We start from the raw sequence: 143174 nt of genomic DNA on the forward strand, positions 1-143174 counted from the left end.
AGGAGTCGGGGACATAACCATTTAATTTCCATTTCTACATTGTATTTAGTAGTTTATGTGCACATGACAAATAAAGCCTATATGTATGTATATATTAATATAAATGTATATAAATGCAAAAATAACTGCTTAGTACAGTGGATAAAGAAGCGGACTTTGACACAATAGATGACTGGTTCTAATCCTGGTTGGGACTTTTTTTTTCTTTTTAAATACCTCAATTTGATAAATAATTATCTAATTCTTATTCCAATCCAATTAAAAAAAAATCTAATATTGTTATATTGGGAGCAATCAGTATCCAGGTTCCAGAAAAAAGATTATGAGGCAGAGCTCATTTTAACTGTTTTGTATAGGACTGCAACTAGAGAATTTTAAGTTATTTCAGCAAATTACTTACTCTAATCAATTGTTTAGAATTTAGGTCATTTTATTTCAATTTAAACGAATATAGACATTTTTTACTTAGTTATATTCCAACTACTCAAGCAATTATATCAGTGTTTTTAGTATTAGTAATTGTTATTGTAGTTCTAATTATACAGTTGCACTGGAATTGTTTGTTCACTGTTTCATTTTAATAATACCTTATAATTTAATTTGTAGAAAAAATAAACTTAATCTTTTCTTAAAAGATATATTTTCAGTTTTGTTCTAGTTTAAATGTACTGCATGTCTCTAGTTTATAGTTTGTTCCTCTGCAGCCTCACTGTCATTGTCTCACATGACTGAAATTAGCCAATCAAACAATTCAGCTGCCATAGCCAATCAAACAATTCAGCTGCCTTAGCCAATCAGAAAATTCCACCTGCCATCCACCTGTAGGGGGAGCCCAAGAGCGCTGGCCGACACACACTTTTCTGAGTTTTCTATGTCTATGAGGACCGCCCCCGACACACACTTTCACACACTTTTCTGAGTTTTCTATGTCTATGAGGACAATTTCTGAAATTCACACAGAGCATTCAATTAAACCAAATAAGCTCATCCTAAAATTTTCAAGCAATTTGCTTGTGTGGACCGGCCAAAAGGTCCTCACAAAAAGAAATGTCCTCACAAGTAAGGTTGTATGTCAGGGGTTGGTCCACACAAGAATAGCAAGGCAAACACACACACACACACACACACACACACACACACACACACACACACACACACACACACACACACACACACACACACACACACACACACACACACACACACACACACACACACACACACACACACACACACACACACACACACACACACACACACACACACACACACACACACACACACACACACACACACACACACACACACACACACACACACACACACACACGTTTTACCAACCACTTGAAAGATTCTTGGCTATTTTTGATCCATTTGATAAATATTGTATTTTTTCTGACAGTGTGGCATTCTTCATCTTAAAATTGTCGGAACTAAACATATTTCTGACTTATGTGAGAAGTACACAAATGTCATAAACAATAATTATGATTTATAAATCAGTTTAAAATTAAACTTGGCCTGAATGTTTGGATTATCCTTGAATAATTATAAAATAGAACGTTGTGTTGATTTCATCAATGTGTACAGCATATACCAGCAGGAATAATGCACAACAAATATAAATTAACCAATGTGTTCATTTTTTTTTAGGAATTCAGTAAGGCTTGTCTTACATGAATTTATTTATATTTTCTAGTTTAGCATCTCATTATGTGAGGAAAGTGTGACTGAGGGAAAATGTAAATATGTTCAAATGTTATCTCTATGACATTCAAGCAGGTGACAAATGTGCTTTAAAACTTGATGATGTATAAGTTGTGTAAAATAATAAGTTCTACTTTTCCCCTGATAGTAGTATATGTTAAATATACTTGTTGTGATTACTTATTTGACTTAACCCATTTTTTTAAGAAATCACAATCCAAAATGACACCGTTAATTTTCCAGTTGAAGCTGCTCTTCTAAGCAACATTAGGTTCTCTGATTTCTGATGACCCCTACTGGTCAAAGAGAGAAATGCAAACATTAATTGGTAAAAAAAATCGTATCTACAGAGCAAACTGTTGAAAAATACAATCCTTTATTCAACATAATACAATACATATCTGTTTGTGGATTTATCTACTGACCATAGTAATGGTGATGATACATTTTTGGCCTATAGAAATATAAAAAAAGAATAATTAGAAAATGTTTTGTAAAAAAGTATATAAAAAGTGTCTCATTTTTTAATAAAATAATCCAATGGAGATTGAAGGCAACAGCTTGAATGCAGTTTGAATATGTACAACTAAATAGCTCAATGTGCCCATGTGCAGATAATAAATGCTTATTTTATACAAGTTAAATATGCTACCACAACAGGTAATGTGCTTTGGTATTTTATTACTTACATTTATTTCTTTCATTTAACTTAAACAAGGCCTCCATGTCTTTTGGGCTTTGGTCATTATATGGAAAAAACAATTTGTTCAATTTGAATGTATTTCAGAGAAAGTCCATAATGACATGCTCCTCCTCTTCTCGATAGAATGATAAGTAATTGTGCAATGCCAGACTTCCCTCTCTGTCATGCCCATAGGGGGGATTTAGACAATTATGAATAAGACTCTAGGAATTAGTGGGTTTTTATTATTCTGCTTTTAAAAAGTATTTATTTAGCTGAATATGATAAAAGTAATATAACATGTCCCAATAGTTTTCTTGTTGGGGCCTTTTGGTTTAAGGCACCAGGGAAATGGCAGATGGAAATTAGGCCACAGAGAATAGCCTCGGGAGCCAGTCTAGACGTTGCTGCTGACAGTCATATGGTTTCAATGTAATGCAGTGACTGTGTGAGTTATTATCTTGAAATGATGCTAATGATATGCACCTTGTGCTGTCGGATTGTAGAGCATTTTCCCTTCAGGCGTTCTCAATTATTTGTCCCCTTTAACTCCCGACTTTCTGGACTAGATGTCCTGCTTGAGTTTCTCAATGCTGAAGTCACTGTCAGTGTCCAGTTTGGAGAGAGTCTTCCTCACCCGCAGGGCAGTGAGGCGGGCTGATGGGCTCTGGTACCAACACTCCTTCATGATCTTCACAATGGCCGTCAGGATCTGGAAAAACAGGAACATATGAATTACTTCTTGGCCATCACAGTAGAATAAAACATGTGAGGCACCGTAATTATGTGTCCTACAGGGTATGTGCTTTACTTTGCACCAATTTGTGAGTTATGAAAATGTGTGAACATCTGCTTAAAATAGGGGATTTACTCTTTCCCATTGCGAGCAGACAAGTATTCTTTCTTTTTTCCAGTGTGTAGCGATTGATGTCACAAACACGTGGGGAAGCATAGTAAACAGTTGAAAGCAGCTACGGTGGATGCTTTTAAAAAATGCTCTTACTTATTCAGCCTGTCTTTCAAACTTTTAATCCTGAGTTGGTGCATGTTGGAGCACTGGAAAGCATATTAAATATGTTTTTGATGACTTTTAGATGAAGTCTATTTTATGTCATGTAAAATAACTGATTCTGTCTATGGAGTCTGGTGGCTTCAAGGAGATCTGATCCATTACTGATTTGTTTGAGTTTGTAATAAATTCATATATTAGTTCCGGAAATAATGCTGATTATAACCCTTCCAACTATAGACTAAAACCAGATGTGATAACTTGTGCAGAGATTTTTTACAGCCACATAAAAAACAAGTGTACCCGACACGTGTGTGCATGGAAATGTGTGCACGTTTCATCTGATGGCTTACAGGATGGGAATGGAGCCTGTTGTGCAGACTGGGCCTCTGCTGATCCACACACACCACTTTCTTCATCTCCTCAAAGCTGGGATCTACAGGCACCAGGTCAAAGAAGGGAGGGCGGTACTCCTCCACAATCCCTAAAACAATCCAAAAGAGAGACAAAAACAACACTCAGTGTGCTGTTCCTTTTCCAAATGAGCTGAAGAACAAATGCCAAATAGTCACAACAACTGTCTTTGTTGTGGGATTCAGTAAGTGACGTGTAATGTTTAAAAACAAACTAACTTTTAAACCTCCATTCAACCTCCCCCGATAGATTTTCACAATATAAATATATTTTCATGCACACTTGGGAATTGTGATAATCTGTAGTGGGAGTTTTCTTAAAGCATGTTTGACTAAACTAGAGAGCAGGGAAAGATATCAAATCCCTGGCGACTTCACTGGGTTGGATATCTGCAATGCCTGCTGTGTGTTTATGTGTGTGTGTGTGTCTGTGTCTGTGTCTGTGTGTGTGTGTGTGTGTGTGTGTGTGTGTGTGTGTGTGTGTGTGTGTGTGTGTGTGTGTGTGTGTGTGTGTGTGTGTGTGTGTGTGTGTGTGTGTGTGTGTGTGTGTGTGTGTGTGTGTGTGTGTGTGTGTGTGTGTGTGTGTGTGTGTGTGTGTGTGTGTGTGTGTGTGTGTAAGAATCAAGACAAGTACACACATGAAGTTCTGTGTGTGCAGTCGTCTTAACATGGATGCATGCTTGCATCTACTAATTGTGTGCGTGAGCATCTGGACTATGTACAATTGAGTGCTGACACCAGATAAGACTGTTTATAATTACTGCAGTGCTAATCATGACAGAGGATAGTAGAGACAGACACAGAGTAGGAAAACATTGGAGTGCTGAGAGACATGAGACTTACTGCTTCTTATGCATGCAGAGCCAGACAGATATGACAGAAAAAAACACATGATGTGCCTGAGCAGCCTCAACTTTTAAAGGTACATGCATACATACAAATACTGTTTGTCTCGTTCTTCCTAAGGATGAAACAAAATCTATTTATATCTCTTTAGATGACTGTAAAGGCGCCCCATTCTGACAGCCTGACTCCTCTTACCATTGACAATGGTCCTGCGGCTAATTTCCCAGAAGACCAGGCCCAGGGCCCAGATATCAGTTTGCTTGTAGGACTCGAAGACGTCCATACGAATAGTCTCATCCAGGACTTCAGGGGCCATGTAGCGCTTGGTTCCAACACGAGGGTTGTTTCCCACATCGAGGTAGTCCTGGGACTGAGAGTGTATCACAGACAAACCTGAGGAGAGTAGGCACAGAGAACACACTTTTTATTATTTTTTAAAATCATCATATAAGATAAGATGGAACTTTCTATTACTATTTATCCCCTTGTGGAAATTAAGGCGTTTATAGCAGCAAAAGGGTCAGAGTCAAAAACAGGATTCACACAAGGTACAAATAAAGATAAAATTGAATTAAAATGTATATAATAATAAAATAAATATTTAAAAATAAAGTGATAAAGTAACTGTGGAAAAAATATATCACAGTAAAACGTTGAGCATTTAAATGAACATGTTAAATATGTTTACATAAGTGTGCAGATGTGAGTTCAGGTTAAAGTCTTGTAAAAACAGTGCAGGTTTTATGTATGCACAGTCCTGGATACTATTAACGGGTCACTTGATTGTGCAGCCTGATGGCTACAGGGACAAAGATATATACATATATATATATATACACACACAACAGCTGTTCAGTCTCAACATATTATTTATAACCAACAGCAGAAGTTGGACATGGATACAACAAGAAATATAGAGGATTTATTGTGATTTTGCTGTCCTTTTTCTGCACGAAACTCACCTAGGTCAGCGATGCAGCACTGCCCATTTCTCTTTACCAGGATGTTTCGGCTTTTCAGGTCTCTGTGGGCGATAGCTGGTTTTTCCTGTGCGCTGACAATTTCAGTGTGCAGGTGGACCAGACCGCAGGCCACAGACAGGCACATCCTCAGACAGCTCTCAGGCTCCAAGCTGCTGTACTGGAGGAAGTCATAGAGGGAACCCAGCTCGTGAAAGTGGGTGACGAGCCACAGCTGGGTGCTGGAATTCTTGGATGTCATGTCAGAGGCTATGAAACCTAGGGACAGAACAGGACATGGTTAATTTAACGTCAGTCTCTCGGATGATGCTTTTTTCAAATTACCCTACCCCTTTTTCTTTAACAGAAAATAGTATGACCAAACCGATTTGTTGCAATATGCTACCTTACCCAGGATGTTGTCGTGTCGCAGCTGTACAGTGTTGTAGATCTCTGTCTCTCTGTACCAGGACTGCTCGTCCCTAGAGGAAAATATCTTGACAGCCACACTCTCCCCCATCCAAGTTCCCCTCCACACCTCGCCATACCTGCCTTTACCTGCAAACACAGTGACACAATGTCACAACTGAAAAGCTATAAACCAGACTAGGCAAGGAAGAGTAGCCGGGATGAAAAAAGGAGACTGACCGACACACTGGACCAGTGAGATCTGTCGGGCCATGGTCCTTTGGACCAGATAGGGCAGTCCGGTCCCACTCCCTGATGTACAAAACTCATCAAAGATATCCTGAGACAGAAACAGAGAAATAATCCAAGTGTGAGAACTCAAAACCTTTAAACATCCTGTGATTGTGTCTGATGTCAAATGTCTCTTACGCCGTATGTTGGGTCCTCTCCATTTGGGACCTTGAGCATGGTGACATCATGTTCTTCCAAATTTTTCAGTCTACTGTGCGCACGTCGGAAGCGCAGGAACAGCACCAGGCCACACACGCTGGCAGTCGTGATTAACAGGAGCAAAGACAACGCGATCCACAGCTCCAGACGAGTTGTATCTTTCACCTCTCCATCTGCATACACAAACCCATTCAGGCACAAACAGACATTTTTGATTTTGTGGAGCTAGTTGAGTGGATTTCAACAAATTGAGGACTTTTGAATTTTTTAGATAAATGCGTCGACATATCATGACATTCAATTTTGCTCTGTCCAAATTAAAGCGACACTCTATCAATGTTGCTCTTACTGACCACAAGGGGGAACCAGCTGCTATCTAGAGTGATGCTTTGAGTCCCATCAGTACAAAGCAAAGCAGGATGTGCACTGAACTGTAGGGGGCCCAGTTCCACAGTGGTCACATCCATGGATATGATGTTAAAAATAATGTTAAAATAATGTAAAGAAAAGGGTTAGGGTGCTGACCTATGGTTGGAGGTGGCGTGGAATTGGCGTTGCAATAATTCTCTCTGCAGCAGGAGATATAGTAGTGTTCGAAAGAGGTGAAACACTGCTCTCTGTAATACTCTTTGGGGAAACAGCCCCACTCCTCATTCTTGTGTACCCGGGTAAAGAAGCAGTAGTCGCCACTGCACGTTCCATTCACGCATGTGCCTTTATCATTCTCGCATGTACACCAACGCTTCCCATCGTCATCTGTGAAGAACACACGGACAGTGTTAACAGAAAGGCCTTTGAGTCATTGGATACTGGTTCATAGAGAAATAACACAGATGAATGATCTGGGAAATGTAAAAGAAAAGGAAAGTGAATTCTAGGCCATACAAGGTTAACACAAATCATTCATTAAAGATTAGTGGGTAAAGTGATACATTATAGTTCTGAAGACACCTAGCCTTCCTCAAGGGAAAACCCCTTTGGTAATAGAAAGAAATATGGAAATGGCATTTCCTGGCAACCACAAAACATGGATGTGAAAGGCTGTATGTTTAACCAGGGGAGGTGTTTTGGGATACAATAGAAGAATAACATGTCTGAATGACTAAATGAAGATGTGCTATTCGCAGTGATACTTTCATACCCTCTATAAAGTATTTGCATAGACCTCTGCGGGAAGGACATTTAACCCACAAAGCAGGCTGTACATCACAAACTCTAAACGGATCAATTGTTAAAAATCTTTAAAGATCCCCTATTATACTGTTTTTCATCAATATATAATAGGTCTCAGATATATACAAAACATGTCTCTGAATTGTTTGGCTCGAAATACCAAACAGATCATGCATTGTAGCATCCCATAATCCCCTCTGTTCCAGCCCGGTTTCAAAAGTGCTGATTCTCTGTCTGTTACTTTAGATGAAAATAAGGAGCCACTCCCCACGCCCCTCTGAGAGATATTTGGTTAAAAAGAACACAATGGTGCTCTAGGAGGAGATTCAGGTGATAAGGTGGGCGGGTGTTACCTTGGTTGGTGATTGGCTAATGGTTACACAAGCCAAAAAATTGTTATGACATCATAAAGTGGCCAAAGTCTGATCAGCTCATTTTCAGACAGGTTTTTATGGATCAGGACAAAAAGAGAGAATTTTTTTTTCCTGAAACGTTCAGAATCTCTTTTCACAGAGGGGACACATGTTTATGTATAAAAGACCTTTAAAGCTGCATTGTATAATTTCAAAGTCAGACATTCTCAAAGCTGCCCGACCACCTCACAAATGTAAGCAAAAATATTCCTGAGCGTTTTAGCTATGGTTTGGTCTAGCATTACCTGAGTAGTTACTGAAATGTCTTCACCAGCCACTTATTTATTTTGACTTTGCATTATGAAGGGGAAGGTATTGTGCACTCGGCCTGTCTGAGCCTGTTTGCTGAAAACAGCCAGCTATTGTTTGATGCAGGAGGATTGGTGAGAACCACACAGTCTGTTTTGATTCTCTTGCTCACACAAAGATCAAAAAGCTTCATACACACTGACTTAGTCCGTGCTCGTGATGCTTATTTATTTTAGTCACATGATTTATTTTCAGAATCAAATCGTCCCTTTTATGGAGCGTTTATTCAATACAACAAAGTTAATGCCCTGTATGACAGTAAACATGTTTTACATCCGATCGTAAACTCACCTGCATGGATAGCAGAGATCCACAGAAACGCCCCGAGCAGCACCAATGTAAGAAGAGCAGAGCTTCCCATCTCTGTGAATAAGGAACAAAAGAATAAATAACATTTATTTAGATCTAAATATGAAATTATAAAACAATGTAGTCACTTTATTAGGAGCTGTCATAATAAGAAAAATCAAAGACTTAATCTGGGGCATTTTGGGAACACAAGGAGGAACCAATAACGGCAATTTGATTAAAATGTACAGACTGTAACATAATAGTGTCTGTGAGGAGTCGAGCTGTGGTTAAAGCACGGACTCTTTGGAGGAGGAAGCTATGAGGTCAGAAACAACAGCCGAGTGCCCAGCCTGTCTGCCTGCGTTGTAATTGCATTGGGTGGGGAAAGGGGGCTTATGGGAAGGAGGCTGCAGCACTGCAAAGTGTTTGTGTATTTGTGCTGAGACTGCGTGTGGCGCTGGCTACCCGGCTCCAGGCCTGTCGACTCCTCCGCTGCCCTGCTTGCAGAGTAAATATTGATGGCTACGCTTCCTGCCATTGAGTGGCCCCTCCCGGCTGGCCGGCGAGACTCAGGTCTGCCCATTGTTTAGGGCTGCACAGCAGAGGGTCACGCAAACAGGAGGGCCGTCATACACAGCTCGGTCATTCTCACTGCTGAAGCACACTAGTCTGTTACACGACACCAAGGTGTGCTTAATAAATGACAAGAAAGTCACAAAAGTAGTTGAAAATAATGTATAAACATCTACTGTAGCAAATTATATTGGGTTTTTTCTGTTGCCACTGTGCTAATGAAGTACATAAAATGGGTGAACCGTGTTTCCTAATAGCCTCGAGTTTATGCTCTGTGTACAGTTCAGGCAACATTATACATTTCAAGCGCTTTGTCACCGAGGATGTATAAAAAACTGAAGAATTTTGATTTATTTACCATGCCTTTAGCTTTCTGTCTTAAGGAAGCACATAACACAAGAAACCATATAAACCAGGTATTTAAGCCGCCAATTGGGCTGTGTATTCAGATACACTTGACAGTTGCTACTGAGAGTAAGGTCCAAAATTGATACAAGATGGTTCTTAAAGTCTTCCGCCAACAACTCACAATTTTGAGTCTTTTCAGAACAAGGACAACATGTGGCTACAAAACTGTACAGGTCAGAGTTTGCCTTAAATCGAAGCTAAATATCTCAATATAAATACATCTAGACGCATTTTGAACGTCTTTAAAGACCAGTTGGGCAAACCGTAATCAAGAGAAACCAATTGGTTTACAATACAGGAAGCTGTCCCGTTACCTTTGGCATTGTGTAAAGTCGTGTCAAATGTCACTGAACAGAAACTAGAGTAGGAGGTGTTTAGCAAGAATATCTGTATCTTTACTGAACTGATACTTTTGTCAGCTTTTTAGATATAGTTCAGCTGCTGTCATGAGAACATGAGAACTGAGTTTTTAATGTGTATCTCAGTGTCAAATCAAAGGTGACATCTCTGCTTAGTAAGATATCCATTTCACATGAGAAAGCTGAACACATGTCTGAAAAACTATCTTTAGACTATCTTATGCGGGAAAGCTGTGAGGCTCTAGCTCAACAGATGAGAACCAACTGCACTTTGCTCTGACTTGCTAAAACCACAAGCCATATTTTAGCATACAGAAAAAAGCTCTTCCTTTGTTAAGCAGACTTCATGTCAGGGGTGGTTATTCTGTGGGTCCATTGGAGGAATAGCCTAAGCAAAACTCCACCAGCTGCATTAACTTATTCCCAGCGGAGGAACAGGAAATATTTCACAATCATTTTTATCATCCTGACATAGAAGAGTAATCTTGCCCTCCATCGTAGTCTGTCTGCATTAAGATTTCAGTGCACTTCCTCTCTGGGCAATCTCTTGTTTTTCTGTTGAACACTACTCCCTCGTGACCCAAATCCATTGTCATCTCTTCCTCTCATCTACAGAGGTTTAACTCAGGGAGGCAGATCTCTCATTCCATCTGGATGACTGTGCGGTTATAGCTAAGGGTTGAGGGGGAAAGCCATAGCACAGCAGCCTCCAACAAGCCCTCCACTGGGCCTCAACACACCAAAAAGCCCCATTACTCTGTCTCTGGGAAGAAACTTTAAGCGGTGTTACTGTAAAAGCTTCTATCATGTGGTGTAAATGGCAAGTAAACACTGCATCAATTATTTTCTTTAATAACATAGCCACACATTTCAAACGTTTTCTTTCCTGTCTGTTTTATAGGTGTAAAAAAACCTCTTGTGTGTGACTGTCTGCTTGTTAGAGCGACATACTGATTGTATCTTCATTTCACAGACAAAGCTAGGCTTGGCAGGCTTTATGGCTCAGTTACTGTTTGCATGCTCTCACATGCATTCCTACGATGAATGCATGTCTGGGGAAGAAAGGGATGAAGACAGGAGTATGAGTGACACACACCTGAAGTCATACACCTACAACAGCAGCACCCTGGAAAGATCTAATGTGACTTCCATAATGACCTATACACATAAAGAGCAAATGTCTCCTCTATGTGGGTGTGCATGTGTAGGATGGGTGATGGAGATGGAGGAGTAAAAGATATGCAGGGAGGAGAAATCAAGACCACTTCTTCAGTACATATGCAAATTCTGCAGATTTCCAAAAGTATGAGCTTTTCAACTCAACATGTTTTGAAATAAGGATTGGCCAGTGATGAAGGAATAATTCAGACCCTTTACTTAAGCTGAAGTATGTGAAAGTCTTATTTAAGTAAAAAATACATATCATGACAAAATGTACTTATGGTATACAAAGCACACATTATGCAACAAAATGTCACGTTAATATTTAAACATCAGTTTAATTATGTAACTGATTGAGGAAGGACATATTTAATCTTCTTTAAATCCTGTTGGGTTGTTTAAACTATACAATACTGTACTATATAATTCATATTTACAAAATGGTATTGTGTTTTATTTTGAATCTTAAAGTGTAAAAGTAGCTTCTTATTATAACCCGACCGAAACTAAATAATTTTAATGGATGACAAAAGGATGATTCAACATCAATATTTGATAGTTCAAAAAAAAAAATATGCTTAAAACTATCACACGTAATCGGGATGCTGCTGCTACCTCATACATACAGTATGTAAACTGTGCATGATATATCTTCAATAAACTAATATCGTCCAAATATCGGCTTAATCAAGTAAAATGTAGTGTTGTAAAAAAGAGTGGAGTAAGTGTTAGAATAATTGTTAAGTCAAAGACACCTTACCATTGTAGGCCTACTTTATAGGCTAGTGAATATAGCGTTCAGTATCTAATTTATTAGGGCTTGTCATTCACAGGAGATGCATTTAAGGACATAATTGACTGTTGTTAATTTGACTTTTGGCCAGGTAGGCCAGTTTCAGACACCTGTTGGTTCACATCTGTAAACACGTGGAGTGATTTATGGCGCTGTCAAAGGTGATAAGCATTCACGTGTTAGCTATTATATATTTGTTATGGTTTTAATGACCACAGCAAAGCATAAGACACCCACAGGAGAAAAAAACCGATGCTTTTTACACCATCAGCCTACCTGTTGTCTTCACGCCTATTATCTTAACAGACATAAACGACGCACGTCTCCCATATCCAAGTTTGCTTCAAGTGTCCCTCCGTGGCCAACGTATTTAAAGTCAAAAGAAGGTAAGTTTAAAACACAGCTGGCTCCATTTCCAGAGAGTGGAGTAAACCGTGTTAGTTTTCGTCTCAGTTGCAGATGTTCACATCCTTTCCTGCTCCTCCGGTGACGACGAGCCGCCGTCTCTGGTAAAAGTGTGCCCGCAGTGTTCCCTCTTGAATCCACAACTAAAATCTGCCCTCTCGTTTAACAACTAAGCATCTTCCGCTTGCCGGAAAAGTGAAACATTAAAAAAAAGAGCTGGCAGTTCCACCGAAAGCTATCTCATCTCGGTTCAAATCTGAGTTGATAAACCGACAACATCGTCGTTGGTTTGTGACCAGACCAGACTACTTCCGCTCTGAGAACATCAAAGTGAATTCCTTCAGTAAGTCGTCTACGAATAAGTATGAAGGTTTTTTGTGGTTGTCAATAAGTGTGATCTAAATGCTAGATAACAGATGTCTAAATAGAGCACAGCTTTGTCCCACCCCTTATTGTCCCGCTGCACAGGGTCGGCTCTGCCTGGAATGTGTTCTCATAGCGGTTTTCCTGTTTCTTGCTAAACCTCTCATTTTCCCTTTTCCACTGTGGACTGCTGTCTGCGCTGCACTGACAGGAATGTGCTTCAAATATATGGGATTAGTTTTGTTTCATAAAGATAAAGCAACACTTTCTCAGAATCAAGCAAAACTAAGAGTTTAAGAGAAAAAAAAACTGAGTCAAGCAAAATAAATTTAATTTCAAAAATAAAACTATAAGTTGCAAACAAATCATTTGTGTAATCATGTAGACTATAAGTGTTTTTTTCTTTGTTCTAACATATCTTTTTGTTTGCAGTTCTCTTTGCTTCTTTCTCAATGATCAGACTTTTGCTCTCTCGTTTACGCTCCCTCATTTTTTCTTTTCGATTCTGACACAAACGTCCCAGGTGGGCGGGACTTTCAGGGGTGCGTCCCCATTGGCTACTCAATTTTTGAGTGACAGCCCACTACACCACAGATCATACAGTGCAACTCATGCAGCCACGTTTGTGTTGGTACCTCCTGGGTAGTTTTCATGAACATATCGGACTTATTTTATGGATTGCTGTGCATTATACTTGTGTTGTGTAGTTTATACTTTATTCCAACTTTAAATATTTTAATACCTGAACACACTGCTGCTGTAAAATAATTTCCCAATTTGGGATCGGTAAAGTGTCTGTCTGTCTATTTATTTATTTTATAGATAAAAAAACCCACATCTATGTATTTTTAAGCTAAAGGTGATACACAATATAAACTGTTATTTTTTCAAAGACATGTTACATTTCAAAAGCACATATGGCTATGTTTAGGACAAACAATTAAAGACTGCTTTAATTGAACCAATTCTACAATATAAAAGTGGCAGATTCACTTTATTAAACAGACCAGACCTAGGTTGCATACCAACACAATTAGGAACATGCTCACATCTTACTATGTTGGTCTGAAGAGGCATTTACTCATACAAAATGGATACAAACTGTGTTGTCTCATTCTATATCCTGTGAGAAAAGGATATACATTTAGCATTACAAATTTGACATACTATTCCTGAGGAAGATATGAATAATTAACATATTTGAATGGAATCTCTAACATTTTCATGTAGAATAAACACAAAAGAGTGATTGATTATACAAATTACATTTATTGAAATTTTAACCAGAAGATGAAGTCTCAAAGAATGTTTTAAATAAAAGGACATAACACAAAAAGGTGGAGGGATAATAATAAAATATATTAAATGTATATGTAAAGATATTTGGTCAAATGAAATGACGCTGAGCCAGTGATAAGAGCAACGCTGTTACGATTATTGTGTTATGTCATGTTTTGTATGTCTTGTTTTGGGTGTTTTGCTGTTCTCCCTGTCATGTTTTCCCTTGGTATATTGTCTGGTCCTTTTCCCTGTGCTTTTCCTCCTGTCGTTAGTTTCCCTGGTGTGTCTAGTTGTCTGATTGTGTTCACCTGTGGCCCTTGTGTTTCTCCTCCTCTGCCCGGCTGTTTCTCATCTTGTGATTACCCCTCCCTGTATAAGGGTTGCGTTCCAATAGTCCATTTAGCTTAGGAACCTTCCTAACCAAGTGAAATGACCCGGAAGTACGTCAGTGGCAGCCATTTTAAGTGCCGTTCCAATTCTCTAAATGAAAGGAAAGGAGGTGTCCGATGTCCGTTCCCATTGGGGGTCCCGCCGACCACTCTTCTGCTTGGGGTCCAGCCAACCCTATGTCCTGTGCCGTTGGAGGCCCCGCCGACTACTCTTCTGCCGGGGGTCCTGCCAACCCTATGTCCTGTGCCGCTGGAGGTTCCGCTGGGGGTCCTGCCAGCTTCATGTCCTGTCCCGTTGGGGGTCCCGCCGACTACTCTTCTGCCGGGGGTCCTGCCAACCCTATGTACTGTGCCGTTGGAGGTTCCGCTGGGGGTCCTGCCAGCTCCATGTCCAGTCCCGTTGGAGGTCCTGCCGACTACTCTCCTGCCGGGGGTCCTGCCAATCCTATGTCTTGTTCCTCTGGGGGTCCCGTCAACAACTCTTCTGCCGGGGGTCCTTCCAACCACTTGTCCTGTTCCGTTGGAAGCCCCACTATCACCTATCTCGCCGGGGGTCCTGCCAACTCCTGGTCCTTATCCGTGGGGGATCCTGCCGAAGCCTGTCCCACCGGCTCCGGTTCCTGTTCGGCCGACACCGGGTCCTGCCCGGCCTCCGGAGCTGTCTGGTCTTCGCCCTCGAGCCCGGCCCCCTGAGAGCCGCAGTCTTCGCCCTCGAGCCCGGCCCCCTGAGAGCCGCGGTCTTCGCCCTCAAGCCCGGCCCCCTGAGTACCGCGGTCTTCGCCCTCTGGCTCGGCCCCCTGAGTTCGCCCGCTGTGGCCTTCGCCCCACCATGGACTTCGCCCCACCATGGACTCTGCCTTGCCCCCGGGCCGTCCGCCCGAGATCCCCACCTTGGACTCTGCCTTGCCCCCGGGCCGTCCATCCGAGTCCCCCACCTTGGACTCTGCCTTGCCCCCGGGCCGTCCGCCCGAGTCCCCCTTCTCGGCTTCTGCCTTGCCCCTGGTCCGTCCGCCCGAGATCCCTTCCGGGTCCTCCGCTGTGCTCCTGGGCTGTCAGCCCAAAATCCCGTCCTCCTGACCCCCTCCACCCACCCTGGTGGCCTAGTGATGCGTCCCTCCTCCGGACCCCCTCCACCCACACTGCTTGAGGTTTTGGACTTTTGTGGTTTTTTTTTTTTTAGGGACATCTGGAATCCGTCCCTTGAGGGGGGGGGTTCTGTTACGATTATTGTGTTATGTCACGTTTTGTATGTCTTGTTTTGGGTGTTTTGCTGTTCTCCCTGTCATGTTTTCCCTTGGTATATTGTCTGGTCCTTTTCCCTGTGTTTTTCCTCCTGTCGTTAGTTTCCCTGGTGTGTCTAGTTGTCTGATTGTGTTCACCTGTGGCCCTTGTGTTTCTCCTCCCCTGCCCAGCCGTTTCTCGTCTTGTGATTACCCCTCCCTGTATTTAGTCTTGTCTCTTCCTGTGTTCAGTGTTGGTTCGTCTTTTGTTTGTGAATGAGTTCACCGGTGAGTGTTCTGTTTTGTCCAAGTTATTATTTTATCCTTGAAATAAAGGCAATATCAGTGTAATCTGCATTTGGGTCCTGCTTGCTTTACCCACCGTAACAAACGCCCGGCGTGGATGAAGATGGTGCAGGTCCTTCTTCATGCAGAGGAAGAGGAAGTGGGAAAACGGGATAAGACCTCTGGACACCACGCTGTCTCAATGATCATAAAAAGCATTACCTTGGTTTTCTCAACATTTTAAAAGAAGCTTAAGCTCAGCGAGCTGAGTCTGTATAATGTTAAAAAAATGCATGAGTGCTCAGTGCCCAGGGGCCCCTGGAGGTACTAATCCGGCCTTGCTCCCGCTGCCTCCTGGCGCTGCAGAGATTTCATGAAGTGAAGGAGGTTTTCCTTCTATAAAACAGCTGTGGGCAGCAGATACTGTGAGTGTCACGGACATGAATTCATAGATCAAGGCAGACTGGTGCACACACTCTCCTGTTTTGCCAATCCGGTGCTTAAACAAAAATACAACCCTGGCCGAAATGTCCTTAAAATGAAGTCCGAGTTTGACATTTTAATTCATGTCCTGCCAACACTGGCAGGACAGAAGGCGACACGCCCGTTCTAAGCCGTGTCCCTCACTCCTCACATCCCAAGCTGCATCCCCAACAAGTTTATTATGTTGTTACATCGTTTCAGATGTTGTGTTTCAGTTGTGCTCTTGATAAGCCATTAAAACAGTAAAAACACGTTCAGTTTCCTTTTTGCTTTTTGTGTCTCCTGTTCACCAAAATATACCCTTCTGTTATGGAAAAAGAAAGTAATCTAAAAGTAATCTGATTACGTTTTAAGACACGTAACTGTGTTCGGATTACTTTCAGAGCCATGTATTCAGTAATCAGTAACTGATTACATTTACAAAGTAACCCTCCCAACCCTGTAATCACCACTTTCATTGTCGCAGTGATGGTGCTATGTTGCTTTCTGAAGCCTGACTGATGTTTAGACAGGATATCATTCTTACATAAAAACTCCTTTACTTGTTCACTCACTGGCGTTCGAGCACCTTCGCCAGAACTGATAATTTAGAGATTGGCCTATAGTTATTTAAAATAGTTGGTAGAGTCAGGCACACGAGTCCGTTTGACTGTGTGCGCCGGTGTCTGAACGCTCACTCACTGCTAGCTATGTAGCTAACTGTCCATGCTGTTAGGCTATACTTAGCTTGCATTGTTATGGATCTAAAGGTAGCAAAAGCTAACTTTCATAGCACAGCTTTTCTTTACTTCTCACTTAAAGGTGGGGTAGGTAAGTTTGAGAAACTGGCTCGAGATACACTTTTTGTTATATTCCATGGAATGCTCTTAACATCCCTTATATCTTAAGTGCTTTGACAAAAAATCCATTAAAAAAATGTCATCTGTGGAAGCCGTAGTACTGTAAAAAGCACGACCAATCATTTTATAACTGGATGGCCTACCTGCCTGTCAGCCTTCCATCTGTGCACAAACTTATCTCGTGCCCTCATTGGTCATGTGCGCGTTAGTGTGTGTTGGAGGAGGGGCTCTGTAAGGAAGTGGCAGATTTTTCACAGCTGTGTATTTTCAGATTCTAGCGCACTCGAGCTGGTTTTGGAGAAACCAGCTCGAGTTTTGGAGAAACCAGCATGTAAACGGTCTGCAGAGTCAAAAAGCCTCAAAGTACAACCTGTAGGGAGTAAAACTCTAACACAGAAGAGACCTCCCCAAAACACCTCGTTGGAGATTTATCATGTTCTTCCTGGACATTGTGACGTCAGAACACCCAGTGGCCACGTCCAGAGCTATGACCAGGCTGATTGGTCCAAATTAACCAATCCACGGACTTCCTCACACACACACACACAGTGCAGGCAGCTCTGCTGATTTCTCCTCCCTGGCTGCAGGCTGATAACAGTTGGGATCGTGGCGAAATTCTCTCTGCAGACCCATTCTCTTGTCACTGAGGGCCCTCTTTGCTCAAGGGCCCCTGGGCACTTGCCCAGGTTGCCTATATGGTTAGTCCGGCCTTGAGTTACAGAGATGCTTTATGAGAAACCGATGTGAGTTTGGAAAATTGCACAATATAGTAGACCTCAACAATGGAATTATGATCAGTGGAAATGGCCATGACATGTCTCCTTCAAACTCTTAGTTTTGCTTGATTCTTAGAAAGTGTTCCTTTTATCTTTATAAAACAAAACTAATCCCATACAAAGACCCCACCATATAATAACATTGCTGTAGTTAACAACAAGAACTACCATACTATTCCCCCTACTGTACCTTCCATTTTCACTACAATCCTATTTTCACCCTATACACCCTATACACATTCACGATACACCCTATATCTTACCCTGAACAATGAACTTAAATGTCAACACTTTTTCCTCAAGGCTTAAGCCTTAAGATTCTTTATATGAAGGAAGGTTCTTCTCCTTTTCTAATCTATGACTATGCAACTAGCAAAACAGATACAAAATGTGAATACAATATTCTCAGTCTTGTACAGTTTTTGCACTGTTTAGTAGAATCTACTCTTGTGTCATTCTGCACCGTTTTTATCCTAAGCATCAATGAATCAATGAGCGTAACCCATTTTTGGGTGAAGTAGGACATTATGATACAATGTTCTTCTTTATCCTGACAATCTGTGTTTCCAATGGATTTGGGTAGTGTTGTAAATCTTACATTTCCCTTCACATTGATGGTAATACAATTGTGCACAAAAGCCTTTCTGTTACTGCAGTCAAAGTGTCTCTTTATGGAAAATACGTTTGTCTCTTGGATGCCAGACAGACTCGGCTGTTTGAAAACACTTCATTCAGTAGAGCCTGAGAGAGATAACTTAATGTCTGTAATATAAATTCCTGCCTTGTTCTCAGGCTCCGTAATCTCTCAGTTTTTGGTTTATGTCTAGCGAAACAGCTGGAGGCTCTCACATCAGCTGTCATGTAAGAAAAAAACAGCAAATTGTTGTCTCTTTTTAATCTGCACTTATAACTCTCTTCTACTTATCTGTGATTCAAAGAGACACATGGTCAAATTCCCTTGAGGTTTTCTTTAGAGGGCACTATTTATTGTATAATCTACTTGGGTATAAGAACTGTGAATTTGCTTTAACAGACACGTTTTCACACTGGTTTTTTATGAGCAAGTTCTTAATAAAGCCACGACTTAATTCGCAACTAGTAAACTTTCTAATGGTCAATCTTTTTTTCACGGACAGCCTGTCACAAAGCCAATAGAATAAAAATGTAATCCTGACCAAAGTAGTTTTCATGACAAATATAAAGTGTTCCTTCATTACAGTCTAGAGATATTTATCTTCAGAAATGACCTCAGGTCACCAAGTTCCCCCCTGTGAAGAGGAAGTGAGCCGCAACGCTGAAAATATAGTGTGAGAATGTTTGTAGACCTGTGCTCTAGCTTAATGTTGTTGTATGAAACTTTAGATATTTAAATCAATCAAAGATTTCTTCATTTAAAATTCCATGAAATGTTTTTGAGCATATTTAAGTAGCCATTTTGGATAAATGTTACCACCAATTAAAGCTAATTGTGATGTAATGACACTGCTCATTCGATTAAAAGATTACAGACTAGGGTTTAAAAGCCACCTCATGCCACACCATGAGAGCACATTATAGGCTTCCCTAAGAAGCTCAAAGTTACTTTATTGTAAGAGAGTAACCAAGGTTATGTGCCAGAGGCTCATCTGTCACGTGAATGCCTATTTAGGAAATATTCCATTTATAGCGTGTAAATACAATATGTTCACGTGATACAATGGAGAAGGGTTTTAAGGAGCTGCGTAAGAGCAGATAGTTTAAAATCCACTTCTGTTCAGTAACTGTTTATTAACAGATCACTATATGTCCTATAACCACACTGACATATATTAATGTGGTTCTTTCAGATCCCTAATGTAAAGTGCAGTGAAGACAATCACATTCACTTGAAAAGGTCAGTACATTTATTCAAAGCTTGCATTCACGCACACACACAGGCGCACACACACACACACACACACACACACACACACACACACACACACACACACACACACATACACACAAACATTTAGTCTGTCATGCACTTTTTCAAGATGTAGAAGTCCTGAGTTTTCTGTGTGTCTCAAAATTATTCTATCATTTTTTGTAAGAACAATATATATATACATTAGTTTATATCTTATATTCTGTAAGAGTTACATTATTTGTTGGAATGTAGGTATTGCAGTAATAGCTTTATGAGTTAGGATTGTATCAATCATCAAGAATATAGAATATTTTATAATCCCCCAATTCAAGCTGGACCCCAAAGAGATTTCTTACCAAACACATTATTTAGAAAAGATTTCCTGAGGAACATTGTGTAAAAATAGTTTCTATTTGAAATGTTACTTTGCACAAGGGAGGTCTGCTATTCATATAATGCAAGCAACATTTATGATGTCCTTTTGAAAGCCCATCAAATATTACATAAAGCACGGCAGTATTGTACACCAACGAACAGTCATGTGCCGCAGCCAGTTGGGTGTTAAAATCCTGTTAGACATAATAAAGGCAGGTGCTACATTACATGTTGCAAACAGAGGAGATTAGATAGCCTTTAAAATTATACTGGTTGACAGAATTCAAAATAATGATCTCAATCAGACACATAGCTGCAATGTACTTCCTGTTTCTGAAACTTTGTCAACAGCCCTACTGTTTGAGCATGTAGCACAAGCACATAGGTTGAAGATGTTTACCCTCTTTTAATACAAATGTATCTGGCCATTGATCATATAAAAATTATATGCTATTGCTTGGTTTTTCTTTGGGTTCCATCAAATACCATAATAGCATGCTGCATGGAGACCACAATACATTGATAAGTAATAATGTCATTGCAGGTGTTTGGTCAGTATTTCTTTGCATCCCCTACAATCTGTCAATTTATGAGGTAGGGCTGAGCCATTCTAATGCATGTCACCGTGTATTTCCAAACCAAATAACATTTGGTTGAAAAGATTTCAGTATTCCAAAGATTCTGAAAAACACATCACATATAGCAAATTCAAGTCATTCCAGTTTTCTCATCCCAAACAATGGTTCAAAATTCATCATTGTGTTTTCATTGTCGATTCCTCACTTCCGAACCTGTATTCTATTAAAATAGGCCACACTGTAATCAAATGCTCGTCCCTGATGCATGTCTTTATCACAGCGAAAGATTTAAAGAAAAAGAGAATAATCATTTTTTGCTGGAATGTTTGGAACCCTTTGTTTTTTTTTCCTCGTCTTTTTTCTCTTTTTCCTGCTGCAGCTTAATTTCTCTTTTCTTCTCCTCCTTTGCCTCCTTGTACTTCCAGATAGGAGGCTCCAGGTATCCTTTCTGCCTTTTCTTCTTCTTCTTCTCTTTCTTTGGAGTTGGCTCCCCAGATCTTGTGACTTCAATCTTGGGAATACAGCCCGAGGGGAAGATGCTGTTTTGCCCCATGCTTCGGGGAATAAAGCTTCCAATGCCATGCTGCTGGCAGCAGGATGTCAGAGGGGTTGACACACCAGTTTGAGAATCTGAGGTGGTGACGGAGCCATTACTGTGGGACACTGTGCTCTCCTCCAACTCCTTGATGTTGTGCTTTTCAAGCAGTTCAGAGACGGCAAACCGTCGCTTGCCAATCTCTGGGGGGCTTGAAGGACAGAGTGGACGGCAAGCAGTGGCTACCAGGGGGCTGTGGAGGCCTGTAGTCATCCGCACCATGTGGTCCATGACCCCATTGTCTTGGGCGTCTTGAGGGAAGCTGAAAGAGAAACTGTCTTTTAAGCAATGCCTTAGCTTCTGACCAGCTGTTTTGGTGACGGTGGCCTTCGCTACAAGTAGCTTCAGCTCAGGCCACTCAGGAATGTAACTTTCACAGAACTGCACAGCGACCGGATGAACAAACAGGCGGCGTATTCTGTTAACAGTCTCAAACCTCCCTGTCTTAATGGCCCAGTCATTTAGACCTCTCCCCTGCACCAGGTCTATGGCATTCATATCCGCACCTGCACATGAAAAAGTGGAGAAGATATACTGTCAAAACAAGAACACAAGTTTTATAATCACTGGAGGCTGAGGGACCTGGGTAAATCAATTGCTCCTTCAGCAAAATTACCCCACCATGTGGTCACATTTAGGGCACAATTTATTGACTTGATGAACAGTGTTAACACAATAAATCAGGCTATTACACAGAATTACAAAATAATGATAAATATATAAAGATCAGGCCAGAGTTCTTAGGATTTTCTACAACTCATTTTTGGAGGAAGACTATGTCAATAGTTTTCATACTTGAATCCATGTTGTTTCTTCTCAACCATTAGATATGTACCATGCATGAAGGTCTGTACCAATTTCCAAATATGGGCAGACTGCCTCTAAATGAATCTATTGTGCATGTGTGCATACACATCAGAAGTTCCTCTTTTCAAAATTGTGAAATGCTGCAAAGTTTATTGGATGTCTCATGTACCATTAACTTACCATGCATTAGCAGGGCGGACACACTCTCTGCCTGGCCCTGCAGGCCTGCCTTGATGAGGGCTGTGAAGCCGCGGGGATCCCTGACTTCAGTATCCACACCAGAGAAGAAGTTAAGGATGAAGTTTAGAATGGTGACAAAGCCTGCATTGGGGGGGAAAAAACATTATATTCATATGCCCTTACTAGATGTTGATGTTATATGCTGTTACTGTCTTAGACTGACCTGCCTGTGCAGCAATCATGAGGGCAGTGTTGCCATCATTGTCCTGGTGATTGATGTCAATCATTGGACATGTGTGCAGCATGGTGACTATGTCAATAAACCCCTTGACCACAGCCAGCATTAGTCCATTCTGAGGGGGATCAAGGTAGAAATAAATGTACTTTTATGAAAGTATTAGTTGTCTGTTCTAGGAAATATCCCAAATTCCAAAGTCACTTTAGTTGTGTGATTAAAAAGAAACACTGAAATCCATCTCACCCTGCCGTTGATGTCCAGTTCCATAGCCTCGTCTTTAGTGACTCCTCTCTCCAGGATCTTGAGCAGGGATGTGGGATCGTTCCTAGCACAGGCCTCGTACACCGTTTTAGCCGGCTCTGTATACTTCCCTTCCATTTGATATTGGGGAAGCACCGAGTCATCAGAAAGCACACTCCCTGAGTCTGAATCATCCAGGAGGATCTCTGAGTCCCCGGAGGGGCCATCGCCCAGGTGGGGGTCATACTTTGAACTGGCCATTGGACCACCTTCTGCCTGGGATCACACCTGGGTGTCAGGTCTGTTGGGCAACACCCACATCTTGAATAGGAACATATAAATGTTGTTATGATGGACACAAATTGAACACATTTTCTAGTTTCCCCCATTGTCCCCAATTGATGAGACAACTGTGCACGACCTCTGAACTCAGTAGACCAAAGGGGGCTGCAGTGAAGGGCATCCCTTAACACCATTACACTTTGTATGCCTGTGTAATGCATTGTTTGTAATGCTGTGTAATAGACAAAGAGCCAGGCAAACCCTATTCTATTTTACAGTCAAACAGCTACTTGTTTTTCTAGATATCTGAAATGGCAGTTTTTGTTGCAAATTACTAGTTTATTCTTATTCTTTATGTCGGGTAGAAATGGACATCTTATGTGCCAATCAGATATTGTCAAAAATCGATTCTTGGGTAAAACGTGTGTGCAAAAGAAATATCCTTACAACTGAATTTTGTTTTGTGCCACCTTGAACAGGTTTGTGGGCATTTTCTTCTCCTCAAAATAAGCCTCTTACACTAGATCAAGTATGACTGGAGGACTGATAAAACAACACTGGCAGCCTTTTGATGTTGACGTGTTAAACAGATCTGATGACTTGTAAGGGCCGTGTGTAAGGCACAGTGCCTAAAGAGAATGACCTCACCTCAGCACTCCTGTTGGAGCGGCTGATCTGTAAGTCGGTGATTTACAAGAAGGATAAGCTGACTTTAACAGCATGCTTTTTGCCTATATTTGCTCACCAGCTCAGCCCATTATAAAAGAGAAGAATAAAGGGTGTAGTTATGACTGAGTGTAATATTTACAATATTGCATACTTGTATGTAAAAATATGAGAGATGATATATCAACAAGTCAATTCCGGTACAGAAAAATGTCAAGAAAAACTGTAGGCATTTGCAGAAGCTCAGTCTGTGAAAGTCGTGTGAATGTGGGCATAGTAGGAGGAGGGTAGTGGGTTGAGAAAGGCCATATGGTGCCAGAAGCAATGGGGGGCCAGACTAGTGACAGCATCTGTCATGGTGTCTTAACCATGCCACACTGCTCTGCATTACAAGTGCACTGGGGTATCCAGTGTGTTTTCTGGTATAAATAAAAAAAACTATACAAGTACAAATGTTCTGTTTGTATGAAACCAGTGATGACACTGATACACGTATTCAATCTTAATGTTTTGAAGGAGATGAGAGTGGAAAGAGTGTGATTTGGTCCTGCATACAACACTACACCATATCCACATGAGGCAACCAGATTTCACAAAAGCAGCTTTGCACCTGCTGATAATTGATTAGAGTAATAGCATCTTTTGACAAAGCTCTTGTTAACAAATTGAATAGCTCAACTCCTTTAATCCCACAAACACATTTCCTATTTCAGCATTGTGTCATGAAGAAGGTAGATTACTATCACACAAATGTTTCTCTCTCTTTCTCCTTCTGCACAAACACAGATGCTCTATTTTTTACTCTGCCATTGTGGCCTACACTTCCTTCTAGATTAACACCTTGCAAAGGGTCATTTGCTGAATCTTAACGGTAAGGTGTGGAGTGAAGATGAAACAAAAGTAGCAACAGTTTGTGCCAACGTTTTTTAGAACAAATAGTGATAGCAAATGCTCACCCTAAAATAATCCAGTTATCTCCTTCTCTTCTGCAGTCAAACCACAACCATCTTCATATTTTGGACTTTACTTCCTCCTCTTGGCTCTTGGTAGAAACTGTTAACGTTTAAGTTTCCCAAACTGACTCCAGCTGAATACCTTCCCCCTCCTCTCATCTTCCCTACTGGCCAGTTAGGTTGCCTCCTCAATCGGCAATCTGTCCAGGTCCCAACATAGACTCTGCTTTCCTAAGTCAGGCAACTTGCTCTCTCCCTCTCATCCTGATTAGAGAAGATTTAAGGATTAAGAGAAAGAAACAGACAGCAGCCAACCTTGCTCCCCTTACAGTCTGTTAAGTTAGTCTGCTCTTTATTTCTTCTCCCGCTCACTTGTTTCCACAGCTCTCCCCGAGTCAGTCCATCCACAGCTCTCTGCTGCCCATCTGTTGTGTCAGGAAAATATCTCTAACCGTCCAAATCAGTGTGGTGACTGAATCATAGAGGCTCTGGCTCCTAAATATGTCTTTCTGCTGAGGACCCCCTGCCTGATTAATTTCAATGTGTCTGCGTGATGAGAGGCAGCATCTTGGGTCTGTTTTCCCATGGAAATCCATTTGCTGGGACAACAAAGTAACCCGGCCGCTACTCTAAGCCAGTGCGCTTTGCTCGTATTATTCCCATGACAGGGATGACACATGCAGACATGCAAAATAACACATGGGCATTCTGTGATGCATGCACACAATTGCTCAGATATAAGATGCTATGCACACACGAACACACATGGTACAACGACACAGATGCTCAAATAGTTAGAATCAACGGATTATACAATAGGCATCAAAGATGTTTTTTCTCTATCACAATTATGCTTTTATTAACACGCCCAGATCAAAAGAGAGCTCACATATTATTTTGTATTAGTATTCACATTTTCATCAAACGTTCATTCAATTGACCTGGTGATTCGGGTAACGAGCCAACAGCAAAATCACAAATTGGAACAACTCAAGTCATTTTATATTCCATTTATAAGAAACAAGGCCAAGACACTTGAATAATTGTTTTCATACTAGTTTCACGATGGTTCTACACCCCAAGCCCTGCTTGAATTGTGATGCTTTGACAGCCAAATCCTACATGTGGACAGGACTACCGCGTAACAGTTTTATTCATATCATCACAGACTCAATCACATGGTTTTAAAGGTGCATGTTAATAGATTAACCCTGATAATGAATTCGAGAAGAGCCAATCTGTGTCTTCGAACATGTGAATGAAACCTGCCTTATGCAACACTTCCTCTGTTAGAGGGATGACTACTGCCCCCTTCTGATCAAACTGGGCCATGCAGCGATTATCCATGAATCTTGTTTATGTAATTCAAAATGATATTCAGACTGTTCATGTCTAAAATAGCTTCAAAATGAACCCTAACCCTCATTATCTACACCCCCTTCAAATGTATCAACAAACGTGTAACGAGGCACATCTTGTTTGCTCTGCACTTACATGTCTTTATTTTACAGTTTAATCCTAAAATACCATCAGCGAGTTCTATTAGATACTTCATGCCATAATATTAACCAGCAAAACTTTTTCAAAATAGAGCTCTGTCTTGACTTAGAAAAGCCACTGTGACAAATTGGACGCTCACTCAAAAGCATTTTGATCCGGAGAATTATAGTTGCTGATCTGCTCTGAAGAGTTAGCCTACAAATACATGTTGTTGATACCAGCCATGTGAAGTGGTCACAAACCTGAACACAATCTCTCTAAAACCATCAAATGACCAATTCCTTATCAGAAGCTTCCTCAGATCAGCATCAGATCAGATATAACATCACACTAACTTGACCCATTAATCTAAAGGTGCTATGTTTAGACACAGGAGCCTGAGGTGGGTTTTGACCACTCACTGATATGAAACACAGGAAGTAGAAGAAAGTTCATGATTGGGCGAAGATTTATAGCTTGTGAAAGGTCAAAACAAGTGGATAGGAAGATTTTCAGAGGAAAGGGAAGTCTGTTTGGCAAAACAGGGTGTGTGTGTGTGTGTGTGTGTGTGTGTGTGTGTGTGTGTGTGTGTGTGTGTGTGTGTGTGTGTGTGTGTGTGTGTGTGTGTGTGTGTGTGTGTGTGTGTGTGTGTGTGTGTGTGTGTGTGTGTGTGTGTTAGATATACAAGACTGATCTCACAGCTGTACCACACGAGGGCAGCAGCATACTTCAACATCAGCATTGTTTGTTTATCACATAGTAAAGTCCCAAAGATGTTTACAATATATTAACTAATCTGATGTATTTGAGTGAAGTACATTTTGTTCTGACTCCTACCTCTTGACAGTGCTCACACTTTCCTTTTAGGGTCACAGCTATTTGCCTCCTGTTCTGCAAATTCCTAACAGAGTTATTCACTCATCATCGCTGCAAAAGACAGCTCAACTTCTCCCCAGGCAGCAGAGTACCCAGCAGGGGTCACTGATAGAGCAAAATCCTTTTTGGAAAGAAGCTTGGGAAGTAACAAACTAAGTTTAGCCAGCTTAGTGACTGATGTTAAAGACAGCCATGTGCTCAGCTAATATTAGACAGTTGGCAGTCTCTACAGGAAAGTCTCTTAGGTCAGACTTTATGATCATCTGCTATATTATTTCAGTCTACGCCGAATTAACACACAGAACTCATGCTACTTGTTTAAAAGTGTTTATCCTGGAGGGATCAGGTGTATGGAAGGAAACACGGAGACGGAGGAAACATTACTGACGGTGTAATGCAAACATATTGCAATAGGAAGTGGACGTTTTTTTGTTTGTTGCTTTGATACAATGGTGGGTGACTGATACATGGGTAACAAATACTGCACATAAGACAATGATTTGCTCAAACCTTTGAGTAATTCTCTCAAACCACAAAATGAGACTTGCAATGGGCTGGGTTAGTGTTGGATTAGGGCAAGACAACATGAGGTAGAAAAGTATTCAAATGGGCACCACTACTCCTTAAATTCTGGTTGTGCATATTTTCAAAATATTTAAAGGAGGTTGACAAAAAAGTTGACTGATAACAATGTAATATTGCATATTCTGAAATAACTTTACATGATTCAGCTGGCTCAACAGAGAAATACGAAACCTATTACTTTTGAAAGATTCCTTGTAGTTTGTTCCATATGGAATTGTAAGAGTAGTTTTAAAAGAAAGCAATGCAGTACAGGTCAACATTTTATACTGTTTTTACTTTTGTCATTTCATGCCTTTTAAGAGCAAGTGGAGGGAGGACAGGGAATGATGTGAGGCGGATTAGAACCCAGCATAACCTGCTTCTCTTCTAGCTGCCCTGGTTCAGAGAAAGTGATTCTGATGTGTCCAGTCAGCCTTGACCTTGTGCTAAAGGCTAGTTTGAGCGATGTGGAAACTTTGTATGATCACAAAGTGGTTGTTGAAAGCAATCATTGCTTCTTCCAATTCCAAGCTTAGTGTTTCCTCATACTCACATCTTCACCTCTGCCAGTACAGTATGTCTGAGAGTTTTTTACTGCTGACTAAATGTTCTCAATAAAGATGAAAGCCAGATCTTCTATAACACCCAAAGCAATCAGGAAAAAACCCACGTTTGGTATAGTGTGAAGCATTTGAAATATCTTTCTTAATATTTGATAAACCGCTACCAAATCTTAGAAAAAAATCCAAACAATGAATATGAAATACTTAAAGATATAAACCAATTAGGAATATGTGTCACAATATAACATACCCATCCTTTTATTTCTATGCTGATGAAACTGTCAAACTATACTTTGCTTCTACTTTTGCAAAGGCTTTTTGAGTATCATCAGTATGTACTGTATGTGATATTCGAGTACAAGAACAGCTCTGTCAATGGCAAGTTGTTTACAATTATTGTTCCCAAAGCTAGAGCTATATTGAAAACCAATGGAACAATCTACAGGCTGATCTTATCTATCTTCAAATGATTTATCAGATAATTTTTTAGTATTAGTTAAATCTTTCATGGTAATTGTTGAAACTCTGTGTTGCTTGACCAAGTCTTCCTTGTTTAGGAAATCTTTTAAATCAATGGTACACATCTGGTTACGTTTAGGCTAAGTAATAAATAATTAAACCTTTATATTAACACACATTTATTTTGTGTGTGTGTGTGTGTGTGTGTGTGTGTGTGTGTGTGTGTGTGTGTGTTTCCAAGATACAGACTTGGCTCATGGTCTGTAATCTGTCAGTAAGCAATGTTGCAAGTCAAGCATTCAACTTATAATGACAAATAATCATTCAATTAACCAGAAACTAATACTACTGGTTTGACTCAGTAATCAGTATTTCAGCAGTTTAATAAGGTGTGTGTATTTGTGTGTGTGTGTCTGTGTGCAATCGGGGACAGTCTCTTAAATAGTTGAGCTTCATGGGCTGTGTATTCATACCTTATTTGGGGCTTTCCCGCTGCTTAGGTTCACACAATCCATGTGTCACTGCCTGAGACGTGGGTAAGATAAAGAGAGTGTATGGTGCCAGGGCTGTTCATCGAAAGTCCAGCAGAAAGAGATATTGAAAGGAATGATATATTTTGAGATTAAAAGATCCAGGTGGTGAAGACAAGGACCACAAAATGAAAGAAGAGCAAGAATGATGGAAGGAGGAGAGGTTTTGGAAAGGGGGGTGGTGACCCTTTATAGCCAATGAAGAACAAGGGAGGGTGATGTGGTAAGTCTTGAAGTCACGGCTCACCGTTTCAGCATTCAGTGAGAGAGACAGGAGGAGACTTCAACTTCCAACTACAACTTCAAACAGAAAGAGACACCAGGAAGGCCCAGTACATATTTTGACTGTCAAGAGGAACCTTATATTGAGAGCGACAAGTGGAAATTATTTTACTGGACTAAGCCAGAGTAAGGGACACCTCCAGCCGGCTCACCTGTGTCTGAATTAGAGGAAGTAAGAGAGCGGGCCAATGAGGGAAGAGCTCTGAGGCTCCTGTCAAGACCGAAACATACCCATTTCTTCCTGGATCAATTATTCATATCATGAGATTTCCTGTGTGTCAGGCCGGAACAAGGCGGGCTGCAGAGGCTCAGCTCTAAACTGGCACAGTGCTCCGTCAGACAGGAGCTGAAGGAGCAGAAAACAGGGTGACAAAAGAGACACAAGACCCAGAGAGACCAAGGGTCACAACAGCAGAGGAGATACATTTGAGGCACGTTTTTGTTTGCCGTTTGTGGAAAATGAAAGCTCTACAGAAGAACCAGGGACGCACTGACCAGATGTTGGGAGCCATGGCTGACATGCTTACTTCCGTGGCCATGCCCAATCAGCAGTGGGTGAGTTGTAGATCTGTTTGTGTATTTACTGACTGTTATTATAATATAATTACTGAATTTGATGAAAGAAAGCACATTCATTTTGGAGGTGTTTTTAAGGGCTTCTGGAGCATGGGCTCGCTCATCTGTGGCACTGTTGTTTTTCTTTTTTATTACTGCCGATTTTTATTCCATATTTCATTCCTTTTTATTCCATTGCAATGTAAATACTGTTATATATTTTTACTTTATATTTTATTATTTTTGATATTTGTTCTAGTTCTCTACCGGTGTTTTTTAATTCTTGTTTTACTTTTATGTATGCACCATGACACCAAGTGTTACCTACTTGGTAATAAAGCTGTTTCTGATTCTGACAAATTGCTGCATAGCTAGTTTATTTTGTGTCATCTATATCTTGGTCATAAACCTTAAAATGATTTAGTTAGAGAAGCAGAGAGACGAAAAAGCGAGGGATGGAAGGATTGCTGGTCTCTGTTCAATGCATAAGAGGAATCTTGAATGTTTCAGAACAGGAAACAGATTTGTAGTGATTAGACCACCTCACCGTAAACAAAATAATGTAGGTTTAGCGGCCCACTGCAAACCACCGAATGCATTTCCTTTCTTTCCTCCTATTGTTTATCTGCCTAAAAACAGGAAAAGGTCAGCATTACGGGTGATCTGGTTACCTGAAGCATTAATGTGTTATCTGATTGGTCGGACGAATCTATGACAGCCAAATACAATTTTATTCTTAAAAATATCAGGCAATACTCATCCTATTCAATTGCAGAACTAATTGAACGTAAAAGCATAAATAAGTTGAATTTGATGTATTTGATTAAACTGCAGCATGTAGGTTTCAACACAACATCTGGAGAATCAACATACAGAGGTGAGGGTGCACTAGAAGATCCAAATGTGTATTTTTGTTAATTTGTCTTTCTCTTTGAAAAATGTTCATCTTGATAAATCATTTCCTCCCAGACAGAGAGTGGTAAAGGAAAATATGATCTGCGGAGTACTTTATTAACCTTAACGCTTGAGGTGCTTGGTTTTTAAATAGATTCAAAGTGCCGTCTGAGAAGAAGTTCTTATCCACGCTCTGTGGCAGAAGTTAGACCTCAACGAGTTCTAAAGCATTCTTGCTCAGTGTGTAATGGAGAAAAGGATGAAGAAGATGCAGGGAATAGTGGAAAAACACAGCCACTGGTATAATGTTTTCTGGTTATGTGGCCATAGGCACTGTTTATAATCTTACCATCACTTCCTCCTTGAGAGAAGGGCTCCACCGCTGACAAAGGCATGTCTGTGTGTAGCTCTCAGAGGGGGGTGAGGTGGACCTCCCATCAAGCGAGGAGGAGAAGGGGCCAGTGCAGGGCCAGTGGGAGCCAGAGGGGCTGGAGTGGGAGCAGCAGCCCACGACAACAGAAAACCCAGAGCGGAGAGAAAGAACAGGTAAGACCTGAACGGGCTGCGCTGAGCGTGACAGACCGTTGTGTGACCCCAAACCCACAATGCTAGTCCAAACATTGGCCCTCACCAAACCAGTCGGAGCTTAGAGACTCACCGAAACACAAACTTCCAGCCCCAACTTTGATTCTTTGTGTGGAACGTCTCAGATTTCTGTGCAGTGATGTCTGACACAGCCTGCTCAGCCACTCAATCACTTTCATGAACATCTCCTAGCCGCAGTCCGTGTAGCTGTTGACATACTAAAAGCAGTGAAGATTTCTAGATTCAAGACTCATGACATGAATAACAATCATGAATCAATAAGTGTGCATGTGCCACGTGGGCTGCAGCCAGATTCAGCTCATCATGTTAGCCATATGTGAACTCTGGATAGAAAGAGTCCTGAGTACCATCAGCCATATCAGATAGTGGTCATTAGGGAGGTAATCGCTTCAGGAAAGTACCAGATGGGAGTCACCTGAGTGTTGGTAGTTTACTCTAATTAAACTCCACCCTCTGTATCCTCTATTAGCACTGATAGCAGTAAATTGCTTTGCTGTAATGTACCATACATAAGTATGTTTGAAAGAAAGAGTTCTTGTGTGTGTCCACACGCAAAACTTTCCAGATGGGGCAAGACAAGCGATTCAGCTAACTCCCCTTCGCTTAACATTGTTGGTTACACTTATTCAGATTTAGCTGTGAAAGGGTTGCGTGCATTTCCATTTTCCTTGAGTGGAATGGAACAAAAGGATCTTTGTAGCTGGATCCGGGTTTGGGTTGGAGGGAGTGTGTGTGTGTGTATACGGGGGGTTTGGTGGCGAGTACCATGTGGCTGGACCACGAACTGTTGTGCAGAGCAGTACATGGAGTACAGAAGGGGTGTGAGTGAGGCCGAAGGAAGCTGTCATTGATGCTTATCTGTAATGGTCTTACTCGGATAGGGTCTGCTGTTGAGGTTAATGCTTCCAAATATTATTTCAGTTCTCAGAAAAGAAAAGTAAAGATATGCATTATTCAGGACCATGTGGAAGAATGATGATCGCAAAAGAGATTGTTTATTCCAGTCGCAGACAAGCTCACTTCCTCAATTGTTTTTGCATTGCCCAATTTCCTCCGGATGGTAAATTGCATGGAAAATCTATGAAACACAAGGCGGAAAAACATGTGAACCACAACAAGATACAGACGTCTTTGGAGCACAGAGTAGGTAAAGTATTTTTAATTTATCGGCTCTCAAACCGCAACAAAATCACTAGTAAAAAGAACACACATCATAAATATAAACATATTTAATAGAAAAATCATATAAATAGATGTTTATATTATTATTGATTAAATTAAAAAGCCAATCTGCAAACATGTAGACACTCTGAGATGTTACATGTAGGTCACAGTGTTGTTTCCATCCCTTGCTGTGTCAGTGGAAGAGAAGGGAAAAGAGTAAAGAGCAGGGGCCCCTGCTTTCTATAAAGACGTGGTTCATGGGGCCATAAGGGCCATCTGTTATATGTTAGACACATCGTGCCTGCTAGTGGCTTCCCAGGAATCACATGACAGTGCCAAACTCCACGAATTCAGATCCTTTCCCCCCATTTCTCAATTCGAGCTTACATTGCTCTCTCTTTGCGATGAATCTCACTACAGTGTGCCTTTCTATTTTTCTCTGATAATCTCCTGTTGTTTTCCCTCGTGTCTCCCTTTTGTTCTCCAGTAACTACATACATATCTTCTTTTTATTTTTCCTCAAAGCCAGCTTTGGTATTTAAACCTGGCTCCCCCTCCAATTACACAGAGCTCCTGCCCTATAGATCACACTCTCACCCCCCCAGACATTATGTGTGAAGTGTCTGTTTCGTAACACGATCAGTGATGGATGGCCATGTGTGCCCACGATGTTATGTTTTTCAAGGTCAAATGCTTGAAGCCACATCAACAGGAAACTGCACTGAACCTCTGATCTGCAACTGCTCAATGGTCATGTTTACAGACATACGTCTTGTGAATCCTTTGACACATTATTCGTGTAGGTAAAGATATGCCAATGAATGTCTTTATTTAAAGAAAACATAATATTATTTTAGCCACACAGAGATAGCGAAAAACATAAATAGGACCATATTATTATGACATTCAATGCACAAGAATTGTGGTTTTTTTAATACAGTAGTATTACAATTTTTTACAAATAAAATCCTAAAATATTAAATGGATACGAAGTACTTAAAACAAGGATTCGGTATAAGTGTCTAAAAAGCATTAAGCCTCTTTTTCTACCTCCTAAAGAAAATCGAGACTAATAAAAAAATACATTTATGTTTGGAAGGCTGGCCAGTTTAGCACTCAGAACATAACTTGGGTAAAGAATAAATGTTACCATTCACTTAATTAATGAGTAGATTTGAGTATAACCATGTGGGAAATGCATGGCTCTGTCCATATTGGGCTCCATGAGAGGCTATCAGAGTGTGCCATCCCAGGAGGAGTGCAGATCCCAGACGACCCTGAAATAAAACTGTGTGCTTGATTGACCTTACATGGGCAGAGTTTAACCTGAAGCTGCATCACATTGTGTTGTAAGGGCCAAAGAATTAGAAAGCATTGCCTGGTGGATGGTGTAATTGTGTTTATTTCCATGGTTATAATATCTAACGTCTTCTATCATCATTCAGAAGACGTGTCAGGAAGTTGTTGGACTTGACCATGTTCTAATTCGTATTTGAAATGTTCTTCTAAGGAATGTCTGTGTTCTGTTTTGCAACATTGATGATGTTGTAAACATTGGACATAGAACAGTCGTGATTCTGTTATCTGCAACTTTGACCTATACACCGTAGATCTGACCCTTTCATCATCTTTAAAGTTGAAGGGAACAGTTTTTATGTACACATCCAGCAGGTACAGAGCAACCTTATCATTCATTTGGAGTTGATTTTGTGCTGGCAGATTTAAGTTTAGAATTCTCTCTATCAGCTTCGAAATATCTGGCTTTTGAGTTGCTATGTCTAACTGTGTCTTTAGTTATTTGGTGGTGAGCAGAGAGTTGTTGTTGTGTTTTTTTGTACAATATGTTTGCTTAAACAGCTGTCTGTTGTGGCCTAAAATGTCTCTGTGAGAGTAATGTGGACACAATGCATTGTGCTCTATTAGGCTGATTCATGTGATAATTCTCTGCAGATGTTTCACTATGAGCAACCCATTTGAAAATGTATGCTGCTTTAAATGATTAAGGACGACAGGAAATAATTTTGTGTCTATTTTGAGTTAAATTCAAGTTGTGTTTTAGCAAAATGTGGCTAGCTATCAGGTCACCTCACAGGTCACTGCTCTGCAGCACAGCTGGAAGCAAAGAGGCAGATGGTGACACACAAACAAAAGTTTACATGTTTCTACAGACATAAATATGTTCCCAAACTTACCACGTACACTCATCAGAACAATCATTTGTTTAATCCGTTTATATTAAAGATTTGCAGCATGATTCAGACTGTATTTTTCACATTAGCACAAAGACTACCTCTTAATCCCTTTTTCCGACAGAAAATCTCTTTCCCTTGACATTAAAAAAAAAACCTGGTCATAGTAATTATTAATCAAGGATAAAACAGCAGTGTTTCTCCATGTGTGGTCCCTAGGTTTACTTTTGTTTAATTAACATGTTCTCCTTTGGGTGGCGTTTTAGCTCCGGTCTAAGCTTTGAGTCAGCAGCAGTCTCACCATTGCTGCTTCTAGAGCAAGGTTCACAGAACGGTTCCAGAGAAATAAGGAGAGGGAGGGAGGCTGTGGGTCAGGTAGAGGAGGAGAACTCTGACAAGCTCCAGTTTAAATACTATCACCATTGTTTTGTTTATTAAAGATGAACTGGATGGGGTACGATTATAAGGAGGTTGTGTTTGTGTGAATGTTCAAAGTGTGTCTCTGTATGTATGCTTGTAGTCGTGAGAGTTACATGAGTATCTTGGATGTTTTGAGAAACATGTCTCCCTGGGTGGTGTTCCTCCCCCCTGTGTGCTGCAGAGCTCTGCTGCCTGAGAGCTGCACTGCATGTTCAGGTATAACAGTGGGAGGTACTGAGTGGTACTAATAGTAAAGTGCACACAGAAATGATTGCATGCACAACCCACCCGTCTCACTGATGCATGCTAGCAGTGTATTTGACTCTAATTGGACAAAAACAGCATCCCTCTGCAGATGAGCTGCACAGAAAGGTTACTCTGTGACTTCTGCTCTACGGTGGGACCTCAGCCAAAAGCCCAAAAAACTCCCCCTGCCTTAATTGGCGCTCAGCTGAGAGATGACGGGAGAAAGAAAAAGAAAGGAACTACGGGAGGAAAAGCGAGGGAGAGCGAGGAAGGAAAATCTAAGTGAACATATTTTGGCAGGGTTTCAGCTGGCTGATGGGGTGAGGAGAGGCTAATGTCACTGGGGGGTGGGGGAACACACTGCGTATAAGCCACTGCATATCTGCTGAACTCAAACTAGCCGTAGCTATTAGTATGCATAATGGTGTCATATGAGTTCTGTCTGTTCCTTCTGCTAGTGTGTATGTGTCAATACGGTACATCATAAATTAGTTTAATCCAGCAATGTGCATTGTTTTTGCGTATCTGTATTCCACAAATGTCAATACAGAAGCACATTAGAAGAATGCATTATTTTGCATGAGCTCATTTAAATCTATAAATCATACTCAAGATTCCTCTCTGAACATGTCTCCTAAATGTTCCGACTATCTTGTACCCAGAGTGGAAAGACGATCATTCTCCTTGTTTGGCGTGCTTTGCTTAGACAAAAAATACACACATCCTTCTACTTGCGTGCTTGTGGATAAGACAAGTCTTTATATCCAGTCCGGCGTGAACATATATGTATGGATTTTATCATTCTCCAGCACTGTAGGTGTCTTTCTCCACGTCTGCACAAGCTTACTGTACGTGTGCAGATGAATCATCTTGTCTGTCGTTTGGGGGAAGGAGGGAAAAAGTGAAGGAGCAAAGGAGCGAAGGAGGATTTTTTCCATATTTTTGTTAACATCCAGGGCTTCGCTCATGTCTCCAGGGCCTATTTTGGTGTTCACCTATTCAAAGGTTCCATTCGATATGAGAAAATGTATACTGTAGGGCAGGGGTGTCAAACTCAATTTCATCTCGGGCCACATTAGCATCATGGTTGCACTCAAAGGGCCAGTTTTATATACATATAAAAAATACATATATAAATATTTAATATATATAAAATAATGTATTATATTACATTATTGCCTCTGCATTTGATTATTATCGGATAGGGTAATAACTTAATAAGTCTCTACAGTGAGAATGTCACAAAATGATTTAAAAAGAAAAGCAAAATTCTGGAAAAAAAGTCAAAAATAAATAAGTGACATTTTGAAAAAAAAATCTGATTCTTAGAAAAATGCAAGTTCTAAGAAAAAATGAATATTTTGAAGAAAAAAAGTCAAATTCTGAGAAAAAAGACAAATTCTGAGAAAAAAAGTCAAATTTGAGATGCATTGTGGGACATGTAGTTTATGGGCAACGTGCTTCTGTAAATCGGCATGTAACCTTATAATAAACATATTATATTCTTTGGAAGCTCTTGTGGGGCCACATAAAATGAAGTCATGGGCCGGATTTGGCCCCCGGGCCTTGAGTTTGACACCCCTGCGTAGGGTGTTGAAAATCATAGTTTATACACAGAAATAAGATTTTTAGTCGTATTTGCATTTTAATCAAATATTACGATACGATCCGATATTACTTTATTTGTCAGATCAAGTCTGAAATTTGACTTGCGTCACAGCAGCTCCATGTCCAACATCAACAGACAAATATCCAGACACAAATACATGAAACACAAACAACAAACATTTAACATAACAGCATAACAGTGAGAGAAAAACTGCTCAAAGAGCCTTCAGCGTGCATTTGATCTGGGATTTAGCTCTGTATTTACTGTGAGGATTGACTGATGCACAAAGGACTGCTTCAGTCTGACTTTATTGAATTGCGGGACCCTGTATCTCCGATTAGATGGTAGCAGTTCATATTCACTGTTCAGAACATGGTTTGGGTCAGAGATGATGTTGTTGGACAGCCTCACTAGGTTGTTATGATAGGCTGAGTCATAGCGTCTCTGACAGGGTTGACCAACAATCTTTGAGTCCACTCAACCACCTGATTTACAGCCTGTTGGTGCAGCTCAGGGTCGTCTGTGTTACTGAGCAGAGATATTATTGAAGTATCATCAGAGTACTTAATGATAACTTGATTTGGTGTGTTGGTACGACAATCATCAGTGTAGAGAGTAAAGAGCACAGCTGAACTCACACAGTCCTGGGGGGCACCTACATTGGTTGTGATGGCAGATGACAGGGTTTTGTTAACCTTCACAAGTTGCTCTCTACTAGTGAGGAAAGCAGCATATCAGTAAATCAGGTATGGATTTACTTCCAAATTGCTATGGATTAAGTTTGTCTTGTGTTGTACTGATAAGAAAACGGAGCAGAATTCTTTCTAGTGATTTCATAATCACTGAGGTGAGGGCTATTGGTCTGTAGTCCTTATGTTCTTTTGGGCATGGAATTTTGGGCAGCGGTTTGATGTGTGAAGTTTTCCATGACAGAGGGATGGTGTGCGTGTCAATAGAAGCCTGAAAGATGGGTTGCCACACTGGAGCCAGCTCAGTAGCAAAGTTTTTCAGCAGAAAACCGCTGCACCCATCTGGCCCAGCCGCTTTCTTGGTGTTGGGGTAACTGAAATGTTTTTCTGACCTCTTCGACACTGATGGTAATTTTGTCAGAGGAAGCAGGTATTATGGTTTCGAGCATTTCAGTGCACTATTGCCTGACATTTTTTGTATTCCAAACATTTGTAATTCGATCATCGCAGAAGAACATTAGTCAATGAAAGTGGAAACCGCACTATTTCAAGTGAGTGAAGCAACCATTCAACCTTCAGCAACAAGTACAAATGCCCCCTACTGGGTGCCCTGTAGAAGCACATGAAAAGATTCCTCTGCATTCTCAAGAGCAGTTTATTCTTTATTATGTCTCCACTGTGTTTTCTGGTTGGAACAGCTCCGGCAGCGTTTCCTCACGTTGTAGTGCTTTGCCCTCGGATCCATGTCTTTGTTTTGTCTTGTTTCTTTTTAAATCTGTGCTGTCAAAGCTATTGTTACTCCTCCTTTTGAGTTGTGCTTTTATGCCTAGAAAGTATTTGGCAGCCATATCAGCAGCATCAGTGGAGACGAGTGGAGACGAGTGGAGACATTCAGCCGCTCTGTTTAATACTCTGGTGAATTGCCCCTACAATCACAGTTGCTTATAGCATCCATTAAAAGCAAAGTGGAGGAGGGAGGAGGAGGGGGGAGGAAAAGAAGAAGAGAAGAACTTTCTACTTCTACATGTTACATTTTCTTCAGTCTGAGCTGTTTGTGTGTGTGTGTGTGTGTGTGTGTGTGTGTGTGTGTGTGTGTGTCTGTGTGTGTGTGTGTGTGTGTGTGTGTGTGTGTGTGTGTGTATGTGTGTGTGTGTGTGTGTACTCCACTTGTGTCGGTTGACAGAAACATCCTGACGCCAATCTGCCACCACCTTGTCACTGTGATGAAATGGATGCTGAGAATAAAGCCCTGCCAACCATTGGAGCCCTTGACACCTCAGGGATGTTCATATTGGTGTGTATGCGTGCACATTTGTTGAGTGCCAGCCAGGACTCAGCCGTCTCTTGCTTCCGTTGATGCCAACAAAGAGGAACCTGAGTGGGCACTCGTCTTTGATGCTGTAACCGGCTGGTGAAATCTGTGCAGTCGGATGGTAGATTGTGTGAAAGGAGCATGGCGTGGTGAGTGCTGCAAAAGTGAGATGAGATCACATCCTGAGTCATTAGCTCAGAGGCTTCGGGCAAAATGAATGCTGTTTGTTGATCAGAAAAGAATGGTTTGGTCTCAGAACGCAAAGTATTTCATAAGTCATCACTTATATCACGTCATCACTGACCTTTATGGCTTACCTGCCCATGTGGGTTACTTCTTGATTTGTTTCCTTGGATAGAGGTAGTATACAGGCATGTGGACAGACTGATGTCATCTGTAAAGAGGCTGATCAGTCATAATGGAATGTTGAAGATTGATGCAAACATATAAATATAGTACTTTTAGAGTACGGATACAGCGCTGTGTTTTCACTTTGGGACGCATACCCTTCATTAGGTATGTACACTCGTCTATTATGTCCATGTATGCACTGTTACAAATCTGAGAACTCATTCAGTCGCAGAAACACACACACACCCAGATGTATGCGCTACACACACAAACATGTGTAAAAAAGAAATGGCTAATCTTAAAGTGGACGTCTGGAACAGATGAGTGAAACTTCTTAGAGTATGCTTGTTTGCTGTCATTGTTGAGAATACAGTTGAGGATAAAAGATGATAGTTAGCCTGAGAAGTACGGGTATACCATTGATTGTAACACATTGTGAGTCAATTTCAGTCAGGGTTTACTCCATTTTATGAACAATATGATAAAGTACCTGCATTTTGCACTGTCCCTTTTGATATCACAATATATAATTACAGATTATATCTGTATTTTATACTTCTGCAAAATATACATTTAACTGCAATCTAAACCAGTAAACCTGGGATTTGGGGAAGTTTCTCTGGTTAGAGTGACCCACTTTTCTCTTTCTAAATCACACACACACACACACACACACACACACACACACACACACACACACACACACACACACACACACACACACACACACACACACACACACACACACACACACACACACACACACACACACACACACACACACACACACACACACACACACACACACACACACACACACACACAATGCCAACATGCCAGCATTGTGAAATTGGAGACCACATGCTCCCTCTATGGAAACACAAATGAAAAAAAAGCCCTTGCTATGCCGGCCCCATGATCGTAACTGAACACAGAAGTCAATTTTGGAGCCGTCCCACTGAAGAAAGCCCTCGATGATCTATGATGTGAACACACTGAACTGTTTAACAGACGCTGTTGATGACACTGTCTTTGCCTTACTGGGAAATACATGACACCTTCAACCCAACATAGCCTCTCTGTAAATAGCAGTATGTATGATTACAGACATTAGTGTTGCTATTTCCAGGAGAGATAGAGCTGCACTGGAGAGCGTGGCATTTTCTCTGCTCCTATAGCTGGTTAGTAAAGGATAGCAGACAAGCGAGGAAACAGAAGGGAGCAGCTGAGAGGAGAGACGCACAAGACAGGAAGAGAGAAAAATAAGGGGAGTGGGAACCTTACCCTGGAATAGACAGCAACTAGAGCTGCAGACTCCACCCTTCTCACCCCTCCCCTTACTCTCTTTCTCCCTCACTATCTCTCTCTCTCTCTCTCTCTCTCTCTCTCTCTCTCTCTCTCTCTCCCAGTCTGTCATTTGACCAGGCAGTTCACAGAGGCGAGAGCTCAGCACCAAAAGGAAAACAGAGAAAGAGACGGAGCGCAGGGAAGCACATTCAAGATAACGATAAGCTTGCTGGAATGTTTCCTTGGTTGTTTTTCACCAGCTGAAAATCCCTGTCAGAGTGGATTTCTTCTTGGCTGCTGCTTTTGTGGACTCTTTCTCTTCTCCCCCCCGTCTGGATGTGGGCTTTTAAGTCTGTCTGCAGTTAACTAAGGAGGATCAACTGACACCTTTTTGGGGATTTACACTTTGAGGAGTAAACCTCTATTTGGGTGAGGGTGAGAGAGGGAGACTAAGAGAGACTGAGAGAAGAAGTGGAGACAGAGAAAGTGCCGGGCCATGCCCACCTTCGCCCATGGTTCAACAGCATGAAAGGGGGCAACCATCACCATCGCCACCACCGAGGCTGTGGCTGCCAACACTTGTTCCGTAAAGTCCTGGCCAAGTGTGGCTGCTGCTATGCCCGAGTCAGAGGTCAGTGCTGTTACACTCACAGAAAAAAACTCACCAAGACAGAAAAAGCATGATTCTTATCAAGTGTATCACCTTCAGTCTAACTTTCTTTGCCTTGAGGGTGATGCTGTACTTCAAAAATGCATCTGAGAGTCTGTTTGTAGATTTTGTGTGAGAGTTGTTACTTGTATGTGTGTGTTTTTGTTGATCCTACTGAACTGAAGCGATGACTCCTCTCATCTCCTTCCATTTCTTATATATCTAGATATGATATACATTCTCTCGCTCATCTCCTCCACATTTTCTCAGTTGTCCACCCACGTCTCCCTTATCTCTCCCTCCATTCCTGCGAGCGTATGCTAATGGTTTAAGTGTTAGCTTCAATCCTCTCGCCTCCAGCTCCAGCAACAGATGTGTGTTTCATACACATCAGAGCATGCGAGAAAAAAGTCCGTACACATGACTACACAGTGAGGAAGACGAAGGAGGACATGCATCACACATTATTCCATTCAAAATAGAGGACTGTGTGTGTGTTTGGGAATTGGACAGTGTCTGTCCTCATGATGAGTGTGTGTCGGTCAGGTATGTGCAGCACGTGGATGGATGAAACATCGCTCTACCCTGAACAAAGTGATCTCTCTCTCTCTTTTGCTCTCTCTCCAACCCTCCTGCTTGTTGTAATGAAGTGCAGCAGTAATAGCAGCAGTCTATTACAATAGTGTGGTTGAGTAAAAGCAGCGGGTGGCATGATATGTTATAAACAGGCTGGTTGCGTGCCTTTTTTCTTTTACAAAATTCAGGACTCCCTGTGAGAAGTAAATCAAGTCCCTCTATCTTTCCTTTCTGTTCCTGTTGCTGTCTTCTGCACATACTTTGTTTTGTCACCCTAGCTGGAAAGAAAAGTTAGAACAACAGTGGAAACTAATAACACTAAATGAGTTTACGTTGCGGTGCCAAACTACGTGTTTGTTAGCTTTTTAAAGCCAACATCAAGGGATAAACAGTGTACCTACCCGCTGAGGCTCTGCACATAGGCGGGCGGGGGGGGGCTCATGAAGTAGGTTTTCAGATTATTGGCCAGCGTTGTTGGATACATACCTCAGATTCCTTCACTTTAATCTCTTATGTAATGGATATTCTCCCTTTTCCATAGCCTGCAGATCCCCATTGTACCTCCAACATGTTATCATAGCAAATATACACACGCTTAGATCATAATGTATACACATGTGGGGGAGTGGAAGAATAGAACACGTCATGCTATTTAAAGAAATCCCAATAAACATACAATAAGATCATTATTCCAACAATCCGATAGGCTTGGATTTGTATAAAAAACCATGTATGTATCAGGAGGCTGTTTTGGTCCATCACGACAAGATGTTTCATATTTATATATAGAGTTAGAAGACAAAAACCTCTTGATCTCATTTACAATCGGAGCAGAAGAAACATGAGCACTCCAAACCTCTCTGGAGAAACCACCTAATAAAATCACAGTAGTCTCTTAGAGTAACTTAACTATTAATGTGAATCCCTGTGCTCCTTAAAACCTCCTTATGAAGCATGAAAAGTACATTGCTACTACTGTTTTGGTCCTAGCTCACATACATTACAGTTTCTATAATTAACACGACGTCAGGGGGAAAAGAGACAACTGTAGTGGCCTTTTTACTTTAATTGACCTTTCTCCTTAGAACCCTTCTCTGACTTGTTATCAGATAAAGTTGACCTTTTCAAACTAATTTACTGAATCTACCTGCGTCGGGAACTATACTGACATCCAGGACCCTGTTGTTACTGTTGTTGTGTTTACAGGAAAAACACTGAACAATGCAGGTCTGACTTCACTCGCCAAGGTCTTCTTCACTTCTGATAAACCCAACACAATGCACTTGTAAGTCAAGCTTGTCATATGTTGGACTTTGGGGGAGTTTAAAAAAACTAAAATAAACCCCTACTAACTGCTTTTTGAAAGCTAAGATAATCAGGGTCCAAATGCAAACTAATAATTTTGTGAGCTGCTGGATTTCCAACGTGAATAGTGTCACCATTTCCTCCTCATAGTCCTTCTCGTTCCAGTGACAAGCTGTGTTAGTCTATTGTATCAAACTAAGCTGTTCATGATGCATCTGCACCGTTCATTGATCCAAAAAAAGCCTCTCCATTGACAAAGAGGAAATGATAGTGTACAGCATGATTAACTCCCTGGCATAATAACACTTACTGAGGCTGCATGATGACACACTGTGCAGTATACCATTATGCCACACACTATGGGTTTGTGTCTTTCACCTCCATTCACACGTTCACTGACATCACTCGTTTACTCTAACCAATCAGTGAATACATGACTAGACTTGTAAGTTTAGCTGCAGTTTCTCATAATAATAAATGATGTGTCCAAAATGACCATCAGTAACCATCAGTACTGCTTCTGTTCAATTCACTTTAATGCAGAAAGGGGGCTGCAGTGCGTCAGAAAACAGGCAAATCAATGGCTTTCTGTGGCCTTACTGTATATGGACTATCCGGCCACATATTTCATTTCTTAATCATGGTGTAATGAAACAGGAAGAACATAGTCTTTATAAGCGAGACAATGTGTGAATGTGTGTATGTTTTTTTTAAGGTATGTGTTGCAGTTCCTTTGCAGGACTGACAAGTGCCAGAAGGCATGAAAAACAGAGGCAAATATGACAAGGTATAAACATGAGTGCAGAGGGGATGGTACAGAAAGCCCAGAGAGATGGACAGGTAGAGCGATGGGTATAATGAAAGAGAAAAGCATGTATCATTTTAGATCTGATGTTAGTGCTGCTCTGCAGGGCACATTAGCAGATTGGCTGCCGGTGGGTCATTACTGAAGGCTGCTTCTCAGCAAATACTGTTGACAGACCATTTAAAAATAGATGGTGTGCCATTATTTCATATTTTCCTCAGTCAATTGCCAGATAGGCCAGAGGGAGAAAACAAAACCTTGGGAAGAATCATGAGATCTTGTAAAAAAGTTACGTTTTTGGAACTGCCAAAGAAAACTAATGATAATGCAGGAATCTGTGTTCCTTTTTGAGCATTAAATAGCACGTTTGTTATTCTTGGACATTATTGGTTATGTTAATCATGATGTATACCACTGCAGAGTGGAGGCCAGCACAATCATCTCTGCATCTTTGCTGCAGCAAAGCCTCCCACACACCTAATGGTATTTGGGATGCACCCTGAGGTAAATGACAGACAGAGAAAACAGAAGAAAGAAAGGGATAGGATGTAGGTAAGATTACATTCAAACAAAGCAGATTGTCACTTGAATGTGAAAATACATTTTTAGCATAATTAAAAGCACAGCATTTCTATCTTAGCAGCTTAAAGGGAAATGATTCAAATGCATTTTAAATTGGTTCGGCATACATTTGCAACAGTTTTTAAATGCATTTGAAAGACACAAATGATTTGAAAAAAGAAATACAGTTTATGAACAGTTTTTCTTCTTTTGTTAGGGTTTTTCAAGACTTTTTCAAGACTTTGAAAAACCCTAACAAAACTCCGTTGTCAAACATATGTTTATGTTTGATACATTTTCAAGTGTCTTTATATACACATTTTACTGTAAATGTACTTTATGTTATTTGTTTGTGTGTCCCTGAACTGCTCTCTTCTCCACAGTAAGCAGCTTTTCTCTGTCTGGGAGTTTAAAGATAACTTGGCTGCAGCTGTAGCACAAGCATAGCAACTAAAACACTTTTCCATATGTGGACCCAAAATACCCGCCTTACCCTCCACAACTCTATCTATCTGGGTTCCCTTTGCATCTGTGAGTGTGTTTATCTCTGCGTGTGGGGGGCTGATGTTGACTCATGCATGCAATGTCTAGGACGAGGATCCCCCCCAGCAATGACACACACAAACAACAACAACACACACATATATTTACATGGTTGAATAGCAGAGACAGAGACTGGGACTACAACAACAGTTTAATCTGTAAAATATTTTGCGGATTATTCTTCCTAAAGTTTCAGCTCAATATTAAATTGCACTGCTTTGAAAAATGTTCCAGTTATTTCTTTCCAACCCTAATGCTTCTCAGCTTTTTGGCAATGTTCTTTTTTCCACACATGGCCCATTTGCTGGCAATTTAAAATGAAATACTTGATCACTTTGGGAAAATGACTGTCCCCTCGCCTGCTTTATCCTACCAGTCAGAGTGGGAGCCCCTGGAGGTGGGAGAGTTCAGTGTAGTTGTTCTCAGACGCAGGAACCCGATTGCCAGGTTTCTCTGAGACCCCTGAGACCAACATATCATTTTGATAATAAGTCAAGTATCCTTCTGACAGAAAGCAGCTCTGTTGGCAAACGCATGGGGAAAAATTACGGTGACTGAACCAGCGTGTCTTTTTATGCTTCAGCTGGAGAAGCTTCTTTGTCATCAGCTTATAAGGCAGACTTTGGACATTATGGAAAAAGCAGCAGAAATAGCTGAAATCGAAGGTATGCTGCTGGACTGCTGTGGCCCAGCCTTGTGTTCGACAGTTTGAGATATTTTTAAACGTTGCACCCCAGCCCACCCTCCACCCCGTCATCTCCTCCTGGCCTCCCACCCAACCCCCTGTCTCCTCTCTGCCGTGCAACTGATCTCCTCCATATTGTTTCTCTCTCGCACATGCAACAGAGAAAAGGACACAGAGAGAGAGAGAAGGGAAAGAAGTGAGAGAGAGGATGGGGAGACTTGTTTAATACCTACCAGTGTTCCCAGTCTCCCAGCTGGATGACGAAAGGACACAGTTTACATTTTGGGCTGAATGTTTCATGATTTGCCGGCTTGGAATGTGAACACCAAGTGGAGCATTAAGATCATTCCTGGGGCATTTTCATTTCTCTCGTCCTCTTCCCTTCCTCTCTCCCTCTCTGTTTTAGACTGGTCGGCATACAGCTAGTCGGACGGTTATTAATTATAACCTTCTCCCATTTTCATTTCATCTCCCTTTTTTACAGTTACATTTTCTTTCCTCTTTCCTTCTTGCCCTGACTTATTTCCACGGCTCCCATGCTCCTCTCCTCCTCTATCTCCTCCTTTCTTTCCCTCTCAATTTTCCTCCTCTTCTGGGTTCTGTTTGTAAACGTGCAGAGGAGAAGAATGAGGGAACAAATTATGAAACACAGGAGTGCATTCCATACCTTGTTTAGAAAGAATTCTCCTACAGCGCAGAGGGGGAGAGGAGCCATTTCCCCCTGCGATTCTCCCCCCACTTTCAGACCATATGGCTCTTTTTATGTCTGCAGACTTTAGGGGGGTCTACGACATTTGTTCCCGCTTCATTTAAACTTGGTTATCAGTCTTGTTCGACTCACTCTATTGCTGTTTGATATTCAACTGTTCTGTAATGTAGTGAGATTGAATACAGTGGGAAAAAACATGTTCACTTTCTACCCAGTACAACTTTTCATCCCGCAAGATTGGAACATACTTACTGTAAGTCTGAACAACAGGTTGACTACACGGATTGCTTCAGTGACCCCTCAGGCTGTCAGAGCAGGGAGGGGCTTTGTGTCCGGCTGCTCTCCTCTGCTGTTCTCCCCGGAGAACGCTTGATAGAGGCCTCGCTGAGAAACTTTCCAAAACAGTGCACTGCAGGCACTGCAAACAATGGAAAGTGACAATAATGAAAGCAATGTCGTAAAGAAGTCGGCTAGAGCAACCGCATGTTGTGTCTAGAAAAGGTTATCTTGTTCTCTATCAAATCTGCAGATTAAACAGTGGGTGTCAGTTTCCACCTGTCTGTGTTAAAGGTCACCTATTATGCAAAATCCACTTTTTTCATGTCTTTTATACATAAACATGTGTCCCCTCTGTGTTAAGAGATTCTGAAAGTTTCAGGAAAAAATATTTGGTCTCTTTTTGTCCTGATCCATTTATATAAAAACCTGTCTGAAAATGAGCTGATCAGATTATGGCCACTTTATGATGTCATAACGAGCCAATAACCAACCAAGGTAACCCCCACCCCCCACCTTATCACATGAATCTCCTCCTAGAGCACCATTGTGTTCTTTTTAACCAAATATCTCTCAGAGGGGCGTGGGGAGGGGCTCCTTATTTTCATCTAAAGTTACAGACACAGAATCAGAACTTTTGAAACAGGGCTGAAACAGAGGGGTTTATGGGATGCTACAATGGGTGATCTGTTTGGTATTTGGAGCCAAACACTTCAGAGACATGTTTTGTATATATCTGAGACCTATTATATATTGAGGATAAACAGTATAATAGGGGACCTTTTAAGTATGCAACCAGTATGGTAAAGGCACTCCTAAAGCATTTGGTTATACTGTAAATCTTGAGATAGAAGATCAGTATATAGAGAATTACTATTGTGTTGACTACTGACCTAAATTCAACCTCCTGTTTGTCTATTAGGACCATTTCAGATTACAGTTATTAGGTATTTCATTATCTTGACTATTACTTGACTACAAAATACATAGTGGGTACATCAAGATTCAACATAGCTGACCTGTCTCTTGTGTACAAATGTAAAAAGTACAGGAAGTTTCTTTCTGGGAAATTGAGTGAGAAAGAACGCAAAGGACAACATTTCCAGGAAGTGCCTGCAGTCTTTGGTCTCTGCCTCCTCCACAACATTGTGAGCAAAGCAAAATTGATCCATCTACCTTTCATTCGTCAGCAGATGACGTTGATTGTCAGTTGTCTGCATTGATCGTTACCATAGTCACACAGCCATTAGCTAGGAGATAGCCAGCAGCTTGACTATTGCTGCAAATACTCAAGGTTTATAATCGGTCTTGGTGGCCAAGTGGTTAAGTAAAGAAAACAAGTAACAACGGCAGCGACACAGGTTGAACATGTTGAACCTCTCACTCTCTATCCTCATGTTTCCTGTCAGTGTCTTCACTTTAATCTCTAATGTATGAAACGGCCTTATTCCTTTAAGCAGCAACACTTAAAAGACCTTAGCTATAATAATTCAATGACATCACACACAGTCTATATCAGAATAATGGGTTTCTGTGGAAACGCTCAAATGACATCTGCTGACATTTAGGTGGAAACATGGGCTTGGTTTATGGTTTGCTAACAAAGCAGTTCAGTGAGCAATTAAGATCTACAAAAGAAAATGTTTCCCCCCCTTGGCACAAGTTGTATTTGTTCTGTCTCTGTGTTGCTTCACTGTCATCATTAGATAGCTCACAATTATTATTCCATTTAGTAGACAACACTGTAGACCACAAATGGTTGACATGAGCCCAAGCTCTCCTGAAACACTCGAATGGAGTTTGCGTATTCATAAGACACCCTCTTAATGGCCATATGGAGAGCTTGGGCTCCAAAAGCAGGACTTGATCTGAAATAGATAAAAGCAGACAGGTGCTGATGTTGTTTCTTGAATGTGGAATGAGCTTTTTAAAGGCAGCCTTTGTGCACACCGCATTGTTTTACAAATAAGCCACGAACAGTTGCGTGTTACTGTTCAAAAAGGGATGCAAATCTATGGTAACGATTACATTCTGTGTGTGTGTGTGTCTGAGATAAGCGTGTGTACAAGTGTGTAGGTGGATTTTGTGTCTTACTGGTGGTTAATCTTTTGTGCCGCTGTACCCCACTCTCTTTCCCTTCTGGGCTTCGTTGCTATGGCGATTAGAGCGGGGAGAGGTGTAGAGCCATGTAGAGAAAATGTGTCTGGAAAGCCCATCAAGTCTGACTGAGAATAACTGTACCAGCACATCTTAACATCTGCAGGAAAACACATTGTGCCAGATCGGCATGAGAGCAGTTGTTTCAACACACATGTGAGATGCCAAGTTTGCAGAATTCAAACATACTTTTAAATTACATCTGGTGGGTTAACATTTATTTTTTGAAATATGTAGCTCTTGATAATGAAAGAATCCACGTAAAAAACATTTATAAACAATGTAAATAAGAAACATGTCTAATGAGTAGTGGGAAGAATATACACATATATACATTGTGTATTCTTCATTACTCAAACAATATACTAAATACTTTACCTTGGCCCTGATCTTCAACCCAAATATCACACTGTGTCAATCAGATATTCTTCAACAATTACTTCACATTCACCCTAGCCATCCCTCTTCATCCCTTTACATCTCAAATATATATTTTGTGTACATCTTGTCGATGTCTTATGAGAACATTTTTGCTCATGGCAGTTTGGAGAATTGACCTTGTATACAGCTATTATGAGTTTCAGAACAGCCCAGAAGCGAGGGGAGCAGATCTGTTGGGAAGACTGGGCCGATGAAGCTGCACGTTCCCATGACCCAGCATGCACCACAGCTTTGTCTCCAGCTCCGCCTCCTCGCAGGCGTCCTGCCTGGCACCGCCACAGCTGCCTTATGGAATCACACTTGCTTTTAATATACTCTGTTTTCAGCCACCTAATGGCAGCCTTGTTTACCCATAAACAGAAGTGCCTTTTCTTACTATATTTGGTGTGTGTGTGTGTGTCCATATAATCATAGTGATGATCTACAGCACCCAGTGTTTGTGCACTGTTGTAATGTCTAAAACGTTATTGTTGATTATCACTATAATTATCCCACAAACACATACACATTATCAAACACCCACAACCACACCAAAACAGGGTGCCATGTACAGTATCTCCTCCTTTACAAGCTGTGACATTTAAGTTCTGTATATATTATTGTAATAATAATAATAATATTCCAATTATAGGTTGATGTTGGTATAAAAGGTCAGACACAGAATTACTGGTGAAAATAGCTGTGTAATGTCCTCTGTGGCTTTAAAGGTATGAGAGAAATAAGAGCCATAAAGGGACGCAACTGAAGACCTATTTTCTGCACCTCATCAGTTCTGTCAACTAACAGCAGACATTTGAATAACGCTGAATTTATAGCACAGAATGGTTGCACTTTTAGGATTGATGGAGACCTTGGTTGAGGTGGAGGCAGCAGCTGTGATTTAAATGCACAACCTTCGCCCCTAAAATACACCGCTTTTCTCACACTGTGCTGATTTTGACCGTCAATGGCACTAGTGGTAGTTTCATAAGCTCTCATCATGAGTAGTGTCACACTTTCACATTGTTCCAGAGACAATAGGATTAATGCCAGCGTTTCAGGCCTGTTCTGTTGTTCTGTGACAGACGTTGCTTTGATGCTTTACCCTGATGAAACATGCACCACATAGTCTTTCTGAGAGTGCTGAGGAGATCGACCCTGATAGCTTGTTTGTGTGTCCCTTGACTATGTCTTTCTCATATTTTCTTCTGTGCTCCTCGAGTCCCTGCAGTGTGTGTGCATGTGTGTCCGCGTAAACTAGGTCAGTAGGAGGACAGGAAATCTGTGTTCACTTGTCTGTCTAACTGCAATCTGTCCCCTTAAACATTATAGCAGGCAGATAAACTCACATACGAAACACGCAATGATTAAAATGCTAGCGCTTCTGGATATATGTCCCTGCTATAAATGCTGTCAAGTGTTTTTGCATAATTTGTTGTGGCTAATAGCTGCCCCCCCTTACTTCTTCTCTTCTGCAAATTCTACAGTACTCTCACTCTTGGTTTTGCTTCCATCTGGCCTGTGTGCTAAACCGTCTTTTGCTGCACGCCTAAATCATGAATAATCTCTGCTCTCTCCATCAGCCCATCTCTTAGCCTCTTGTTATTCTTTTGTTCATTAAAATACACATTAATATTCATTAGAAAGATGAATAAAGTCTCAGGTTTAAGGTTCAGTTTCTTAAGTCGTATACTGGCAAAATCTCCTCTAAAGAAGATACATTTTCCTGGTAGTCTTTCCTTTGCTACTGTGTCTCTGCCAGTTGGTTATGCATGTGGAGCTCGTGCTGCTCTCAGCAGCTTTGGGGCAGAGCATAGCATTGTTTCAGAGGAGGGAGTTGTGTGTCCTGATTCCAGGACAGGACCCAGCCAAAGTCTTAAAAACACTGCAGTGCAGAGGGGAAGAGCAGGTTAGAGTGCAAAAGAGGTGGCTGAGATAAAAACAAATTGATGTTGATAAAGGGAAGGGGAAGAGGGGGGGACCGGATAAAGAGAGAACAGCATAGTGCCAGGATTTATAAATCAAAAGCAGCACAAACAAAACACACGTGAAAAACTGTGAGGCCAACCAGATGACATCGATTGAGAAAAAGGGTGAAAGAGATAGGAGGCGAAAAGGTGTATCTCTTCATTGATAATAATTGCTGGCAAGTATACAGTGACATTCTAAACGTTGTAATAATATGTTTCTGTAAAAGTTCATCTGAAGACAGCTAAAGGATTTCAGGTCATATTCTTCAGGTACTAAGTGCCTCGCTGTCTCACAGGTCTTTCAGTCTGCACATCTGAGTGCCTGGGGGCAGCCCAGGTCCTGCTAGTTGATGGGAAGAGTGTCCATTTCCTCTGAGTAGGTGAAACATAATATACAAGTAGAGCCTGCGCGGAAGTGCACAAGGTGGGGAAAGCAATAAATGAGAGATAGAGAATAAAAAAGATAAGCATGGTGTTGTTGAAAGCTGTTGCGATAACTCCGGAGGACGCCTGGTGCCTGCGTGTTGACCGACACACTCTCAGACCCCCGGGGTTGTGATCTGTGTGGAGGGGCTGGCGTTGATTGGCAGCTCTAAGAGTCTCTTAGACCCAGCTGGACGTTTGACATTGTTGGCACTGAGGTGACGAGCAGGCTGCTGTGTGGTGTTTACTATGATAGAGAGATGACACTGGAGCAGCCACACATTTAGCAATCAATCCAATGTGGATGCAATTTATTTGTATTACATGGGCACATGCATCTCTGTCTGTATGTGTGTATGGGTTGAGTCCAGTGATGCCTAAATTGCCTATATGGTCTCATGAGGCTTTAGGATTGACAGAGAGCTCCAGAGTGGAGCGGCTGTGAACAAGTTTGCTCCATTACAGCCAACGCTTTTAGCCTGATATGTTGGCTCAGCAGCACTCACTTATCAACTGATCAATAAAGGGAAGTTGAACCAAACTTCTTTAGGGGGGCCAACACTTAAAGCACAACCATCCACTTCAACGAGAGGTTGCTTTGCTTGGGTGATTTGCCTTTTAGTTTCCTGTTTCCAACATAAATTGTCAGGAGATGTTTATTTTATCCAATCATATCCAAATCAAACCTCTGTGACCTTCACGAGTATTTCTGCATCTGATGTTTTCCCTCTCCACATGACTGGGAACGCTGTGGCACAGATAGTCTTAATTCAATTCAGCTGCTATTTAAAACTTTGTTGAGCAGACATGGTTCACTGCGAAACTACATGAAAAAATGCAAATGAAAAATCAGATGATTTAGGGTTGTGATGAACAGGTAATGAATCGATCTGCAGAAAATAATTCTGCAGCTATTTTTTATATGAATCAACGGAGGCAATTAACAAGCAAAAGTGCCAAATATTTCGCAGTTCGATGACAAAACAAGACATTTGATGAATTCCCAATGGCCTCTAGGAAAATGGTGGGCATTTTTCTGAAGCTTTATACCGACCAATTTATTATTTAATCAAGAATAAAATCTGCAGAATAATTGATATGAAGATAATTGTTTGTTGCAGCTCTAAAATAATTAAACTAGACATGGAGTCAAAGCTAGATTTAGTGCAAGAAAAACCCCACTCTCTTAAATTGCCCTTTCAGGTTTCTGAGTACTGTCAAACTTCGCATTTGTGGGTGAACCGCATCAAGAGAAAGACTGGAGCTACTTTAGTTTGCAGAAGAAACCTTTTACCCACTCTACGCCGCCTCCCCTCAGCCTTTAAAAAAGTAGTGGCCGACGGGTGAATAACTGATCAGCTTAATGTTGCTCTGTGCCTTCAACTGTTCATTATTGCAAGCACATACAAAATAGTCAAGCTGCATTAACAAACCTAGGTAATCTGTTTTTAGGACCGCCATTGTGTAGATGAATATCACTGGGCACTATCAATATGAAGCAAGACAGATGGTGAGTGGGAAGGATTTTTCCTCTGCGTTGGTGTATAATGGTATCAACTCCTCTCATCTTAGGCAGAGCGGAGGCATGTTGCTCCGAGGGGAAGCTCATCATATCCCTTTGTGTTTTACAGTTTCCTTGCTGTTGCAGTGAAAATAAAGCTGTTAATTATCCCTTTAGTGGCTAGTATAAGGTTTCATAACAAAACAGAGATTAAGCTTTCCAGGGTCAACTTGGAAACCGGCTCGTGTGCTAAACAATCAGTAGGGGAACTGCAGAGTTGCCATGGTGACAGATGCAGATTTCTCAATCATTATAAAACCAATACATTATGTACTCTTTGCATGTTGTAAATGTGTACATCTGACAGGGCCACTATGTCATTCTGACGCAAAGTCATGAAGCCTCACTGCTGTCTCCACTCAAGTTTAATCGCTTCCAGGCTCAGAGACGGTGTCAGCCTCTCTCCCCCCCTTTCTTTTTGTCATACGCTATCTCAGCAGATGTCTGGAGCTGGTTAGAAACCGTGTTTCTGCGGCTGTGTGTCTGCACTGCGACCCCTAAACCCTGGCCTGACTGAACCTGAGCAGGGAATACAGGGAAACACAAACCTGCAGGCCTGGCCCTTGTTAGAGGTCAGAGAAGCTGGGGTTGGGGTTATCACATTTGCTCAGCGTCATATTCACCTCCTTTCTCTTCCCTCCAGCTGGGGACCCTCAAAGTTTGAGTGTGCGTTTAACAGCTCCAGTAATAAATTAAATAGCTTTCGGATGCAGATATTTTTGTCTTCCCCTGCTAAGACACTCCAGAAAGGGCCGAAGTTTGAACTCATACTGCTGCACATGTCGTCTTACTATCTAGGACCCATCCAGTGTTTGTTCAAAGAGTCTATTCCTCACAGGATAGAGCCATCTACCTTCTCTGCACCCCTCTCTGCTGCTTGTCTCTTCCCCTGTTAACCCCCCAGCCTGCCAGGCTCAGATCTCCTTACACTCTCCAGCCTTTCATGTGAATGTGGGTGGGAGCAGAGGATGGGGAAATTGGCCACCCTGGGATCACACACATACACACACACACACACACACACACACACACACACACACACACACACACACACACACACACACACACACACACACACACACACACACACACACACACACACACACACACACACACACACACACACACACACACACACACACACACACACACACACACACACACACACTCAGACGAATGAAGCCTATAAAATGTGTGGTGAGACAAGCCGGAGATAAATGACAGAGAACATGCTGTCTGTGTGGTTTAAATATGCAAGCAGACATGTAAGAAGTGTTTGGTTAGCAGCTAGGATCTATCAACAATGTATTCTATCTTAATTTGGACTGGCTGTGATGTCATGTCCTGAGCTTGAGTTATTTTGCTCCGAGGTTAACCATTTCTCAATAGGCGACAGCTTTTACAAAGCTAATTTTCCTTGATCGATACAGTGGTTACATTTGCATTTCTAAGAAAAGTAATTGGATGAATGAAGTGCAGGATAGCTCAATCGCTTTAAGTATGAAACTGCTGGGGATGGGGAATTTCTTTGGCTTTGCCTTTGATGACAGTTCACATACAAAATGGTCGTGTCAGTGTGGCTCCTGCATTCTGTTTCTTACTGCTGCATGCTGTGATGAGATCTTCCTCTTTGGATCAGGAACATTACAACCAGGCCAGTGTTGAATACTTATGAACAAATGCATAACAAATTCACATTACAAGCTTTTTGAAAAGTGTACTTTTCGGAAATTAAAGGTAATTTTTTTAGCTTTGTCCCATTCAGCTGAGCATTGGTTTAAAATGGGCCATGGCAGTTAATCTTTTCTGGATAGAGTGTTTCTCCAACTGTTGGGGATTGAGGGTCAGAGGTCTGGTCGAGGGCAAGAAGATGGCGGGGTATGGGATGACTGAACTCCGTTTGCACACAACAGCACTCAAGACACACAGCTCAGAGGAAGAGGACTCTCGGGGCTGAGGAAGGGTGGTGGGGTTGGGTGTATGAGGCAGGATGGGGATGGGGGACAAGACAGAAAAAACAAACAGTCCCAAGCAAGAATCTTCCCTCTACAAAGGCTTAAAGTGGATGTCCGGTCCTAGCTCGCCCCCCAGGATCACTTCCCATGACATCACTGTGCAGCAGCCGGCCTTCAACCAATCAGGAGTGTGTTTCACATCATTGTTCTGACCTCTGCTGTCTGTATTGAATCAAAGTGTACGCTGGTCATGTGATTGGACATGTACAGCTCAAAGGTCGGATTGACATAAACAAAACAGTGCTTCCTTTATGGCAGGGGTGTCAAACTCAAGGCCCGGGGGCCAAATCCGGCCCGTGACTTCATTTTATGTGGCCCCACAAGAGCTTGCAAAGAATATAATATGTTTATTATAAGGTTACATGCCAATTTACAGAAGCACGTTGCCCATAAACTACATGTCCCACAATGCATCTCAAATTTGACTTTTTTTCTCAGAATTTGACTTTTTTTCTCAGAATTTGATTTTCTTTCTTCAAAATACTCATTTTTTCTTAGAATTTGCCTTTTTCTCAGAATCTGTCTTTTTTTTCAAAATGTTACTTTTTTTTCAAAATGTCACTTACTTATTTATTTTTTACTTTTTTTCTAGAATTTTGCTTTTCTTTTTAAATCATTTTGTGACATTCTCACTGAAGAGACTTATTAAGTTATTACCCTATCAGATAATAATCCAATGCAGAGGCAATAATGTAATATAATACATTATTTTATATATATTAAATATTTATATACTGTATGTATTTTTTGTATACTGGCCCTTTGAGTGCAACCATGATGCTAATGTGGCCCGAGATGAAATTGAATTTGACACCCCTGCTTTATGGTGAGGCTCACAGCTGCACTGCTGTGTTTGAAGAGGAAAACTATTTATATTTCCATCCTTTGTTTTATGACTGTCTTCACTTCTTCTCTCCTGATTTTCACACCTCTTCTTCACCTCTCCCTGACAGTACAGCTGCCCTTATCTGATAGCCAATCAAGAGTCCTATTGCAGAGCAGAAACAAAATGCTCTTTTTTGTCAGTAGATTAATTGACTATTTGACCGTGGATGTCTGATTGTAGGGAGGGAGGATATACTCTGCCCTTATTTATCTGTTCCATACCGCCACATTATTACTCCCTAGTGTTTGACCAATAGCGTTCTGCTCTGTCTGTCTTTCCCTGTCTCTTCTCCTCAGATTCATACTCGGCAGCAGGCAGTGAGGGCAGCATCTCCACCTCTGTGGCGTCCCTGCCCCCCCAGGCATCGGGCAGCTCGGCCCCCAGCTCCCCAGGCTCCAGACGCTCTGTCAGCACGCTGAAGAAGTGGCTCACAAACCCTGTGCGCAAACTGAGCGTTGGGGCCACGGCCAAAGGGGAGCGCCAGGTCCGCAAACTTGAGGGAAAACCTCCACCTCCTCCGTCTCAAAGCCACAGCCTGGATCTGGGAAGCCCCCCGAGGCATGATGACACTTTCACCATCCTTCCCATTACCCACAGAGAACTGGTGAGAATACAAAGTTGTAAAGAGGCTGCAATCGTTCTTTGTTTACTAATCGAACAAGGCCTTGCATGCCGGCTTTGAACTTCAAGTTCCTCTTTACACATTAGATAAACCACCTCACAAGTAAACTCATAAACTGAAATGATCCCACACTGCCTCAGATAAACTGGCTCTGAAGTAAACAAGCTACATTTCAGCCTTGTATAAATACAAGGTAAAGCCAACACCCTGACAGTGCCTTGTGTACACTAGTTAGCTGAAGAATATTAATAGAGACAGGTTTAACCCTTGTGTGATGTTCATATTTTTGTTACTCAGCCAGTGTTCGTGGGTCTGGTGGACCCACTGCCTTTTTGGGCTTCAATTCAACACAATCAAACTATTTTAAGTTCAAATACTCAACAGATGTTTACTTCATCTCAATTACAAGCAATATAAACAGCATATATGGTTAATATTTGTTAGATCACATTAATGGATTAAAGTGATACTGCCCGCTGACCGGCTCGTCTTGTGGCTCGTCTAGCTGATGCTCAATCTCATCCTCTTCTTCAAAGTCACTGTCAGACTCAGAATTCTCAGAAATGTGATCCTCACATTCTGAAACCTTTTCCTCTTCCTCTACATCATCATCAAATGCTTCTCTCTCTTCCAAAATAATTTGTGGCCCTCCGAGCAGAGAATCTTTTGGCCATCTTGATCAGTTGTGATAAGGACCCAAACTGGCAAAGCTTTATTTGTTGTGTCTTGCCCCAAATTTGCAGCTTGGATAGAGTGTGAAAAAAATAAAGATTGGTTCCCGCAAGACATAATGCGGGAATGTGAGAGCAGGCAGGTGTCGGTGCTTTGCTTTATCAACAATGTTGCAACCTAGTGCGGGAATGGCAGGGGCAGAAACACAAAAGTCTCACGCACGCACGCACGCACGCACGCACGCACGCACGCACGCACGCACGCACGCACGCACGCACGCACGCACGCACGCACGCACACACACACACACACACACACACACACACACACACAAACACAGAAGGCCCAGACAGGTGCACAGGACCTACAATTTCCTCACTTTTGTTTCGAACATCCTGTATGTAATGTAAATGTGTAGGGGGGGTGTACAGTGGGTGGTCATTGAAAATGTGTTCTGATATATGTTCTTCACAGAAAATGAGCCAAGGCCATTGAGTGTGGGTTTGAAAAAATAATTTATCATATCATTTTTCTTTAGCTAAATAATGAAAACGGGTCCCACAGACCCGAACACCATACAAGGGTTAACCTGTTAATCCCGAGAGGACCCTAATCCGGGTCAGGCGGGTAGTTTTTTCACGAAACTGTGTCTCAGGGCTTCTTAATATTTAAAAACCTATTAATGTGTCATACCAGATTAACGGGAAGAAACTCAGCTAACTGACGATACAAACCATTTTTACCAAAACAAAACACAAGTCTCATAAGAATCGTCTAAATGACCCCTGAGTGAAAAAATGCTAACGCACTTGGCACAGAACTCAAGGTAAAGATACCCTTATTACTTATCGCACACATACAAGATATCCGATTAAAGCTGCGACTCCACAGATTATATAGGTATTAGTATCATAACTGAGCGATCAGAACTTGCGACAGGGGAAGCAAACAGACATCACAACACGTAGCATTACGGAGCAAACATGGGAGATCGTCTCACCTTAGCTTTTATTCTGATCAAAAGTCGTGTTCAATGGCATTAAATCGATAAAAATGCTGCTGAGGGTTAATCCATAGGTTAATTCATAGATTAATCCAATGTGTCTGTCACTTCCGGTTTTGGCTACGCGTCACTCTCACTCCTTATTTGGTAACGTGTGTGTGTATGTGGAACCTCCCCTCGATTCCATTGGCTCTAGCGGTTAAAGAGAGATGTCAATCATCAAAAATGTAAAATGATCAAATTTCCCTTGTTTTGCATCAATCTTGATACAGGGTACTTATTATATGTTATAGTTTGGATTCCTAAAGCTTTTAGTCTACCATCCCATCATTCAAGGGTGATTTTCACTATATAAGTGATTGACATCAGGACAGCAGAAGGCTTACACATCTTCCGGCGCAGACTAAAAACTCATCTCTTTCGACTCCACTTCGAGCGATAGAATTAGTAACAATGCAATGTAATGTAAAAGTAATTTTCTTTTTTGGACGGACACTATAATTTAATTTTTTTTACTGTGTTCAATCTGAATTTACTTTAAAATAAAAACATCTATATTGATTCTGACACTTCTACATCCAACTCACAGGTTTATCATTGCTTTGAGAAAAAGATTATTAATTTACCCCTTTTTATAAATGAAGATATGGTCATTTGTTCTGGGAATGTCATGTTCGAGCCTAAGACCTGAAAAACAGGTTAAGGTAGAGTTGATCCACAGAGGACTAAGAGTCATGGCAGGTGCCATGTTGTTACATAACAGCAGCACTGCTGGCTCAGCCCGCAGGAACTCATAGTGTTGTGTTATTCACGTGCCTTCTTCTGCCGTAGTGTGTGCTCGAATATAAGAGTATGCTGCGGACATTTTCCGTATCTTGTTGATATTGTGTTATTCTGACACTGTGGATGTGGGTCTGTCTGTATGTGTTTTTCAGGAGTGGAAAGATGGCCTGGCCAGTCCTGAGGATCTGTCACCGGCTACACTACAGTCCCCCAGCTACATCACTGACTCCATGATTGGCTGCACGTCACTGCCAAACACCCAGGTCTGGCACAATCTCCCATATGATCTTTTTCACATTAAGTAGCTAAAATACGTAGTGGTTTTTGATAGGAAGCCAGATTACTTAATGTAAGTGTACCACTTTTTTATGGAATCAATTTATTGGCTATCATGAAAATCGAACTATAAGGAGAAGTCAATTGTAAATGCATTTATGGTTATTACTAAAGGTTCATTTTGGCACACAGTTTACTGTTGACAGTAGCAGTAATATTCTCAGTGAGGAGGACCTATCCTTGTGGGGAGGTGACATCAGTACTGTTTGTCTCCTTGGCCCTGCAGCCAGATCTGGAAATGACTAACTCTACTTCTGCAGGCATAGTTCAAGTACCAAGCAAAACAAACAGGCAGAAGCGCTTCTTCACCAACCACACACACATGACCACAGATGCGAATATAACTATATATATATATAGACCCATGCATATAGACATTACACACACACATGTAAGGGAGTCTAAAAGAATACAAAGCTCTTTCTCAGAGAAGATCGATGCTCCAGAGGTCCAGTGGGCAGAGCTTGACAGCGACCTGTGTGATGCATGACTCACATTCAACACGTTACAAAAGGACATGCCTGGAGATGAATAGGATGTAGCACAACACCACAGATGGGATGAAAGATGACTCCACTTCTGTGACAAAGAACGCTGTGTGTGCACTTTTATTCCCCATCAAACACTTTGAGCCAGTAGCTGGTGGCAAAGAGGCCTCTTCAGTTCTCAGGGGTGTCAAACTCAATTTAATCGCGGGCCACATTAGCATTATGGTTGCACTCAAAGGGCCGGTTGTAACTTTAAGACGATATAAATATATAAAATAATATATTATATTACATTATTGCCTCTGCATTGGATTATTATCGGATAGGGTAATAACTTCATAATTAACTACGTCTGAAAGCAGAAGTCTATGGCAAATCATTTCAAGTCTCTTCAGTGTGAGACAATGTGCTTCTGTAAAATGTCATGTAACCGTATAATAAACATATGACATTCTTTGCAAGCTCTTGCGGGCCACATAAAATGAAGTTTGTGGGCCGGATTTGGCCCCCGGGCCTTGAGTTTGACACCCCTGAGTTAGATGATCAGAGGGTCCCTTTTTGCTTTGAAATGGAAGCATGGCAGAAACTGGGATATGCATGAATCATCAGTGCCTTAGCACTTTCAATACACAGTTAAACAATAATGATATCCGAGCTACTGAGCATTGTGATGTGTATCATGATGGTGAATTGAAACCAGAGCACTTAAATCGTCATTTTAGCCTCAACAACACATCAAAAGCCATTCATACGATTACATCAGAGGGATGAGGTCAATGCTTTGGTGTTCTTACTGCCAGTCTTTGAAGAGACAGTGAGGGGACTGTGAGGTAGAGAGAGAGGTAGAAAGATCAAATTATCAGTCGTCTGAGGTCCTTTTTGTCTCTGCACCCCACCGTCAATGGCCTTGTGTCCAGTATTTTTATTTCTCTTTTCCTAACATCGTGATTCTCTAATCTCACAATCACAGAAGAACATCGTGTTTGATGAAAAATGTATTTGGTTAGTGGAAAGGACTTGGGATTGGACGTCAGATCCAAATATTTATTAAAAAGCTTTTCCTGACAAACTATTTGTACAGTCTGTCATGGATTAAAACAACAAATTACGAATGAACATTTTCTCCGTGAAATAGTGAATAGTGCTATTATTGTTATAGTGCTCCTTCATGGCACTATAACCATACCTTAGATTTACGCTTGCATTTTATGCTTTTACATCAGCTCCATGTATAACATCACAGCTAATGCCAAAAATAAAAGTATTACATTTAAATCTTTTAATATCACTTAATATTGCTGATTTGATGCCTTGTACAATACTTAAATAGATTAACAATGTTTTAACCTAAATAAACTAAGGTAGGTTCATGACTTAAACATTCTGCTCTTAAACAAAGAAAAGAGAAAAACCTTTTGAACATTTTATTGCGTGAATCTTAAAGGTCCCATGTCATGGCCATTTCCACTGATCATAATTCCATTGTTGAGGTCTACTAGAATAGATTTATATTGTGCAATTTTCCAAAATCACTTTGGTTTCTCATACAGCATCTCTGTAAACTACGTGTATTCACTGAATTTCACTCTCTGCCTTTAACGGCTCGTTGTAGCTCCAATAGCTCCAGCCCCCACGCCCCGCACAGTGTGCTCTGATTGGTCGGGACGTTGTGAATTGCGCTGAGCTCCGTGGAGGTGTGGTTTCCTTGTTTAGCCATACACAGCGAAACACAGCCAAAATCACCCTGAGCACACACAAAGTCACAGCCGAATTAAAAACAATAAGTGTGGCTTGATATTGAGTAAGAAAAAGGTTGATAAACGCTGTGAGAATGGGTCTGCAGAGAGAATTTCGCCGCGATCCCAACTGTCTGTTATCAGCCTGCAGCCAGGGAGGAGAGATCAGCAGAGCTGCCTGCACTGAGTGTGTGTGAGGAAGTCCGTGGATTGGTCAATTTGGACCAATCAGCGGGGGCTTAACGTAATGGCTCCGCGGACGTAACGTAACGGCTCCACGGATTGGTCCATTTGGTTCCGGGTAACGCATGACATCATGCGGTACCCGGAAGTATCTCCAACGACGCGTTTTGGTGTACTTTGAGGGTTTTGACTCTGCAGATCGTTTACATGCATAAAAACCTTCATAATACACAAGGGGACGGGTAATAACCGGAAAAGCATGACATGGGACCTTTCAGATTATTAGAAAAAGTAATTTCCCAAGCCCTGCTTGTGTTTTAGGGAATTGTTAGGGTGTTTGTTTTTCACTTTTTTAATCTCCACATAAGCATGACCTCAGCTTGTTCTAAAAACTTGCAACAGAGAGACGGGGGGGATTTTCTCACACATCTGGAAGTGATCAGGGAGCCGGGGAGACCTGTCAGCCGGGCTGCAGCACTCCGAGCAGGGCAAGATGAGATGGGGGAGCGAGGGTCTTTGTGGAGCCTGTCTGTCTCTCCCTACTCCCCTGCCTCTCTACATAGCTACAGTCTGTCTCTTTCATGATTTCTCTCTCTCACACTTCACTTTGACAGATAAAAAGCTCACACCTTGTAGACGCCAACACGTTCCTAATGGAGATGGCAGGTGAACAAATTGAAATGGGCCAGACGGGAAAAGGAAAACGTTTTGTAGCTTTTCCATTTGCTTATATGTCTATCTACCCAATCTATGTGTTTATTTCTCCACGGGGCAGCCGCCTGCCAGGGGAGTCTGAGGGATTAGGTGTGTGTCTGTGGTGTGTGTGCAGGTTTGTGTATGTGTTTAAGGTGGGGAGGTTTTGCTTGACTTGGACAATAGGACGCATGGATTTAGGTGAAGACAGACGGCTGCTCCTATAAGTTTACATTGTCAGGAGAGAGTGAATAGCCAAAAAAGAACCGGCTTAGAAGCATAGCTTAAAATAGAGGGAAGATGCAATCGTTCAGACTGATGACTGTGAGTCATTGTGCCACCCAAAAAAAGGGGATAAGTGTGCTTGTCGTGTGGAGAAATAGGTTACGTAAACTTGAGGGTCTTGCGTGCGTTGAGTTAGTGGTGATTTAGTCTCGGCAGGCTTTGTTGCAGCATGCACAATGACTCTATATTTGCTCCAGGACCCCCACAGGAAATGATATCAATTCCAGGAAAAAGCATGAAAAGGAGGTCATGTACATACCGCATGAACACAATCGATTACGTTACCTTGGGTCTGCCCTGCGTGTATTCCATCGACTAGTAGCTACAGAAATATAACAAAAATAACTTGTGATGTATTTACCAATGGGTTTGAATCCTCAGGCGGAAAAACAAGAAAATAGAACTTATTATTTCACTCATAAATAAGAATTGTAATTGTCAGTAAAGGGCAGTTATTATATTCCTCTGACACCCAAACTCCATCAATAGCCTTCACAGCTTTATTTATTTCAAACTCTTTTATCTTTTAATCTCTTTCTCTCCATCTATCTGTGCCCGATGTGCACAGCACAGATCATTAACGTTGACAATCTGAATCTGATCTTCTTATCATTCAATCTCTGTTCCTCGTGTCTCTCTGCTCTTTCTGGTCACCTTGGCAACCTGCATCATTATCTGTTCTCTGCCGCTCTTTATCTCCCCTTGCTTACTTTATTCCTGGCATGATACCCATTACTGCCACAGGACCTTTGACAAACACTTTTCTGTCTTTCTGTCCATCTGTCTTCAGGACACTGAGTCCACCAGTGTGTTGCCAGATGACAGCGGCTCGGTCTTGATGGACGACACCTCCAGCCAATGGTCAACCGCGGCTGACACTGAGGAGGAGAGGAGGAGTGCCTTAGAGAAAAGCACGTATGTAATTTATCCTTTTATAATATAATATCCCTCATGATAATCCTCATGGCAGCTCTATGCTTGGTGTGTTTGAAAGCTGTTTATTTTCAATATTTGTTAAATGTTATGTTACGGAGCAAAATCTGTTGCTACAAGCTAGTTAGTGGACATTAAGTCTTGATCATTTCTTGAAACTATTATTTCCTGGATTACACATACTTCAATTCAGCATGTTTGCATGGTCTGCTTAACACATGTTGGTAAGACTCATTTATTAGATTTCTCTAATTGAATGTTTACCAGTGGGACACTTTCTCCATTGTTCCTGTAACTAGTATCATATTACATTTCCAAGAAACTTCCTATAAAATGAGAATTGGCTATCAAGTCCTTATTAGCAAAACTATTAGGAAAGTGTGACACGTATAAACATTTTTAACAAACTGTTTGAAGTGGACTCAACCACTAATTCTGCATAATTTGTATCTCAACAGGTATGTACTGCAAGAGCTTATTGAGACAGAAAAGCACTATGTGGTGGACCTGGGACTCATAGTGGAGGTAAATCTGCAGTCTGACTGCCAGCGTGAAACACAAAATCTGCCCTGACAGAGAAGAGGAAACTGAGTCATCCACCTAGCCTGTCAGAGCCAAAACCCAAAATCCCTATCACCTTAATGACTTTCTTTCCACATTTCCGTCTGCCTCCATCCTGCTGACTCCAGTTTGAAGCAGATTTTGTGAATTATTAGCTTGAAGAGTATTATGTTGCAGGACGATCCATCTCCCGGGTGCCTTAAATAGCTGGAGATATTTTGGTTCAGAGAATACTTCTTGCACTCTAAAACTTTCATAGAAACTCAATAATAGCTGTCGTGAGATTGCTTCAGTGTGTTTATAACAATCTAACTAGATTATGCCAGGTGTTGTGTGTGTGACAGATCTGTCTTTTACTTGCAGGGCTACATGGGAACAATGCAATCCAAAGGTATTCCGGAGGACATGAAGGGAAAAGACAAAATAGTTTTTGGGAACATTCACCAAATATTTGACTGGCATAAAGAGTAAGTCCCTGAGTTTTTTTAATACATTTGAAGTGGAAAATGATATGGTTGCTCCAGTTCCAATCAAAACAAAAGACAGTGATTTGCACAGCATTATGTTTGTGGCTGAATGGAGGACAAAGGAACAATAGGTCAGGAGACAAATCTGACCTTTCCTTTTGGGGATGCTCGTGTGTGTGTGTGTGTGTGTGTGTGTGTGTGTGTGTGTGTGTGTGTGTTTTCTCTCTCCAGCTACTTCCTGGGAGAGCTGGAGAAGTGTATAGCGGAGCCAGAGAGGCTGGCCCAGCTCTTCATTAAACACGTGAGTTCTAATATGGACCACACACACGCACGCACGCACGCATACACACACACACACACACACACACACACACACACACACACACACACACACACACACACACACACACACACACACACACACACACACACACACACACACACACACACACACACACACACACACACACACACACACACACACAGTGGAGGTGTCTAGATCTCCTTCCTTGTGTTGTTTGGCGTGAGGGTAAATAGAGCTAAGAAAAACATTCATTGCTCCTGTTTATCCTGCACCCTACGTCTCTCCATCTCTCTCAACTGACTGCCGGCGTCTCTCCTTCCATTTCCCTGTTACTGATACTGCTTAGCCCAGGCTCTGTTTTTACAACACTGCACACGGCAAACACTCACATACATACACACACACACACACACACACACACACACACACACACACACACACACACACACACACACACACACACACACACACACACACACACACACACACACACACACACACACACACACACACACACACACACACACACACACACACACACACACTCAGCAAAACACTGGCCAATTTCCAGTCTGGGCTGGACTGGTCGGAAACACCAGGGAAAAAACAGCCAGAAAAGACCACATGAACACGACAAAAGAAAAACAAACTCTCAGCTTAGTCTCTTTGATATGAAGGCTTTTTGTTCACCCGAAACGACCACAAACTCCTTTTTAAATATATTTTTTGCTCAGGAATGAAGTGAAGGGATGCATGCAAAGAAAGTTCCACTGTTAAGAACATTGTTCTTAGAATAGAATGGGTGGTATGGGGTCACAGGGCTTACACAGGGTGTGAAATTAGATTTTTGCTTATTGTTTAAGTGGTGGCACACGCAGATGGGGCAGACATGATGGGTCATTTGACCCACTTGTCTTTCTTGTCTGAAGATGCTTAAGTAAAATGTGTCTCTCTTTTGCTATATTCACTCCGTCTGTCTGTAGCTCTTCAAAAAAATTCAATAAGCCTGAGCCCACGGGATAATTAACTTAAAAAGCCTGTGGGGGAATAAAGAAACTTGTAACTAAATCTAAGCATGGTGTCAAACTGTGAAAACAAGCAGACAGGGAACATGGCTCTAATGAAATGCAGAAAGCCCAATCTGCTTTTAACGAGAGCTGTGATACCAATGCGCAACATGTGTGCTCGCTCACATGATACATGCATCACATAAACACATGTAAACACTCACCCAGGCTAGTATACTGGATGCTGGTGGAAAGAATACTCATATTTCACATGCAGCCGTCCTCTGCAGTGTTACACGATGTCCATATTCAGGTGGAGCCGTTCACTGGTCTCTAGGTAACAGAGCCATGCAGCGTGTTGCTAGGTACAGCCTTATATTGGCAGTCTCTAAAAGGCTCTGGTTACACTTAGGGTAACCTGGGTGAATTATACATAACCCCATGCTCATCTACATGTAACTCCATTAGGACTCTCAGGACTGCCACATCCTCACTTCCATGCCAATTACGCACAGGAGAGAAAGCGCTTACCCAACTGAGTCAGCTTCAAAGGCCCCCCCGCTCTCCGAGACAAATCATTATGCTCTGCTCTACACTGCACATAGATCGTTGTCCTGTTTTCCGCTAACATTTATTTTATTTGCAATGTTTATTTATCTGTATTGCATATCAAAATAAAATGTTGTGACAGGGAAGTTTCCCTTTGTCACTTATTTGTATCAAAGATTCAAATGCATGGTTTTGTCATCTGATGTTTGTTTGGCTTGTATTGCAGGAGAGGCGTCTGCATATGTACGTAGTATACTGTCAGAACAAGCCCAAGTCCGAACATATTGTCTCAGAGTACATCGAGACTTACTTTGAGGTGAGTATTTTATTCAAATAAGTAGTTTTGGTTCCGTCAGAAAAAAGTTTAAAAAGCTCCTAGATTCAAAGGATGCATCTTCAAATGGCCTGCTTTTTACATTACATATCACTTGTTAGACGCTTTTACCCAAAGCGTACATACATACATTCAATACTGTGGGCAATCCCCACAGGAGCCATTTTGGGTGAAGTGTCTTGCCCAAGGACACAGCAACATGCTGACTGCAGCGGGATTTGAACCAGTGTCCCCTTGATCCAAATATCAGCGCACTATGTCACTGAGCCACAGCCTCCCTCCTGTTTTGTGAACAACAGTCCAAAACCCAAAAATATTAGATTTCCATCAAAGTCTTACATATGAGGAGCTATAGCCAGCAAATATGTTGGATTGCATACCTTTTATAATACTGAAATGTTTATCCAAAGCTACATTGAAGGTTGAATGACTTATTGATTCAGGTCAAACACTGTCGATGTGCCTGTAGTTACTATGCCCTTTAGTATGCATGTACTGTATGTCTAACTGTTTATTTGCTATATACTGTAGTATACATGACCCTTTAGGTGTCTTTCCAGCTGCCATTTATTATTGAGATTGTAATCAGTTCCTTTTCATTGACAGTAAACACATGACTATTAGATAAACAGTATAATCCCCGTGATATATTCCTTTAGAATGATTATATTGGCCGTTAGCTGCTGCGTTTGCTGCGGCTGTCATGTTGACTCGTGTTGTTGTGTCCGTCTCTTCTGACAGGAGTTGCGACAACAGCTGGGCCACAGGCTGCAGCTCAACGACCTGCTCATCAAACCTGTCCAAAGGATCATGAAGTACCAGCTGCTGCTCAAGGTGAAAAGCAGGACACACACACACACACACACACACACACACACACACACACACACACACACACACACACACACACACACAGCTGTTCACTGTGCAGTTGTCTGACACATAGCTGGTCTGTCACAGCATTGTAAACATACAAGCACGCACACACACCCCACTGTGCAGGAACAGTGACGACACACCGGCTGCTTTCAGGCTACTTTCCATCCAGAGAGGAAGAGGCAAATTGCATAATGAGATTCTTCCCGTAATATTTAAGCAATAATACGTCAAAAAAGTCTTTGAAGAGGATCATAAAATGACATCCCTGTTATAAAACGTTTCTTTGATATAAAAAGTTGAACTTTGGCAATCAAATGAAAGGTGGGTTCAACCCCATAAATACTCATCCAGATGTCCACACCTTACTCTGAGCAGTAAACCTGGAATGCTCTGGTGACCATGCTGTGTTTATTTGAGCAGGACTTCCTGAAGTATTACACCAAAGCCGGGATGGACACGGAGGAGTTGGAGGTGGGTGTCCTGATTCCTAAATATAAGGTTTAAGGTGTGCAAAGCTATGCCTTTTATGAGTATTCCTGCTAATAAACTCACTTTTTTCTTTTAAACAGAAAGCAGTGGAAGTGATGTGCTTCGTGCCAAAACGCTGCAACGACATGATGAATGTGGGCAGACTACAAGGCTTCGAGGTAAGACCATCCTTCAAAGTCTTCAAAACATTTCTCATGCCAACTATCTAGCCTGTAACTGTAACCACTTCCTCGGTTTGTTGTGTTTATCTTTGGCTCCAGGGTAAGATCACAGCCCAGGGGAAACTGCTGCAGCAGGACACTTTCACTGTGACCGAGCAGGACAGTGGCTTCTTGTCCCGAGCCAAAGAAAGACGGATCTTCCTGTTTGAGCAGCTGGCCATCTTCAGTGAGCCAATCGACAGGAAGAAAGGGTTTTCCCTCCCTGGGTACATCTTTAAGAACAGCATCAAGGTGGGTGCCTCAGATCAGCTAAAGCAGCTTTAGAAAAGTAGGAAAGTTCTTAAAACTCCCAGGGTATCAGTTAAACAAACAGATTCACATCATACTAATGCACAGAGATGGCAAAAGTACACACATCCTTTACTCAAGTAGAAGTACAGATACTCGTGTTTAGAAATACTCTGGTAAAAGTAGAAGTACTGACTAATCTTCTTTACTCAAGTAAAAGTAAGTAAGTACGGGCTTCGACATGTACTTAAGTAAAAAGTACCCGTAACTACCAATTGTTTTAAAGAGTAACTGACCTCACTTTATATTAATAGAACAATAATGTCATTGTTAGTGTTGGACAAGTTACTTAAAAAAAGTAACTAGTAACGTTATTAGTTACTAAATTATAAAAGTAACTAGTAACAAGTTACTTTACTTTACTTTAGAAATAATAACAATAAAAATACAAGTTTTGTTGTTGTTCTGTGGCACAGTAAAAGACAACTCCCCACATGTACATTAGTTAGGTGTTTCAGGAGATTGGCATTGCTGTTATTCGATGTAGACAATGCTTTCTATCCTGCACACAGTTTATATTTTACCGTAATATTTTTGCGTCCTTTATCCCCACAAATTGAAAATAGTTGTTATATTTCCAAGTTGCGAATGCGCTGCTGCTCTCGCTGATACTTGCATCTGCCATTGTGTGTGTGTGTGCTGGTGGTGAGCGTTGCCGTGTGTGTTAACATTAGCAAGTGTTCGTGTGTGTGTATATAAGCATCATCCTAATACCCCTCCTCGACTCCTCCTTTCCCTCACTCGCGTTCCTTCCTTGCATCTAAAGGCCCAGATACACCGGCCCGAAATCGGCAGTAAATGGGTCTTTTCTGCCGACCTGACGCCTTTTCTCGTCGGGAACACCACCGGAAGTCGGACAAAGGGATAACACTGATTGGCTGTTCAGCTAGCGAATCAGTGCATGAGAGGCGTTAACGGAAGTGAGGGAGGTAAACAAATGATTTAAAATGGAAGATGGAACACACACGGACGGCTATTTCACCTCATCGGTTTATAGAGCCCCTTTTCGTTCATGTTTTCAATGGACGAGAGTGAAAATGGAAAGAAAAACGCTATTTGTTGTTTGTTTATATCACGGAGTCTGTACTTCTTCTCTGTCTTCCGGTTGTTCCGGTTGTTGCCTCTTTTGAATGATGAATACACACTACCGCCGCCTGCTGGTAAGGAGAGTTATTGCCACTCACGCATAGGCAGTTCATACGTGCTCGGCTCGGATTTGCGGTGTGTTGCAGTGCGCGAAGTCGGCAAATACGCAGGAGAGTCCGGCGACGCAACATTCGGTGTCGGCGTCGGCGACTTCTCAGGTGACTGGCCGGTGTATCTGGGCAGTAAATGTTCGGCCCGACTCCCATTTACTGCCGATTTCGGGCCGGTGTATCTGGGCCTTTAGCTCCGCCTCCGTAAAATGAGAGCGAGAGACACGAGGAGGTGACGCAAGGACAGAGGAGTCCTCAGGTATTAATTGGGATGTCCTCGTTCACTCAAACGTCACTCTTAAACGACGTCTGTTAAAGATGACATGTGCACAGCTGTATCCCCTCTCATCGGGCTTAACTGAATAACCCTTTAGAACCGGCCCATTTCTGGTTAAATATTTATTTAAATGAATGAATCTTTCTCTTGTTTGTCAAGGAATTCAATGTATGATGCTGGTCCTGCTTTTGTGTTCCGTTTTGGTGTAAAATGTAGCCTACATTTAAATAAAAATATAATTATAGTAATGTGAAAGCCTTTAGAAATGAATTGCACATAATAATTCCCACGGAGCTGTGAGCACTTATACATTTATGTGACGCTTTTCCACTCATCTTCCAGATGAAGGTTTTCCTCTGTTGAAATTGACCAGCTGTGAAGGTGGGGGCGGGGCTTTTATACGCGAGTAGTGAAAACACTTCCGCGTAGTCTGCTCGCGTTCATCCTCCCTTTCGTCTCCTCCCGCACCCCTCCTCCCTCACCCCTCCTCGACTCCTCCGTGTGCATTTCAGCTATTGGGACGTCCTTCAAAATGACGTTTCTTGATCGATTTCCGGGTCAAGCCTTGGAGGAGGAGAAGAGAGGAGTCGAGGAGGGGTATTGGGATGAGGCTTTCGTATTTCCCCATAAGGCAAGACCCGCCCAACTCTGTCTCTGATGGCTTACCCTGAAATGTTACCCGCGTTAACCAATCATCACTCCTCTCTGGTTACTTTCACTTTTCCATGGTGCTGTGAGAGAACATCGCTGTATTCGCCTGTAAGTTACATCCGCAGGGAGATTCGGTTCAGTCCCATCACATAATGTAACGCAGTAACGCACCCATTTAAATCACAGTAACTATAACGGCGTTACTTAATGGGAATAGGTAACTAGTAACGCTATTAGTTACCACAAAAAGTAGTTGCGTTAGTCCCAACACTGTTGTTAGCTAATGAATGTTTCCATGCTGAACAACGGCAACATTACAACGTTTTCATTGGTCCCTCTTCTTTAGTGAAGACCAGGAAATGATGGATACACGGATCGTGTTAAAATCAATAGGCACGCAATGACTCTAAATAATAATAATCACGCCACCAAACACAGATTAAAACAAAAGTAACTAACCTGTTTTAAAAATGTAAGAAGTAGAAAGTACAGGTATTTGTGTTAAAAATGTAAGAAGTAAAAGTAAAAAGTCATCAGAAAAATAAGTAGTGGAGTAAAGTACTGATACCAGAACAATGTACTTAAGTAGAGTAACAAAGTATTTATGCTCCACTACTTCCCACCTCTGCTAATGCAGCGTGTTACATAATCTCAGAGCAGGCTCTTTTTTGAGGTTGCATGTGTGAGCGAAGCATTTAACAAGCAACTCGGCAGGATGCACTCTTCACAGATGCTTATCCGATGTGATGTGTTCCAGGTGAGCTGCCTCGGGGTGGAGCCCAGCGTGGAGGGAGATGACGGCCGCCTCGTGCTGACATCACGCAACCCTGACGGCAGCGTGGTGCGCTTCCAGCTGCTGGCCTCTTCCCCTGAGATCTGCAGGGCCTGGGTCAACGATGTGGTTCAGATCTTGGACAGCCAGCGCAACTTCCTCAATGGTTAGACCCAGCTGAACTCTGAAGATTACACAACATCCCACGCCATTTATCCATAAATCATAATTCATCCTGGCATATATTTCATCCTTCCATATATAGACTTAAGTGCACTTATGAATCAGTGTAAGATGAGAGGAGTTTTTTAGTTTGACCATGTATTGTGGCCTTTGGAAACCCATTCCTGCCCCCGTTCCAAGAAAATGTTCTAAAAACAAAAATGTCATGGTCAGTCAACATAATGAGATTCAATGTCAAAATTGTCTAATAGTACTTTATTTATACTCCCTTTTCAATGTTTATAGGCAGTTTACAAAGATGTACATCACATAACAATCTAGTTGTTAGCAGATTCAGTGTTAATTCATTATAATTCACAAGTAAAATATGCCCCCATAAAATATGTCATAATTATTGATGTAAAAACTGCACATTAATAAACCTTAATGTCCTTATCTGCCTTTACCCGCACAATATAAATATGAATTTCAATGCAAAGTAAACGCGATGAAGTAAACTGACAAAATAAATGACAATGTCATCCAAATGACACAATGCTTTGTAAAATGTTCAGAATCAGGTACAGACCATTGTTTTGTTTTTTGTACTGTTCTCGTTTCTGATTTTATGTAAAGCGTCTTTGAGCACTAGGAAAAGCGCTATAAAAATCCAATTTATTATTATTATTATAAGTACAGTCTATGTTTCTGTGTGTCTCCTTCAGCCTTACAGTCACCCATTGAGTACCAGCGACGAGAGAGCAAGTCTAATAGCCTGGGCCGCAGCATGAGGCCCCTGCTGTCTGCTGCCAGCGCCCTGCGGCCCCATTCCTCCGCCTCCATTGACCGCCATAAGCTGCCATCCCTTCACTCTCACAACACCTCCCTGCCCACACTCTACCTGCCCAGCCAAGGCCAGAACCAAGGACCCATCGAGACCTACGCACTGCGGGAAGTAGGTTTCTTTAGCTGTCTCCTTCTTTGCCCTATACTGTGACAATGTTCTGCTGCTCACTCAAACACAGTATTTCTATTTATGAGACACTTGAGACACAGCCAGGCCCGTTATCTCTTAAAGTTCTCCTATTATACTATTCTTAACATATATTATAGGTCTCAGATATATACAAATATATAGAAAACATGTCTATGAAGTATTTTTCTCAAAAAACCTGAGGGTTTTGTTTTTTGACACATATTTATGTATAAAAGACATACAAAAGTGCATTTTGCATGATAGGAGACCTTTAAGCTTTTTTGACAGGGCGGCTGTACTGTCACACATATGGAATAATTGAAATAACAAATGATATTGTGTGCATGAACTACAGTGTTGCTGAGTGACCTACCTGTTGTTTGCCTCTGCAGCCCACCCTGGTCCAGCCGTGCCCTGCTGACTCCATCACTGTTTCTCTGTCACATGTCCAACTGGGCTTCACTGATCAGCCAAACTGTCAAGCTGTGTCAAATGGGATGTACACACCCACCACACAAAGTGCACAGGTAGTGTATACTCATGCATATAGAGACTAAGCTGTGAATACGATATCCCTTCAACTGTAATTATTTCAGAGCTAAACTGGGTGCTCCTGGGTTGTATCACAGTCATTATTCAACACCAGCAGTGGGATGATAAATGACAAAACAGGAAGTTAACCATACAGGGAATAATTGGCTATTGTACAACATATTACCATCATTCCACTCTGCTCATTAGGGTAATTAAAAGATGAAAGACTAATACATGTTAACCATTTATTAAGACACAAATACAGTGAAGGGTTTTTTGAATCATAAGAAGAGTTCAGTCAGACAACTCGCGTGTTTCTTTAACATGTTTATTAGAAGCAGCCTATAGTTGAGTTTGGCGTCTAGGCTCGGGCCTCATCACTCCACAGATATACTGTAGATAGCACGATGAGTGATGATTAAATAACTAACCCCCGAGCCTACAGGTGGAAGCTGGGGTGGAAGCTGGGGTGGTGGTGGGGCAGGCAAGCAGCAGCGATGTGGAAGTAGCTGCAGCAATATCAGCAGCAAGCAAAGCATAGAGAGATATCTGGCAGGTTCAATAGAGCGGCTTATCAAGAAGACTCTGTTTGGTTGGCTGTAGAGTGGCAAGGGGCGTTATGTATGAATGCAGCATATGTGCTCGAGTTGACTGCCTGAACTAGCTCGCAGGCTTCGCCCCATTTATTTCTCCCCCTATTGGATGAAAAGGGAATCGATAAATATCTGGAAAGTTATGAAGGAAACTGAATAACTTTTAGCTGTGCTGGTTTCAGTTAGTTGAATACAAAGACGGAAAATTACCACATCTCTGTTTTACACAAAATACAACAAGGTTCCATTTCACGCCTGTCTGCCTTTGCCCTGTAGTTTTAACCATCTGGTCAGTCAATAATGGCAGCATCCTGTTGTTGGGCTTTACATTACCATTAGTGACGTCTCCCTCTGTCATCACTGGGCTGATGTCCTCAGTGTTGACAGCCCATCAGTTGTTGTTCTCCATACTTCTCGCTGTTTACTCAGTCTGGATAGGCTTGGTACATAATAAACAGGAAGCTAGCTGAGCCAGACGAGGAAGTCAGAGAGAGATGCCTATCAAAGCCAGAAAAAGGTTTCCCATAATTGTGCTGGGATGAAAGGACGGACCTGGGCCAATGCATTTTCAGACTGCAGCTTTTATTGGAAAATTGCGTTAAACTAAGTTTCTTGTTTGGTATAAAAGTATTATGAGTGAATATGTGCAGTACATGGAAGTACGTTGTGATGAATGTTCCCTCTATCCCCAGCAGAGAGCAGGAGAGGGCTGCCGGAGGGGGCCGCCTGCTGATGCTGGGAGCCAGGCTCCACTGTCGGGCCCCTCAGCCGGACGTCGCCCCAGCAACCTGGCTCAGCTTGCCGAGGACGACCTATGAACTCTGAGGCTCGCTGTCTCCTGGGGCAGGAGGACAGCAGCTAACGCCACAACTGAGGAGACACGAATACTTCTCCACTGTCTGTTAATGCCAGGCTGGACCCTTACCTGGTTCAGTCATAACTTATGGAGGATACTGAAGGAACCTGAGGGAACATATGAAGGAATTATGGGCTGAAACTATGAAATTACTTTTTTAGGGAGCCATTTAATGGGTAGCCTTGGCCACTTTTGAGTGTCCATGGACAGTACCCACTACCCAGTGATACTGGACTGGTATGACAATTTGTGCTTTCTACCTTTTTGAGAGATTGAATATCTTCTCTCTTTAAAAGGTCAAGGGGAATTCGTTTGATGAAGAAATATCCATTCCTATTTGGGGCGGTCACTGGAGTTACATGTGTGCCTGAATGTTTGTTTATGCAACAATGTGTGGATGTGTTTGTAAGCATGAACGTGTGCAAGGATTGGCAGTAGCTCCTATTGTATCTTTGGTAAATATCCTTCATAAACATGTTTTTTTCTGATGCCCCATTGTGAAGACAAGTACAGCCACATTACTACATTTTGTCATTCCCCTGCTGACAACTGCTGTTTGTGTTGACAAGAATAGGAAAGGCAGAACACTTGATTTGAACACGCCAGTGGAATTTCATCTGAAAGTGAAGAAGTTTCTGTCTTGCTACATAGCTGAGAGCTCCTGGGTGCTCTCTTATTCTGTTTGACCGGCCCTCGTTTGATCTGGACAAAAAAGGTGTGAGTGAGCCCCCTAGAGGTTCTCTGTGGGAATGACGTCACTTCAGAATACTTTTTCTCTCTTTGGGCAACTCCTGAGGAGTTTCGAGATACAGTAGGTGCATTCAAAGGGACTGCTGTGCTGACCCAAAGTGTTGCATGAACCATCTCTGTTGTGACTGACTGACACAATGCTGCTTTACACAGATCGTTCGTTCTAGGCAGAAGTAGAGAACCTGTGATTTTGGGGGAAAACACCCTTAAAAGTGCATAAACTTATATGAATTGTTTTATTAGTCCACTGTTGTTATGTCAAGGCTGTGCACCATTTCTATAATCTCTGTTTAGCTTTTGCCCTCATGGACTAAATACTGTACAGTGCATACCATAAAGCAAATCATACATTTCCACTTGTAAGATGAAGAAAGACCCTGGTATGCCAAGAAGTGTTACCGTTTCAGCTGGTTAAAATGAAGGATAAGATGTTGCTGGATAAACAGAGTGATGCTGATGGATCTGCATGCTCTTCCTCAGACAACAGTGCCAAAAAACAGTAGCTCGCCACTCAAGTATTTCATGCTCTTACTTATAGTTCAGTTTGCCTGTACTCTTACAAATCAATCATAGATATATGTGTTACTATCTGGATCGTAACGCCTAAATCACACCGAGAGAAGCAAGTAAATGAATGAGGCTATTTAGTTACTATATAAACGTTCTTCTCTGTGGCCAGTAGAGGTCCCCACAAGGCTTTCACTTCCAGTTAGATCATACAGCTGCACCAAAGATCAAGAGGCCTCATGTTTCAGTGCTCACAATCAAGCAAAAGCTGCTCAATGATCTGTCCAAAACCCAGTAATAAACAACATAAAACGAACTGAAAGGTGAGATATGAGTGGAACCATCTCACAAAATACATCTGCAGTTAATGTAAACTGTCTGTTTCATGGGAATGACTGATCAGGCAGTTTTTCTTTAATACAAAGCAAAGCCATTACGGAGAACCAGAAAGACACCAACACCAGGAGAGGGTTTGTGAATGCCATCATGTTTGACTGACTGTTGTATCATATCAAATAAAAAGTCTTTATGAAAATGGGTGTGGTGTTTATGTTTCTCTCTAAAATAACTGCTTTTATTGCCCACGGAGACGTATCTTTGTGTGGCTGTGGATCTTTATATTCTAAGGTAATACTATTATCTGACACATACTCAATATGTTTTTATTTTGTATTCATTCAACTAAAAGTGCAACTAAAGTAGTTGTATTAGCCATAGGCCATGGTCCTCTGACTCTACCTTTGGGAACCTCTGACGAAGACAAAGGCAATGCATTCTGCTTGCTGTAGCATCCCCCTTGCAGAAAGTTCAAACAGGATTAAAAACAAAGAGAAGAAACCCCTGGATGAGCAGACATCTGGTTGGCTGGCCTCTGAATAAAGCCCCTTTCTGGGCAGTAAAGCAAGGCCGATCGTAACACGGCTGTGATATATGGAGGAGGGGGGGAAGGGGTATTAACTTTCACAAGGGTGCAAAATCAAAGGGAGTTCCTGTCACCACTGAGGGGGTCTCAGCAACAGGGGTCCCATTCACAGGGAATTCCTCTCCAGTGCCCTCTGTTGCATCTGTTGACTCAATCTTCTCCATTGAGAGAAAGAAAACACTCATTAAAAGCCACATGACTGTGAACTTGATTGCAGCAGGAGAGACAAACAGCCCCATCAATGGATTGAGTATTTACTTTGAGGTGTGAAAATCTTTGAACAGCCCACCATGTTAGGGCTTCTTTAGGAGCTTCTTCCTTCACACCAACAGAACAAAGGCAGCATTTGTATTCTGAATGCCATCAGATTATCATTTAAATAAAATGTTAGATCTTTAGGAGCTCCGGGGCATCCGAAATTCACACGTTTACTGAATGAGCTAAGAGGGTAAAAAACTTTCACTGTCAGTCACAGATACTGTATTTAAAGGTAAGACAATAACATCATTGGAAACAGTGTACGTTTCAGCAAAGACAATGTTTATTAAAATGTACATGCGGCCATAACCATAATAAAATTGTTCATGATATTTATACATAATTTACAAAGAATTGAAACATTTAAAATGTTTGCTAATCTGAAGCCGTGGTACTTCACAGAAATCTGTAGATCAAAGACTTACATTTCAAAAAAAGATCCTACCTTGAAGCTAACAAATTAGGGTTTGTTTTGGAGAAGAACAAATCTAATTAACAGCAACAGAAGCTCTTTCCATTTTAAACCTGTTCTCAAGAGCCGAAATTATAGTGTTTTATTCAGCAACCTTCTGCTGTAAGGCATACATTTATTTTGAACATGATAATATGGACATATTAAGGTCAACCTTGTGGAACTCGCTTATGCACATCCTTCACAAAATATTTACAAAATGAATGTTTAAGATTTTTCCATTTTTCCATCAGTTTAAATTTAAACAAGTATTATTTATTTAAGGCATAATACCTTTCTTGTTTCAGGAGAAATAGTCTTTTGTGGCATTTTGAAGTAGACAAAATTCCACACAACTCTTGAAATATCACTCAAAAAGAACTTCAATTCATTTTTAAAGCTGCCTTGCCTCAAAAAGAACATGATAACCTTTTTAAAGATGGTCTCTAAATATATTTTCATGGTACTACTTGAAGTCAAAAGTAGGGCTTAGACAACAGAAGATGTTCGGGGAGCTTGATGCTCACCCTCTAGTGCAAACCTATGGCAGTGAGTGTAACACAGTCTGTTCATAGTTGATTATTATTGTGGAATGATGGATTACTCTCTCTTGATATTGGTGAGCAGCGGGTCCGTGCTCTGTGAAGGCTGCGCAGACCGGCTCTTCCTGGTCTGGTGGGTCTTCACATGTTTGGAGAGGTGGTCACTCCTCATGAACCTCTTGCCGCACTGCTGGCACCCAAAACGCTTCTCCCCGGTGTGTGTGCGGAGGTGCCGCTGTAGCTCGTCTGAACGGGTGAAGCTTTTCCCGCAGAAGAGCCAGTTACAGATGAAGGGCCTCTCCCCGGCGTGCCAGCGCAGATGTGCCTTGAGGTGAGAGGTCTTCTTGTACACTTTGCCACACTCTGGGATGTGGCAGATGTGCAGTCTCTTCTTTCCAAACTCTAACCCCCCTCCATTTGCCTGGCAGTTGGGGCACTTGCAGCGGCGGCAGCGGCGTGTGGAGCTCAGGAGGCCCTTGGAGGTGCCTTGGAGAAGAGCAGCTATTTGTGGCTGGTGGCCCAAAACCAGCTGTCTGCCTAGAGAGAAGTGATGGTTGGAGGGGGTGACGTTGGTTTGAGGTAGGCTCCACCATTGCTGCCCTTCGTCCATATGGCCTCCGGGCAGGTGATGCCGGGCCGAGGAGTTCTGGAGGAAGCTGGGGAAGTTTTGTGCCACACTGTTGTGCTGAGGGTAATAGGAGCCGGTGGTCTGCGACTGTGAGGACAGCACTTTCACGGGGGAGAGTTCAAAAGAGTAAGAAGAAGGTGGTTCAGCCGGAGGGGTGAGAGGCAGCTCATGGTGGTGGTGATGATGGGGGTGATGATGATGGTGACCCAGACTAGGCTGCATGTGTCCGGGAAACTGCACCTTGGGCACCGTGAAGGTCATCTGGTGTGTGCTGAGGGCTGAGCTGGGCGCCATTTCGTTGCTCCAGAGCTGGAACATCCCCGCTGTGGAGCTGACGGTGCTCTCGTAGGGGAACTGGGAACCTTCTGAGCCCATTGCACCCCCCACCTGCCAGGCCTGGCTACAGGTGGTGGCCAGGAAGGACAGGGCGTTGGGGGCTCCCTCTGGGGAGGAGCTGGGCGTCCGGTCCTGTTTGGTGATACACAAAAATACATCATAAGCCACACTGAAGACAAGTCCAAGTATTAAATCTTCATTCATTTAAAATAATATGACCTAATTTTATTACACTATCATAGGATATTGGCACTATATCTGAGCAAAAAAGTTTGAAAGAAAGATACATTTTAAACTTTTAAATAACCCTGCTGCTTAATTTGTTGTGTTTCCCTAATTGGGGTTTTCTGTCTTTTCTAGAACTCCGATTTTTTTTAAACAATTCAACCACTATGATAAGCTTAAATCTTCACACCGTTCAATCTTGTGAAGCATATTATTTCAATACACCCAAGTTGCCGAGTGGTGACTTTCACTACCAGTAAATAAAATAATAGAAGGCGTCAAAGATATGATTAAACAACAAATGTTGTGGTCGAATGTACTTATTGCAAGTCGCTTTGGGTAAAAGCGTCAGCTAAATGCAATGTAATGTAATATGTAATGTAACAACAAACCTGTAAGAAGGTGTGCAAAAAGTTGTCAGTCCTTTGTATCGCGAGCGCAGCCATCTGTCCTCGCGCTCTTCCACGCACCTGCAACACAAACTGCGCCGAGAGGCTCGAAGCACAAAGTCTCAACTACAGCTCGGGGTGCAGAAGAGAAGAAAATATGCTCTCGGATGACTCCTTGTGAAAGTAGGATGAAATATCCCGCGTCACTAAAATGTCCCTCAGTCCGCCAAGTAATTGTTGTCAGTGTGCGAGCAGTCCAGACAATCTGCTGTTGGAGCAGAGAGGTCTGAAGTTAGAGGCAGAGAGGCGCGCAGTAAATCCTTGCGATCATCTCAAAAGCGCCAGAGCTGTATCTTCTCTTTATAGAGTGAAAAGATCCTCTCAACGGGGTCTCCAGTATGATGCAGGAGAGCGAGTCAATAGATGGGAGATGTGAGGGTGGAAGGAGGGGGGGATTGTTAGGTGAAGGGGTGGGCTACTCATAATTTCACTCAATTTCAACCAAATGCTGACCTCAAGTGTTGACTCCTCCTCCAATTGTTCTGAAAAAAAGAAAGCATGATAAGAGGTTTCCTGTGATATCTAAATTGAGAGTTTGAACTTCTCCGGACATCCCATGGTATTTTCCACTTCTTTAAATAAAGAAAAGGTGCATGCATGATTTTGAAAAAACATTTCAAATTGTTTAGTGTTTCAGCAACTTTCATTTTCTACATTTAGAACCACGATATGCTGAGACTGTGATACACTCTAAGATTAAAATAGCCAACGTAGTCAAATATTTCCCACTGTTGGAGTATTTACATGCGGCTTCAAATCCACTGTGGGAATTTAAGTAAAGATAGTAGATACATGGATTTTATATTTTTGGCAACAACCAGTGAAGCAGTTTTGAATGAAAACGTTGGCAATCTACAGTCAACATTATATCTAGGCAAACAAACAGAGGTATGGGAACAATACATTCATACTTACAGGAGGGGGGGAAAAGTGCTTTTTCCTTTGTATCCTCTCATCTTGCATAACGTCATGCAACAAAGGATAGAAAAAGGGCAAAACAAGTGTTCATTTTTTTTACTTAATTTCCTGTAACCATAGATTCACTTGCACTTTAGATATGGTAAAAATTGGACATTTTACAATGTGAGTTTGAGTTAATGCATCATTTTGCTTAGGTGATGTTAACAGTAAATTAATAGATGATTAGGAACTGTTTTGGACAACAATTAATATTTACATTGATAGCAGTTTACTCCATTGTTTGGTATTTTCTCCAGATGTCACATAAGACACTTTGTGTTTGTCGGCAGGCAGTTCCCGGCCTAGCAGGCGTAAGGCTCACACACCATGAACACAGTGACAGTATTTTCCCTCACAAAGCTAACTGATAAAACTCAATCAAAGCCTCTGAGTTCTCACCAGTGGGTGACATGTCAAATAGGCTGCCCTGTGTGACATTCTCACATTTCAGAGTTCAAGTAGAGGCCGCTTCAGATCTTCTCCATTAAATGCAGATTGAGGCTTAATCTCATTCTGTAAGTCTGTTCACCATTACAATGTTAAGAGTTTAAATCCAGGCTGGGAACCTGCTTCTCATGTAAATTCCTGGTTCCTCACTTACCCACTGCTCCCTGTTTCACAGACTGTGATCCTTAAATAAACATGCCTTAAGGAGGAGCCAGTTAGAATTAGAAATACATTAATTTAAAATGTAAACTTTATAACTCAGTATGGGCACAAACGTAAAGGTGTTTGTATTCAATGTGTTAGTCATTTTTACTTGACAGTTACAAATAATTAAAGGTATTGAAGATGGTCTGTAAACTGTGTTTGGCTCAGGACTTTTTTAAGTTATTAGTGTGAAAGCAGATACGACAGGATTTAAATGATGTCCTTGACAGAGAGACAGCTCATTTTAAAACAAAAATATTTGTCCATGCTCTTATTGACGTGCAGACTTCAGCTGCAGCGTGCTAAAATCACACACTTTTTTTTCATATATTAACAAAATTGAGCAAATCTAAAAAGCTGTTATGGAAAGAAGAAATGAAAATGAAGACTCAAAAAAATATTTACAGAGTGTTAAAGCATATGCAATTATATTAGATTTAGAAAAAATCAATAGGAAAGATGTATCTTAATGAATTATAAATTAAAAGGGTTTCCTAATAGCTCTGGCTTGAAATGTAGGAATCAAAAAAGAATTTCAGAAAAGACAAACACATGCATTTAAATAAACACATGCATTTAAAATAATAAATCAATAACATGATTTAGTTTGAAACAAATTCCTTATGCAAATATTAAGTAGGTATGTGATGTAACTCCAACAGCATTGCGGAAAATAGTCTAATTCCAAATGAAAGTGAACATTTAGGATGAAAGAAACCCGTAGTAAAGAAAGAGCGGAGGACATGAAAATAGGAGTGTATCTTGGAAGCAGAGGTTTGCTGTGTCTCTGGTTTATTACGGAGCAGAAGTTGTTAATTACCCTGATTCTTATTTCCTGTCCCCTCTCCCCCACACCACCCCACCCCCACTGTACTGCCTCCCAGATGAGTGGCTTTGAAGTGCAAAGTACTCTCTCCTCACTTTGAACTGTGAAAACAATGCTCATGTGGTGGTGCTTACCTTCCCCATGTTACCTCATTTAAATAGACCTGGATACGGCTTGCACAGTTTTCAAGGGAAAACTCATTTCCAGAGAAAGAGGTCCCTGTGTTCATTAAACAGCTGGTGAGATTGCCGCTAATCAGGCCCGCTCCCTCCGTCATACACTGCAGGCTGCTCTGACTGGGTGGCTACCAGAAAATTCAACTTCAAAAACCAACACAGGCTACATCCCAACAAGGCGATGCAGACACTTTTATGCACCTATTACTAAACAGAAAATTAGCTCAAGAAAAAAAAGCACATATAGCTCAACCGTGTTTTTTCAGGGAGTTTAATGATCTGAAATCACTTGAGTTTTAAGTCCTTTTGCCCACAACAAAAAACGAATGGAGCTGTTTTTGTTGCAAACATAATCTTACTCTTAAACTCAGAACGTAGAATATGCGAGTGGCTGCTCAAGCTGTTTTTATCATGCCTGGGGGGCAGTTTAAAACCCTCAGATCACTAAATTGTCCCAGCTGTCTTGACCATCTGCACTCGAAAAGGGTAGCCGCAGAGGAAAGCGGCTTTTGTACTGGTGGCCATGTCAAAAAGCCAATTTTACAGCACCGTGCTGACTCAATTGCCCTCATGTGACAAATGCAGCCTAATGGATGAGACAGACAGCATGTAAAAGCCTGCTTCTAACTGAAGTGCTTCACTCTTTAACCATTCAAATCCAAGACAGGACAAGATGGGCCGTAATTACCATGACACTCAGTTTCATTGGGATGAGCAGCAGCACCAACAGCTGGACTTTACAATGCAACAATCTGATAGCTCATTCAGGAGTCTCTTTCCTGTTTCCTATTGAGTTAGAAATGTGTGTGTTAGTGTTTCAAAGGGAGGGGGCAGAGAGATACTAAAGAGACATTGATGCTCACAATCAGGCACATTGATAAGGTTTACTAAATCTAATGCGCCCCCTCAGTAGTGCCTTGGAGAAATCACATCGATCAGGATGCAATGTGGAAACTTTTCACATCAGTCACATCATGTTATTTCTTTTGTTGTGCTTCGTCATCTGAGCAGATCAAGTCCTCCTCCATCTGATTGTTGAGGACTGTTTCATGTCTGGCAATCCATACCTTTTTACTAAAACTCATCTTAAATACAAATGTTTATTTATTTTGAAAAAGGAGATGGATAAACTGATAAAAACAGCTTCTTCTTCTGCCACAAAGGTACATGCAGGTTATGCAAAAAATGCATACATTCTGAAGGAATACATCAGTTCATTCATCAGTTCATTCAAATCATTCAGTTATTTAGTATGAATATATGTATTTCTATATTTGGAGAGTATTTCAATCTCAGGAAAATACTTGAAACATCAATTAATGAAATAATATATTTAAACATATCTCAAAGGGATATCTTAAGTTGTTATCACTCTATATTTATTTTTAGCTTTTTTCTGCTGCAAACAAATCCTAACATGCATAATTAAAAAAATAACAAAAATTAAATCACAAATCTCAGAATTGCAATATGTTTTCATTACTTCTCATGCCGTGATATCACAGCAGGATCTAGTTTTGATTCCCACTCTGCATCACAGTTTACATCTGTAGGCTTGTGAGAAGTAGCAAACTACAATAATTCCCTCATCTCTTGTCCATTAGCATGTACAAAAACCCCAAAATCTCCAGTCTTGGGCAGACAGCACACATCCCCACTTGTCTAAGAAAACTTTTATCAATACCAAGAGCACTTGAAGTTTGTTTGCATTTTGTTTTCCAGCACTCTTAACAACTTCAGAAGTCAGATCACAGGAGTATCTGATCAAAGCGCTTCGTGGTTAGTTCTGGAAACACAGGAGTGCTACGCCACGCTTTGATACTCCACATCAATATTTCAATTCAACAATCACTTGACATGCACCCATACTCCCAGAGACGAAAGACGAAAGGGGAGGAAGAGAGAGGAAGAGAGAGGGAGAGAGAGAGATCCAGGGAAGATGTAGGGGGTTTGGGAAGTACATATAAAAGAAATGGATTGAAGAAATTCCTTCCTTTTTCACCTTTGTGGCAATGTTGTATAAAATGAGCTGATATTTCCTTTACACTTATAAAGAAGTGTACTAAAATCATTCCAAAGGCAGCCCAAGTTAAGTCAATACGTTTAAACATGCAACATATTTTACAAAATGTTGAATTGCCTGGCAACTTTGTCTCACAAAATGAAAACACAAAACTGACAGGAACTTTTGGTCTAATCGACTCAAGTTTCACAGTCACTTCACTTATATATCAGTGCTAAAACACTTGTCACAGTCTGAAATTCTAGGCAGAGGACGTGTTTCATGTTTTATCAAAGGAAAGTAGTACAGGAACTCTGCAGTGATAAAGATGAATACAGTCCATCTGCCAAATGTCACTTTCACAGTGCTTCATAATCATTTCATCATCTCTACAGGATATGACATGCTTTGAAGGTTTCGGCCTATACAAATATGGCTTTTGATCTGAAAGAGAGACTTGTAGCATGAAAAGACGTGTAGTCAATCAAGAGATATTACGTGACACTGCTACTGGTAAAGCTTCAAGTGTGGTTTACAGCACACTGTTACAGAGTCATTATGAAGATGGAGGCAGCAGCCAGTTAGCATAGAGAATGGAAATAATGAGAAAAAGTTATCGTAAAAACGATAGAAACATCTTCACAAAAAATATAAATAAACAAAAAGAAAAGAACCGGCAGTTTATGGCAAGTTACTATGAAGAAATATGAAGAGTATTGTTATGACCAGACCCTCAAGAACAATCACTATATAACCCAGTTTCTCGGCATTTCGTGTTATAGTCACGAAATTCATTGAATCTATTGATTCGTGTTCATCAACACGATTTTCCCCTTTTTTTCGTGTCACAGAACGATTTTAAAAGCAATGTAATTGTATTGGTAGTACGTTTCGTGCCTGCACCACGTCTTTTTGTCCGGTCGGGTCTTGGAATACCAGAAGCTGTGTGGTTCATAAAAACATTTTCTTACTCAATATCTTACCCTAAGCCTAACCCTATCCCTTTTTATTTAAAATTGTATAATGTCGGAGTTTTTTTGCCATCCGCGAGGAAAGGAAATGGGGCCCAGAGCCTCAGAATACTGAAATCTGTATTTTTTTGTCATCTTTTTTCCTTCTAATTTATTATTATTTGGCGCAGGCACGAAACATACTACCAATATAAATACATTGCTTCTAAAATCGTTCTGTATCAGAATACTGAAATCTGTATTTTTTTTAATCTAATCTATTTTTTTATTATTTACATTGCTTTTAAAATCGTTGTTGGTGAACACGAATCAATAGATTAATTTCGTGACTATAACACGAAATGCCGTGAGACTGTGTTCCTAAGTTTGTGAGCCGTACACATTATGGTAGGTGGACTTTGTTACCTTCCCACAGACCCATGCTAGCTCACCACCAATTTCCAGTCATTACATTAAGCCAAGTTGAACCACCCCCTGTAACTAGGCAACGCTTTATAGTTGTAATCAAGTGACCAGAAATTATGCAAGCTACACCCGTTTCTCATTGCCTGTGAAAGAGAGATACTCATTGTGGTCTGGTAAGTAAACATTTGTACAAAAAAACGTTTTTCGCTTGTCAGAGTACATTTTCTAGATGTCAGCTAAATCGGCTGTCATGTCAAAAAAAAAGTATCCAGGTTTAAACACATATATTGTATATGTTGATGTGTTGGCAGCGTATTAAACCATGTGAATCATTAAGCTAAAGATGACTCTGAATTTTAATGCTAGGCTATTTTTTCTAAAATGGTGGCTATGGGGTAAAGTGAACCATGGCCCTTGGGGTAAATTGAGCCAGTTTTTCAATGGAGAAATTAATGAATGTAGGCCAAGTTGATAATAAGAGCTCATTGTAGGCTACATTTAAAGTTAAATTTACCCTCTGTTTGATTGGTAAGATGTATGAAATTGTATCACCATTTGTATGATTACTTCCTTTTAACATGTTAAAAAAAATCAATCAATTAAATCGAAATTTATATTAAAAATATTTGAAAAACTAAGCTTGTATTTGGTTTGTTATTTATTGTTTATAGTTACCTTTAAGATTTGTTGTAGGTATGCCCAGGTTTGAACAGGTATTCCCAGGTTTGAACCGTGGTTCAATTTACGCCCTGACCTGGATCAACTTACCCCTACACTGGGGCAAGTTGAGCCACAAGACTTTTTTTTTAAAGAAATAATATTTTCACTGCCCTTGATCAAATATTAATTATTATCATTGCCATTGATAGGAAACATCCTGAATTATAGGTGTGTGTTTTCATTTTTACTATGTGTAATTTCTCCTTGCTTAGAGGACAGCATAACTAAAAAATGGCTCAACTTACCCCACTCTCCCCTATAGATACTGTATGTTTGTATAGTTGTTGTTTATGTGTATATACACATATATGAGAAGTTGCTATTTATCTTGCCTAACTTTGTTGTCCTGTTTAGTCGTAGGCTATGTTCATATTTACTTATACCATATACATGTTTGCTTCTGTTTAATAAAAGACACTGACAGTGTGTCTGTCAGTCGTCTGTCATCCTCTGTGAATTTCCTGTTGGTGCCTAAAGTATCCACTGTCGCACCTTTTCTGAGCACAATACGTTTATGTTAATACATATCCCAACACAACATTTAAAATTAATGATAACTAAATTACCAGGAAAAAATAATTGTTTATTCATAGGGTTTGCTGTGTAGACTCCCTAAAAAGATGAATTCCCTACAATTGGCTGTCTGTACAATGCCACATAAAATGAATAATAAAAAAGCAAACGCAGAGACAAAAGAAACAATGGGCTTATCAATCATGAAGTGTTTCCTAACGCGTTTAGACAAAGATGAACAGAGGTAAATAATTAGCTGTAACACTTGACAATATCATCAACAGCCACCAATTCAATGTGGGTATTGTAGCATCCAGAGACCCCTGCCAATTGATCTTATTGCTTTGTTCGTGGTTGTGGGAGATGTGAGCACCTGTCACATGTGATAATGCCGTCTGATCTACACTGCTGTACTCAGTGGGGGGACTGACTCCAGAAGGAAACAGGGAAAAAATCAGAGGAGTTATCAAAAAGAATGGATAGTCACTAATGTTCTGCTTCATGAACATGTTTAACCTTCTTTAACCTCACAAGAAGATTATTGTGTAATTGATGTCTGTGCAGAAGGCCTTTTATAGGGTTAAGAACATACCATCAAAGTCGTGGACCCCATTTCATAAATATTACCCAGGAAGCCCCCAAAATGCCATCTGGGAAGAGGGATGTCGGTATGGTAACTGGTGACTTATGGCAAGGATCCAGCTGAAATCTGAAATGCAGAGCGGAGATACAAGGGGCTACATGAGCAGAGGAGTGCCGCACAGCCAGAGCAGTAGATTTATTTGTAAATGTACGCCTGTGATGCCACTATCTGTTAAGCCCCTCAGTCAGCTCAGCCTGCGTAATGTGAGGGGAAGTGTCACCCTGTCACCACCATGCCAGGGATCAGCCTGCTGTTTGTGTGTACCGCAAACCAAGCCAAGCTTTGAGGAGGAGGGGGAGAGAAAATGACACAGGGGCTCTTTCATCTAATCCTTGTGGTGTAATTTGCACCTCAGTAAGTTTAATTGATGACTACTGATCAAATACCTGCCTTTGAAAATAAAATCTTTGGGATTGTTATTTTCCCCTTCAACCTGCAAAAAGAATTCTTAATGCAGCTGATGAGAGGTCTCTGACTGATGGATTCGTTTTTTTGTGAGTTTCCACTTTGGTTCAGTGTATTGAGCAACTACTACTACTGCTAATATTGTGTGTACTCCCTTTCATTCAATGCATTCACTTTTGAACTGTACAAAGTTCATTAAGCAAACTTGCTAGACTTTTCTTCCTTCGGCACACAGCAGCAGTAGCATATGCACCTGGGTTCTGTGTGTGCTTCTTCCTCTAGAGATCCAACCTGAACATCAATGTCATTCAGACAAACGGATAGTGACAGGCCAAGCTTATCAATGTCAACGTCGGGCTGCTCTCCGGGACTTTGATTCCGCACTTTTCCCACAGCTGAACAGAAGGCTGTGCTTTGCAAAACAAACCAACAAACAGGGAACCTGAAGAATGTGATGAAAGAGTAAACAACATGGCCCGGTAACATGCCCCACAACCATGACACTTCCTAAGTAGGTTACCATGGAGGGTAACCCAATTTAACACGTGCGTCTGGTTGTAGTCAGGACAAGCTGAGCAGTTGAGGAACTTCACACCGCAGCGGCGTGGTGAGGGCGATGAGGACAGATCTGTCTCAGGACCTTGGCCTTGAAAAAAATCAAATGGGCCCCCCACTAATGCCCTTGCACGTGTACAAAGCAGTTCATTATCAAGAAAAATTATAGGGAGTCAATCTATTGATGTTGCCTAACTAATTGTAAAGCAGGGGATTCAAAAGCAGATGTTGCATTTCAAAGCAGTTGTGAGCAAGGAGACAGGTTATGATTTATGCTAAAATGTGTGGCTTCAAAGCGTCGAACGCGGCTTCTAAACAAATTGAACAAGTCAAGCGCTATTCACCCAGGACCAGGAGGGAGCCCAGCGCATGTAGATCAGAGGCGCACGGCTGCCGCTTGTAATATCACTCAGTGGAGGAGGGGTCCCACTGGGGGGAAGCAGCACAGAGAGGCTAACGCTGAGCACTGCTCGCACAGAAAGGAATTATGTACGAATGCAGCTGCAACACCTGCGTAGCTGCAACCCCCCCCCCCCCCCCCCTGCTCCCCTCCTGGAGCCGCATCCACACAGGGGGAGTGGAGAGGGGTGTGCAGCACCTTGAGACTTGACATCCTTTCTGTGGATGGCACTATTATTTGGGAGGAGATCGAAGAGTTGGTAGAAGATACGAAGCCTATGTCAACACACTGATGCAATTTGATTAAACATGGATAAAACCGGTTACTTGTAGGGAAGATTGGTGGATTGGGGGGAGGCTTTAAAATGTGTTTATGGCTGTTATCTTCTAAATGAGGCAGGCTGAGTGAAATGTCTTTGGAAAACTAGATGATAACTGACTGGACTCTGAGTCTTCAGTAACATCATACTCTTACAGATTTGGAGATAAAGAAGTTTCATTATAGATTATAATCATGAGTTAACATTTGATGTGAGTTCAATACACATTCACAGGATTGAATATAGTTATTAATGATACCTCCTGTCTGAAAAATTGCAAAGGTGTTTCATCCTGAATTTTACATTACAGAAGTGTTCCTCCTTGTTGACGTGCGTGTGAGAAGACAGACTGCATGGACTTCTCACATAAGTCATTTTTCCGTCTGTTTTCTTCTATTTGATGCAGCCTAAATTGGGACGGGAGAAACGAATTGCTAAATTTTTAATTAACTTCATAACATCTGCACTTGTGCTTTGAGAGAGCAGCGAGATTTCCTTTTAACCTATTCCAGCACATTTGCACACCAAGGTAAATCTTGAAGCTGGCACTCTTACAGAAAGGAGGGGAAAAAAAATCAAAAATGTAAATGAACTCTCACTTGTGTGTAGATCAAAGAAGCAGAATTATTCAACTTTTTGCCATAGCTTGATCTTCAAAAAAGAAGAGAGGAAAAAGTAGGGGAGATCTAGATGGAGGAATCAGTTTGAGTTAGTGTTCTTCAGTTGTTTTATGAGCTTCCGTTTTCTCATCTAATATATTTACTTGTACATCAGGACTTTAATGTCTGAGTCCTGTGCTTTCTGATTGCGCAGGTAAAACAGGCTTATGTGTTCTTGGACTGCATTCCAAAGCACGCTTTAAAAATTGTTTGGATTACCTCCTTTCCCTCAATGAATTTGACTGATTTATTTAGGATCTCATGCCACTGGTATTTCTCTGAAATGAAAATGAATTAAGGCTGAAGAAGTAGAATAAAATATTGGCTTTACTTTTGTAGAGAATAAACAAATTCAACTAAGTGCTATAAATGCATTACAATATGCTGGTTCATATATTTTCCGACCAGGTATTTATGTATTGATGGCCACTTGAACCAAATTGATATCACATTATTTACTCTTAATACATAGCACTTTTAAACATTTTCCCATTAATACTTTTTTAGATTCTGTTATAAAAATCCACAACATTCCCAACAAGCAGCTACACCACACTCGTAGCACACAGTTCATTGCCTCTCCACTAGAGAGGGCTTTTGAGGAGGCAAAACATTTGATACAGACACTAAAGACTTACAGTTACTGGATTATATCTCTTCAGACGGCAAATATTTACACCCAATTTACAGATTGTAAGAAGGGGGTTGATCTATTAGTTATTCCTCAAAGTCAGCTGAAATGTGGCCCTTGCTGGCTCTCATTGTTTCCCCTCTGCTGTTACAGTCTCTCCTGTGAGGTCAGGATGAAATTTGATCAGGTAGAGAGTTCAGTTCAGCCCCCCTAACCCCCCGGTCGCAGGCATCTGCACGGGCAGCCCTGACTGATGTGGGCGATATCACGGCACCAAAGCTCCTTTAACAAATCTCCCTTTGATACAGCACACACAATGGTGTCTCTATAGGAAACCCCCTTGCATCTGTGTGTGCGTGGGGCAAACAGAAAAATAAAATGGCAGAGCAAAAAAAAAAAACCTGCTAAATGAAACAAAGCTGGTTTAAGATGTGGAAGAGAAAACGATGGTGTATTTGCTTTACCACCTCACTCCACAAGAGGACACTGCTACCATATTGTTACTGCTCTCCCCAAATATCAGCATTCGTTCTGTTTCTAAATGTTTCTGTCTTGTGCATTGTTGCAAAATGTAGTGGTTGCTAAATAGAACGTTTCTACATGTTGCCTGACACTTTATAAGTGTGTGTGTCAAAAGTGGTTGACAGTACCATGAACAGCAGGCATATGTTTGCCCTTTAAACATCTCTACATGATATAAATCATAATCAACACACTGAAAGTCTGGAAATGTGTTCCTTTTTTTTGTAAGGAATATAACAAACCATGGAGATTGACAAAGATAATTATTAGGATTATAACATGGTTTGTCATACAAAGTCACATGGAACCACCTCATTTGGTTGACAAAATAGGTACGTCTAGCCAACCAACTGATCTTGATAAAGTAATTGATGTTTCTGCCTTATTTTTGAGGGGTCGATTTTATGCAATTCAATGGTTTAAGAGAGCATGATATTGCTATTGAAGGTTGTCATATGATTAAGTTGAATTGGTAATGTTGTGCTATACAGATGGATAAAACAAAGAAATTACAAAGATCTTAATTAAAATGTGAGTACTTCAGACTGATACAAAACGTCTCAGCAGTATTTCCTGTGTGTTACTAAAGAAATCTCTTGAATTATAAAGCTCCCCTAAAACATTATTGCTCCTATTTAAATTTTAGGGCCTACGGCAATAAGTCCTTTAGTCAAGCAGGTGCTGGAGAAAATCATAAAACCAGCAGCTCCTGCATTTCCAGTGTTCACATTGGACTCCCTGCAGTTTGCTTGCCGAGTATGAAAACCTGAATACGTTTAAAGAAATCTGCTTTAATACATTTTATGAAACATCTTTGCTTGAAAGGAAACTGCAGATTATAATAGTGACATTTAATTCATTGAATGCATTTAAGACTTAAAGAATGGAGAAAAGTGCCCTTTAAGCATTACTTATCACTGGGTAACACTGACAGTGTGTTTGGTGGTCCCACTCATCAATTATTTACACAAAACACCTGTCAAAGTAAATGTGTGAACGAGACGATCCTGTCATAATTAACCTCTCGGGACAGACCGCATCAAGACGAGCAGATGAAGGTTTTGTTTCATGTGATAGAGCTGAAACCCCTACCTCAAACTGGTGATACTGTCGGGACAGTAGAGTATGTTGGACTGTCTTGCCAACCGCCTGCAGTGAAACATACGTCTCCTTTGTTTGTCCTGCAATTAAAGGCTGAATCTGTACAGGTCATACAGGATCTTCACACTTAAACAGTATGTATTTGACTTCCAGCTGTTTCATCTCTTTCTTCTTTTTATGTGATCCATGTTTGCCTTGTCATTATCATTTTCAAGCCTGTTGTCTCTCATGATGCATGACTTGACTTGACATGTCATCAAAGCAGAATGATTTGTGCTTCCATTCTTAAAAGTAAAACTCAAAACACTCACTGAAATGTTACCTATGTGTTCCTGCTCAATAAGTCACATTCAATTTGTTCATCAGTCTACAGGCCTTGTCAGTAAAATCGACCTACATTTGGCTCGACTTGCTTGGATCAGCTTCTATCACAGCACTAATAAAAATGTAATAAATATTCTGATCATGTCTGTGTGGTCTGTCTGTACTATGGATTTGCTTTAAATGTGTAGCATTTTAATGCATCTATCAGTGTTAGTGGAGCTTCTTTCTTAACTATTGACATTACAAAATTACAAATCAGGAGAGCCTAAGTACAGCGGTGAGGTTGTGGTGGTGGTAGGGAGGGAGGGGGGAGGGGGGGGGGGGGGGGGGGGGGGCGGTCCCCCAGGCTCTTGGCTTTGTCTGGGGCCATCAGATAACAGCCAGGACAATGGTTCTCCATTCTGAGGGCTCTCTTAAATGAGCAGGAAGCGGCGGTGAGCGCCGAGCACAGGCTTCTGGTGGGCTCCCTGGAGTCCGCTCAGCCCTGACGGAGCACGCCACCGCTGAATGGCTGCAGAGCAGGAGAGGAAATGAGAAGCTAGTGGCCACCCAGCCGGTGCCATGGTGCCCTTTGATGCTGAATATTTACATGTAGGGCCAAAGAAAAAGTGATGGGAAGGTGAGAGGAGAGACTAAAGGAGAAGAGAAAAGGAGATGTTTGGAGAGGAGAGGAGAAAAGACAAGGAGAGGCTGATCTCATGCTCTGATGAACAGTGGCACCAGAACCCTTGTCAAAGATACTATTCTACACTCTAATCAATGATGAGGATTTATCGTTGTTGTATTTGGCATGTGACACTTATGTTGAGATCAGCTGCCTTATAGACTCTGCCAAAAAGTGCAGCTGACTATTTGTGCTGCTTTGATTTAAGAGTTTAATCTTATGCATGGGACACTGGCTATAATGCACGTCTCAGATTTTTAAATAAAAAACGACTGTCTAACGATGCATCCACAGTCCCATTGTTTTCAACTAATGTTGTACTAGTTCTTAATTCTAGCACAATGTAACAGAATACAAAACCACTCTTTCTTGTTTTACTTGTGTCCCGGTGTGGCAGGAAGGTGGTCTGGCAGCGAGGGCCGGTCCAGCTCTGGGCCCACGTCCCCCTGCCTCCACCCTGCTGCTCTCAGCCTGGTACGTGCTGCAGAGGCTGAACTGAAGCAGAACTCCTGTGAACTACTCTAAAGAGCTCTGAGGATGACGTCCGCACAATCCTGAAGTAGAATACTTTTGAATGGGATTCGTGACGATAGGGGTAGACAAGAAACTGTAAATGGCATGTCATTACATCACTTTTCTTCACTGTTCTGCACTAAGACCATGTAATACTGTTTTTATGAACTGGCAGTAAAATGTCAGAAATAATCTTTGGTTCTTATGAGACCTTCTTACATTTTGGTCCTTAGATCTTCATCAGGTAAATTAACTAAAAGGGGGGTCAAGTGTTTTTGCTTGAAGGAAGACCATGTGCAGGAGTTTCCCTTACCCTCATTTTACTCTTGTGCACGTGTTTATAGGCAGGTGAGTGAGATGCTTTCATTCAGCAGTAACCTCGACTTATGTAGCATTTCACATATAAAGTTGAAAACAACACAGACACAAAATAAAAAATACACGACAATAGATCAGTTTGCATGACTAAAACAATTAAAACAACAAAATACATTTTGAAGAAAAATAACCACCAGGGATGCAGATAATGTTGAAGGCAATGATTCAAGATAAAAGGAGGCAATAACATTGTTCAAAATTAAAAAGCCAAAGGTCTTTATTTCCTTTCCCTCCATTTGCTGTTCCTTTAAAAAACAGAGATAACTGAAATATATAGTTTTCTTTTTGGCTTTTTAGATAATCCAGTTAAAAGAGAATCACAATAGTCTAAACAACTGTAAATATGTGGAAGAGCATTTTAACATACTAAGTTAAACATGGTTTGTTAATAGAAAAATGTTGATTAAGGGACCTTGCTATCAATAACTAAAATAAAAATCTGATTATAAAATGAGTCCCAAGTTTGTGATGTGTGTTTCATTATTTTTGTTTTATTCTAAGACATAACATAACCAGTATTCCAACAAAACACTGTAATGTAGTTAACCAGGGATATGCTCTTTGGCTTGAACAAGATTCTCTGTGCATTCCTATCAGCATACAGCTGCATTAGCTGCCTCTCCAATCTGGTGTAAACTCCCATTACATAATTATTATAATTTTACATTATAACTTGTCTACCAGGATTTTGTAATCTATTGGATAGTGGATCCATGGTGGGACGTTGAGAATGGCAACTCCAACATTTGGATTATCCAGTTATCCAATGAGGCATTACCTGTTCTAGATCTGGTTTCCATACCGTTTGTGTCCCTGATGGAGACACAGTGGTGTTGAAACATTAGTCATTCTTGTCCCTTTTTTTCTCTTGGCGATATTTTCCTTAGTTTTTGTATTAACTCCATGTCAGTGTTGATGCTGTTCGTAGTAAACTAGTTAATTCAAACTTCTAAAAGTTGTTGAGTCAACATTGTTGGGCAAAGAGCACAACCCACCCGCCCTGAACCCTGTGTGAGGTGTGCCTGTCTGCACCAGTGATTCTCAAGGACCCACTCCTTCAGAGTCTGACCTACGAGACGAAATGCTGGAATCACTACAGTGAATCAATGCAAAATCCCATCACTCAAACCCCATCACTTTGACTGATATCACAGTTTGATTATTTGGTTATGTGTTCATCTTTTCAGACAACATGCACGTTTTAATAGTATGCAGTACATTTACCTAGTATCAACAAATGCAGATATGTATTCTATATTCTAGCCCACCATTTTCAATGCCTTACATCTGGGACTAATTATTCCTTGCTAGTGTGTGTACATACGCCAGTTATGAAGCATTTACACAATGTTACCCGAGGGCTTAGAACGGCAACACAGGGAAATGTTGTTTCTTCGTTGTGTTGAACGCAATAAGTGCTCTACAACTGAAAGTGAATCTGGTGTTGACAGAGGTGTTAAGGTGGAGCAGACAATGCAGCAGCGGCTCTTACAATGTGGTTCAAGGCTGTGTCGCAGTTGTGTACTTGAGCTGCACAATGCTTTGGTATGGGCGAGGAAGGGACACATCCCATAACCAAGGCCCTCTGTGGATCAAAACAGCTCCCCTACATAGTTCAGTGAATCTAATTGTTATTATGGAAGTGATTAAAAACTGTATCGCAAAACTGCTGCACTGCATAAAGGCAGATAAACAACACATAACACAATGTGCCACATCTTTAACTTGAAGGAGAGTAAAGGTTGTGAGTCAGCAAGTGGGACAGAAATACCACTGATCAGACTAAATACGAATGACTGTTTTTAGTGTGGCACCGTATCCTGATGGGACAATGAAGGGAGGTCAGATATCCAGGTTTCACCTTTTGTTCTCTTCAGATGACAGACAGGCTGCTTCGGCAAGATGTTGACCCCTTTAATTGTCTCTTTTGGTATGTTTGCTCTCCAACATGGAAGATTGTGCTCTATTAATGTGCACTTTCTCCACCAGCAGCGCACCAAACAGTTACTGTTCATGATCCACCCTGTGCTTTATCAGATGGAAACGGACGATATGTTGTGATGACCCAGACGTGACGTCTTTAAGTCATCATCTTTGTTGTAACCTTAATGAGAACATAACACTTGTAGAGGATGCTTTGTGAGCACACACTCAGACACAGTCCCCTGGGGGGCCTGTCGTTGTAGGCGGGTGCTGCCTAACCCGCCCAGGAGATGCATGACCCAGATGCTTGATGAATGGACGTGAATAGTATAGGTGTGGCGCAGGTCAGGCGACGTTCATCAAGAGTGAACAGGAAATCAGCGACATGGACTCACGCAAAGTCAAAAAAACTATAAATAAACGTGTTATAGTTGGTAAGAACGTTAAAGGGAAGATGTATAAAAAATATGCATGTGAACATGGGGAGAAATATCTCTATAGATCTTTAAAAATAAGTGATAAGACTTTAGTGTGTTGCCCTGGGAAATCAAGACATGCTTGATTACAAGCACGGTCAAGAACAGAAGTCATAGCAGAGAAAAATGTGTGATCGGTTTAACAATGTAATATTTTTCTGATATTTTATTGCATAATGGAGCCAGTCAAGCTGCAGTATGAGACATACAGTATACTTTTCAAGGGCCGTTAGACACATTCTCTTGAGCTCAGCTCTTAACCCCCGCAGAAACGACATGTCGTGAGTGACAAACTACCACAGAAACATGAGGCGACATGAATAATTCTTCAGGGAGACATGATTCATGAAGTCTAACAATGTAGAAGCCTGCCTTGAAGAGGCACTAGTAGATGGAGAGGAGCAGCAAACGGAAAGGGATGGGAGAGGTAAGGAGACAGGGACACAAGGAGGGGTTTGGCTGCCAGCAGTCAGCCTCATAGAAAAGGTCACTTCCAAAGTAGCCTGCCATGGGGGGTCGGGACAAGCATCCCACAAAGCAGATAAAGAACAATAGCAGGAACCATAGGCCACAAAATAAATGGAGCCAATCCCTGGCGAAAAGAATAGAGAGGCCCCGTTAGATCAGGACACACACACTCAGCATGAAGGAGACAGGGAGGATGAGATATTTATATAATGTGATTAATGCTAATGCAACAAGCCATCGTGAGGTATGCTGCCAGACATAACTCCACGCCTCACAACAACTCATAAAGCTTGTCTTCCAGGAAAGAGCTGCCCTTCAGAAACATCAATAACGCTGTTAATGTAAAAGTAGAGTGTATAAAATGTATTTAATTTCCCATATTTAAAAACTTGAAGTGATCTTAAACAAGTGGGTCTTACTCTTAACCAGGGATACAATGGCCACCAGGGGTCCTTGAGGTGGTTTTATGTGGCCCCCAGAAAAATGGGGAATAGTTTATTTTCACTATTTAGTTAACTTTAGAAATGAGCCCAACATGAGTATGAGTGATAAGAGTGACGCTATTGATCATAGGGTTGATTTCCTCCATGGTTATTATTATGATTTACTGTAGTTGATATATCTGCTCTTAATCATCTTTATCAACCAATTGTGTGGATACCCTGTTTGCTGTTGCTTTTTGGCTAATGGAATGCACATTGGATTGTAAAAGTGACACAACTGTATTTGGGCTCGGTGTGCCACTCAGGTATTCCCATTTTCATTGTTTAAATTTATAAAGAGCTGTCTGTGTTATGAGGGTGCATAAGGGTTTCGTCTAGTTTGGGGTTAACACTCCATATCCTTTTCCATTCAACGCATTGTTCCTTTTACCACTGATTAATATCTTGTTTAAACAGCCCGCAGACACACCACGCCGTCTGTATGTTCATAAATCCTCTGGAGCTGATCAACACAATGGCCCACATTCCTGACATTTAAAGGAAGTCCCTTATATCTCTGCATCTCCTCCCCACACGAGACACAGGCGTTCTAGGAATATGACACAGGAACAAAAACAACTCTCTACTCGCTGTTTGTTTATTTCATTTAGTTAAAACATTAGTGAGACATCACACTTTGGGGGGTGTCCAGCCAGTGCTCTACCTTTGTAACACATCGCTGGACCTCTCACCTACACCCTCTCGGACTCCAGTTACATCTTTAGCAAGGTTTCCTCTCTCATGGAATAACAACAAGCGGGCAACATCTCCTTCAACATTAGCCATTGTTTTCCTTTTTCAAATTTAGAATCAAAAATAGTCATAGAAAGAAATGGAGACATTTATCAGGGTTAGATCATTTGACCTGACTCCAGCACTGCGCTGTATGTGGGATTACCAAACACGCCCTGTATTCCTCTGGGCTGATTAAGCGAAGCAATATGTGATAATACAAATTATTTTATCTTCATTAGATTAAAACTGTGGTTATAAAGGTTTTTACATTAAAGTAACAATGAATCAAATAAAATGGGTCAGAGGTCATGCAGTAATAAACTCCAAGTTATCATCCGACTCTGCAGCTCTTTAACCTCTTTTAGCTAGTAGTTTCAAGGGGCACATCTTTGCTGTACTTTAATTTAATTTTCTCTAGCAGCATTATGGCCCCCTGACTATCCCAGTTATACCTTATACAGTCTATGAGTTATACATACTGTACGCTTGTGTTCATGTTACCATGCTTGATGATCAATTACATTTTTACCTAATATGGCCACAAGGTAGAACCGACCCACAAATGTTAGATGCTTTATCATCTTTGATGTAGATTTACATTTGTCGGTTCATTTTCAATGGCTTTACACTTTCCGCCCTTCTTTCCAAGGTCTAGGCCCATTCAAGTCAAAGTCCTTGGGTGTTGTCAAGCACAACAATTGAAAATGGTGGCATTGCCTGCACTTCCTCACGTAGCCCCATGAGATGGGAGAGCACCCATACCTACCCTTTTGCCTCTTACTCGCTAAAACTTCAAAGAAGTACAGTTCTATTTCAATGAAATTATGCTTAGACTTACAAGCGTAATCTTTGCAAACAATATGTTATGACGAGCAGACACACATATCCTGTTTTATCTTGTATTTCTCCCACCCTTCGATTCACTGACAGATAACAACATCTCACTCATCGAACACAATCTCTGATCAGAGTCAAGGTGTGGTTTGATCCATGAACCAGGCTGCCATGTGTGATTGAGTTTCACAAGGGTCTCATGGGTACCAGACCCCTTTCCTTGTGGCTACACAGTTTAAACACCCATCCATTACAGACATCCATCCTTCTCGGAAATGAAACTCTTATACCAGACAGGGTTTGAGGTTACACCTCAGCTCCAGCAACAATACCACCTTGATCCCTTCAGACGTTTCACAGTGGTATACATTGTATGACTTAATTGTGCTCCCTCTGAGCCTGTACCTCCCGCGGAGGACATAAGGGATGATATACTGTGTTTTGCACAAGGTTTGTGTGTGTGTGTGTGTGTGTGTGTGTGTGTGTGTGTGTGTGTGTGACTGTGTGTCTGCGTGACGGGTTGTGAGTTTGTTGTGTGTGTGTGTGTGTGTGTGTCTGTGTGACGGGTTGTGAGTTTGTTTTGTGTGTGTGTGTGTGTGTGTGTGTGTGTGTGTGTGTGTGTGTGTGTGTGTGTGTGTGTGTGTGTGTGTGTGTGTGTGTGTGTGTGTGTGTGTGTGTGTGTGTGTGTGTGTGTGTGTGTGTGTGTGTGTGTGTGTGTGTGTGTGTGTGTGTGTGTGTGTGTGTGTGTGTGTGTGTGTGTGTGTGATGGGGTTGTGACTTTGTGAGTAAGGTTGGATGTCTGACTTTCTGTGGGAAGAAAAATCCTTCCAGCAGTAGGACCCAGAGGATTTTAGTAGGAAAGACCAACTGGACCAGCACACCTTTATGTTGTCTGAGGCAGGACAAAGATGTGAAAAAAAGTTGTTGAACACTGTAACAAAAAAGGTCGAGCTTTGAGCCATATCATTGGCTAAGAAGAGTGAGAGAGGAAAATGCAATGGCTCTTGAGGTCAGAGCAAAGGCAGCTATAAATGAATCACAACAGACAGACAACACCTTTACTGACTCCACAGCAGCGCTTGTGCTCATCTCAAAAGGGGCAATATGAGCGCGTCTGTGGCCGTGTACAGGAATATTTACACGGAGGACCGCTTCAAGCAGGCCTATGGCTCCGATGATAGCACGAGTGGAAGTCTGCGGCTCCGGGACAAGCTCGCGGGGAGTTGCAGGTGTTCAAGACGAGCGTGCCTCCACCTGTTGAGCGAGAGAGTTCCCATTTTCAACTGGCTGCCACGATACAGACTGAAGAAATGGATTTTAGGAGATACAATTGGCGGCCTGACGGTCGGTATTCTCCACATTCCGCAAGGTGAGCTAACAGAAAAGCATCTGGATCAAAGTTGATGGCATTAATAATGCACTGTTATAAGTGTTTCATTTTAGAATCATTTAACCAGGATTTTTCAAAAATAAATAACACCCTTACAATGATAACATAACTTAAAATGCTAATAATATGTTAATGATAATCATGAATATAATTAATTTGATGATAAAAAAATAAAATAAAAAAATAATACACGCAATAGTTATTAATATGACTACAATTATTATTGTAAACAACTATCCAAATAATTTGAAGTATTGCAAGGTTATGATAACATTTCTATTAATTAACAGTTTGATGAAAACGATCAAAGTGGAGATACTAAACTTATTATTATTGTCATCTATTATTGTTGTAGCCTACTCATCATGCATGAGCCATATTAGCCTGCATAAAGGTTTAACATTCTTCTTAAAACTCTTTCCTTCCCTAAACAGGCATGGCCTTCGCCTTACTCACATCTGTGGCACCAATATTTGGCCTTTACACCTCCTTCTTCCCTGTGGTCCTCTATATGTTTTTTGGCACAGGTCGTCACGTGTCCACAGGTAAGCCTCATGTCCATATAACATCAGCTGTTTACATCTTAGAGAAGCAATACAACACTTTTTTTTTAACAGGGTTACATTATCTCATGCATTCTTCCTGACCTCAATATCTCAGTTATTATGTTTACACTGTTACTGATGTGATATATTGTTGCTTTCAGGTACCTTTGCTGTGGTGAGTCTGATGACTGGCTCTGTGGTGGAGCAGCTGGTTCCCACTCCTCTGGATATGAACTCCAGTTCCCCTGAAGCAGCTGACTTCGAGGCCCAGAGGATCGGGGTTGCCTCAGCTGTAGCACTTCTCTCAGGAATTATTATGGTAAGAAAGTCACGGTCACAAACTCAAAAAGTAATACAACGGAGATGACAGATCTTTGTATTTGTTGAGACTAGGACTTGATTCCCCAACAGAGCAATAACTACAATCTCTTGTGCCCCAGCTCTGTATGTTTGGTCTTCAGCTGGGCTTCCTCTCCACCTATCTGTCAGAGCCAATTGTTAAGGCTTTCACCAGCGCTGCTGCCTTCCATGTCACAGTGTCACAGATACAAAGCATGCTGGGACTGCGGCTCCCTCGCCACACTGGGACCTTCTCACTCTTTAAAGTAAGCACCGTTTCACTTTGACATCTTAATGGTCTGATCCAACATGTCATTTTTGGAATTTGCTCACTGTGTGTTCAGACTTTAGCGTCAGTGATAGAGAACATGCCTCACACCAACATGGCGGAGCTGCTGATCTCCATGCTGTGTTTGGCTGTTCTGGTGATAGTTAAAGAAATCAACATGCGTTACAGAAAGCGCCTTCGTACACCAATCCCTGTGGAGATCCTTACGGTTAGTCATCTGGATTTTGAATGTTGAGGATTTTCTCTTAACGATGTAATCAGGTTATAATTCATTGTTTTATCTTTCCTTCTCAGGTGATTATTGCTACAGGTGTGGCCTACGCCTTCTCGCTGGATTCTTCTTACAACATTGAGATCGTTGGCCACATCCCAGCTGGGTAATCTTTTCGAAAAAAAGAAAAACAGACATCGTTTTTTTCGGAAATGTCAAGGAATTTGAATTCTTCTATCCTCAGATTCCCAAAGCCACGGATGCCTGCCGTGCACACTTTCCCTGACATCGCTGGAGACACAGTAGCCATCACATTTGTTGGATACGCTGTGTCGGTGTCTCTTGCAATGATTTATGCCGATAAACACGGCTATTCCATACATCCAAACCAGGTATGTGTGAGAATGTCACAGCTATTTGTAGACATGTCATGCTCTCACAAATCTGTTAACTTTTTGTTTTGAACATGTGCTTTATTTCAGGAGCTCCTGGCTCACGGTATCTCCAACACGGTATCCTCTTTCTTCACCTGCTTCCCCAGCTCAGCCACTCTCGCCACCACTAATATACTCGAAAGTGCTGGAGGATACACACAGGTAGGTTACATGATGTACAAATGTTTCTGTCACACTCACAAACCTTTGATCTAATTAAGCGACACATTGCCGTTCAAACGTAAACATACCCGTCACACCAAGAACAACAAAAGGAAACACTCTTTTGCATATTGTTCATCACTCTCAAATTGCAACTTTAAATTAATATATATCGTGATGCTTTAATCACAGCAGAAAAATAAGCATATGTTGTGTGATAAACAGAGAAATGCAAATGTCTGATTCAACATTTTTACATCACAGTTCTGTTATATATGTGAATATCTCTTACATTGATGTACCCCAAAAAACGACATGTTGGGATTTCATAAGCTTGCATCCACTTGAATGTAGTTGAAATTATTTAAAACTTAAAAGTGCATTCACACCCAACTGTTTTAGGATATGCTTGGATGTTAAACTTCTATATTATCAATGCAGAAAATGCTAAAAATAAGAAGCAAATCATGTCAAACTCACAACGATTTCCAGTAAGGATATTTGTCATGTTTGTGTGTTCCTGCAGCTCTCCGGCTTGTTCACAAGTCTGGTTGTCCTGATTGTCCTGCTGCTGATTGGCCCGCTCTTCTACTTCCTACCAAAGGTGTGTTTTTATGTGTGTGTCCGTACAAGAGCGAGAGAAAGAAACAGAAGAAAAGTGAATTTACCTTATCCATTATTTCTCTCCCCAGGCAGTGTTGGCGTGCATCAATGTGACCAGCCTCAGGCAGATGTTCCTGCAGTTCCAGGACTTACCTGAACTGTGGAGAATCAGCAAGATTGACTTGGTGAGGCTTTGGATCAAAACAGCAATATGAGATATACAAGTGTATTCTGCTATACAGTCCCTGTGCATGTGAAACACAAGAGTAAAATACGGATGGTTAATTAGCTCCCTAGCTACCATTAGGTAAACAACTGACCCATAAAGCACAGCTAATTGGCTTTTTTGTAATATCTTCACATATCAGCTCATGTTATCCTGCTCAGCCTGTGGTCATTTACACAACAAAAAAAACGGTGCTTACTTTAGCTAATTTGGAGTAAAATATACTGTTGTTTCAGCAATATATTGTACCTCTTATTTGGTGTTTAAATAAAAAACAACTACTCAAGGCTGAAATTCAAATTGTGAATAATTTAGTTTACTTGTCATTAAGCTGGAGTTGTGTAAACTTGCACAGTTTGTCATGTACATTGTTCATTGTTATATTCCGACATGAAAACACTCTGTTGTTCTGGCTTGTCTAGATGGTGTGGGTGGTTACCTGGCTCTCTGTAGTGGTACTGAACGTAGATCTTGGCCTCGCTATCGGAGTGGTTTTCTCGATGATGACCGTCATCTGCCGCACACAAAGGTACATTTTCCATCCCCTTTGCTGAAAAACTGTGGTGCCTCTGAACTCAAATGAATCACAGAGAAACATTGAATCCATTCATACCTGTCAGGCTGCGTAGATGATATGTTGTATTGAGTTCAATTAAAGTTGATGGCCTATGGTTCTAACAGGGCAGGCTGTTCAGTGCTTGGTCGGGCCAGCAACACAGAAATTTACCGACCTCTGGAGAATCACAACAAGGTGGGAAGACTCTCTTATTGCTTCATACTCGTTTGTTTTTTTATCGCATAGGAGAGCAGCATGTTTAATAAGACTTAGATTTGGGCACATCAAATGTCAAATGTTATTCCAACAAGTGATAATCATATTCTCAGAGGTGATGCCGCCTTTCCAAGAATGAAGTTAAGACGCTCCTGTTTTCTTTTCAGTGCTATGAGGTACCTGGAGTGAAGATCCTGACATACAACGGGCCTATTTACTACGGGAACCGTAGCTTCTTCAGGGAGGAGATGAGCAAGCTGCTGGGCCTGACGCCAGAGAAGATCCGCAGCCGAGAAAAAGCCAGAAAAGCCCTGGAGAAAAGAGAGAGAGATGCCACCGTCAGCACTGTGGTAAAAATACTATTCTATAAAAAAAGAATGAGCTGAGTTAAAAATAAAACAATACTCAGTGAAATAAAATGTAAGTGTCTAATGTTTTTTTTTTTCTCCCTTCATTGTTGTTTAGGAGAGAGGCATTGCAAACACATTGTTTTCTTCAGAAAATGAGTTCTTCAAATCTGGTAAGTAATGAACCATTTTGGATGGAATAAAGGCATCCATAAAGGTTTTTTGACCATGTTGAAAAACACTGTTATATTTAAACATTTCCAGACCTGTTTTCAGACCTGTGTTTCAGAAAATGTCAAGTTTTTCTTTCATTTTCCCTTTTTTTTCTGTAGAAACATCAGAGAGTGACGTTCAGGCAGTGCTAATCGATTGCAGCAGTGTGACATTTGTTGATGTTGCTGGAGCAAGACTTTTTGCACAAGTTAGTACTCTCCCAATGCAACACTGAATGCTTTTTCAATTTATAGGTTTATCTAAATTGTTTGTGCATTGACATAATTAATTGGTTGGGCTCTTTGCAGATGTGTTCTGAATGCCAGAAAGTTGGAGTTCATGTATATCTGTCAAACTGCAATGGTAAGGCCTATGTTTCAGAATTACTTTATTTATTTATTATTATAAACTAGTTCACAGCTTGCACACAGTGAATGATCAATGTTTTCCGTCCCCTCAGAGAGTGTCTTAAAGATCCTAACGTCGAGTGGTCTAATGACCTACATGAACCCTCAACATATTTTTGTCACTGTTCATGATGCAGTGATGTATATTCAACAGCAGAAGGTAAGCTATAATACATCCATTTTTACAAATACACAAAATGTTCATTAAAGTATTAAACAAACGATGCAACTTCTGTTGTCTGTTGCAGGAAAAACCTCCAGAGAACACCACGACTGTTTGGGTATGAGCCAGGAGGAAAGTGATGAGTCATGCTCTGACGAAGGCACACTGCAATAAGACTTCAGCAGGGACTCTGTCTCTCAGCTGCATAGCAATGCTCCACTATTTGATCCATACTTCACTATATTATAAAGAAGCAGTAGCCTGTTTTAGCACTATGTCATGAATAACAATAATTGTAACATTACAGTGTTAACAGTATTATCACGGATACTGGATTCACTCCTGGCACACATTACATTTCTGAGGGCTTTAAAGTATGCAGATACTAGAGACGTACTCATATATTCGGTCCAAAAAAAAGAAGAAATAAACAAATATGTTATTTTTGACTTATTCCTATAGAACTGTATATTGCAGATTGTTTTGTTTTGTCTTTTATTTTCTTATATGCTGGAATATTAGCACAGTGGTATTTATTTAGTTTCTGTTGGTTGTTTGCAATACTGATGAATATAAAGTGCACTGAATAGTTTCTTAAAATACTTTACTTTACTGTGTATTTATATATTTTTGAAATATGTGCTTGACTATGCAACTATGTACAAAAAGATCTCACTGCCTTAAAATGTGTATGTATTTTAACTCCAGAGAGACTGCACACATTTTATTAATTACTTTTGTATTTGTCAAACGTTTTGACAATAAATATATCTTCAAACCTGACCTTTTTGTTGATTTGAATTACATTTAGTATCAGCAAAAATGGCTTGTAGATTTCTACATCACTTGGATACCACATAGCTACTAAGGGCAAATACAATTAAAGGTATAGGTAGTTTGGAATTTGAAGCATGCTGCTGTCAGATTTTGAAAAGAGAAAGAGAGCCGTCTTTGTATTTGGTTAGACCTGTGTGTCTGCACTGAGAAATAATAAAAACTAGAAAATACAGGATTCACAGGAGACTTTTCTTTTTGCCATAGCAGTTGTAAGCTGGGCCACAGGTCATCAGTCCTGCAGAATTCTGGTTTATTTAAAATGCAAGCCATGCTATATATTATTACAAACCTGTTATTCCTTGATATGAAATGTATGGATCTGGTGCATCTACTGCTAAATGAAAATGTGTACAATATATAACAAAGTATGACAAAACATTCTGTAATTAGATGTTTTATCAGGAGATGTAAATGTCATTAGATGAATAGAAATTGATGCCTTACCTCACCACTGTGCTGCCCTCTGCTGTCCCGACAGTTAGAGGTTTCCCCCCCACTGCTCATCATCACAATCCCATTACCTTGACCTGATAAAACTATACGTAGTACGAGTTCAAAACCAGGTTGAAAAAGGAAAAAACTAATTATTTCCTTGCTTGATGTTTGATAGCCAAGTTATTAATTTTTTCCAGTGCATATTTCAAAGAGGCCTCTAGACAGTGTACCCTTTGGGTTTTCCTTTAAAGCTCAAGGAGTGTTTCACTAATTGGCATGAAGTAGTCCACTTCAATTAGAACATGGTACACAAGGCTCTGGCCAAATGTTTACTAAGCCAGATTCCACCGGCAGACCTACTAACGTGCGCACACACAGACACACACATATTCAGAAAGTTGCCATATGAACTCCTCGGGGAAGTTCAGAGATTTGATGACAAAGCTTTGATTTACCTTTGATAAAGTGCTTACAGGTAACATGTAAAGCATGTGTTATGGAAAGGTTAGCTGACCTAGACATACCTAAAGACAAAAAATAAACAAACAAAAAATAAATACAATAAAAAAAACTGTGTCAAATGTACAAAAGGATCAAACTAGAAGTAATATCTGGTATTTCTAATTGATGCAATTTCTACAGAAACAGCAAGCAATTTAATGTACCATAAACCAAGAGTGGTCATATTCATACAATTATACAATCATTACACCTATTACTTCTGCAACTGTCACTCCTAATTATAACAATGATGCTACAATGATAATAATGTTATGTTCCTCTTGACAAAGCAGAGGGTTTTTCAGCTTATTGGGATCTTTCCTGTGATCTTTTGTTTCCATCTTGTGGTGAAACATTGTAATGACAGCTGATGTCTCAGCATGTTCTTTATCCTGGAGGGTCACATGACTTTCTAGAGACATAGTAAGCTGTCACCTAATTAACAAAAACGTAAAGGTTTATTTACTTGTTTTTTTTATTTTTGTTGGAATCAAACACAAGTACAAATCACACGTGGTTGTTAAACCGAACAATATAAATGAGCTGAAAAGGAAACAATGATACAAAACATTAAAGCAAAAACTGCAGGTAGAGCTTTACATCTAATCAAGATTCATCGCTGATGCATTTCAGTCGAAGGCTTTTTCTAAAGCATTAACCGTATTAACCGTAAATACTGTTGTAAACATGAATCACACCATTAGACATCTGTCTTTGGGAAATATATGGTGGAACTTTACTTCCCTAAAAGACTGAGGAGAGAATTGTTGCTCATGGCTTCTATTGAATTACATAGCACATATTTTCTGTTATGGTTGCTGTTTTGTGCTTTGGAAATAAGGACTTTAAGAGCTCATTTAGTTTTTACTTTATAGGTTGTTCAGCAAGTACCCATATTGACTACATTTGTAGAATTGCAATTAACAAACTGAGCAGTAGAAACATTCTTTTTGGTTTAATGGGTGTAGTAGGGTGTAGGGTGTTACCTTTCAGAGAAGTAAGCCAACTACTGTCTTTACATCTGTATTTTTTCCCACTTACAGAGCAACATGCACAAATAAATGATCTGTTACTGTGACACTACAAAAACATAAATACATTATTGACATTTTCCAGCAAGTACCAAAGATTTTGTTTTAAATAAAATACATTCAACACCATCGAGTTAACTCTAGAGTGGAGATTCAAGGGGGGTAAAACATCCGGAAAAAAATGATGATCAGCTAAAGAAATTAGATATCCATTCAAAAGTCTGTGTTCTAGTTACAGACAAGATTGTACACCTTACCCTTACTCCAATTGATTTTAGTGCAAATGAACCATAACTGGTTAAAAAGAAGCCAATATATCAATGCTTATGGATCACTTGAATTCATGAATGCGGCCACAGATTATTTAGATCTATCATCTATCTCTGTGATGAAGGACCAAATAACCATACAAGGAAACCATAACCACTTATTAAACAGTTAAGGTAATTACAGAATGCAAGCTTATCAGATAGGGCTGTGTCTTATAGTAAAGAACCACTGCAAGTCACAGTAACTATGGCAAAAACCACAAAAAAAACACATGATACTTTCAGTGCATTAATAGTTGAGGTTAGTCTGTTAGACCTTCTCTGTCTGTACCATGAGTCGTAATCTGGTCACATAACACAATCTGTCCACACAATCCGTTAAACAGCAAGTGCAAAAGTAATTTTCGGCAGTCTTTACATGAGAATAAAAGATGAATTCACATTATGGCAGCAAAAAGACCAACACTATGGTTTATTTACTGGTCTCACATTTGAACCTGTACTTGAAGTAGAAGACTTCCTGATGAACGTTATTGTCATTACTGGAAGGTGAATAGCGGAATTTATCATAGGTCTTTTGTAATTCTGTTTTAGTCCAGGGTAGCTGGATCTTTGATGCATGGTTGACAATGATGTCACTACACGAGCCAATGTGGAGGGAGCCCAGGCCGTCGATGAAAAACTCTGCAGTGCCAAAAGAAAATGTTGTTTTCAAAAATCCTTTTGTTTCTTTAACATTGTTGCATTCTGAAGTAACTGAACAGTGTTGTACTGCATAGCGAAAATAGCCAAATAAACTGATATGTTAATACATTTGATAGAGAACGTTACTGATATACTCACCCAGATGACCTTGCCGTGCCAGGCGGGGGTTAAAGCCCACCTGCTGCACCTTGTCTGTCCTCCCCATGAAGAAGTTGATGACGGCATCTGCTACCACACAGTTGGGAAATCCTTCTATGACATGGTGGTAGCCTTTTCTGATATGTAAACAGTCGCCCTCCTCTCCGCCCTCTTCCACTGAAATGGTGTGACGGTATGTAGCAGTGTAGCCTGTCGCCTCCCTAACTGATCCAGCCACCTAGTCATACAAAAATGTTGAGATCATTTATCAAAACGTTAAATAAGAACGTATAGATGGACACAATAAGGTCAAACATGCACAATAAGATTATTAAAAAAAACTTGATACAAGGTCTAAAGTTATTTTACATTATTAAGATATTATCTGGAAGAGAACTCACTGCTCCATAGTTTCTCTTGGAATAAAACATTGTACATTTTCCATTTATATAATCTGTTCAATATTAAATATTCCATCTGTCATATATTGATGTGTATATTTTAGGGCCGGGACTTTAACGCGTTAATTAAGATTAATTAATTACACAAAAATTAACGCATTTTAATCGCACTTATTTTTGCACCGCGGAACGTTTCTCACTGGATGAGTTTCAGGGGTACCGATTATACTGGAGCACCAACTAACGTTCATGACTTCAGACAACAACAAACCACAGTGAACAATAGTCAAACTTGAACGAACAAGCTGATGAGACCGCTTTGGTTGGCCCCGTGGATGGGACATTTTGTTTTAAAAAACGGACGGATGGAAGCGTCGATAAGAGCACGGTTGTTTGCAAATTATGCAAAAATGAATTTGCATATCACCGCAGCACATCAAGCCTCAAGTAAGCTTCAATGCAAAACCTATAGCAGCTAGCGTGGAAGCTAGCGTGGACGTTAGCCCGACTCGGAGTACAAGGAACCACACCCAATTCGCGTTGATCAAACAGTGGCCTATGCAACAGAGAGATTTTATTTTTCATCAGGATATTGGAAGAATAGGAGGGATTGAGGTCAATCACTGGCACTTTTTAATTTTATTTTAAATGGTACAGTACACTTTATGTTGAACTATTTATTATGTTGTTGGTGCAACTGGCACTTTATGTTGAACTGTTTATTGTTTTGGCCAAGGTTATTGAGAGAGTTGGACTGAAATGTATTAGATTTTTTAAATCAACTGTTGGTAAATCAACAAAGTCTGTTATGGCCTCTGAAGCAACAGAGAGATGTTTTCTAATAGTCAGGGTTTCCAATGTTCTGAATGTACTTGAAAGTATTGTGTTTTTCCTTAAAAAACAAAGTGTTATAGTTTACAGAAGGTCTACCTACCTATAGGCTTCCTGAATCTCTGAAATGTACTATATTCCTAAATATGCTATTGCTACACTTTATGGCAAAAATTGCACTTTTCTGTAGGTCTTTGTTAAGTACCATCTTGAAAAAAATAAACAATGTTTTGTTGCTTAAGCTTATGTATTCAGTCATCATTCAATGGTATACTAAAATCCATGTGAAAAAAATTGCTTCTCACTTTTCTCAGGTCAAATATTTATATGTGATTAAAAATGCGATTAATTGCGATTAATTAATTACAAAGCCTGTAATTAATTAGATTAATTTTTTTAATCGAGTCCCGGCCCTAGTATATTTATGTATATATAATACCTTGTTAAATTCAACATGTATATTTCCTACTTTCTAATCTTTATTTTACAATGCTATGTCTTTTTATGCTGCTGCAACGCAAACATTTCCCAAATTGGGATCAATAAAGTACTATCTTATCTTATCTTATTAAACAGAGGGAATTAGGAAATATCCTTACTTGTCAGGCTATAATCAGAATTTTCCCCTAAAGATGATTTGATTTTCAAAATAGTCTGTTTTTATTTTTCTGTTAATAGACTTATTGGTACGACGACTATTGTTTCTTCTCTATAAACCAAGCATGTAATGCCTGCTATTCTTATGACTACATGTTGTAATGTAAGAACTGGTCTATGCAGAGTTGTGAACAATTCTGTGCAGACAGGATGAAGTGAGATAAGGTGTCAGGGCTGAATAACTGTGATAAATGTGTCATACACATTCTAATGTCTCACCAGATCCAGAGTGGTCTTTTCTAAGATGTCCACCATCTGCTCCAGCTTGGTGTTTGTGGTGAAGAAGAAGTCGTCATCCACCCAGAGCACATACTTGGTTGTCACTTGAGACACTGCAAGGTTTCTGCCCGCAAACCAGCCCTGTACACAATAAATGAAGTCCGATCAGCATATTAACCCTGCTCTGCTGATTAATCACAATGATCATTCGTAGACACATAGCAACCATTCTCTACCTTTCCAAATGGCATGATGTAATGGTCAATGTGAGGCCCGGTCACTGGCTGAGGGTGTTCATTATCATCTGCTATCACTATGGTGACGGTGGGATAATATTTGCGTATGCTGTCAATAAGCTCTTTTAATTTGTCATAGCGTAGAAAGGTCTTGGTGGCGATGGTTACGAGAGCACTAATATTGTATTCTGAGTAGAAACAAGAAAAAAGGTTTAAAAATAACACTGAAGTGCCTTTTATACAATGTGCTTCTAATCAAATTGTTAATAATATAACTGCTAACAAACCTTTTTGATATCCAGTGTTGTAAAGTATAGGTATAGTTCCATGTCCAACTTTAATCGTGAAAAATGACTGGTGACCATCAGTGGCAAAATGAACTGCAGAACAAATATTGACAAAGAGATAAAGCAGAGCATATTTATATTTATAGAAACATTACCACTGAGCAGTAGGAAGAAAGTTTGAATAACTAAAGATTATTTGTATTTTTTACATGGTAATTTACCTGTATCTGCTGTCTTGGGATGGAAAACAGTGTTTGTGTATGTGACAAACTGCAGCTGCCTGTTCAGAGCAGGGAGATGAGAACTAGACAGTATCATGTGCTTTTCTCCCACTCCTTTAACAGAGACCTCGACCACTGTGGCAGCGACATCAAAAACTCCCAGTGTAGCTGTCAAATATACCTGTTACACCAATTGCATGGTTTTGGGGAATAGAATAAACACAATTTTTTAACATTTAGACCAAAAACCGATGCTATATCAGCCATAGTGAAAAAATAAATGAAGCAATTACTCTATGGTTTGATCCTTTTTCTTCTTTAAGACCCAGACCTAAGGAAAAAAAAAAAAAAATAACTACAGGGGATATCAGATGGGATGATGGTGAAGCGTTTAACTCAGACACTTAAATAATAAATAAAAGCACCAAAATGAAAGGAAACAACATAATGGTCAAACTGTGTTATCATGTGCAGTGTCAATCTGGATATGCTGTTACCAGGAATGATGATGGTTTTGAGGGGGCGCACCTCCACGCCCTGTGTAGGATACTGGAGAGGACTGTTGGCTTCAGCTACAATAAGAACATCTGCGGGAGTGTAGGACCTGTACAAACAGAACATATTAGAGAAGTACCTGCATTGCTTCAACACTGTCAAACTGTCAAAAAAAGTCCAGTCCTATTTATTTACTTTGGGTCACCTAATAATAATAATAATAATAATAATAATAATAATAATTAAAACTGCGGTCGCACTTGTGCGCGCAGTGATGAGCGGGCCCTCGCGTCCGTGCGCCTGTCGGGGAGGGCGGCCGGTCGTCCCGGCGTCAAGCAGACACGCGCGAGTCCTCGGAAATGAGCCGTTTGTCATTTCTCTAATTTCGCGTCCCAGACTCCCAGGTCCTCTGGCAGCAACCCGGAAACGGATGTCGGCGCGCGGTCATTTCTCTGAAGGCTCGTCGAGGATCGATTATCGAGGAGGCTGTCTGGATGAGCCGTGACCGAGGATACACTGATTTAGAGGAGAGAGGAGTGTCTCTGGAGGAGCTATAACCGAGGGTACGCTGAAGTATTCTCCGGAGACGATTTCAGCCAACAGTGATGTTTAAAAGAGGCGTGACGCATGGCTGGATGTCAACGAAGCACAGCTCTGCAAACTGTTCCCGTTGTGATTATAAGTTATTCAAGATGATCAAATGTGCATCAGACTTTCTGCCCTTTACCGTTTGTTTGTTTGTTTGTTTGTTTGTTTACTCACTAATCACATCTCCCCTGGATGTTAGGTTATGCTTTCATTGTGAGGCGATGTTTACAGTGAGAACAGCTGCTGAGGTCAGTGCAGAAAGCAGAACAGTGTGTATAATATATATCGCTCAATAATATATGTAACAGGCCTACATTTCACACTTTATTTGTAGGCATTAGGAGATATCTACAAATAAAATAAACTGTAGATATTTTTCATGAAACCATATAGTGCTTCACATAATAAAATATACAAGGGCTGTAGCCTGATATTTATTTATGCTTTAGGAGCGGTTTGTGTTTGTTGTACTGTGTGTGTGTGTGTGTGTGTGTGTGTGTGTGTGTGTGTGTGTGTGTGTGTGTGTGTGTGTGTGTGTGTGTGTGTGTGTGTGTGTGTGTGTGTGTGTGTGTGTGTGTGTGTGTGTGTGTGTGAGATTTGAAGGTGCAGGCAGACAGGCGGGTCTCGGTAGCTTACTCCAGCTCTGTCTTTGCATGAGCTGGAGCTGACACCACCCCCCCCCCCCCCCCCTGCAAAGGAGGGGGCGAGGCACAAGCGTCATGTTACTATGCTGTTGCCATGCTGTTGCTATGCTGTTGCCATGCCACTGCAACCTTTCATTCCCCTGATAGGTGGAGAGTTGACCATACAGGTGGAGTGCACCTCTGTGACATCATAGAGGTGCAAATCAGAATCTGCATGTATCAAATCCGTAGCAGCCCTGTTTTTAGGTCCCCTTTAAGGTAGTATGTGACATATAAATGGTAAAAAATGGTACATTCTCCATTAGCTTACGAGCTCCATTTTCAAGCGATCGACTATTCCTTCGCAATGTTGCATCACATTGGATATCCGCTTAAGTTGCCCTAGATTGGAATTTTTCCGATCATTTCCCTATGACGAATTAGCACAAATGTGCTTAAAATGCATGAAAAACGCCCATTTCTCAAAATGGCCAGCTTTCTGGGGGGCGGGCTAATGAAAAGCAATTTGAAATATGTGTGCAATCATAATAGCAATATGTATACAGCGTTTTGTGAATATCGGAAAAACTATATGCAAACAGTTTGGAGCAATTTGCGACATGTAAATCGTCAAAAATTGTGTATTCGCTGTTAGCTTACGACCTCCACGGGTGATTTTTCAAAAATGTGCTCCACAATTAAGTATCATATTGGATATGGGCTGAACTTGTCCTGGATTGGAATTTTTTTGATCATTCCCCTAGGAAGAGTTGGCAAGAATGTGCTTAAAATGGCTGAAAAACGCAAATTTTTCTAAATGGCCGACTTCCTGGGGGGCGGGGCTAATGGAAGGCAAATTGAAATATGTGTGCAATCATAATAGCAATGTATATACAGCGTTTCGTGAATGTCGGAAAAACTATATGCGAGCAGTTTGGAGCAATTTGCGCCATGTAAATAGTCAACTATTGTGTATTCGCTGTTAGCTTACGACCTCCACGAGTGATTTTTCCAAAATGTGCTCCGCAATTAAGTATCATATTGGATAGGGGCTGAACTTGTCCTGCATTGGAATTTTTCCGATCATTCCCCGAGGAGGAGTTCGCAAGAATGTGCTTAAAATGCATGAAAAACGCACATTTTTCAAAATGGCCGACTTTCTGGGGGGCGGGGCTAATGGAAAGCGATTTGAAATATGTGTGCAATCATAATAGTAATGTAGATATAGCGTTTCGTGAATATTGGAACAACTGTATTTGAGTAATTTGGAGTAGTTTGGAGTCATTTGCGACATGTAAATCATCAAAAATGGTTTATTCGCTGTTAGCTTACGACCTCCAGGATTGAGCTATCAAAAATGTTCTTCTCAATTTGGCATCATATTGGATAGGGGCTGAACGTGTCCTGGACTGGAATTTTTCCGATCATTCCCCTAGGAGGAGTTCGCAAGAATGTGCTTAAAATGGCTGAAAAACGCACATATTTCAAAATGGCCGACTTCCTGGGGGGCGAGGCTAATGGAATCTATTTACAAATATGTCCGCAATTCCATGAGGAATGTCTGTGCCAACATCCGTGAAGTTCTGAGAAACTATATGTGACTACCACACAATAGGGGGCGCTAGTGAGCAGTTTCTTTGAAAAATTACTTTTTTTTTACATTCTCGAAAAAGTCATGGGCTCTGACGTGTGTCCCAAGTTTTGCGTCCGAAGCTCATTTTATGCTATCGCAATTTAAAAAAAATGTATAGGCCACGCCCACATTCTGAATTTTTTGCGACACTTTAAATCTGAGTTTGTAGTCACCCTGAGAGTATGTCTAAAAATAGATAAAAATAATTAGTCCATCCGCTCTTGAGTTATAAATTGGTGGTGTTTTTGGCGCCCCCTATAGTCCAAAATGAAAATGCTTTGGTATGCCTATTCCCCAAGACAGTCTGAACCTATCTACCAAAATATGTGTTGTTTGAATACATTGTTGATGAGTTATGAGCATTTCTTTCTAACCCCCGCCTTTTTGCGAGTACGTTTTGATTGACGGCGGCAACATTTATCGTCCTAACATGCTCATTTTCTACGGTAATGTGTCTGACCCTCCACCAATGCTGGATATGAAGTTTGGTGTTGAAAAACTGAAAATTGAAATTTAAGTGAATATTTAACTGTTTTGAACATTATGCTAATTTAGAAGAACAAAAATGTAGGCGGAGCTTAGGGTTCCGAGAGGATTGTTTGTAGAGCAGGTCCACCCGGATATTTGTGCAAAATGTCAGGTCATTCGGAGTTACGGTGCGACTTTGTACATTTATTCTGAAATGGGATTTTGATAGGTGGCGCTATTCAGCACGTTGGAATATTTTAACCCATTGACTCCAGAATGTTGCAATTTTTATGGGTCCTGGCATCCGTGCAAAATTATACAACTTTGTCAGCATCCTAAAGGCCTCAAAAACAGGAAAGATGGTGGCTAAAAATAATAATAATAATAATTCCACCAATAACAATAGGTTTCCTCGCACTTCCTGCTAGGACGCCGTCGGGTCTTAGCACATCCGTGCTCTGGCCCTAATAATGGGTTTCATTCGTAACGCACTTCATATTTGAAGACAAATCCCGAAGTGCTACAAGCAGTGAGCATGGAACAATATAAAACAGCACGCAACACGGTAGAATGAATAGTAAAAAAAGCATCAAAAACAAACAATTAAAAGAATAAATAAATAAAAGGTCGAGGAAAAGGCTCTATTGAATAGATGGGTTTTGAGGCCTTTTTACGGAGCTTGGTCCTGGGGGGTTTGAGGAGGTTGGATTTGCTGGAACGGGAGGTACCTAATGTATGCCAGTAATTACACATTTAATTTGACCACACTTTGCACAAAGAGAAACCATGTTTGGAACATTATTCTATTTGTTTGGATGTACTACATCAAAATCTCATACGTTAAAGTGCTGAAATCCAGTGGCCTTTCAGAGGTGCGTTTTGCAATACTGGAGAGTAAGGGTGTGGCATTACCCTTTTGTTAGGGCTTGAGAAAGGTAGAAAGACAAGATAAACCAGAAAAGGCTTTCAGGATTAAGTTACTATGTCTTCATTAAACAAGCCCCATGCATTAAAATACATTCATCTGAAAAAAGAGAAGAGATCGTTTACGCCAGATTTAGAAATTAGCTCATTTTCATTTGCAGTCCCTGGGCAGCACACATTATAGTCATCAACACTTTGCTATCTTTGTAGTCTTCTGCTTTAACAGAGCAACGTGATGTTTTATATTGAGTCACTCTTTTAAGTGATACTCACACACTACCGGTAAGCATTGCCACACCTTATTTCATGTGAATGTAGCCTGATGTATCTAATACTATCTGCTATCTGAAATTTGGAAATCTAATTAAAAGCTGACAGTAACTGGTTACTTAAGTGCATTCAGGATCCTCATATCTTTTTGTAAAAATCTAATGATTACACCTTGTGGGTCAATTGGGCTATCCTTATCTTGAAAAAGTAAAGTCGTTTTCATCTTTTTAATAGAAAAATGTATACTATAGCTGTCTAACATGTAAAGTAATAGCACAAGGATGTGTTCACTGGCAGTCCGACAGTAGGTGTTATCATGTAAAGTTTACCTCTTTAGGAACCTGCTGTACTCCTTAGCCCTGAGACTCTTCACACCCTCGGGGTCAGGATGGGATGCTAAGAACGCCTCATCAAACTTGTGGGCCCTAACGCTTGGGAACAGCAGATTGGAAAACGGCAGGCGAAAGCTCTCTTTATCGGCCAGACACATACATGTATTCTGAGCCAAATTACTGTAAAAACAAGGGAAGTTAGATGTTAGCAAAAAAGGAGATTTCAACAGGAGAATGAACACATGCTCTGACTAATAACTCACCCTGCCACATCTTCCTTTATATTGTAGGCAATGTCATGATAGTCACCAATGGTGTCTCGAGTTTTCTCTTCGATTAGTTTCTTCAGAAGACCCCCCTGTCTTGGCTGTATGTCAACTGCTGAGCCGGTCCCAGGGCTCCAAGCATGAAACAGGGCTAGCAAGAGTCCACCTAGCAAAATCAGCACCAGACACTTCTTAAAGGAGGCACCCATCTAGATGGAAGTTTAAAGAAAATGCCAAAAATTACAAATGTAGGCCACACAGGGTAAGGAAAACAAAAGTGGCAGTTAAGAGACGGATGTCCTGTGTTTTACACGGGAATACATGTCTGTATTGTTTTTTTATTTGACAGGAGCCTCAATTTTCAGGCTTTAAAAGCTGTCCGAAAATGTATATAAAATCATTAAACTTGCTGAGGTTACGGGCTTGTTTAAAGCTAGCTGGATTGTGTTGTACAATATTAGACCTTACTCTGAACACCACTAGACTATAACCTTTGAAATTATGAGTATTAACTTCATTTCTGTTGTCATGTCTAAAACTGTAAACTGAACTTAAACTTGTAACCAAATTTGCACTAAAGAGCTGCTCTACTTTGCACAGGAAGGTAAAGCCACAGAAAGGAAGTTTCACTGAGGTGTAACTGATTTGTGCGCTTCTGTTCACTATTTAGCACTAAACAGGAACATCTCTTCCGCTCTGTCCTCTTTTCAGTTCCCTATTGTTTTTTGATAGCACTTAAACTGTGTTATAAAATAGCTGAATTTGAATATAGTTGTTCTGCTATACATATCGTTATTCTCTTTTCAGATGACACAATCACAATGACATAGTAATTGAATTCTGGTTTCGTGAATACTACATGTTAACCATGCAGGCAGCAAGTTGCTGTACTGCTGTGTTAAAATTCTGGTTTTGACAAATTAAAAAAATAAGCTAGATAAGGAAAACACTTACAATACTTAACTACGAAACAGACACTAACCCTCACTCGGCTGACTTATGTAATTGTCTTGAAAAAGCTCAGCTTTCCCAGTACACACTAAAACTTTATGCTGACAATTTATCTACTGTGGAGGCAATATGGAACTAAAGAAGGCAGCTCCAGGCAGTAGTGAGGCTGAAACTGAGAGGAAACAAAGTGTGTTGACATCTTTGAATGTGGACGCACATTGGGGCTAATCCTCCTCGAGGGGCAAGGTGCACTCTCTCGCAAAATGGAGCGCTCCAAGCTATTATCAAGAAGATGATCTATTGTCTGGGTGAGGAAAAGTCTCACAGCGAATTTGGTCAGAGGACAGCACCAGAGAGTCAGATTGTAGAGGCCGACACTCTGAGGAGATTTTACTCTGCAATGTTCTGTTGATTTACGTCATGGTGCAAGGTTTTATCCTAACAGATGTGCAGAAGGTTCTTTGAATCACAGTATTTGCCTGTTAGGCTCAGTGCTTCAACCTTGTTTTTCAAACGAAGGGTGTTTTTTTAGGCTTTACCCTTGCCAGTTATTTTAGAGTTTGTTTCCGAAGTGACTGTTACCATATTGCTTCCCTTAAAGATTGGGCATGGTCTAATAGCTAGCAGCACAGGTGGGAGCACAAGTACTCAGATCTTGTACTTAAGTACAAGTAAAAATAAGTGTAAGAATACTCTGTTACAAGTAAAAGTCGTGTTTTCAAAATTTGACTCAGGTAAAAGTACAAAAGTATTCACATCTAAATATACTTAAAGTACCAAAAGCAAACATACTCATTATGCAGATCAGCCCATTTCAGAATAATACATATAATAAGTTTTGATTATAATTATTGATGTATTCTTCATATATTTGTCAAGCTGGTTGAGCTGGAACTAACTTCAATTACTGTGGGGTAGCATGTGAAGTTAATCCAGGTGTATCTAAAGTATTTCTTAAGTGTAGATCATATTGTTTATAATTTATTTATATCTGCAAAGTAACTAAATATACTACATAAATGTAAAAGTAAAATATTGACCTCTAAATTGTAGTGGTACCTCAAAAATGTACTTAGTTACTTATCACCACTGGCTAGAAATTCTGACTGCTTTGCTGTTTCACTATGCTTCACAGTTGTTCATTATGTCAACAATTGTCATGATAAAAGTATTATCAAAGTTAGGCCACTGGGTCTGGATTCAATTGAGCTGAAACCTCCATTAGTTTAAATATTCTCTCATTAAAACAAGTTATCACATGTATTGTGACAGCATAAACTAAAATATAATCTAGTATACGGAACTGAAGCCTGCAGCAAACATCTAAAGAGCAACGCTTATTAGTTCTCCAGGCTGAATACAATATCTCACAGGGTTTGTTTGTCGTGTTCATTAAGAATATTTTTCAAAACAGATTGGTAACTACACAACTGAATTCATGGTTGTGTAAACAATTTAGCCTAACAAGAAAAAATAACATGTCTAACTAGTTCTTAAAGTCCTTGTCTAACTAGTTCTTAAAGTCCTTGTCTAACTTTCTGTATACATTCATTCAACCCCACACTTAAATGTATAATTTAAAACATATTATTCTAAAACACAATTTTCAAGAACATTAGGAAAAAGGAAATACAAACCGTATCTCAATGAAATATGTTAAGCAGGTCCAACATTTATTGTTTACATCCAAGTAGACAAAAGAACATGAAAAATATAAATTAACATACTTCTTACTGTTGTCGTTTCTGTAGGATAAATCCTTCCTGGACACCTGTGTTAAAATGTGACAAACTGTCAGCGATCTTTCCTGTGTGCCCGGACAGGCGTGTTTTTGAGTTGTGGACTTTAGTCGCTGCTTCGATCGGAGCCACTCCTTTACAAAGAGCGCACAAGTCAACAGCGTCACCACAAAGCGAACCATTGAGAACTTGACTTTACATTGGAGATAAAGATTCCAAGTTTTTCAAGTTTGACCCGGCCGCAAGTGAAGCCTTATTTCCCCAATCAAATAGTAGGCTATCATAGACTCTAGCACTGCAGTGTAGTTAGCGCCTGAATGCTGAAGCAGCATCACATGCCAACATGCGTCCTGGCTCTCAGTTAGTTTGAAAGCCATGGAGGCCCAATAAGTGCAACTCAAAAAGTAATGGGGAAACGTAAAACCTTGAGGGCAGATTCACATAAAGTGCTTTTTTTATTATTTAAATGATAGCCTACATCTTGTCGTAGTTAATTTTTTCAAATTCAACATTTTTAAACACATTTACTCTCTATTTGTAATAGGCAAGAAGGAGTATGTAACATAAATATTTAAATAGGTAATTTAAGTGTTTCGTGTAAAACAAATCAGACACCACTTGTTATTCAAGTTTGTTAATTAAAAGCATGTCTGGAAGTGATATTTAGAACTTCTGTTCAATGTTTATTTAAGAATTACCATAAGTCCACAGCAAATAGAAATACAATGCATTAGTGGTGACATCAATATTAGTGGTCATCTTTTTATCAATATAGTTTTTTATTTTCCAGCTCATGTCTTGTAATAGACTCAATCAATATTTAACCTTTTTTTGCATGACTGTCTTGACTTCATTTTGCATTGACTCTACTGATTGTCTTAATGTTCCAGACTCATTAACTGCATACATCAATACACTGTCAACTGTCACGATATGCTTGCAAATTCTTGTGTGTCAACCACACATTCTTTAATCTTTAATTAACTTTATGATGTGATTACATCTGTAGCTGTGGAGATATGTCATTCTAGATTATTGTATAGGCTTTGTTAGTGTGACACCTAGTGGTCATACAAAAATGCCCTCTCTTTCCTTTCTCGCTTATGTCACAGAATATTCCAGTTACTTATTAAAACATTATAAATACATGTAGTAGCCTATAAATCAAACTACTTTTTGCAGTTAAAGGTGGGGTAGGTAATTTCGGAGAAACCAGCTCGAGTGCGCTAGAATTTGAAAATACACAACCGGAGAAAATCTGCAACTTCCTTACAGAGCCCCTCCTCCAACACACACGAACGCGCACATGACCAATGAGGGCACGAGATAAATTTGTGCACAGATGGAAGGCTGACAGGCAGGTAGGCCATCCAGTTAATTTAGCCAGGCCGGCTAAAATGATTTGTCGTGCTTTTTACAGTACTACGTTTTCCACAGATGACATTTTTGTATGGATTTTTTGTCAAAGCACTTAAGATATTTATTGCTATCGGGATGTTAAGAGCATTCCGTGGAATATAACTCGAGCCGGTTCCTCAAATACCCCACCTTTAATGCATTGCAGGATGTGAAAGGCGGCTTCCTCATTACGTCACCGACAGCCAGCCAATGAGAGGCCGCATTTTCAGAGCTTTAGCCATTGATGCTGAAGAATGTAAATCTACTGTGAGCCTTGCACCCTACAAATCATCTTCTTTGTCTAAGGAAAACAGCGACAACTTCAATCAAAAGCATTTCACCGGATGAATGTGACTAACGTGTGACGACATGACTGACAGGTGTATCAGGCTGCTGCGTTTTTAAGAAACAGGAAATATGCCGCTGCTAAAGGCTTGAGGGTTTGCAAGCATATCGTGCTCACAAAAGCTGATGCCCCTTCAAAGGTAAATAGCACACACATCAACACATTTTTGCTGAGTGGAAATATACACACAGCTACTAGTGTGAATAACATTTCCGCAGATTCATAGTTATGGGTCTGACTTCCACATGACCTTAATTCGCTGTCGCAGCAGTCATGTGTTTTGGTGTAAACGGATGTAAGCCTCGATTAGACCTACTGGATTGTCGCCTATTTTATTCATGGTCAGGATAATGGAAGGAAGCATTAAAGGTGGAGACTACGTGTTTATCAAAATAAACAGTCGTCATGTTAACTGTTAAAATCTGCCTTTGGGGTCTTTAACCACATCATTGAGGCAACACAGACTTATATGAAATGTAGCAGTGACCCACTGACACTGTGTGAAGTCAATTGTAAAGTACATGTCCACAAATACTTCCCTAACGTTCTCACGACAAACTGAACGTGTTGTATTAAAGCAGGGTTAAACGTAAGATTTTATAACAAATCTGACTTGAAGATGGAGAGAAATGTAGTGATAAGGTTAATAGCAAAACGTTGACGCCTCTTTATTTCTGGGTCAATCAATATGATACCACCATTTTTATTGGGGCACACTTTCTGATTTAGCCTACATTAAGGTACAAATAATTTAGGTTGGGAACACAAGTTCTACATGTTTACACAGTCAGTTTCTGTGCACAGACTTTACTGCTTTGTAAAACAGTTGTTTGTGGTTCCTGTCCAAATGTATTGCAATAACATGCAGGATTTTTAAGACAACAGTTTCCTGTTAATAAAGGATGGGGAGATTAGGCTCCAGGGGGCAATGCTTGAAATGGTTTGTAGTCTGGATATTAAAAGTGCAACCCATAATAGAGTGTTCTCAAACCCCATTTTTTTCATTTATTAACCATTCACTCAGAGTTGTTTGCCTTTTGAGACACAATGATTTGCAAAATAATATTAAAGGTACTTCAAGAGACACATAGTCAGTCCATCAAACTGTGCGTTGTGTTCCCGTGTAGGCATGGTGTAACTGGGACATCACTGTGCTTGGAGCAGTGTCACCATGAAGGGCTCCAGCTCCAGATTGGCCTTCTCCCTGGGCTTCCTGGTGGGGGCTTGCAGCATCTACTTTTTCCTGCGCCAGGTGTGGTTTGAGAGGAGTTACCCGGTGCTGACAGAGGCCCAGGAAAGAGACACAGCGGTGTCGGAGAGCCCAACCAGCTGGAGGAAGGAAGGAGCTGCTCTCATCAACCTGCTCCACCCTCACCATGCAGGTGCTTTACTCTCTTTCACGCTGATCCTCTAAAGATCAGACCATCTAGTATGGGCTGACAAATAAAGCTAATTTATCCTAAATCTAAATGCTGTATATCTAGATTTGACCAAATATAACAATATTAAGTAAGATGCTTTTGTGATTATGGTGGTGGTGAAATAAAAAAAAGAAAGCATTATAGCACACCACACAGAAGGAATGTGGAGTTAACTGATTGGATATGGATCTGCCATGCTCATCTGCCATGGCATTGGGCCATTCCTGATGGAACTACAGATACATTTAGTCCACTGCCCGCCAGTTATACAGTTTGATGTGTGTCCTTCTAGATGAAGACAGCCGGCTGGCAGATGTGTTGTACCAGAAGGTACGCGTTCTTTGTTGGGTGATGACAGGGCCGTACAACCTGCAGAGCCGGGCCCGCCATGTGAGGGCCACCTGGAGTCGCCACTGCAACGTGGTGGTGTTCATGAGCTCTGTGGAGGACCCAGACTTCCCCACTGTGGGCCTGGGCACTAAGGAGGGCCGTGACCAGCTCTACTGGAAGACCATTCGAGCTTTTCATTATGTCTACGAGCACCATGCGAGTGAAGCAGATTGGTTCTTAAAGGCAGACGATGACACCTTCGTTGTGGTGGACAACCTGCGCTGGATCCTGTCGAACCACACCCCTGAAGAGCCCATCTACTTCGGCAAACGCTTCAAGCCTTACACAAAGCAAGGTTACATGAGCGGAGGGGCTGGCTACGTGCTGAGCAAAGAGGCCCTCAAGAGATTTGTGGAAGGCTTTCAGACCAAAGTTTGCACACACACCACCCCTGTAGAGGACTTGGCGCTGGGGCAGTGCTTGGAGAAGATGGGCGTTCAGGCGGGGGACTCCAGAGACACTCTACATCGAGAAACTTTCCACCCGTTTGTTCCAGAGCACCATCTAACTGGCAAATTCTCAAAGAGCTTCTGGTACTGGAGCTATTGTTACTACCCGATTGTTGAGGCAAGTCCCTTCACTTATGTTTTATGTGTCAGTTATTGCTGCAAAATGTTATTACAGTATGAGATGGTAGAGATCGTAAAAGCAAATGTATTTGTGCTCGAAATGCTTTAGAAGAGCACATCCAGTTGACTGAGGGCTAAGAAGCATACCATATAACCCAAAAAAACATAGTTTGATTTTCCTCAGGAGCTTTTGCTACATGTCATATTACACTCTCTCCCCATATTTATTGCCTCTATGTTCTTTGTTAGCTGTCTAAATGTGCCTCAAATGTCACCATTGAAGCAGCAGGTGGTTGTCTGATAGCTTTGTGATAAGACAGACATCCTGTGGAGTGGATTAGCCTTATTAAAGGGCAAGTCAGGTTAGGAAGACAAGCTATTGGGGGAGTGAACCTATTAGTTGAAAATCCTTTAATATCATTAGTTTAAATATGCACTTAAAGTAAGAAGAGTGTCCTTACATTTTGAAATGTAGGGGTCTATTCTCTGTGTTCAGTATACTGTTTGTTTGCTCTTGATAAATTAAGCAAAATGTAGGTAATCATCACAGGGACAATAAATAAATAAATAATTTGGTATTATTTTGCACATTTGAATGCCGCACCTGACCCCGTCATAGAACGAGTGAATTGAAATAGAGATGAGTTCATTTGAAAGTAGATGATTGCAGCCGAGACAATGTCCTGTCAACAAAGGGAAAATTGGTCAATTTGTGGCAGATAATGCAACTCATTTATTGTACTTTGCAATTCCAATGAGACAGGTTCATTACTGACACTGTCACACACTTACTGCCAGCGTATTGAGCTGTATTATCCTCGGTTGAAAAGGGAAAAAGAAAACAAATCAATTTTTTATATTAAAGTAATTATGTTTTAATCAGACTGAACAAATGTCGTTTCAAAACTGTCAGCATGTCTCATTATAAAAACAGACTCAAAACGACTAACACAAAGACTCGTTCCTACAAACAAGTATTTTATCTTTCGAGACCAAACTTAATGGGTTATATTTCTGTGCCACATACGTCTGTTTGACAAAAGCTGTTAAAAACACATAAATGAATCAAACTGTTGCCCTGGGTTATAGCTTAAATCAAGATGAACATTGGCATTTTATCTATTTTTACATTGACTTGTTACTCGTAATCACAACAATTTAGGCAATTGTTTGGCTCATAATGCCAACAGCATTGTCAGTTAGAACTCTCCAATTAAATCGAGACCGTATTTGCTCATAATCTGTTTGCATATAACATGTTCCTATGTATCCCTTGAATGACATGTGTCTTTTTTATTTATTAGAAGTTTATTGAAGTCATTACCGTAAGGTCTTTTCACTGTACGGACACCTTGTGCAGCTAGATATTTAGTGATACATTTATCTTTTGCATACATTTAACAGGGAAACATGTGAAATCTGTCTGCACTGCGGTGAATGTCAGAGAATACCACTCTAAATGAAAAATTGCATCACATTTTTTACATCATCACATTTATTGATGCTAAAATTAAACATTTTTGATGGGTCTTCATTTCATATGTTAAATGTGTCTCTAAATGGTCTGTTTTTCTTCCTCAGGGTCCGCAGTGCTGCTCTGACCTGGCAGTGTCTTTCCATTATGTAGAAGCCGAACTGATGTACACTCTGGAGTATTACACCTATCACCTGAGAGCGTTCGGCTACCGGCCGCGCTACCAGCCCTCCGTACGCCAGGGTCTGACCCCCGGCCCACTCTCACAGACAGTCGTGACGGCAGGACTTAAAGCGGTTCAGGAGGTGACAGATGGAAGAGCTCACACAACTTCAGCCTCCTCGCTCGGTGGAAACAAAACTAAATCAGAGACTGAGCCAGAGAAACTTGGGAAAGATAATTTCAACTCTGGCGTCACAGAGAACCGGACTGGAGTCACTCAGGGCCGGCATCACTGATTCTGTGTTCGAGCCGGGGATGATTTCCCTGCACAGTATGTTGGCCAATGTTTTCTTCTGACCGCTCTTCCTTGATCCAATCGCAGTGTTTTTCCAGTCAGTATGACACCGTGAGCCCTCACAGTGAGAGTGCTTAATATTTGAATATGATTTAGTTGAAGCTTCTATGCGTTGACTGTTTTTTTTAACCAAGATACACTTTTGGGCTTATTGTGCTTTAAATAGTCATTTTAGTTAATTAACTTATGATGTCACAAAGTCTTAAATATGTGTTGAAAGTAATACAAGAAGAGGCGCATGGAATATTATTTTACCTTATAGTCAATAATACAGCAACGCATTTTTTTAATATATATTTTAAATGTTTTTTTTATTTTGTTTTTTAAATGGACAGCAGCACAAATGGCAGTGTGCTGCTTTTCTTTGCATTTGCTTTTATTGTTTTATATCTGATGTTCTCTGTACATATCTGATTAAAATGTTTGATTAATTAAACCCAGATTACAACATGTATTCTGTTTGCCTTTGTGTCTGCATTTTTCTTGTGGAGTCAATTTCTCTCTAGGGCTAAATTGTTAAAGCAGACTCTAAATCCACAGCCACACAGTGTTTACTTTGAGTTTGAAAAGCCCCACCTGTTAAAAATGTGCTTACTTTGAATGATTTGAGATGCTCTGATGTAGAAGAGGAAACTTCAAACCCCCTTGTTTTTGAATACAATGTGGCTTTTTATGAAAAGGATATTATATAAAACAACAATGAAGCCCTTTTGTCAAGTTATTTTATGTAACCCAACAATAACAATTGTATCAGGTGTGACTGAACATAGCTGTATGCATTGGAGCCTGTCCAGATTAAAAAAACACTCATAAACAGCTTCAGGGAAATGCACCAATGTTTTAAATGAATAGATGATTTATAAAAAAAAAAGGTTTATTTTGAACATTTTAAGCAAGAAGAACATAAATATAATGTATCGGCTGTCACTATAATCATGTTTTGTTTTCAGATTAAACAAATACAATCCGTTTAGTTTATATTCGCTCTCATAAGTCAAGCTGGCAGGTTAACAGTGTGAATCACGCCATTTATTCATTTCCATCAGACATTTAGTTAATTTGTTGTGTTTTCTGTGATCTTCTGTCATCGATGCCAGATGAGAGAGTTGCTTCTGAATTAAGTTTTACAGCCCCTGAAGAAACCTGCAACAAAACACATTGTATATAGTGTATTTAATATATAAGTATTAATCCAACGCACATACTATTTAAATATGTACAATAAATGATTTCATACATTTCATTGATAATGCCAATATGAGATATACTAAAAAGAAAAGCATACAGAGAAAATATAAAAGTGATTTGAGTCCGCAGTGCTTTTATGTACTTAAAGTTTCAACTCCATATATTTCAAGAACCTTTTGGGCTTTAACTTTTTCTTTAAAGATGTTAAATCTACTGAATGAAAAATAAACTAGAGGCACTCACCTCAGCCTGCACTTGTTGAGAAAAATGCCTCTCCTCTCTGGATACTCTCTTCTCAAGGGACCATTATCTGTCAGAGCAGACATTGCAATATATTCACATCAAGATATATTGTCTGCATTATGAACACCAGAGAACACATTGAATCTGAATGCTTACAAAAGCCAACAGGGCTATTATGAAAATGTCACGTTTTGTGAAATGCCACACTTACCAGGCTCTGAGTTTCTCCTTCCCATAAGACCCACAAAAATGTCATTCATTTCCCCTAAAAAAGGAAGAATAACCAGACACTTTGTGTTTTATGATGATTTCAAATAAGAAAGCAAACACTTCACATCAGTACTAAATCATAAAGATCTTACTTTTTTGTGGTGCAGGTACAGCGCTATCATCTGATAATAATTAAATGAAACCGAGACGAAAAGACAAAGAGCAGTATTGTAAAATAGAAGAACACTTTTGAGGAAAAGAAAAAAATCTAGATCAAAAATACTATTTGTAAATCACCAGATTTAAGTAAGGGACAGCATTTACAACAGTTTATCACATTTTTGTATTTGTATTCAATGAAGTATTATTAACACGAATTACTTCTTCTACACATTTTAGAATGAAATCAGTGGGAGACTTACCGGCATCTCTTCTGCCCATCAGACCTACAAAGCTGTCATAGTCCAAATCGCTATACCTCTTCAGAATGTTCCGCTTGAGGTTGTCCAAGACTGTGGGCTTCTGCAATTATGAAAAGCAAAACAAATAAACAATCAGTTTATGTTTAAAATATGACGTGCAAATCAGCGTTGTCACTGCGCGCCCGGAAACCTACTTCTGATCTGCGCGTTCCGGGCTCCTCGCATCTGGAATGGCTGTATCGAAGTTTCATGATGAGGAACAGAGTCACCAGCAGCACACCTCCCTTCATTTTCTCAGCACCTCCTGCGCAAAAGGACAGTTATCCTTTTTTAATAAGTTGTTTCGTTTTAGGCAAAAATATCGCTGAATATCGAAATCAAATGTATCCATTAGGCATAGCTTGTTGCGTAATTGGTGCGTAAAAGTGCTCGGTGTAAGGTTTACAATTATATATTTCATGACATGTATTTGTAATGTTGTTAATACATTATTGTTTTGATTCTCTCGTATTTATCCAGCGGAACAAAGAGAGAACAATAATATCATGCATTCTCTCTCCCAAAAGTCACATTAAACCATTAAATAAACTTCATAATGGAAGAAAAATACAATGGTCTAAAATACAAATGAATAGAATAAATATGTTCACATTTTTACTTTAAGCATTTACAAGTTTTTCCTTTACCTGTTTTCTGTCAAGCAGATAGTTTGGTAAAAGAGTCTGCGTGCGCCCTGGTGCAGAGAAGTGAAGAAGGATAGATCCTGCAGTGAGATCAGGCCAGCATAAATGAGACGTCCACGCTCTCTGCTAATAAATAAGAACTGGATACCTGCGTAACGCCAATCAGCAACCCGAGCGTAGGTGGAGTATCAGGTCTTATCACGTTGTGCCTACGTAGAATACACACTGATGGTCATGATGCTGCTGAGAGCTGCTGCCTCCCCACTAACACACACGTACAGACACCATCAGAAATACACGTACAGGCAACGTCACGAGGATAAAGGTGTGTGACTTAAGTCCATCCCTGAACCTATTAAAATAAATATTTGATTCCAACTGCAGTTTTATTTAAAGAAAGCATCAAAAACACATTGTTACATCTTGTTTGGTATAAAGTGGACATGTGTGCAGCAGTTTCACTTATCCATGTCTTTGCCATCATCCTCACATGCTCCTCATGGTGTCTTTCCACCCCATTGACCATGTAGAAATGGTCATTGTCAAGATACTGATCTTTTTAGGAAGTAATTATACAGCCAGCATCTGCCTCTGCTGTCCCAATAGAAGATGGTGATGTATCTGACTGGAGGAGCCACACAACTGTCTGTTTGTAATGGAAATAAACACAATAATTTGTCCACCTTACTGGGTGGGTGGGTTTTGGTTAGTTGACGGGATGAAATGTAATTTTCCCACCAAACTATCTGAATACAAACGAGAATTATATTTTTGACAGTATTCAAGAGGACATTGATATGTTGTCATGACTGACAACTCAACACCAGAGTTGATTTTAGGACCGACACATCATCACCAGCATTGACACAATGGGTAACATGTGGTTCAGAGGGTCACTTGAAATTGCTTTCATGACTGCTGAATTCTCTCTTATCGGCTCTGACAGGTGCTGAGATGAATTGTCTGTCTTGTAACTTGTATAAGCACAGACAGTGTGACACTTTTCGTCATACTTTTTACCTCGAGCGGCACTGCATGATTATGTTGCTCTGGTAGCGCTGTATCATTTTCTTATAAATAAAACATCCTGAAAATACATTTATGTGTAACGTATTTTCCCTACATCATCACCCTGAAAAAAACTTTTTATTTAATGCCCCTACCAAACCTATAATTTTCTTGCAATTACACAAGCAATTACACTTGTGTTGGTGTTCAGGCACACAATCAGAATGCAAAGAAGCATGAATATTTCAGCAAAGCAACGTTTGAGATCACAGCTATAAAACCGTCACAGGGAACCACTGCAGTGCAGATATAAATGGCTGTGCTCTCTAGAGACTGAGACCTGTTTGATGAGGGTATGACTCCCACAACAAAGCACCACGCATATAGTGTCCAAATAGTTCACTTCACAAAAGGTTAACACTGATATGTTTTAGTAATGAATTCTATTTCCATATTTGTCCTGTTCCTGGATGTAACGTGGGGATGGCAGCAAAGCAGGGAAGGGTTCGGGGTGGGAGATCTGACAGAGGTGGGGGAAGTCATTAATTGCATTTTTACATTATTGATGAGTGTTTTTTCATATGGTTGGTAATCATCAAAGCAGCCCTGTTTTTTTGACTGACAGAGAGTACAGGGAAAGAGGGCCAGTGGCTGTTTATCTACAACTTACCATAGCATGAGGAAGCTTCTCATCCAACCAAAAGTGAATGGATCTTGGGTCAGATGTGCTGCAGGGCTAAATGGACGACCCTCAATATATAAGAGGTACAGTAGTCACATGACATGACATGTACCCTCTGCTGTATTGCATGTTGACGTCATTCATTACCGTCACACCTTTTATCAAAAAGATCAGACTTATAATGGGCTCCCCTCAGAGGTGCGGACAGCTGAGTGCACGGTTGACTTACTCCCAGCTGGATTCCAATGGTATCTTTAGATAGAAGTATTGGAGAAGACAAAGAGAAGAGACACAGCTCAGTCTCATGCGAAGATCATTTAAGGATGTGTATGAAGGACTGTGTTTTGTATTGAGGTCTAATACTCCTATAAATGACATGAGTAGTCAGTTGAAATATAAAAAAACTTCCTGGCCTTATCCTTTGTCTTTTCAGGTCCTTCTCAAACGTTGATCTGCATGTGTGTAAAGAGTAGGCTGTCTGAGTGTAAACATCATTTAAATATTCTCTCGTTTGCCCTCACGTTCTCTTTTTTAGCGTTTGCCTAATGGTCATGCTTTTCCTTTTGTCGCTTGTTGAATTAACAGGCTGAAAAGTTAGAGGTGACCTTGCAGTTTAACACATATTAAGAGCAAAAAAGAGAGTGTGTGTGTCTTTGAGGACACATCATGTAGAGTGTTTATCTCATCATCATTTTTTTCATTGAAAGTCATTGGAAACGACATGACACATTAGTTATTCTGTGTAGTTGTATATTCAGAGGAGGGAGACAGAACATAAAGCCCGTACAGCCACACTGTTATTCCTCTCCTGCCTCTCTAATGGAGCTGCCAGTCATCCATTTGTGCAGGCTTTCAGGGTCTGAGGGGGGAGAAGATAAAGTAAGTTCCAGCTTGGAGTTGAGAGGTGACAGTGACGCGACAGCCCCTTATATGGTAGAGATGTTATGGAAGAATAAGCGGCCAGAGGGAGACTGGAAAGCAGAGTGTGCGAGGGTGAGAAGAGAGAGTGAGATTGTAATGATGTGTGAGAAATGTCAAGGTGTAGATTTTAGCTATATTTATACAAAGACTGGGGTTGGACAGACAGCTTGCAATCTCTGGCTAATAAGTCCAAAGGGGATTCTGAACGTGTTAACAGAGTTACAGGAAAACAGTCCTTCTCACACTCAGAGCCCATCCCCGCTGTCGGCTGTCGCTTGTGGCAACATGAAGACAAAAATAAACGGATCTAGATGATTCCGGTCCTCTCCATGGTAGATCATAAGATGCACCTGTCAATAATTGAGTTAATGGGCTCTAATCTAATGAGGGAATTTAACTTAGACTCTACTTTATACTTCTCCTTGGGGCGTGCAAAATGACTTTGATGGATGAAGTATTTTTCCACCACCCACTCCTCCCTGATCTCTGACTTACGAGGTCCTAAAGTGTCACTTCCATCTAAATGTTAATTTGAGGACTGTTTCTTAAAGACTGGCATGGTTGCTGACATGCTTCGCAAGTCTATTTGCATTAGACCACATTGGTTATGCAGAACTGTGAGCTGTGGTGTCGCTAAACCAAAACACATTATTTTCTTTTTCATCGGCATTTTCCAAAGAGCTTCGAAGATTGTTTTTCTGCTCTCTCCTTGTCAAACGCTTTGTATCCCCTTTAATCTTCTCTTGGTGACAATGGCTGGCACTTAGGTCTATGAGAGAAAATAAGCCTCTGATGCTATTTAGGCTGTTGAAGCTCTGTTGTGATCGTTCTTTCAACAGTATTGCCTATTTTCTACTCATCATGCAGTAAGAACACTTCAACACATACATCAAAATCCAGTTCATCACAGAAGTAATCAGAGACCGTGACAATGTGTCCATGCTGCAATCAGATGAGATGCGTTTTCAACCCTCAAATTGTGATCTATTTACACAAGACCAGCCACTGAACGTTTGTTGAATACTTTTTGTTGGTTGCCAAATATTTTGTCTTTCTAATTTGTTGAATACTTTTGTTGCTTATTATTTCCTCGGCCATTTGGTCATTTCTCTGCTGCCAGCTATAAACCATTTGGTTACTACTGTTTCCACCAGCAGTAACTAAAATAAATACCATCAACACATTATGAACAGCGACTTGTTTATGATTTTTTTTAAAGGTCTCTTATCATGCAAAATGCACTTTTTAATGTAGTTTATACATAAATATGTGTCCCCGGTGTGTCAGGGAACTCACAAAGTGTCAGAAAACAAAACCCTCTCTCTTTTCCTCTGTAGCAAAATCTCAAAAAATGGGGGTACGACGGAACTGATCCAGATTTGCGTCCGATATGATGTATCAGAAATGTGGGCTGGCTTTACACCCACGGCCCTATCAGAAACATCGCTATCAGAAACAATGCACAACGTGTTTTGGACGTAATATGGTCTTTGTTTACATTAGCAAGCATGCTAACACTCAGAGCTAACTTGTACTGGAGTGTAAAAAAGCAGGAAATAAAAAAAGGAACTCACCTTGTTGTAAACCCGCAAGAAAAGAAGAATTTGAGCTCCACTCTGGTTCAGAAATAATCCTTGATGTGGTTTGGAACATGATATGGCGTTTAATCACGGCAGCATTTAGCTGTATCTCGTAGAATTCTGAGCAGGAACAAGCTCCCATCCTCCATCTTTCTTTTTTCAAGCTAAGGACCCAGAATCAGCGTTTCTCTAACAGGGCTGAAATAGAGGGATATCAGGGATGTCTAAAATGCACAATCTGTTTGGTATTTTGAGCAAAACACATCATAAACATGTTTTTTTATATTTTTGTATATATCTGAGACCCATACTTGCCAACCTTGAGACCTCAGAAATCGGGAGGATTTCAAAATGCAAAAAGGGGGGGGGGGGGGGGGGGGGATGCTAGTGGATCGCCGGAGCTGTTAGATTAACATTAACATGCTTATATTGTAGTTTTAAGTGCAATGCCTTGCGGCCTGTAGCACCATCCTTGATGGAGCATATGTGTGGGCAGGAAAGGAGTGAGCAGAGAGTAGAGTAGTTGTCGATTTTTGTCTGTTTTCTGTGACTATCTGCCTCACCCTCTCAGACTTTCAGTTGCGCGCGCTACTAAAGAGACGTGTTACCATGGAAACCAACAATGGTGTAGCTGTATTAAAGTCAGAGTGGAAACATTCCTGAGTAAATCTGATTTTGTCAGAAATCGGGAGAAATGCGGGAGAAATATGACCCCGGGAGGAAACCGGGAGAGGGCAATGAAATCGGGAGTCTCCCGCGAAATCGGGAGGGTTGAGAAGTATGTGAGACCCATGCCTAAAAATAGCATGATAGGAGATCTTTAATGTTACTTAATTGCTTATGGTGGAGAATAACACATTTTGACATACACTATTACGTTTTTGAGCTAAACTGTACAAAGTAATTGTGAAACGTTTTTAATTGTAATTTCCCCTGTTTTGCTGGGATTTATTTGTTTGTTTTGCCTTGGCAGCAACTTTGTTAACACATTCTGAGGAGTTGCAGTAGACATCACTGAAAAATAAGTGCTTTTTTAAGAACCATCTGGCGAGCCACAGACCAAGCTTTAAGGTGATCTTTTGTGTTGAATCCATGTTGGAGGTGTCTGACTTTGGAGATCTGGTCGAATGGGGATGTAATGTACGGTTTGAAGCTCATTACTGTGTGGATGAGAGCTGGCAATATTGCTGCCGAGCTTCCATCCCACCTGGATATTACACTGACTGACTGACCAGACTTGAACTCGCTCTGCTGCTTATTTCATCATGTCCCACCTGCTCATAAAAATTGTGTCAAGGGAAATTATGGAATCATGATATGAAAGTGTGCAACATAGTGAGTGAGACAGAAATCACAAGCCATGAAACGTGTCACACTTACATTGTTCACTGTCTGATTGAATATGAACGTTGGAAATTAGGAATTTTGTGATCTGTGTCTTCGTGACGTGTGTGCTTTGCTAATCTATGGATTCAGTAATTACAGAATTGACACTTAATTAACACAGAAAGCTGTTAAGACACAAAATAAATAAACAAATCTGCGATGCGACAGAAAGACATGAGACAATGTTGAAAATGTCCCACTGGAATAGTGGAAATACTATAGGCAACATTGATCTTATCTCTTTTCTATTTCAATAATGTCCTCAACCCTGAGGGCGTTTGGTTATTTCTTTGTTTCCTAATATGGTCACAGGGTCTGATGATACAAAGTGAGCTTTAGGAAGTTTGAGTGTATGATCCACTAGTGGCTGATGCGCATTCTATGTACGTCATGATTGCTAAATTTAAAAACAGAATTCATAATATGGATTACTGCAATGACCAAACAGGAGCAAAGGTGAGTCCTGCATAAAGGTAGTTTCGGTAACACTTTATATTAAGGTACACTCCTGTGAAAAGAGACAGAGTGGAGCACTAGAGTGCCAGCGGTCATTCATGGGCAAGTTTGTTATTGCCTCTGAAACTACGGTAACACCTTATATTAAGGTACACAAATTAACCATCAACAGTTGTTAATTAACATGCATATTAGCAGTATATTGGCTCTTTAGTAGTCATTTAAAACACTTATTAATGCCTTATTCTACATGACCATATTCTACAAGTAATACGCCATTAGTTGAGAGTTTTTCCTCAATAACCCTCTAATTAGTGCTTATTTATTGCAAGTAAGGAAGTTGTTGTACATGAGTTTGGGTCTTAATATGCTCTGCTCAATATGGGCCTAATAAGGCAGTAGTAGCACAAGAATAGTAATTCTCCCATAATAACACTTAACAAATATGATCTATTCTTATGTAACAAGACATGAAACTATAAGTGTTAATTAAGTCTAAACAACAAAAAATTAGGTATTTATATCTAAGAACATGTTCCCTATTCTAAAGTGAAGTCTTGTTCATAACCAATAAAAGTAGGCACATGTTGAAATATCTGTTTTATTAATAAACCACTAAAGAGAGGTTCACACACATACCAAAACCAACCCAGTCTCATGGCATTTCGTGTTCACCAACACGATTTTTAATCTATTGATTAGTGTTCACCAACACGATTTTTAATCTATTGATTAGTGTTCACCAACACGATTTCCCCCTTTTTTTCGTGTTGCACAGCACGATTTTAAAAGCAATGTATTTCTATTGGTAGTCTCACGGCATTACGTGTTATAGGAAGACCAGAAGCTGTGTGGTTCATAAAAACATGTTCTTACTCAATAGCAAGCCACAATTATTGCTTTTATTTTAAATCGTATAATTTCGGACTTTTGCTGCCGTCTGTGAGGAAAATAAATGGGGCTCAGAGCCTCAGGATACTGAAATCTGTATTTTTTAAATCTTTTTTTCCTTCTAATTTGTTATTCTTTTCAAAATAACACACTGTTATTTATTCACCAATAACACACAATTATCCTTGTTTTTATTTATTTGTTTAGTTCCATAATCTCTGGCTTTTTTGGCGTCCGTCAGGAACTAAACTGTTTTATTGTAGAGATCACTTACAGTATCTTCTTGATTTTTTTATATTCTATATTGCTATCATTGACCTTCTACTTTCCCCGTATGGAAGTATGTACTCTTAATATTTTTTTAATCAAATATAACACATAAAAACAATAATTCAATAACGTGCTTTAACCACTAGGCGGTGCACACAAGGTACACACAGCCATAATAACTTTGTATTATTAGTGTAGGACACTTATGTATGTACAACATCTGAAGAACTGTAGTTTTATTCATGTTTTCACATAATTTTACAGCATATTGCTATACTATTTCAGACTCAGTATTTACTTTCTTATATTCAAAGAAAATCAGTAATATCTTTAAAAACTACAAGTCCTTTTATATCAGCTGTGCACCGTTATGGTGTAAATATAACCTATGAATTCGATCAAATGTAAAAGTCAGCCGAATTACTATTGATACTGCGAGGAGACGTATTGTGTGAAGAGGAATTGAAGATGTTGTTTAATTGTTGATATATTTATGATCCACGTCAAGTATTCAGTTTCGGCGGCATTTCTTCCAGTTTTTCCAAAGGTCTTCTCATCAGGGCTCTATAAATAGAGAACCACGTCAGATCTGTAATATGTAATGCAGCCGAACCGTGTATTACAATGCTTTTGTGGGATGACTTTCAAAGAGAAAAGCAAGAACCCTCGGAGTTAAGTATTATTTTATTCTTTTAAAATGTTTTTCCGATTTCATATCATATAAACACCAAATCCCAACATGCATTGCGGCTAAAACATCCAAACGCCATTTTTTAAAATGTATAAACGAACATTAGTTTGATTAATATTGATTAGAGAAATAAAATAATTGAGAGAAGAAAAAAATATATATTATCTATCAAAACCCAGTTAGATTAACATTCATTGGATTGCACACTTTGTTTGTTTGTGTGGATATGTAGCACATTAACATTTTAATAGCACTTAATGACTGACTGAATGGAAATGACAATAAATGAAAATATAAAACGAAAAAAGCGATCATAAAAATGTTTCCAATAAATGAATAAAATGATTTTTGACCACTTTGTTGTTCAGATATATCACATATTTGTAACTAAATGATACATGAATTGAAACAAAACACAGTTTAAACTGAGGAGTGACTCTCGTGAGTTTCATTTATTTTCTTCACTCCGCTGGGGTACTGCTCTCATGTCAAGAACAAGAAGCATGAGATCAGTGCATGCACTGCATCGTCCAATCAGTGAGTGATACACAGTAAGGGGGCGGGGCGAGTATCTGAGGATTTAATCGGAGGATGGACTGGTGGTTCCTCCATTATCGCTCCTCCATTATCCCTCCTCACTCCTCAATCCTCGGTCCTCCGGCAGAAATAAGAGCCATGGGACGGTACTCAAGATGGCGCAGACAAATCAACTTCCGATTATTTGAAGGATTAAAGTAACGTGTTATGGCAGGAAAGTTCAATCTGGTATATTCATTTGAATGTCACCTCATATATTCGTGTGTGTTAAATTTGAAGGGACAAAGTACATTTTTCCTCTTTTAAATATAGCGCAATAGTCTTTTCTTCCACTTTTAGGTGTAATCAAAAGGCTGGTTTTTTGGCTATCTGTGGTTAGGCATAATACAAATGACCTTTGACATCTGCTTTGCAGTTCCGAGAATATTAGGAGAGTGTTAGGGTCTCTGTTAATCATCCACGGTTTTTGCAATTAACAGGGGAAGCCAAAGGGGGTTTTCCTCAAAGATAATACAGTTACATTCTTTCTTGTAGTTAATGATGCACATCCTGCAGGCCTTGAGACTTGGGTCACCCAGCAGTAAACGAGATAAAGGTCCTTTTGAGCTTATCAATAAAATGTATTCATTCCTAGTAAGTTGACTTCAAGGTGAAAGGAAGTTCACAGAAGCCATTAAGCCACAAGAACAATTAACTTATGTTGGTTGACTGATTCGGTGACTGTCATGGGACGATGGCGTTTGGATATTTACAAATATGGCTTTCATAAAGAAAAACATGTGACTGTTGTGTGATAAGATACATGATAGGATGTTTGTGTGTGTTGAAGATGTTTAGGGGGAATGAGTATGTGTCCTGTCAAAGAGTCCTCTGTCATGACTCCAAATCATTGATTGGGGGATCTGCCTAAGGGCAGAGGGACACACACACACACACACACACACACACACACACACACACACACACACACACACACACACACACACACACACACACACACACACACACACACACACACACACACACACACACACACACACACACACACACACACACACACACACACACACACACTGTGAAGCAACAGATGGAATCAACAACTGCGGACTCACTACCTAGGGTCCCGCCCAGAAGTGAAACCGACCAATGGAACACTGCCAACTCACTGGCTAGCTCGCTCAGAACTGAACCCGCGAGAACCGCAGTGACGCGTCGTAAAACCCGGAATTAAACTTCTTCCGGTTCCTTCGCGAAAAACCAATGCAAATTCTCCATAGGATTTTGGAAAATAGCTCGAAATAAGGTCTGTGGTTGACACACATTTAAGAGAGGGATCACGTTTTGTTCAGCCGGATAATCTCCACATGTCAACCCTACTTTTATAATTTTTGAATCATAAATCTAGTCGCCAAAAGCGAAATGCTAACGTTATGCTATAAACGAACTACAAGCCAGTACAGCAGCAGGGTCGCATGACTTCAACGTCACGCCAACTTAAGATCGTTTCAACTGACTTGCACTGAAACTGCACTTTGAACGCTTTAAATATATTAACATTTTAAACTGTATACCCCAGTTATCTAGGCCCGTTTTGTTTAATGTATACCACGTTTATCTAGGCCCTTTTTGTTTTATGTATACATGTCACACTGTGGGAAACGATATTTCTGGATGTATAACAAAAGTAGAATTTTTGACAATAAAGCTGAATTTGACTTTCGCGTGCTTGCATATTTTAACAAAGCTTTTCATTTTAGCCACAATGAATTTAACTAGAAGTCATGGCTGTGTCAATTACCAGTCTGATATCGTTTTACAAAGATGACAAGAAGAGTGTAGATAGAGGAGAGAACCACTACAAGTCAGGACACGTTACAGTGCAGCGTAGATGAAGGTGTGCTTACCGGTGTTGTCAGGGCTAGCATGAGGGACAAGGTTTATAGTGTCGGTGAGTAGTGATAGCAAGAGTACCGTTAACCTTTTAAGACCGAGTTAATTTATTCACATTAATTCCCATCAACAAATCAATTGTATGTGTCACATGAAACCTTTATTAGGCAAGGCAAGTTTATTTATATAGCACTTTTCAACACAAGGCAATTCAAAGTGCTTTACAAAAAATGAAAGACATTAAGAAAATGGCATTTAAAATAAGTCATTAAAAAGAAAATCTAATAAAATAAACAATAAAATAAAAAATACATGGATAAAAGTTACAGTGCAGTCTAAGATATGAATAGTTCAATTAAGAGCAGCGACAAAAAGAAAAGTCTTCAGCCTGGATTTAAAAGTAGTAAGTTGCAGCGGACCTGCAGGTTTCTGGGAGTTTGTTCCAGATATTTGGAGCATAATAACTGTACGCTGCTTTACCATGTTTAGTTCTGACTCTGGGCACAGAAAGCTGACCAGTCCCTGAGGACCTGAGAGATCTGGATGGTTCATCATTTAGCAGGTCAGAAATGTATTTAGGGCCTAAACCATTCAGTGCTTTATAAACAGCAGCAGTATTTTGAAATCTATTCTTTGACACACAGGAAGCCAGTGTAAAGACTTCAGAACTGGAGCGATGTGATCCAATTTCTTAGTGTCAGTGAGGACTCGAGCAGCGGTGTTCTGAATCAGCTGCAGCTTTCTAATATATTTTTTAGTGAGACCTGTGAAGACACCATTGCAGTAGTCCAGTCTACTGAAGATAAAAGCATGGACACGTTTTTCCAAATCCTGCTGTGACATTAGTCTTTTAATCCTAGATATGTTCTTTAGGTGATAGTAAGCTGATTTAGTAACTGTTTTAATGTGACTGTTGAAACCAATAACTAATTTAACCCGCTGACAAGAGAGCCCACCTCCGAAGATCGTGACTGGCTGAGGGACAGACTCGGGGGCAGGTTTTCAGGAATTTCTTGGCTTCTCTCCCCCGAGCCAGAAGAGGAACACTACAGCTTGGAAACACTTACTGTTCCTGAAATTATCAAATCTGTTGGGCATCAGGGACCTGAGGCAATTGTGGCAAGCATGGCATTGTCTGAAGAGCAACAGAGGGCAATTCAGGTGGCTACCACTGGTCAGCGAACCAACCCAAACTGGCATTTGTTCAGGAAAGGAAGGTTGACTGCCAGCAACTTTGGAGCTGTCCTGAGGTCAAAGCGTGTGACTGCTTCCTTTATTGCCAGGGTGCTAGGGCAACAACAGGCCCTTGATGGTGTTTTGTCTGTACAGTGGGGGACTATGAATGAATGTGAGGGCGTCAGGGCATTCACCACTGCAACTCAGATGCAGGTCCATGAGTCAGATTTGTGGCTCTCCCTATCAGGATTGTTGGGGGCATCTCCGGATGGTCTGGTAGGGTCTTCCGCTGTGCTGGAGGTAAAGTGTCCCTACAGAGCCAGGGAAATGACAATTAGTGAAGCATTGCAAATCAAGGGCTTCTTTGTCAGTAAGGAAGGAGAAACATTCAGCCTGCGTGAGGAACATCCTTACTGGCACCAAGTGCAAGGTCAGCTTCACCTCACTGCAAGGAAGAAGAAATAAAAAAATTGTGAATTGTTTTTAATTTACATTTACTCGCCTTTGCAATGTTGTGGTTGTTAGAGTGTTAGGTTTCCTGTCAGCTCGTCTGTTGGGAAGATATAAAATATAGTTTCATGGAAGTCACACCGTCACATATAATGTAAGAGCATTAAGACATACAGTACATAGGCTAAAACACAACATCTAAAGATATAACCTTGCACTTTGATAAGTCTCGTGAACATTTTCACTATTTTGACATTTTTATAGATGAAAATTGAACTAAAGAAATAAATGGTAGATTAATCCATATTGAAAATAGGTGTCAGCTGCTACACTAATTATATTTCTTAATTAATTAAGATAAGATATTACTGTATTGATCCCAATTTGGGAAATGTTTGTGTTGCAGCAGCATAACAAGAAAAACAAAATATAAGTTATTATATATACAAAAGTATGTGAGGGATGGAATATTAAATTGAATATAAATGTAAAATGTACATGTGATTTTACGTCCAAGAGAAGCTATGGAGCAGAGTTCTCTGCCAGCCAGAGGTGATTTGTTATTAGTTCAATATGTCAAACTGATTTCCCTGACTACAATCTTTAGTTACATGGTGAAACGTTATGCTGCTTGTACTAATACAACTTATCATATAAGCCACACAGGTTTTAATAGGATGTATTCATTATCTTTACTTATGTTGCGGTCTTTTCAGCAGCGCCATCTCTATAACGGCGATACAGTCACTACCCATTATTTACATTTCACCGTGACATGGACAAAAATGTAGCGTCAGCTTACCTCATGGCACGAATCCAGACTCTCCTTTGGAAAACATTGGCCGGGAAACGATAGAACAAGCACGTTTCATGCGAAGACCTGTGGCTGCAACCCGGAGGAAAGCAACAAACCATTGCGTAGCTAACTAGTAGCGCTAGCTTTAGCTAACGTTAGCCAACAAAACGAACTGCCGAGTAAAATTGGAAAACACTGGTAATTAATTATTCTATAATTTGTAAAACTACGGTGTTAAAAACGACAATTTCAAAAATACAGATTCTAATGGTCAGATATAGATATACAGATACTAAAGATAGGCAGGTACTTGCTTTCAAGCAGAACACAGGGGAAAACAAACTTAGCGGGAGTGTTTACGTGTTCGGCGTAATGACGTACAACGGCCTCGACAATTTCTGTAGTCCTATTCAGCCATTCGGTAACAACCATCGTTTTTCAGACACGTAAACTCTTCAAAAATCCCCAGTGGGGTCACTGCCGATGTATTTAATGTCGTAGAACAAAACCTGATTCACCTCTTAAATTTGTGTCAACCACAGACCTTATCTCGAGCTATTTTCCAAAACCCTATGGAGAAAATGCATTGCTTTTTGAGGAAGGAACCGGAAGTGCTAAAAATGCTAACTTACTTCCGGGTTTTACGACGCGTCACTGCGGTTCTCTATAAACAAATAGCTAGGAAGATCAAGCGACAAAACTCCTCCCCACCCTGTGTATAAATGTTGTGATCATTTTGAAGATCGGCGCTCTTGTTTCTGACTGGCCGTTCCTGAGACGTGTCTCACACGGTGGTAGAACCTGAGCCCGGAGTACTCTGCAGAGTGCTTCGTG

At 40.6% G+C, this 143174-nt stretch overlaps 8 protein-coding genes and 1 long non-coding RNA gene across 13 annotated transcripts in view; 3 read left to right on the plus strand and 6 right to left on the minus strand.

Annotated features, from left to right (window-relative positions):
- Positions 1-2064: 2064 nt before the first annotated feature.
- Positions 2065-12837, minus strand: acvrl1 (activin A receptor like type 1). The gene is made up of 10 exons (XM_079677023.1): positions 12231-12837; positions 8661-8732; positions 7000-7230; positions 6454-6647; positions 6265-6364; positions 6028-6174; positions 5620-5895; positions 4853-5050; positions 3752-3882; positions 2065-3101 (listed from the first exon to the last, which is right to left on the minus strand). Exons 1-10 carry the CDS (start codon positions 12262-12264, stop codon positions 2955-2957), a joined length of 1530 nt encoding a protein of 509 aa, XP_079533149.1. The 5' UTR covers positions 12265-12837; the 3' UTR covers positions 2065-2954.
- A 6994-nt stretch (positions 12838-19831) lies between these two features.
- On the minus strand, positions 19832-24884 carry ankrd33aa (ankyrin repeat domain 33Aa). The gene is made up of 5 exons (XM_079676254.1): positions 24801-24884; positions 22900-23217; positions 22642-22771; positions 22419-22559; positions 19832-21937 (listed from the first exon to the last, which is right to left on the minus strand). The coding sequence occupies exons 2-5, from the start codon at positions 23155-23157 to the stop codon at positions 21144-21146; spliced, it is 1323 nt and encodes a 440-aa protein (XP_079532380.1). The 5' UTR covers positions 23158-23217; positions 24801-24884; the 3' UTR covers positions 19832-21143.
- Positions 24885-29644: 4760 nt separating this feature from the next.
- arhgef25a (Rho guanine nucleotide exchange factor (GEF) 25a) lies at positions 29645-77055 on the plus strand. Of its 2 annotated transcripts, XM_079679483.1 has the most exons (17): positions 29645-30105; positions 31407-31545; positions 56710-57017; positions 59646-59756; positions 64005-64129; positions 64606-64672; positions 65072-65175; positions 65407-65476; positions 67262-67351; positions 68111-68203; positions 68669-68719; positions 68818-68895; positions 68998-69189; positions 72128-72308; positions 73030-73259; positions 73673-73807; positions 75100-77055. In XM_079679483.1, exons 1-17 carry the CDS (start codon positions 30010-30012, stop codon positions 75223-75225), a joined length of 2196 nt encoding a protein of 731 aa, XP_079535609.1. In that variant the 5' UTR covers positions 29645-30009; the 3' UTR covers positions 75226-77055. The 2 variants fall into 2 exon arrangements, with proteins under 2 accessions (XP_079535609.1, XP_079535610.1); XM_079679484.1 differs by lacking the exons at positions 29645-30105; positions 31407-31545 and adding an exon at positions 40720-41503.
- A 918-nt stretch (positions 77056-77973) lies between these two features.
- On the minus strand, positions 77974-81605 carry sp5l (Sp5 transcription factor-like). 2 transcript variants are annotated; one of them, XM_079677401.1, is made up of 4 exons: positions 81247-81605; positions 80785-80813; positions 80275-80539; positions 77974-79789 (listed from the first exon to the last, which is right to left on the minus strand). In XM_079677401.1, exons 3-4 carry the CDS (start codon positions 80326-80328, stop codon positions 78752-78754), a joined length of 1092 nt encoding a protein of 363 aa, XP_079533527.1. In that variant the 5' UTR covers positions 80329-80539; positions 80785-80813; positions 81247-81605; the 3' UTR covers positions 77974-78751. The 2 variants fall into 2 exon arrangements, with proteins under 2 accessions (XP_079533527.1, XP_079533526.1); XM_079677400.1 differs by having other exon boundaries at positions 80275-80813.
- An 18930-nt stretch (positions 81606-100535) lies between these two features.
- Positions 100536-106471, plus strand: slc26a10 (solute carrier family 26 member 10). The gene is made up of 18 exons (XM_079678757.1): positions 100536-100956; positions 101412-101522; positions 101684-101841; positions 101963-102127; positions 102206-102358; positions 102445-102527; positions 102606-102753; positions 102844-102957; positions 103484-103561; positions 103650-103745; positions 104209-104315; positions 104468-104537; positions 104726-104908; positions 105024-105078; positions 105238-105326; positions 105427-105481; positions 105579-105685; positions 105774-106471. The coding sequence occupies exons 1-18, from the start codon at positions 100692-100694 to the stop codon at positions 105810-105812; spliced, it is 2076 nt and encodes a 691-aa protein (XP_079534883.1). The 5' UTR covers positions 100536-100691; the 3' UTR covers positions 105813-106471.
- Positions 106472-107918: 1447 nt separating this feature from the next.
- On the minus strand, positions 107919-120893 carry b4galnt1a (beta-1,4-N-acetyl-galactosaminyl transferase 1a). Of its 2 annotated transcripts, none has more exons than XM_079675785.1 (11): positions 120734-120893; positions 118053-118264; positions 117787-117969; positions 112954-113060; positions 112750-112787; positions 112457-112637; positions 112236-112328; positions 111949-112136; positions 111713-111853; positions 109605-109842; positions 107919-109445 (listed from the first exon to the last, which is right to left on the minus strand). In XM_079675785.1, exons 2-11 carry the CDS (start codon positions 118262-118264, stop codon positions 109234-109236), a joined length of 1593 nt encoding a protein of 530 aa, XP_079531911.1. In that variant the 5' UTR covers positions 120734-120893; the 3' UTR covers positions 107919-109233. The 2 variants fall into 2 exon arrangements, with proteins under 2 accessions (XP_079531911.1, XP_079531912.1); XM_079675786.1 differs by having other exon boundaries at positions 120741-120843.
- A 1188-nt stretch (positions 120894-122081) lies between these two features.
- Positions 122082-127314, plus strand: c1galt1la (core 1 synthase, glycoprotein-N-acetylgalactosamine 3-beta-galactosyltransferase 1, like a). The gene is made up of 4 exons (XM_079674914.1): positions 122082-122628; positions 123617-123871; positions 124203-124867; positions 126451-127314. The coding sequence occupies exons 2-4, from the start codon at positions 123661-123663 to the stop codon at positions 126799-126801; spliced, it is 1227 nt and encodes a 408-aa protein (XP_079531040.1). The 5' UTR covers positions 122082-122628; positions 123617-123660; the 3' UTR covers positions 126802-127314.
- A 143-nt stretch (positions 127315-127457) lies between these two features.
- On the minus strand, positions 127458-133960 carry tac3a (tachykinin precursor 3a). 2 transcript variants are annotated; one of them, XM_079674915.1, is made up of 8 exons: positions 133792-133960; positions 129610-129815; positions 129118-129227; positions 128924-129023; positions 128654-128683; positions 128503-128556; positions 128292-128358; positions 127458-128003 (listed from the first exon to the last, which is right to left on the minus strand). In XM_079674915.1, the coding sequence occupies exons 3-8, from the start codon at positions 129211-129213 to the stop codon at positions 127985-127987; spliced, it is 366 nt and encodes a 121-aa protein (XP_079531041.1). In that variant the 5' UTR covers positions 129214-129227; positions 129610-129815; positions 133792-133960; the 3' UTR covers positions 127458-127984. The 2 variants fall into 2 exon arrangements, with proteins under 2 accessions (XP_079531041.1, XP_079531042.1); XM_079674916.1 differs by lacking the exons at positions 128654-128683; positions 133792-133960 and having other exon boundaries at positions 129610-130583.
- Positions 133961-140056: 6096 nt separating this feature from the next.
- Positions 140057-143174, minus strand: part of LOC307035535 — a 10923-nt gene continuing 7805 nt past the window's right edge. The window contains exons 1-2 of the long non-coding RNA XR_013807125.1: positions 142347-143174; positions 140057-141644 (exon numbers count right to left, since the gene is read on the minus strand). The exon at positions 142347-143174 is cut by the window's right edge and continues 7805 nt beyond it. This is a non-coding gene — a long non-coding RNA (uncharacterized lncRNA). The remainder of the gene's footprint in view (positions 141645-142346) is intronic.

The sequence above is a fragment of the Notothenia rossii genome (genome assembly GCF_949606895.1).
Source record: "Notothenia rossii genome assembly, chromosome: 4".
In the NCBI taxonomy this organism is placed as follows: domain Eukaryota; kingdom Metazoa; phylum Chordata; class Actinopteri; order Perciformes; family Nototheniidae; genus Notothenia; species Notothenia rossii.

Coding starts and splice junctions, on each gene's coding strand:
- tac3a (XM_079674915.1), bottom strand. CDS start 129,213: ATGAAGGGAGGTGTGCTGCTGGTGACTCTGTTCCTCATCATGAAACTT. Junction 128,684..128,923: donor GATGGGCAGAAGAGATGCCG/GTAAGTCTCCCA, acceptor AATTATTATCAG/ATGATAGCGCTGTACCTGCA. Junction 128,359..128,502: donor AAGGAGAAACTCAGAGCCTG/GTAAGTGTGGCA, acceptor CTGCTCTGACAG/ATAATGGTCCCTTGAGAAGA.
- b4galnt1a (XM_079675785.1), bottom strand. CDS start 118,264: ATGGGTGCCTCCTTTAAGAAGTGTCTGGTGCTGATTTTGCTAGGTGGA. Junction 112,788..112,953: donor CAAAACCATCATCATTCCTG/GTAACAGCATAT, acceptor TTTTTTCCTTAG/GTCTGGGTCTTAAAGAAGAA. Junction 111,854..111,948: donor ACATCATGCCATTTGGAAAG/GTAGAGAATGGT, acceptor TATTGTGTACAG/GGCTGGTTTGCGGGCAGAAA.
- acvrl1 (XM_079677023.1), bottom strand. CDS start 12,264: ATGTCTGTTAAGATAATAGGCGTGAAGACAACAG. Junction 7,231..8,660: donor GATCTCTGCTATCCATGCAG/GTGAGTTTACGA, acceptor TGTTCTTCACAG/ATGACGATGGGAAGCGTTGG. Junction 5,896..6,027: donor GCGACACGACAACATCCTGG/GTAAGGTAGCAT, acceptor TTCTGTCCCTAG/GTTTCATAGCCTCTGACATG.
- arhgef25a (XM_079679483.1), top strand. CDS start 30,010: ATGAAAGCTCTACAGAAGAACCAGGGACGCACTGACCAGATGTTGGGA. Junction 68,204..68,668: donor AGTACCAGCTGCTGCTCAAG/GTGAAAAGCAGG, acceptor TTATTTGAGCAG/GACTTCCTGAAGTATTACAC. Junction 69,190..72,127: donor TCTTTAAGAACAGCATCAAG/GTGGGTGCCTCA, acceptor GATGTGTTCCAG/GTGAGCTGCCTCGGGGTGGA.
- sp5l (XM_079677401.1), bottom strand. CDS start 80,328: ATGGCTGCGCTCGCGATACAAAGGACTGACAACTTTTTGCACACCTTC. Junction 79,790..80,274: donor TTTTGCACACCTTCTTACAG/GTTTGTTGTTAC, acceptor ATCACCAAACAG/GACCGGACGCCCAGCTCCTC.
- slc26a10 (XM_079678757.1), top strand. CDS start 100,692: ATGAGCGCGTCTGTGGCCGTGTACAGGAATATTTACACGGAGGACCGC. Junction 101,842..101,962: donor TTCTCTCAGGAATTATTATG/GTAAGAAAGTCA, acceptor CTTGTGCCCCAG/CTCTGTATGTTTGGTCTTCA. Junction 105,482..105,578: donor ATATCTGTCAAACTGCAATG/GTAAGGCCTATG, acceptor CCGTCCCCTCAG/AGAGTGTCTTAAAGATCCTA.
- ankrd33aa (XM_079676254.1), bottom strand. CDS start 23,157: ATGGCCAGTTCAAAGTATGACCCCCACCTGGGCGATGGCCCCTCCGGG. Junction 22,560..22,641: donor CATGATTGCTGCACAGGCAG/GTCAGTCTAAGA, acceptor CCCCCAATGCAG/GCTTTGTCACCATTCTAAAC. Junction 21,938..22,418: donor GTCCGCCCTGCTAATGCATG/GTAAGTTAATGG, acceptor TTTCATGTGCAG/GTGCGGATATGAATGCCATA.
- c1galt1la (XM_079674914.1), top strand. CDS start 123,661: ATGAAGGGCTCCAGCTCCAGATTGGCCTTCTCCCTGGGCTTCCTGGTG. Junction 123,872..124,202: donor GCTCCACCCTCACCATGCAG/GTGCTTTACTCT, acceptor GTGTCCTTCTAG/ATGAAGACAGCCGGCTGGCA. Junction 124,868..126,450: donor GTTACTACCCGATTGTTGAG/GCAAGTCCCTTC, acceptor TTTCTTCCTCAG/GGTCCGCAGTGCTGCTCTGA.